The 144,179-nt window shown below is 41.2% G+C and overlaps 8 protein-coding genes and 1 long non-coding RNA gene across 11 annotated transcripts; 6 read left to right on the top strand and 3 right to left on the bottom strand.

The window, feature by feature from the left end:
- Window positions 1–7,039: 7,039 nt before the first annotated feature.
- Window positions 7,040–14,921, top strand: LOC124150019. Its single transcript, XM_046521889.2, has 6 exons — window positions 7,040–7,197; window positions 10,933–11,095; window positions 12,764–12,843; window positions 13,730–13,780; window positions 14,391–14,476; window positions 14,795–14,921. Exons 1-5 carry the CDS (start codon window positions 7,146–7,148, stop codon window positions 14,456–14,458), a joined length of 414 nt encoding a protein of 137 aa, XP_046377845.2. The 5' UTR covers window positions 7,040–7,145; the 3' UTR covers window positions 14,459–14,476; window positions 14,795–14,921.
- Window positions 14,922–24,118: 9,197 nt separating this feature from the next.
- LOC124150049 (heparan-sulfate 6-O-sulfotransferase 2-like) lies at window positions 24,119–37,308 on the top strand. Its single transcript, XM_046521937.2, has 2 exons — window positions 24,119–25,313; window positions 36,122–37,308. Exons 1-2 carry the CDS (start codon window positions 24,799–24,801, stop codon window positions 36,750–36,752), a joined length of 1,146 nt encoding a protein of 381 aa, XP_046377893.1. The 5' UTR covers window positions 24,119–24,798; the 3' UTR covers window positions 36,753–37,308.
- Window positions 37,309–53,974: 16,666 nt separating this feature from the next.
- Window positions 53,975–57,436, top strand: LOC124150063 (heparan-sulfate 6-O-sulfotransferase 2-like). The gene is made up of 2 exons (XM_046521966.2): window positions 53,975–54,984; window positions 56,855–57,436. Exons 1-2 carry the CDS (start codon window positions 54,527–54,529, stop codon window positions 57,411–57,413), a joined length of 1,017 nt encoding a protein of 338 aa, XP_046377922.2. The 5' UTR covers window positions 53,975–54,526; the 3' UTR covers window positions 57,414–57,436.
- A 2,342-nt stretch (window positions 57,437–59,778) lies between these two features.
- On the top strand, window positions 59,779–69,236 carry LOC124150048 (protein FAM151A-like). Its single transcript, XM_046521936.2, has 6 exons — window positions 59,779–60,654; window positions 62,651–62,776; window positions 63,816–63,922; window positions 65,885–66,015; window positions 67,024–67,493; window positions 68,335–69,236. The coding sequence occupies exons 1-6, from the start codon at window positions 60,543–60,545 to the stop codon at window positions 68,997–68,999; spliced, it is 1,611 nt and encodes a 536-aa protein (XP_046377892.2). The 5' UTR covers window positions 59,779–60,542; the 3' UTR covers window positions 69,000–69,236.
- A 5,674-nt stretch (window positions 69,237–74,910) lies between these two features.
- Window positions 74,911–83,733, top strand: LOC124150050. Of its 3 annotated transcripts, XM_048402301.1 has the most exons (4): window positions 74,911–75,192; window positions 79,432–79,460; window positions 81,438–82,742; window positions 82,815–83,733. In XM_048402301.1, the coding sequence occupies exons 2-4, from the start codon at window positions 79,451–79,453 to the stop codon at window positions 83,471–83,473; spliced, it is 1,974 nt and encodes a 657-aa protein (XP_048258258.1). In that variant the 5' UTR covers window positions 74,911–75,192; window positions 79,432–79,450; the 3' UTR covers window positions 83,474–83,733. The 3 variants fall into 3 exon arrangements, with proteins under 3 accessions (XP_048258258.1, XP_046377896.2, XP_046377898.2); XM_046521940.2 differs by having other exon boundaries at window positions 81,438–83,733; XM_046521942.2 differs by lacking the exon at window positions 79,432–79,460 and having other exon boundaries at window positions 81,438–83,733.
- Window positions 83,734–89,525: 5,792 nt separating this feature from the next.
- Window positions 89,526–102,955, bottom strand: LOC124150051 (transcription initiation factor TFIID subunit 9B-like). The gene is made up of 6 exons (XM_046521943.2): window positions 102,800–102,955; window positions 99,764–99,900; window positions 97,595–97,726; window positions 95,137–95,206; window positions 93,617–93,739; window positions 89,526–91,002 (listed from the first exon to the last, which is right to left on the bottom strand). Exons 1-6 carry the CDS (start codon window positions 102,918–102,920, stop codon window positions 90,833–90,835), a joined length of 753 nt encoding a protein of 250 aa, XP_046377899.1. The 5' UTR covers window positions 102,921–102,955; the 3' UTR covers window positions 89,526–90,832.
- Window positions 102,956–104,012: 1,057 nt separating this feature from the next.
- Window positions 104,013–105,647, top strand: LOC125383593. The gene is made up of 2 exons (XR_007222836.1): window positions 104,013–104,536; window positions 105,241–105,647. It is a non-coding gene; the product is annotated as an uncharacterized LOC125383593 (long non-coding RNA).
- A 15,414-nt stretch (window positions 105,648–121,061) lies between these two features.
- On the bottom strand, window positions 121,062–123,541 carry LOC125383612 (probable glycosyltransferase STELLO1). Its single transcript, XM_048402198.1, has 2 exons — window positions 123,089–123,541; window positions 121,062–121,070 (listed from the first exon to the last, which is right to left on the bottom strand). Exons 1-2 carry the CDS (start codon window positions 123,539–123,541, stop codon window positions 121,062–121,064), a joined length of 462 nt encoding a protein of 153 aa, XP_048258155.1.
- A 13,516-nt stretch (window positions 123,542–137,057) lies between these two features.
- LOC124150021 (probable glycosyltransferase STELLO1) lies at window positions 137,058–144,131 on the bottom strand. Its single transcript, XM_046521891.2, has 3 exons — window positions 143,879–144,131; window positions 142,659–142,808; window positions 137,058–139,779 (listed from the first exon to the last, which is right to left on the bottom strand). The coding sequence occupies exons 1-3, from the start codon at window positions 143,998–144,000 to the stop codon at window positions 137,817–137,819; spliced, it is 2,235 nt and encodes a 744-aa protein (XP_046377847.2). The 5' UTR covers window positions 144,001–144,131; the 3' UTR covers window positions 137,058–137,816.
- Window positions 144,132–144,179: the final 48 nt, after the last annotated feature.

Here is a 144,179-nt window from a genome sequence, read left to right as displayed (position 1 = left end):
GCAACAATTTATTAGACATTCCGGAATGTTCGTTTGTTCAGTTTTCAAAATTTTAATCGAGATCTGTGTCAACATATTTTTCAAGCGTAGTCTGAAATGGAAGTCGCAGGGTTGAAAGGAGTGGTCGGTCAGAGTTCGTGAAAGGTAGTTCTGACGTGACCCTGATGGGATGTCCTCAGCTCTTCTTTAGCGACAGAGAGAACGTAGATATGATTTTAATGAGATTGAAAGACGTTAAAAGAATGTACTCATTGTTGCCCTGCCTCAAACTTGGCATGAAGGGCATAAAACAGGTATAGGTGGGTTAGGAGTCAGTATGCTGTGTCTGATTAGGGTAACTGTTTTAACCGTCGGCATGGTATGTCTGTGAGCTAGCAGTACAGTGCATGCGTTTCGTGAAAAAAATTGCTTTGTGAGAAATGCATGAAATTTGGTACAGTTGTAGGTAATACAATTCCAAATATTTTCAGAAATGGGGGCACCCAAAAAGTCCAATATGGCCGCCATGGAGGAATGAAATTCTTGTATATCTCGTTTAAACATGACCCACAACCTAAATATAAAATGAAAAATGAACATTGAGAAATGTATTTACCCAACAATACATTTGCAAAGTAAATAACTATATTTGACTAGACTATTTGCTGTGATTTAGTTAATCTAAAATGTGAACAAATGAAACAATATATTTCTGTCTCTTTTTGGCATATCTTTAAAGCATACATAATTAAAGTCAGTTAACTATGCCAATATTGTATATTCATATGGTAAATAACAGAATATTTAAAGACCAAATTTGTATTCGTTGATATATGCTTGTAGATGGATAATGTTGGTGGCTATGGACAATTAAATGTGATCACATTTGCAAAGTGGTGCGCTTATCAAATGTTGCACAAGACAGTCACACCTTTCTCTGCACCCCCTCTCAGACTCACAGCTACATCACAGAAGCTCTTGGCATGACTTAGAAGCTTGTGGTACTGTAGTCCACAAAGGCTCATCGTCATGTGCTTCTGACACTACACATCCACACTCAGTATGGGGGGTCTCTGTTTGGCCTCCAGACTTGGTCCCCAAAAGTGGCACGCAGAAAAGCATGTCAAACCCATATTCCATGAATGTTGAAGACTCTGCTATTAGCTGATGAAGGAGTGAGTGAGTGAGTTGGGTTTAACGCCGCTTTTAACATTATTCCAGTTATATCACGGCGTGACAGCTTAATGTGGGAGGAAGGCCCGAAGTGATGCAGGTCTCAGACGTTTACCACTTCGGTGAAACCAACGAGCAGGGGTATGGTGCTGACAAACCTAGAAACAATCGGGGCGAACCGGGATTCGAACCCACAATCATAGGTTTCTGGCGTGTCCAAGGGACGCAACTCTGCACAGCGAATCGCGGCGTCCCCACTAGTGAAGGAAGGCAAACAACTGACCATTAGTGAAATTGACATATGTATGTTTATCGGTGTTGAGGTTTAAAGATTTGTTTATTTTTTACAGTTGAAAATATTTTTAGGGTGAAATGATCTAAGCAGCCTCAACCATGTAGGTAACTGATCCATGAACCCCCTTCTATTATGAAACTTGAATAAACTCCCATGGTCTGTGTTTGACTGCAGAATCTTCTTATTAATACAGAAATACATTTAGTAAAATATTAATGAAATATATATCATTTAACTTTTACAGCTCCTTTAGTGCATCAAAACTTTGTATTCTGGTGCTATATAGACATGTTGGATATGTTAAATCCAATTTCCATTTTTCTTCTGAGTAGCTACATGTATATACAAAATATAAAGCAAATGTTTTCTCATTTGTCAGCAGGTCCTACAACACCAAATCAGAATCAGTCGTTCAACAAGCAGATATCATTGAGAGTCTTTTTTAATCGTCTGGCAGCTGCGATTGGAAGTTTGTGTAAGATTTCAAGTTTGTTTGTAATGTATATCAATTCAGAAATTAAAACTGACAATGTTTTTCTATATTTAGTGGACCCGTGAAGATTCCGGGGTAGAATAGGTCTTCAGCAACCCATGCTTGCCGTAAAAGGTGACTATGCTTGTCGTAAAAGGCGACTGATGGGATCGGGTGGTCAGGCTCGCTGACTTGGTTGATGCATGTCATCGATCCCAATTGCGTGGATCAATGCTCATGATGTCAATCACTGGATTGTCTGGTCCAGACTCGATTATTTACAGACCGCCGTCATAAAGCTGGAATATTGTTGAGTGCGGCGTTAAACAACAAACAAACACACAAACAAACTATATTTAGTGCTGTCCTTTTCAACATGATGACTTATGCTGAATGTGACCACAGATATTTTCAAGCAAGTGACATTTAGTGCGGAACTGGGGGTAGTGTGTTTAGCTTTCTGTACTCGGAAAAGGAGCTGGCTAAGGTAGTCATTTTTTTTGTTTTTATTGCTGCTGTGAGGCCAAACTGTGCACACAAGTGTATTTATTAAATGCCCGCTGAATGCTTAGTTATTTAAAAATATATATAACGATACTGTAGACATTTGTATATGTGTAACCTATATCATATTAAATCGAGCCCTGACTGTGAACTGTTTAAACTTGCAAACCCCTTTCATTATCTAACACGACACCTATCTGTTATGATATATTGTATATTTCATTTTCACACTTTTGTGTTTTAACAATAAAGACATTTGCGAAGGCTACCTTTTGGAATATTGAGGGAGTCTAATATATGACGGAAAAGGAAAAGGAGTGGCTAGAGCAAAGGAAGGGTGCTAATGCTAATGTACTGGTAAAGACGTTTCATCCAAACCAGGTACATGTATTAACCAGGGTGCACTTTGTTATTTAGCACTTTTTCGAAATTAGATTTTTTCGCAGTTCCCATGGAAACAAGTTAGACTTAGCTGAAACATTGGTAGGTGTCGTTTAGGAGCATAACTACAAAACTTTTCAACATTTTTCATCTAAACATGGTTCATGTATTAATCAAGGGCTGAAGTTGTGCCTTTTGTTATTAAGGAATTTTAAAAACAAATCCTGTTTCCATGGCGACAAGTTTGACTTGGACTATTAGGTATTCGTTTCATGGAATTTTACACACACAAAGACCAGGTTGTCAAATGGTGCCTTTTACGTAGAGATATGTAGAATTGATTTTGTTTCTGTTTCCATGGTAACAAGTTTGATTTGACTCTGTTTATATTATAGTGTACCTGACATAGAAATACAAAGTTCCGAATCCAAATTCCATGGTATGGTTTTGATAGCTCAATAACTAATCATGTACATAGACAGACAAATTAGATAGAAGTTCACTCAGGAAGTTGGACTTAAAGTAACACTGAGATGATTTGTTCTTTCGAACTTTACGGGGTTGTGTGTGTGTGGGGGGGTGGGGGGTGGGGGGGGGGGGGGGGTGATCTTCTGATGACTCTTGTTTATTAATGTAGCAAGAGGGATGGGAGGGGTGGTTAAAGTGTTCGCTTGTCACGTCAAGGATCCGGTTCGATTCCCCACATGGGTACAATGTGTGAAATCCATTTCTGGTGTGCCCTGCCTGAAATTGCTGGAACATTGCTAAAATCGACGTAAAACAATACTCACTCACTCTCCTAATAATGATATTATTTGAATATGTTGCTTGTAAACAAACTACAACAGATGTTCCTGTAAAGCAGCTTGAGCATACATGTCCCCTCTCTCAACCATTGGAAGACACACACTTATTTAATAATACACAGCAACTATTGGGTGACATATGTATATAATACTGTATTCGACATAATAAGCGCCCATTAGGTCAAATACGGTACATTAAAAAAACCAACTTTGAGTGACTTTGAATCACGATAATGGACCACTGAAAACCATTGGTGACACAGGGTGTTTACGAAATGAGTAAGAAAGTATTTGATAACAGCATTAAAACTATTTATAAACGTGCAGTCAGCTCCAATTATGTACCAAGTCACGTTGCAGGTGCTCATACGTTTCTGACTTAAGTACGAACGTCAATAGATATGGTGACAGCTTGTCCTCTCGTTACTGCGTTTGGGTGGATATAAATTGGGGGCAAACGAAACTATACCCCTCAGTTGATTGATCATATCATTTTTAATTGAATATGTCTTGTTAGCGAGTCCAAACAATTGTTTTAGCACGCAAAAAGTACTTCTGCATGCTTTTTATTTAAAAAAAATATAATATGATTTAAAAAAAAATAAAAAATAAAAAAACACATATTCGCATAATACATAACAGCTGATTGGTATTTTAGATATCTTTAAAAATAGTTACATTTGCTTTTTTCGGGACACATTTACATTTCAAGTATGGTAGGTGTTTTGTTATTGAAAATCTATTTCTAACCACACTCTTCATTGAAACAGTTCATGTTGACACAAAGGTACCCAGCCAAAGATGACCTTTTTCGAATTGTTGCTGGAATGATTTATGGTGCATTTGTTTTCATTTTTTTATTACATAAAAAGCTTCTCTGCTAATGTTAAACTTGGCATGACAGACAAACTTGGGCCGTCATTTGATTTCATGAGATATCGAGGACAAATCGAGGACTGCTATCACGTTTTCTCTCGTCCAGTGGCAACCTGTGGAAAATCGACCACCAGTTATTAATGTTAAAGTAAACAGCATCCAGTCACCCAACATAGCTTGAAATCTAGGGACGTTATCTACGACACGTTCAACCACCACACCCTTCTCTGTCGGCACCGCCCCCCTCGGCTACGTCACCCACATAGAACGACAGACAGCGATGGAGGTGAGGTGAAATTGGGTTTAACGTCGCGTCCAAGATAATTGCACTTATATAGCGACGTGCATGCACGTGTATGTGTGTGTGTGGCTGCTTGTACTAGTCCGGACTGATGCCGATTTATAGTGCTAGCCCACTGAGATACCATGCCGCAGTTTAACATGAATACCCCACTCAGACACAGTATACTGACTCCGAGCCGACCAGTCCTTGTTTTAGCCCCTTAATGCCGAGCGCCAGGCAGGGTAACAACAAGTACCATCTTTTAACGTCTTTTGGTATGACGCGGCCGGGGATCGAACCCCGGACCTTCCGCTCTCCGGGTGGGACAACGATGGAGTGGGGATAGAGCATGACAGCACAACACAGCAAATACCGCCTGATCCCTCCGCATATAGTTCGTACAACATGGCGAATTTGAAGAACGTTGTCATTCGTCACCACTCGCCCCTTTTCGTCACCTGCAAGAAGACTCGTCCCCCTATCGATGAATGTTATGTGCGTAAATACGACAAACCAATCAGAATGCGCGTATGATTTCAAGTTCTTCGTCAAAGAATCCCTCAGAAATAATTTTTGATTTCAAACATGTCTTGCATTTAAAAATATACCCAAGACACAGTTAAATGTGTTTAATCATACTGTATAATTCCGCATGTCCAGATGAGCTTTAAATTGCATCTGAAATATATGGAGAAATATATGTGAACCACTACGCAACGAGTTGACAATTGTTTTAGGTATGCCCGTTTGCGTTAAGACGGAACCCGGTCGCAAAAATGGCCACGAGAGGGGCACGAGTCGCTCTTCGGCTTGTCCCGGGATAACACGAGTTGGCCACGAATGGAACGTTGTTTTAGGTCATAGAAATTAGCTCCACAATTTGAAATGCATAAGGGCACGACTAAATTGTTGCCAATATGGTAGTCATGTGAACGGACAAAACCAGTAAATCTAGTTTCAATATTGATTCATCCCGGGTGCGGCCGAGATTACCACTGGTGTGTAGGTGAGACTAGGTCAATGTTCACTGGGGGTGTTGAACTGTATATCGCCCTCTATAAGTTAGTCCTTGGTAAACACGAACAGAGATAAACTCACTTCAAGCCCTGGTACTGTTTCAGGACTTAAGTAAGAAATTATGACTTCAATGATTCTGAAGTTGGTGTCAGTGCTTTGATAAAGTAAACAAGTACATTTAAACTTCTTAAACGGAAAGCCCCACCCCAAGAACGATCTTATTGAGGAGTAGCTATATATTGGAGGAACATCACTCCCTATCCATGAGTCGTTAATCAGAACGAAGAGAGAGGGAGAGAGAGAGAGAGAGAGAAGGAGAGAGAGAGAGAGAGAGAGAGAGAGAGAGAATCTGTCTGTCTATATATGTATGTATGTATGTATGTATGTATGTATATATATATATATATATATATATATATATACATTGAAGGCGTTTGGGGGACCTTTAACGAATTCTGGAAAAAGGAGATATAAAGGCACACATAATTAGGGATTTTTCACCCAAAAAGTTCATCCTTTAGCTGTTCTCAAACTGCTCAAGCCAAGAAATCCCCCATCAACATCAGTAATTATCAAAAGATATAAATTATCCATATGAAGACAACTTCAAAATACATGACAGCATGATAGTTCCAATATTGTGTTATGGTGTTGAAATCTGGGGAAGTTCCTGTAACAAGTTTACTCCACAAAAGATTGAAAGATTTCAAAGACTCAATAAGAATACTCCTAATGATATGATTCTTGGAGGCCTCCTATACAACAAGACAAGAGCAATAAAATAAAATACTGTACTACATTATTTCGCCGATGGCCTCTCTCTCTCTCTCTCTCTCTCTCTCTCTCTCTCTCTCTCTCTCTCTCTCTCTCTCTTATATATATATATATATATATATATATATATATATATATATATATATGACAGCATGACATATATATAGACACACAGGTTGTTGTCATGACTCTGTATTGCGCTCTGTCGACACACCTAGCATTGCGACACACTGTTATCTTTGAAGCACTAGGCCGGTGTCTTGGCAAAGACGTATCCAGATAGAACTAAATCCTTCCGTAAATCAAACAAAGAAATTCATTTAGCCACCTATTAGATCTTACAAGACAATGGTTTTATTGTTTTATCTGTATAACTGTTTTTATGTATAACATGGATAGTGAACTGCTGTAATATAAAACAAAGGATTCTACTTATCCTCTGCAGTTTGGTTATAATGGTGGACATTTTTAATGGGGGTTCGTTTTTCCTGTTACACCGGTCAGTACATAACGTTTGGCGGGTGCCGTGGGTATTACTTCTTACTGGGCCAACGTTCGCATAGCAAGTCATCAAGTCTGGATAAAATGTCTGCCACCAAAGTTCTTGGGGTTTCGCTGGTCTGTTTGGTTCTATACAGTAAGTTCATTTTTTATCATGTATTCGTCTGGCTGAATATTTATCGATATGTGATTAGCCTAGTTTTTGAGAGGCCATACTGATAATACAAGAGAAAACGTCCCATTTTCAACTTCTAAAAGTGAAGTTCATCTGGATTCGACCATTTTATATCCGCATTGACTGATACTTGTCATGTGATGCGCGTGCATGGCTAAACCACACGCGTGTGTTTTGGATAGCTGTTCGTAAATACGTTGGTGACCCATCAATAATAAAGATGAGTAAACTTCAAAACGTTTGAAGCGGCAGAAAATGTTAAACTTAAACATGGGCCACACAAATTATAAAATATAATTTTCAATCATAAAATAAAATATTAAAATTATAAAGGTCAATTTTGACGAATTTCAGTCCTTAATCCTACACTAGAGATATATAGTGCATTTGGCCTGAAGACAATACCAGATAGTGTTTCGATCTTTGTGTATCATTGAGGAAGTGGTTTGGGTTACTTTAGGCAAACATATTGCACGTTATGAAATACTAAGTTATATAAATGTAGGTGTTTCATTGTTTCTCATCGGTCAAATTCATCTTTATATTTATTGAGAATTATCAGCTACGTGGTGGAATTGTTTTCATCATACTTACGTTATGAATATAACGCGTTTGTATATTTTCACAATTCAACTTTTTAAATGGAGCGAAACAGCCATATACGCCCGAAATATCGGATGGAAACGCCTCGCACTATAGGCGAGTGTTAACTTAACGCTCTGTATAATCAGACCTTTAGGGTTTAAATTGTGGGTCACATAGTTTGATAAAGACAATATAGAAAACTTTACCTGCCGATTGTCACTTCGGTAAAGTAAATTAATTTGTAACCATTTTTCTTTTAGTCGGCTTTTCCTAAATCAGTTTGTGTTTTTCTCTTTGGTCTACTATGCAAACGATGGGAAACATCAAATCTAAAAGATGCTACGTTACAGAGAAATGACACAAATGTCCCACGTACCAGGGTAGGATGGGATGTCTTCCCGCGACTCTCTGAATGACAATGTGAGGTTGCGTTACTAACCTGGAACAGACGCGCTTATCGGGTCATCAGTTTCCTCAGCAACGCACAGATTATCATAGTATTTCTACATGTTGATAGAGCTCAAGCATTATCCTGACCTTTGTTGCAAACAATGCAGGGCGTAGTGTTTATTTTTGCGCGGCAATACCTTAGTTTCCCGATTATGTACTTGTGTGCGGATTTTGCTAGTTAACTTAAATGACAATCGTAGTACACTGTATTAAATGTATTCAGACCCTAACACAAACGTTGGTTGGTTGGTTGGTTGGTTGGTTGGTTTGTTGTTTAACGCCGCACTCAGCAATAGTCCAGCTATATGACAGCGGTCTGTAAATAATCGAGTCTGGACAATCCAGTGATTAATATCATGAACATCGATCCACGCAATTGGGATCGATGAAGTGCATCAACCAAGTCAGCGAGCCTGACCACCCGATCCCGTCAGTCGCCTTTTTCGACAAGCATAGTCACCTTTTACGGCAAGCATGGGTAGCTGAAGACCTGTTCTATCCCGGAATCTTCACGGGTCTAAACACAAACGTAAACACGTCCTATTTCCCATAATTTTGTACTTAAACATGATAAAATTCTTAACATTTTTAGATTATAGGGTGTTTAGGTGGTGTTTGGGCTGAGATATTAGCTCATTCCACGTGTTTAGACTCTAAACGTGTTTAAATACAAAACCCCATGTGTAAAATTATTTCGCGCCTATTATTATGCAAAGACCATAGTTTACCTAATGCAGACCGCTTAGTTGACGTAATGTTTATGACGTCACATCGTCTCACCGCTGACGTCATGTTTGCTGCAGGAACCACTGTCGTGTGGGAAAACAGCAATAACCATAATCTCACTTATAAATACATGCGACCCGTGAAGATCCGGGGTAGAATAGGTCTTCAGCAACCCATACTTGCCGTAAGAGGCGACTTTGCTTGTCGTAAAAGGCGACTAACGGGATCGGGTGGTCAGGCTCGCTGACTTGGTTGATGCTACATGTCATCGATCCCAAATGCGTGAATCGATGCTCATGATGTCAATCACTTGATTGTCTGGTCCAGACTCGATTATTTACAGACCGCCGTCATATAGCTGGAATATTGCTGAGTGCGGCGTTAAACAACAAACAAACAACAAACAAAACTTATACATGCCTCATCTCTCGATTGCATCTGGAACAAGGTCATGATCAATAGCTGCTTAAATACATGAGAACGGTTGTTTGTCTTTCAGGTGCACGGTGTATGCTACTATATGTAGCCGCTCGTAGTCACCTGATTGCCGATCGTAACCCTAACCATGCCGATGTGACGTTAAATATTAACTCACTCACTCACTCACTCACCTAACCCTAACCCCTAACCTTAAAACTCAATGATGATGTTTATCGCTAGCAAAATGGATATTTCTTAAAAACGCACTTAGCAATTTTTGGCATGACTGTAAGTCCTATTCTTTATCGCCAGAATGGTTTGTTTTCACTTAATAGGTTTCAGCACTCATGCAGCTACATACGTATGATAAACCCGTCCTTTCGTATTCTGTTGGTTGTTGTTGGACGAAACAATGAATTCAGGGTATTACACACTCACAGGAAGAATCTTGTCAGACAATAGATCCCACCACCCTCGCTCTCCCCTTGATGAAAACAGGGCATTCCACAGTTTCCTTTAACGAGCCAATGATGGGGGGACATAATCTCAATGTCAATGTTGATTTAACTGATGGTTTTGTACTGATGGACGGTACAGAAATGAGTGTCATCTGAGCGAAGTGCCATATCAAATCGGCCCAGACTCAGTTTTTCAAGGAGAGGCTATCTGAACAACCACTGCATCGAGTTTATGTGCAGTGTGTTGAGAAGATCAGCAACCCCGCGGAGCCCTTCGTTTGGATGAGGTCGGCTGGCCTGAAAAGTGAAACAGAAGGCTTTCTGTTTGCTGCTCAGGATCAATCACTTCCCACTCGAAACCGTCAATGTGCAATTTTGCATCAAACTGTAAATATGAAATGTAGAGTATGCATTGAATTTAATGAGACAGACAAACACATTGTCCGTTGATGCCCAGCTTTGGCACACAGTATCTTAAGCGACATGGTGGAGTGGCTCGATTCTTATATAACCGTCTTCACCGTGATTGTGGTTTCGACAGAGAGGTCCATCCACGGTACGACCTAGAGGGGGGCACGAAAAATGATAAATACAAAATTGTTTGGCATAGGCCGGCATATGGCCTCAGACCTGTCCTGGTCAACAAACATGTCCTTGTCCTTTTTTCATAAACCCAATGAAATAATTTATATCATTGAAACATTTTCCCTTTTGACACTAATGTGATTGATAAGATTCAGGAAAAAACACAGTAAATATGCGGACCTCGCTTTCGAAATTTCACGCTTGCATCCCAAGAACCAAGTTGTCAGACTCCCCATTTTTCTCTTTGTCTTAGGTTTGGTACCTCCCAATCTGTTGCTTGATATTGGCAGAGTATCCGGGCGATACGGGCGTTGTCATTCAGTCATTCAAAGTGTGTTTTATCTTCATCTTGAAATTTGTTGTGCTTATTGAGTCGACATGCATTGTCACGTGACACATCATGTAAGTGCTTTCTTGCAAAAGTGTTTCACACGGTTGATGTTTCGAATAAGTGGTATCTTGTGTTTTTCAGTTGCAGCCGTAGATGCAGATTGTGGAACTTTATCGAAGATCAAGCTTGGAGCATGCGTGGCGACTTATTCAACGGCCAATGTTCTTAACCTTAGCGAGCGCAAGAGGCGTATCAACGCTGGCAACACAGCCTGCCCCACTGAAATCCTCAAGGACAGCTGCACGTAGGTCAATGTGAAACATGGGGCGGCGGGGTACCCTCTTGGATAAAATGCCCCCTCCTACAAATTAGGGCAGCCGGTCGTCAAAGGCGCCGCAATTCGCTGTGGAGAGTTGCGTCCCCTTGGACCCCGGTTCGTCCCTATTAAGTTTCCAGCTTTGTCAGCATCATCATCGTGGGTTTCACCGAAGTGGTAAACGTCCAAGACCTACATCACTTCGGGCTTTCCTCCCACATCAAGCTGACACGCCGTGATATAACTGGAATTCTGTTCATAAACGAAATTCATTCATTCACTCCTGAAGGCGAATGTGATCAAAGTAATTGACTTGTATCAACTCACAGTCGTTTCTTATCTCAAAATCTGCAAAATCTTAACACACGCAGGTCAGAGAGAATTTACGACGTCCATAAAGATAACTGGTGAGAAATAAGGTCAAGGTCAAGGTCACCTGCTCCATTAGTTACCGAGAGTGACATGCTAACGCAACACACGTACAAAATGTACTACGCAGAGAAATTCACAATAGCGCATATATTCTCTTGGTATTAGTATTGTTCTGGACAACTGGGCAACCCGTGCTTCCTATATACAAGGGGCGGTTGGGTAGCCTAGTGGTTAAAGCGTTCGCTCGTCACGCCGAAGACCCGGGTTCGATTCCCGACATTGGTACAATGTGTGAAGCCCATTTCTTACAGTCCCCCGCCGTGATATTGCTGGAATATTGCTAAAAGCGGCGTAAAACCAAACTCACTCACTCACTCACTCACTCCTATATACAAAGAGATACAATGTTTTTGATGCAACATAGAAGATGCACACATCAGGTATAAACAGTTTATTTGTAATGCCTTCGTGTAAATTAACTCATTCTGAGTGTGACAATATTTACGTTCTGAAGTTAATTTACGTTAATGACGTCTTTGAACGTAAACGAAACCAAGCCTTTTTTGTTTTTTTTAGAATTTTTTAAATTCATTTGCATTCTAATTTATTCATGTGATCATCAGAAACCATTAAGCAGGCCAAACAAACGCGTGGAACGTCTTCAGGAGCTTTAAAATGTTTAATGACACTTTATGGATTCATTTGAATAAGGCAGTCGGATGTATCATCGCAAATTATTTGTGATCATCAAAGAAGAAATAAACACAATCTCATTAAAATCATATCTTTGTTCTCGCTACCGCTAAACAAAGATCTGAGGACATCCCATTAGGGGTCACGTCAGACCGACCTTGCGCGAACTTTGACCGACCAATGGAATGACCAATCAGAAGGCAGCTTTCTCGTGCTTCACGGCACTAATTTCAAATTGGCGACTACGCTTCGAAACATATTTTGACAAATTCTCGATAAGAAATTTGAAACCTGAACAAAAAAACATTCTGGAATGGCTAATAGATGGTCTAGATTGTAAGGATTTAGTCGTTAAACCCGTAACTATCGTTCGGAATACCCCATGTTAAAGTATTCGAGGTTACATGATTAGAAATCACATTCCGACTGTCACTTTCATAATCTGGTAAGCGACGCTCTGATTGGTCGGATGAAAGGTCGTTCTGACGTGACCCCTAATGGGGTGTCTTCGGATCTTTGTTTAGCGGTAGCGAGAACTAAGGTCTGATTTTAATGAGATTGGAAATAAACATGTCCTGTTTTTTCCCCCAGATCCTACCATGCCATGAAGGGGTGTGTCGAGCTTGGTGGCTTCCCTACAGGGTGTGAAGCGGCCTACGACAAAAAAATCAGTAAGCATGTGTAACTTCCCTTTGCACGCCTCTCACTCTGTCCCGTGAAGATCCGGGGTAGAATAGGTCTTCAGCAACCCGTGCTTGTCGTATAAAAGGCAACTATGCTTGTCGTAAAAGGCGACAAACAGGATCGGATGGTCAGGTTCGTTGACCAGATTGATGCATGTCATCGTATCCCAATTGCGTAGATCGATGTTCATAGTGTCAATCACTGGATTGTCTGGTCCAGTCCGCCATCAAAAAGCTGGAATATCGCTGATTGCGGCGTTAAACAACAAACAAACAAACAAACAACAACTAACATTTCAATTCGCTTCATGTCCACGGTCATTTATCAAGATCAGCGATGGCAATAAAATACCAATTCCTATCTTGAGACCATTGTCACTTGAGAAATGTTTTGAATATTTCATGCACTGAATATATCATAACGCAACGATATCGAAAGTTTCCAAGTTATTCCATTGGTTGGATACATGTTACCTTGGACTGCCTCCGTGGTCTAGTGGTAGAGCGTCCACCCGGACAGCGGAAGGTCCGGGGTTCGATCCCCAACCGCGTCATACCAAAAGACGTTAAAAGATGGTACTTGTTGTTACCCTGCCTGGTGCTCGGCATTAAGGGGCTAAAACAAGGACTGGTCAGCTCGGAGTCAGTATACTGTGTCTGAGTGGGGTATTCATGTTAAACTGCGGCATGGTATCTCAGTCTGCTAGCACTATAAATCGACATCAGTCCGGACTAGTACAAGCAGCCACATACACGTCGCTATATAAGTGCAATAATCTTGGACGCGACGTTAAACCCCATTTCATTTCACCATGTTACTGTGTGTGGTATCGTATATGCAGGTTTCATGATTTCTTACCTTTTGTGATTGCAGGTGAACAAGACATTATGTGCACAAACAGTGAGCTCTACAACTTGTGTGGAGGTATGTGTACCAGGAAATAATTGGAAACGAATTTCTTAAGGATTCTGTATTGGTAACTTATATAGGTTCTCTTTTTGCGGACCGCCTCCGTGGTCTAGTGGTAGAGCGTCCACCCGGAGAGCGGAAGGTCCGGGGTTCAATCCCCGGCCGCGTCATACCAAAAGACGTTAAAAGATGGTACTTGTTGTTACCCTGTCTGGCGCTCGGCATTAAGGGGCTAAAACAAGGACTGGTCGGCTCGGAGTCAGTATACTGTGTCTGAGTGGGGTATTCATGTTAAACTGCGGCATGGTATCTCAATGGGCTAGCACTATAAATCGGCATCAGTCCGGACTAGTACAAGCAGCCACACACACACACACACACACACACGTGCATGCGCGTCGTTATATAAGTGCAATAATCTTGGACGCGACGTTAAACCCAATTTCACCTCAACTCACCTCTTTTTGTGCGTGAACCTTTGACGGTCTGGAAGAAAGATGTCTACTCACCTTTTTTCAGATTTTACTTGCGCTTCTAGTTAATTGTACATTCGCACACGCCGTGAAATTGATAGACGAGTTCTAATAACATATCACTTTATTTCTTCACTTCCTTGTGTTTGCAGGTGCCACTGCATTGATGACTAGCTTCACTCTGCTCATCACATGTCTTATCACCATTTTCAACTTGTAACTTGCTGAAGAAAATCAGGTACGGTTCTGAAATTTGGCGTATGAATACTATCATACGTGGAGAATAGTTCCCCACTGCATGCAGTACTCGGTACGGTTGGGGCGGTTGGGTGCTGATGTTTGTTAGAGACAAACTGTTGTGTTTTGGTCAAAATACATCTTTATACGTGGGTGGAGGAGCGCATTTGTTTCGTACAGTTCTTTATGTTTTCCTATATATATATTTTTTTATTTTTTTTATTATTATTTTTTATTATTATTATTATTTTTTTTTTTTTTTTTTTGGGGGGGGTATACTGAATACTGACTAATCCTTACATACCTCATTAATTTGCAGAATGTTCCAGAGTCCATCGCGAACAAGGCTTACTAAGGCTCCAGAAGAGGAGCACCGCACTTAACATTACATATATTTTGATGCACCAGCATTGAACGTACTTTTTATTATTAAAAATTTAAAGTAACTACTTGTTCCATCCTTTAGGAAACCGATGTAGATTTCTTGTTTGGTGAGAGAGAAATGAAGCTGATAAAGTCCATCCAAGATTGCCGTTAACGATGTAGAAGGTAACTAAGGCGCCACATCATTGGTCTAAGGCGCCGCATCATTGGTCTAAGGCGCCGCATCATATATAAAGCCCCGTCCCATTGATCTAGGGCATGGCAACATTGTTATGAAGGGGCCACATTAATGATTTAAAGCGCCCTGTCATTGGTATGAGGGACCGTATCATTGGTCTGAGGCGCCTCATCATCGGCCCAAGCGCTGGACCATTGGTCCGCGGCGGCGGTCGGGTAGCCTAGTGGTTAAAGCGTTTGCTCGTCACGCTGAAGACCCGGGGTCGATTCCCGACATGGGTACAATGTGTATAGCACATTTCTGGTGTCCCCCGCCGTGATATTGCTAAAATAATGCTAAAAGCGGCGAAAAAACATACTCACTCACTCACACACCCATCGATCCACACGTAGCATCGTCGGTCTAGAGCGCCGTCTGTTTGGTCTAAGAAGCGCATCCTTGATAGCTTCTATCAATCGTGTGTACGTATTCCGTTGTTTGTTTCTGGTTTAACGCCGTACTCAGCGATATTCCAACAATATGACGGCGGTCTGTAAATAATCGATTCTGGACCAGACAATCGAGTGATTGACATCATCAACATGGATCCACACAGTTATCGCGTAAGTCGCCCCTAACGACAAGCATGGGTTGCCAAAGGCCAATTCTAACCTGGATCTTCACTGGTGTCGAATTCTGAACAGATCCAGATTAAGTTTTCCGGACTGTTAACACCATAAATGGGCTCTTTGGTTACACAAAATGGTTATAGTTTAAACTGAGTCTCTTAGGTCTTCCACTTTATGTCGGGGGACACGGATGGAGAGTTGCGTCCCTTGGGCACGCCAGAAACCTATGATTGTGGGTTCGAATCCCGGTTCGCCCCGATTATGTTTCTAGGTTTGTCAGCACCATACCCGTGCTCGTGGGTTTCACCGAAGAGGTAAAGGTCTGAGACCTGCATCACTTCGGTCTTTCCTCCCACATTAAGCTGACACGCCGCGATGTAACAGGAATACTGTTAAAAGCGGCGTTAAACTCACTCACTCACTCACTTTATGTCGACATGCCTAGAGATAAAGAGGCCACAAGGGTAATAAGATTTACAGATTGTTTTCTGTATTTGTTTTTTGTTTAACGTTGGTTTGTTGCGCCGCACTCAGCAATATTCCAGCTACATGACGGCGGTCTGTAAATAATCGAGTCTGGACCAGACAATTCAGTGATTTACATCATGTACATCGATCCACGCAATTGGGATCGATGACATGCATCAACCAAGTCAGCGAGCCTGACCACCCGATCCCGTTAGTCGCCTTTTACGACAAGCATAGTCGCCTTTTACGGCAAGCATGAGTTGCTGAAGACCTATTCTATCCCAGATCTTCACGGGTCTACTGCTTTGGAGAAACATCCGATCAATCATGCTGCCGAAGGACCAATGGTTAGTATCAGTTCCAAGCTGGGATCCAAGACGAGAGGATCCAGACACGGCTAAAGGGACGCAAATCTGCATAGCGTATTGTTGTGCGTCCGCCGAGTTGGCCTCGGTTCGCTGTCTTTGGGAAGCTTGAGGTAATGCTACTTCAGAACACCTAGTGACCACACACCCTGAAACAATATAGCATTCAATAAATACAGCTTCATACAATATACTTTAGGCTTCAAAACAATCCGGGGCGGTCGGGTAGCCTAGTGGTTAAAGCGTTCGCTCGTCACGCCGAAGACCCGGGTTCGATTCCCGACATGGGAACAATGTGTGAAGCCCATTTCTGGTGTCCCACGCCGTGATATTGCTGGAATATTGCTAAAAGCGGCGTAAAACAATACTCACTCACACACTCACCCAAAACAATCCATGCATGAGGATGCATGTCATCGATCCCAAATTGCGGGGATCGATGCTCATGATATTAATCACTGGATTGTCTGGTCCAGACACGATTATTTACCGACCGCCGTCATATAGCTTGAATATTGCTGAATTTGGCGTTTAACAACAGAATTAGGTGAACTACAAATGAGAGATTACATGACAATTAACAACAAGGGGCGATAACTCATTGATTGACGCCATACATAAAAGTCAAATAGACGTAATACACATGTCATATGAAATGTATGTGATACCCAGTTTCCCATAAACATATACTAGAATACAAAAAAACATTCCTATCCGGTGTTTGGCACTAAAGTACTCACGGAAATGTAAAAAACCTCTTTTTCTCAATTTTAAAATCGACACAAAGTGTTACGTAGCTGTAAATATGAAATAACAAAACAACTCGAAAAGTACTAGTCTGGATTTGCTAGTTTGATCTCAGTAAACCATACAAAATGTACTTTACAGGAGGTAATATGTCGGCACTTTCAACATTCAAAAATAAAACTAAGTCAAAATTGACATAGCAGAAAGAGACTATAAGCATAATGCACCTCATAGGTCACCTTGATCTACTTACACCTGGTTATGCCCTGTTTCACAATAGTCTGTTTTATTCACATTTTTACACACTTTTACTTGTAAAAAGGCATAAAAACCTTTGATACGCTCTATTTGTGCCACGGCCCAATTAGTACTAATTTAGTTGTTTGAATATTTACATATTTTGTATATTAACTGCATTTATTTAAGATCTGAGGTAATAAAAACAGGGTTTTTTTCATTTCCGTGAGTACTTTACGGTGTAGACGTTAGCGCCGCCAAACCAGATGTGTCAAGCGTACCTCAAATCTGTGTAAACAAGATACAACATTAATTCTGCAGTAACTTCAAATCAATATAAATCTATTATCATTACAAACGCATCGAACACTAGGCTTAGGCTAAAACCACATTCATACTTACATTGACATAAACACTATTCTTTCTTCCATACCTGAAATCAGTCAATCAAACGTGTTCAAACATGCATCTATTTACGCCTTGGGAAAATAGGTCAGGAGGTTTAGAGCCTAAAGTCGGGGAACGCAAAACAGATTGCAACAGAAACAAATAATTTTGTTTCTAAGTCAAAAATACATGAGTGTTCACATACTAAAAGTCTTAAGATATTTTAGGAGGGGAAAATATCAAAATTAAGGTTAATTATGAACATACCAATATTTAAAAAAACAACATGAACTATCTTTTTTAAAATAAAATACTTGAATGAATTAGATGAGCCATTTGATAATTTATATATCTAATTCACTAAAACCTGACTGAAGTATTATCTACACTTAGGTTGGATTTACCATCATTAAGGTTTAATGTACTGGTTATATCTATACACAAACAGTACAAAATGAGCATGTAAAGGTGCACACACGTATAAACCAGACAATCCAGTGATTGACAACATGAGCATCGATCCGCGCATTTGGGATACGATGACATGCATCAACCAAGTCAGCGAGCCTGACCACCCGATCCCGTTAGTCGCCTCTTACGGCAAGCGTGGGTTGCTGAACAGCTATTCTAACCCGGGTATCTTGTACACACCACTGAACAATACGTACAGCGTAATATCTTGCCAAGAACCCCAAACAATCTGTACAACGTAGAATATGACAACAATACCCAACAATCTACCCCAATTCAGATATTTTGTCAACAACTTTATCAACCTCACCATACGATGGTGATCGGAGGCATCGTGGCAACACCAGTAAACAGTCTATACAAAGTAAGGTAGCTTTTCAACGCCATCAAACATTAAGTATCACAATTACTGCATTGTCGGCGCCGCCAAAAACTATGTTGAGCATTGGTGTCCTAGTGATTTTACGAAACGAGTTTCAGAATTCTTGTGAAGGTTGCGAGGGTAATACTTGAATTCTTGCACGAGTTTTATATAAAATCAGTATGAGACACATGCGAGTGTAATAATTTCTTTAAAAAACATTATTTCCACAATTGTCAAAGCACGTCAACAATTTTCAGCTTTGACGTCATTCTGATCATAAAAATAGCGTTACCGTTATTATACCTAAAACGAATGGAATTTGTTATCAAATAAAAAGAAACAACAATATCGGTTTTCAAACATTTACTGCAATCAACACGAATGTCACTGACCCACTTTTACAAATATGTATACGTCATAGAACAAACCAGATGACGTCATTATTGAACGTGACGTCACCTATCCCTATTCTATGACGTCACCTAACAACGGGCGTGATAATGGCCCGTCGTCAAGAAATATGAGGGCATTATCAAATTACAGTGGCCCGCTCATTTTTGGTAACACGCGGGCGGTTTAATGATAATTCTATCCATTTTAGCTATAAGTCACAAAAAGATTCGGATGACGTCAACAATGACATCCAGATAATGTCAGTCCTTGAAGTGATATATGTACTAGTTCACATACGATTTTTATTAACTCGGTTCTTACCCTTAGGGGGCGGTCGGGTAGCCTAGTGGTTAAAGCGTTCGCTCGTCACGCCGAAGACCCGCGTCGATTCCCGACATGTACAATGTGTGAAGCCCATTTCTGGTGTTCCCCGCCGTGATATTGCTGGAATATTGCTAAAAGCGGCGTAAAACCATACTCACTCACTCACTCACTTACCCTAAGGGTAATACTAGCTTATGATATCAGGGGGCAGGGGGTGGTCACGACATTATACGATTCGCTGTGCACTGTAAGGCCCCGTGGTTGCTGGTTCGAATCCTAAATTAGTTGTGATCATCATTATTGTTTTGTCCCCCAAATATCTGTGCCCAAGTGTTTCAAAAGCGTGATTTGCATCAATTTAAATTTAAATAAAAAACACGCTGTGATATAAATACTGAAATACTGTTCAAGGTTGGTTGGTTGTTTTTTTTGTTTAACGCCGCACTCAGCAATATTACAGCTATACGACGGCGGTCTGTAAATAATCGAGTCTGGACCAGACAATCCAGTGATTGATATCATGAGCATCGATCCCCGCAATTGGGATCGATGACATGCATCAACCAAGTCAGCGAGCCTGACCACCCGATCCCGTTAGTGGCCTTTTACGACAAGCATAGTCACCTTTTACGGCAAGCATGGGTTACTGAAGACCTATTCTACCCCGGAATCTTCACGGGTCTACTTTTCAAGGCAGTGATACTCCAGCTGATACTTTCATTGTGAGGTTGGCAAGTACAGTTGGTTGGTTTGTTGGTTGGTTGAATCTGACCACCCGATCCCGTTAGTCGCCTCTTACGACAAGCATAGTCGCCTTTTACGGCAAGTACAGACAGACCATACCGCCTGATGCATTAGTCAGCCATGAGCATAATATTTGACATCACTCAGTCTGCATGGCGTTTTTCATTATGACGGGGGCGGTCGGGTAGCCTACTGGTTCAAGCGTTCTCTCGTCACGCCGAGGACCCAGGTTCGATTCCCGCCATGACTTGCTAACTCCGTGAATGTCGCCGATCTCGCTGTAAAGGCCCTCTATAGCAAAGAATCTCAAGGTACACAACACATGGACCTGTGTAGATAGTGCACGTGAACGCTGAGTCGGTCGAGACAGTTGTTCATCAACTCGTTTAACCAGTTCAATGATGACATGTCTCGGGAAACGATATCGCGAACTCAAATCAATATCATCTAAAACATCTAATGCCCGGCTTCTGTCCCTGAAAACACGTCCTCTGCTGATACTATGTATAAAATAATATACGTCAGAGGGTTGTTATGATATTTAAAACCCGCATCCCGAGGGAAAGGGTTTTAAATATCATAACAATCCGAGGGGATGTGTTTTATCTTACTTTTATAAACCTATCATGGTGTTGTAACCATCTCCCAGACGACCTTTCTTTTGTAGTAAGACCACTCAGCAGGTTTTACAATTGCTCCTCAGGTTTTACAATTGCTCCCAAGGTTTTACAATTGCAATTGTAAAACCTGGGGAGCAATTGTAAAACCTGTCGTGAAATCCCGATTGCTGGATGGCATTTGTAGTTTCTCTAAAATGCACTTGAAAAAACTTTCTAATAAAATTGTCAAGAACATAACGAAAACTTTATTTCGGCATGTTTACATTTAATTGAAGTTGAATGTGAGGGCAATTGATTTCCCATCAGCGTTAGAAACTGACTGGACCACGTTAACGGGATCTGTGGGTACCGAACAAGGTTCCGCGTCATCGTCAGAGATCCTCTCTTGTGAACAGTCAACGACACAATGCCATGTGGTACGACGCACGCGGTTCTTTCTGCACGTAGAGCCCTCTTCTGCACGTGCAGTCCGCGCAGCGGCCCGCGATAACAACTGTTATAAAGCGTGTCTCGTTATACCGCGCTTATTTGCGACCCGTATACCGCGTAAATATAAGCTCCAAAAATGACATAGATTAATGGATAGCGGTTTATAAGTTGGACAAACCATTCCATTACATAAACCGAGAAAAGAAACTTTAAACAACATTTATAAACATTTTTATCTTTCGAACATACTTTCCATGAACCTTAGGAAACGGGCGTAAAATATATGTTGCTGGCGTACGGATCTTGAAAAGGACATTCTAAAAACCAGTGAGGCTTATCAACACCTCTGTAGCCTTGTGGTACAGATACGAAGCTTGCGTGTTCGATCCTCGGGAATATAAAGAAAATATTTGTTATTTGATCTTACATTTCATTACATGTTACAATCTGAACGGAAGTTATATTAATAAAATACTCAGGACAGTATATAGAATCCCTGGGATATTATAACACATTATAGCTAAAATGGATAGAATTATCATTAAACCGCCCGCATGTTATCAGAAATGAGCGGGCCACTGTAACTTGATAATGCCCTCATATTGCTTGACGACGGGCCATTATCACGCCCGTTGTTATGTGACGTCATAGAATTGGGATAGGTGACGTCACGTTGAATATTGACGTCATCTGGTTTGTTCTATGACGTTTCCATATTTGTAAAAGTAGGTCAGTGAGATTCGTGTTGATTGCAGTAAATGTTTCAAAACCGATATTGTTGTTTCTTTTTATTTGATAACAAATTCCATCCATTATAGCTATAATAACGGTAACGCTATTTTTCAGGGCATTATCATTTGCAGAAGCCCTCGGTCATTTCAACTGCCCTCCTTCGTCAAGCAATGGAAGACCTCGGGCTTCTGCAAATGATAATGCCCTGAAAAATAGCGTTACCCTTATATTATACAGCAAATATGACTTGAATATCCTGTAAAATCCCTGGGACATTACAACGTCCCTGTTTATGAGATTTAACCCGACTGGAGAACAATAGGATGACGTCACCGGAGGTTTATAATTCTTTTTATAATTTCTAAAAGGAATGCATACGTCACCATGATGGTTTGAATTTGCGAGGTCGTAGCTACATTAGGAGAGCCCTAGGTCTGTCGTAGATTTAGGGTGATTTTACGACGTAGTGTAAACTAAGAGGTCTTTGTGAAACGGCCTTTACCCTCTGGATGCCGAGGGGTTTTTTCTGACGGCACATTTTCCTAAGATCGCAAAAGTGAAGGTTGTGCGAGAATTGCGTTCACGGGGCACTTGATCTACCTCTGGCTTTAAAATTAGACAGAGGTGGAGAATATTAGCGGTAGCGAGAACTGAGGTCTGATTTTAATTAGATTGTTTGTTGTTATAATTTTCATTGAAACAAACGGAAATAGTCAGAATTTCCGATAAATACCGTTGTCGTTGTGCATGATTTTGCGTCAGTCATGGCGTCACACAGGACGGTAACTTTGACAATTTCTGTTGAAAATATCAAAGCATTGCAATGCATCTATTTTAAATTCCCTAATTCTTCCTACGATTCTCTTCCCATGCATATTCTGAAAGTGATTAGCCAATATCTTGAACGAATAGACGAATGGATAGCTCAAAATAGGAGAAAATGCTACACTGTGTAAAATCTGTTTTTCTCGGACAACACTAAGAAGTGTCTTTTTTTAAAACCGGATAAATTTACACGATCCAAAAGGAAATTTAATATTCTCAACTTCTGCGTAATTTTATAGCCAGATCGAGGTATATCCGGTGCCACGTGAGCGCAATTCTCGAAACAACATTCACTTTTCCGATTCCGATTTTAGGAAAATGTGCGTCAGAAAACAAACTCGTTATCCAGAGGGTTTTAAAACAAAAAGCACGATCTCCCACTGTTCTAATGTGCAGCAATTACCTCGCTTTGCAGAGTTGCGCCCCTCTGTGGCGTCAGGATCCGCTGGTTGCGGGTTCGCATGCCAGTTTCACTTTGATTACGACCTTTGACATTTGCTCTTTCTACCAACATCAAACTGACTCGCCGTTCTGTCACTAAAACTGTTCACAGCTTCGTAAAAACCAAACTCACTCACTCGCATGTGCGTGCGTGTGCGTGCGTGTGTGCGTGTGTGTGACATACGGAGTTTACAAAAATAACTAATTTGACACTCGGTTGGTAGAATCATAATAATATCTCTATATTATAAAAACATGGTTTAATAATAACACTTGATACTTAATGGTGTGCGTTTAACGCCGCACTCAGCAATCTTATAGTCCAGCTACATGAGGGCAGTCTGCAAATAATCGAGTCTGGACCAGACAATCCAGGGATTGAAATCATGAGCATCAGTCTACGCAGTTGGGATGCGATGACATGCATCAACCAAGTCAGTGAGCCTGATCACCCGATCCCGTTAGTCGCCTCCACGGTCAGATCTTTAGAGACGTATCGCATCGGAGCAAAAGATCATCTTCCAAAATTATCGCTCTTCAGAAATACAATAACTCGTTTGAGCAGTGCGAATAAAAAAACGTCACAATATATGAGATAAAAAATATATACATTTATTTATTCAGCTAGCTGGTATACGTGATAGGTTTATTGACAAACTAAATCTATTTTACATGTGCCTCCTTTAGTCCAAGTGTAGTCCTGCACCATGACCGTGGAATATATTTATTTTATGAAAAAATAATAATCTAGAAATGCATACAAAAGCAAGTCTAGCCAGCTCCAGCTGCTAGCTCTATCAGCATAGGGAATTTTTTAAATATTTATAGAGTCAAGAAGGATATTGTGTAATATAAGATTTCAGAGACTAAATGTTAGTCTAGTCCAAGTGGTGTGGGTTGTGAAAACGTTGAAAGAATCACACATAAAATATTTTTTTACGAAGGGTTGAAATAACATAAGACCAAACCAGAGATCATATTAAAATATTCATTGTATAGACATGAACTGAATATGAAAATTTAAATTTTACCGTATTAATGTAATATAATTTTTACCGTTTTAATGGTTTCAACGGTAATAAAAATAATTATTATCAAATCTCAAGTACATTTTGTACTGAAGATAATATGAAAATGTAACTTAAAGCATCATAAGTAATGATGATAATGACAATCATTATCATGACTGTCATTAATATTACTTGAATGTAAATCGTTATTTCTAAACTATCTTCCTTCTTGTATACATTCCCTGCACCCACTGACATGCATGTGCATAGTTGCGATCCGGAAAATGTCGATACAACTTTTACATTTACCCATGAAAACAAACACTTGATACTAAATCGTTGCAATTATTTCAACCACGTGATTGTTTTGCTCTGCGACGAACATACCAAAACACAAATTATCCTCATTAGCTATTTCCTGTCTGTGCATTTGATAGTTCATTTATGAAAGGTCATGAGGTCATACAAAAACATGGCGGACGGAACTGAGTTGCGGAAATGGAACATTCGACTCTCACTCTGAATGAAAGGATTCGTTGTTCTGTAGAGTGAGCTTTGTACAAATCACCCCACCGGAACCAAACCTACAGCCATGAATGTTTCTTAGCTATCATTTAACCATGAAAGCGTGGAAAGGAGCGCTATTCGCGCTTCTTGTGATGGTTGTCGCTTCCATACTTTTTTTCGGATACTTTTGTTTTGATTCCAATTCGTGCGCTCTCACACACCAGAGCGTCACACCGGCGTATAGATCAGATCTTGATGCATTTCTAGCTGGAGCTTATAACAGACACACTTTCCGTGAAAAGGACGTTGTCCGAGATTTAGACGTCAATACCGAAGAGGATGTGTTTGTTTTCCTTCATATTCAGAAGACTGGTGGAACGACATTTGGTAAACATTTGGTGGATGATCTTGATGTGGACCCTCCGTGCTTCTGTTATAAGCGAAAAAAGAAGCATTGTGACTGTTATACGAAGAACAGGAAGATTTGGTTGTTCAGTCGCTTCTCCACGGGGTGGTCGTGCGGCCTTCACCCTGACTGGACAGAGCTGACCGCTTGCGTTGATGCAATGATGAATAAGAAAGAAAAAATGAAAAGAAGAAGAAGGTTACTTATTTTACTATTTTGTGTGTTTTAATTGATATTCTTTGGGAGGGACTTCCGTCGTATCCCCCTACCAAAAGTTGTGTATGCATTGCGTTTCATTCCTTTTAGTTTTAAATATTTTTGAGGGGGGATATGGCGGAAGTCTTACCATTCTATGGCCATAGGCAGAGACCATGTACCGATATATGGTCTCTGCCATAGGTCGAAACAGAAATGAAATTGGGGGATTACAGATCATTTTTTAGACGTCACTCTGTAATATTTGTTAATTGTGTGTTTACCTAAACACTGCGAAATGATGTGTAAGTAATGTTGAATCGTCATTGTCTCATGGTACTCAGTGATAGAAACTAACATATTTAGTCCACTAGTCCTTATAATGATAACATATAGCAAAACACTTAAAAATGGCAAATTTCTACTAGCCCTTATGATACCTTAGCTATTGGGCAGTTTGGCAAGAACCACAGGACTAGTGCCAATTTCTAACGCTGGGTACTACAGATATGTATCGCAGTTATGTTTCTGTATACACAAATGTACCCTTGCCAAAATCAGAATACAGATATGTACCGGGTGCACAAAAAGGCAGACGGCTCCATATTCCTCAACCTGAAACCAAAACGGGGACCCGTGAAGATTCCGGGGTAGAATAGGTCTTCAGCAACCCATACTTGCCGTAAAAGGTGACTATGCTTGTCATAAAAGGCGACTAACGGGATCGGGTGGTCAGGCTCGCTGACTTGGTTGATGCATGTCATCAATCCCAATTGCGTGGGTCGATGCTCAAGATATTAATCACTGGATTGTCTGGTCCAGACTCGATTATTTACAGACCACCGTCATATAGCTGGAATATTGCTGAGTGCGGCGTTAAACAACAAACCAACCAACCAAAACGGGATCGTGTTGTACGTCTGGTTCGCCAGATGACGAGTACATGCTGGATATTGCTGTGCATCGTCGAATATTAGAGTAATGTAAGTACATCACTGTGTTTGCTCGTTTTTGTTTAGCAGACTGCATCTTATAAAACAAAATGACAGTTCTGATCCATTTATGGTAAGGAAATACCAAGAGAAAAATATGCAAGGCGTCCTGCCATTTTGTCACGATTTGGCATTTGGCGGGATGTGTTGTATGCGGAAGTGTTCAAGGAACCGAATTGATTAACACTGCACTCAGCAATTTTTGCAGCTATATGACGGTGGTCTGTAAAAACCAGACCAGACAATTCAGTGATTTACATCATGAGCATCGATTCACCCAATTGGGATCAATTACATACATAAAAAAAGTCAGCGAGCCTGACCACCCGATCCTGTTAGTGGCCTCTTACGACAAGCGTAGTCGCCTTTTATGGCAAACATGGGTTGCTGAAGACCTATTCTACCCCGGATCTTCACGGGTCCAAAAAAAGTTGATAATACCATAGTTGATAGGCAGTTATATTCCCCTGCTACACTGCAGTGGTTTCTGTAAAAATATGTGTCATAGATTAGAAAGGGTTAAATTTTGAGCTTAATACAGGGCACTTGTAGATACCTATTAACATGATTAGGACTTCACAGTATTGTAATAAGCTTTTCAAATGATACTTATTGGAATATTTGTACTGTGTATTCTGGATATAGACAAATGCAAGAATTTCGTTTATATTTGCATCGTTTAACCTAAAATTCAATTACAAATGATTTTTCCCTTTAATTTTATTGCCAAAATGGCGAAAAAACAGAAGGGATTTTTCTCTCACGTTGTTAGATCTATCTCCCCTGTATTCAGGACTACAGAATAGTGGCCACTGACAATGCAGAGCAATATTTCCTTTCATATGTAGGAAATAGGGTCTGCATATACAATCAGTGTCAATCACTGTCAAACATTTTAGCTCCCAATATATCGCAATACATGTTTTTGCCAATACACAGCCCTACTCCTTACAGATAAGTCGAGAAGTTGGTCAGGGGCTCTTAATACTGCAAATACAGCACTTGTTGAACATGTTGAAAGGGATGAGATATTGTTTCAAGATGTGAAAGTCTGTCAGAGCTGAATAGGGCAGTAAATTATTAAATCCTCCTCAAATCATCCTGAAGAGTTTCTCCTGGTTACATTCTCCGTGAAGAGTTTCCCCTGGTTACATTCTCCGTGAAGAGTTTCCCCTGGTTACATTCTCCGTGGAGAGTTTCTCCTGGTTACATTCTCCGTGAAGCGTTTCCCCTGGTTACATTCTCCGTGAAGAGTTTCCCCTGGTTACATTCTTCGTGAAAAGTATCCCCTGGTTACATTCTCCGTGAAGTGTTTCCCCTGGTTACATTCTCCGTGAAGACTTTCCCCTGGTTACATTCTCCGTGGAGAGTTTCCCCTGGTTACATTCTCCATGAAGAGTTTCCCCTGGTTACATTCTCCATGAAGAGTTTCCCCTGGTTACATTCTCCTTGAAGAGTCAGTTTGTATCCAACCCATAAACAAAAGAAAATCTGAAAGAACATGTAATAACAATATTGTTTCAAACATACTTTCCACAAACCTAAGAAAATGAATGTAAAATATATCTGGCGTACATGGACTTGAAATAGAGAGTCATCATAGCATTGTGGTTGATCAGTGTGTTTGTAGCCATGCTTCACTCACTAGGTCACAGATGCAGGAGGCGAGTTTGATCCACTGAAATATAAAGAAGACATTTGTCGGTTGATTTTACATCATTCCGCACATTTCCTTATGTAGATTGTGTCCAACATATTCCAGTGTTAAATACCTCCAGCAAGGGACATATTATAGATTATCCCTGGGACAGGAATGTTATTGAGAAATTCCCAGCTGGCAGGTTCTCCTACTAGATGAAGGCCCTGTAGAAACAACAGGACGACATTGCTTATACCGTATTCGACAGAATAAGCGCCCAGGGCGCTCTCAAAATTAGAAATAGGGGGCTCTTATTAGAATATTATTTTGGTGAAAAAAAAAACAGAGTTGAAAGATCGGAAATTTCGTCGTTTATGCTGACAATCTGAAATGTTTATAGACGACAGGTATGTTTTTCCAGAATTGAATTGCTCATAATTAAGGGTGCATCTAACACTCGAGTGCAGAACGCCATCCTCTAGCTGGAATATTGCTGAGAGGCGATAAACAACAAAGAAACATGCTTTAAGGTTCTTGGTAATTCGTTCAAAAGAGCTGAAAAAAGAAGCTATTTTCTGGTCGGGCTCTGTGACTCGGCTGATGGATTGACATTAAGTGAATAAAACAAGGACTGGTCGCCTTGGAGTCCGGACACTGTGTCTGAGTGGGGTATCCATGTTAAACTGTGATATGGAATCTCAGTGAGCTAGCAGTAGCACTATAAAATGAGCATTACCGTATTTGACGTAACAAGCGCCCAGGGCGCTCTCAAAATTAGAAATAGGGGGCTCTTATTAGAATATTATTTTGGTGAAAAAAAAACAGAGTTGAAAGATAAATTTCGTGGTTTATGCTTACAGTCTGAAATGTTTATATACGACAGATATATTTTTCCAGAATTTAATTGCCCATAATTAAGGGTGCATCTAACACTCGAGTGCTTTTTATACACAAATAAGTCTTGTGTGCATTGATCAATCGGAAGGGGTGCTAATTGGGATTGTTCACTAGCCAATATATTAGCAAATATCGCCGTGGGTGCTTATTAGAGCGGGACGCTTATTACGTCGAATATGGTAGTCTTGACTAGTAGAAGCAGCAACAGACACACAGATACACATACACATGCATGCACATAATTATATTAGTGCAATCATCTTGAATGTGACTTTGAACCCCATTTCACCACACCTCAAACATTCAGTTAGGCAGGAAAATGAGTCATTTCCCTTGGTGAATAAGATTCTATTCAGATCAAACACAGACTAATGGACACATGATAGAAGCTTTAAGTTAACACATCTCCTCAAAGTTTATATTTTTAGCAAGTAGCCATATGGCTACAAGTATTTTTTCCAGGTAGCCAGTGGTAAAATTAAGAAGTCAAGCCAATAGTGTAGGTAGCCAAAAGGTATTTGAAATTATCTTTGATCAAATAACTATTATTGTATATTAGTGGAAACTGTACTTGAGTTTTATTATTTGTGACTCGAACAATGATGCAATATATGTTAGACGGTTATATAGGTATATCCTTGCTTATCCAATAAACTATCAACTAAATTAAAATACTATTATATAAATATTTATGTATTTCGGTTCTTTGCTGACTTTAGGAGAATTTTTTGCGAGTAGAAGTAGTAGCAGACATGTTTATTTTTGAGTCTATGTGTAGCAATAGAATTTAGTCGCCACAAGATATTTATTACGGTAGTCATTTGGCTACCTCTGTACACAAATTGAAATTTAGGTCGCATTGGCGACTGTTTTAGGCACAACTTTGAGGCCTGACCATGGAATAAGCATATGATAGGCAGTAGACTGCATTATTTCCTCTCATTGAACAAATAACTAAATTTGAACATTTATAACAGAGCATCCCTAAAATTTCAAACCCAAGCGATTGCTGCGTATACATATATAATGTGCACTCCGCATCTTTAGCTGCTGCAAAGTTCATCAATCGCTTCCCCTTCATCATCTGCTCACAACAGCTGTTAAAAAGATGAAGTGTCCTCCCTCATCAGTTGAGCCAGGTGGTCTTTTGAAGGCGTTCCAAGTGTCATGATAACATTTCAGATTAAGGCATTTAAAGCTTTTGGGGATATCTTGTTTCAAAATTATTTGAGAAACATCACTAATTTTTATACTTAAGACTTGTTGTAGGACCATGTGTCCCATGAGTCAAATGGGTCTCTTGTAACCATAATAACATGCGTAACAGATTTAAGAAAACGTGTATATTTGTTTGCAATTTCGTGACAGTTTTAGTGAAGTGAAGTTGATTTTAATGTCATTTCAGTACTGAAATATATTTCTCAAATCATTGTCATCTAAGCAATCTCAGTTATGTCTCAAAATAGTTCAAGACCATAATGGCCCATGTGGTGATATCCTTAAAGCACTTCCTGACGTACATTTAAACAGTAAATAATCAGGGTCAGTCCTATCGTCCTTGCCGTACTGACTGATAGTTAAGGTATGATAAGGACGTGTAGAAATTTGCCATTTTAACATGTGTTTAAGAGTTTTGCTATATGTTATCATTATTAGGACTAGTGCATGGGTCAAAAGTGTTAGGTTCTATCACTGATAATGTTTATATTTTATTCTCAATGTGGTTAATTTGACTAACAATGACTGATATATAAAAATATGTGCACATGTCTGACTTCATTTACCTGTTGGGGCAGTCGGATAGCCAAGTGGTTAAAGCGTTTGCTCATCACGCCGATGACCCAAGGTTCGATTCCCGACATGGGTAAACTGTGAGAAGCCCATTTCTGGTGTCCCCCGCCATGATATTGCTGGAATATTGCTAAAAGCGGCGTAAAACCATACTCACTCACTCACTCATTTACCTGTAAGACCGCCTATGTGATCTGGTGTGGTGGTAAAGCATTCACCCGGAGAGCAGAAGGTCCAGGGTTCGAGTCAGTATACTGACTATTCATGTTGAACTGTGGATGGTATCTCAGTGGGCCAGTACTATAAATTCGGAATAAGTCCAGACTGTAGTACAAGCAGTCCGACCCCCCCTACCCCCCCCCCCCCCCCCCCCCCCCATCACCACACACACACACGTGCATGCATGTTGCTATATAAGTGCAATAATCTTAGACGATACGTTAAACCCCATTTCACCTCACCTTGTTTACCAGTACTGAAGAAACACCCATACACAAATGTACTCGCACAGTTTCAGAAGGCTGTCGGTCACCGGTCATACACCAATCAAATTTCAATTTGACCGATGGTTTGTTTAGGAGTCAGACTTTGGACTGATAGAGATGCTAATGGGGCCGTCACACCATGACGTTCTGGTCAGCGTTCTATGACGTTCGAGGAAACGTTGGTAGTCGCCCATGGTCGCTGGGATAGCGCCAGAAGAGCGTTGTGTGAACGCTAGTGAACGTCGGTGATTGCCGGGAATCGGCGGAGAACGCTGGTCCGGAAATAAAGTTTTGAACATGCACAAAAGTTCTCACTGAGACCAGCGTTCTTCAACGTTTAATTTTAAACGCTGAAGAACGTTTAAGAACGTTTGTGGAACGTTTTACTAACGTTCGCCGAGCGTTGCACGCGTTCGGCTATCGTTAGTCAGTCGTTACTCTAGCGTTACTTGGTTGTTACTAATCGTTTGCTTTGCATTGAACGACTCACTGGCGACCTGTCAACGACCGCTGAACGGTCCCCTAGCACACACGTTTTGTACCCGTTTGACCGTAAAAATAACATGCCAGCAAGACGCTATTCTGTTGTTATTCACACGTTAGTCACACGCTCAACACGCTCGTCTAACGTTGACAAATCGTTCGTCGCGCGCCAGTGGCACGTTAGCACACGCTAATGGTTTTCAGGGGTATCTTACTTGGTCGCTGTTACACGCTTCTCGTGCGTTAGACACACACACGTCATGCGTTAGGCACACCTTAATCACACGTTCAAAAATTGAACGATTGAAATGTTCAGAGAACGTTGACCAGAATGTCATGGTGTGACGGCCCCTAAAGCAAGGCCTCACAAGTTTCATAATTTCATAATTTCATGATATAAAAGTAAGTAGTAAGGGTTAGTCCTACTTCAATATTGATTCAATAAAACAAGGCACTGTGATCAAAATGTAATTGAAATTCTGAGCAGGGTGTGTTTTTGAATCATGCTTTCTGTATCAAAGGGAACTGCGGTCAGGTGCTATAGTGACTTAGCCAAGTGCTTTTCTTATGGCAACATTCATTGGCCAGATTGTATTCATTCATCCAATCACGAACGGTATTACATCGGTTTATTGTTATGGTTGATTCACCATTTCTGTTGATTTGACTTATTGACTCTTGCCATTGACTTTTTACATTTCTTGGTCCAAGTCATTGATCTGTATACAGCTTTTTGTGTCAGAATCACTGACTCTACTGCAGTGGATAATGAGTGAGTGAGTGAGTATGGTTTTACGCCACGTTTAGCAATATTCCAGCATTATCACGGTGGGGGCACAAGACATGGGCTTCACACCAGGGGTCCGGAAAATTTAAAATCCCAATTGGACATTTGCATTTAGGCCACGCCCCCTTCAAATAGTGTATTTTAGTACGACTTTTCACACACATTACAAGTTTACGTATTCATAATATGATGAATTATGAATTTTTTCAATTTATATTGTTTAATTCACCGGTAATTTATAACAAATAATATCATTTTAGATTTACATGGAAAACATACGTTTGTTTCTGTTATAATAACGATCTGTTAACGTAGTGAATGGTCTAATTAATATTCATGAGTTATATTCATAAGTCTGCTCAAGTGTACGCGTTGTAACATTTGGATTGAGACTATTAACCCATATTTGGTAATCACGTGACCTCACAGGAAAAGTTGTTTTTTAAACTAAAGATTTTTTTAAAAACAAGACAGATAAATTTAATCACAAATACTAAAATATCGTTGATAGCAATAGTTATTTGAATACTTTTTTCATCTGTACTTACCCCGGTAATTATTGACCATAAAAAAATTGGATATCGATCGTCCGAGAAAGCAAAATGCACACATTGCACCCATGTGGGGAATCGAACGCCTTAACCATGTCAACCCCGAGGCTGACCTGCCAGGCCGCTGTGAATAAAGAATACATCTTGCTTATTGTAACTTTGACAAGCATCACAGTATTGTACGGAAGCCTTTTAGGGCCATTTGCTTTTTTATTTTTTTCGATACTATCTTGAAATTTCGAGATATAGAAGTTGAAATTTCAAAATACTATCTTAAAATTTCAACTTAGTATCTTGAAATTTCAAGATAGTATCGAAAAAACTGAAAAAAACAAATGTCCCTAAAACATGTAAAACACTTCCGTAGGATCTTGATATTTCAAGATTATTCACTTATTAACATATGTTTACATCTTAGGATGTTAACTTAGTATCTTGAAATTTGAGGGGTAGGGTCGGGTAATAGGGGGTTGGGTACCCGGTTAGGGTCGGGTAATAGGGGGTTGGGTACCCGGGTAGGGTCGGGTAATAGGGGGTTGGGTACCCGGGTAGGGTCGGCTAATAGGGGGTTGGGTACCCGGGTAGGGTCGGGTAATAGGGGGTTGGGTACCCGGGTAGGGTCGGCTAATAGGGGGTTGGGTACCCGGTTAGGGTCGGGTAATAGGGGGTTGGGTAGGTTCGGGTAATAGGGGGTTGGGTACCCGGTTAGGGTCGGGTAATAGGGGGTTGGGTAGGGTCGGGTAATAGGGGGTTGGGTACCCGGGTAGGGTCGGGTAATAGGGGGTTGGGTACCCGGTTAGGGTCGGGTAATAGGGGGTTGGGTACCCGGGTAGGGTCGGGTAATAGGTGGGAGGGTACCCGGGTAGGGTCGGGTAATAGGGAGGGGGGAGGGGGGGGGGGGGGGGTACCCGGGTAGGGTTGGGTTATAGGGGGGTGAGTACCTGGTAGTAAATTTTAACTCGTCCCAGCAACATGGACACACTTGGGACAGCAAGCCGAGATATTGCTGGAATATTGCTAAAAGCGGCGTAAAACCATACTCACTCACTCACTCCACACTTGCCGAACTAGGCTGGTATTATGGCGTTACATTTGGCTGGACTAACGAGTCTATGCATAGTCCAATCAAAATCGCGAACCGAAATCGAAATCCGGTTCGTAAAGTGTCATGCAGATTTCGGTCGACTGCAGGGTTAGCAAAACATGTGCACAGCTAACTTGTTGTCAACAGATATTTTCTAAATCTATTCATGTTTTTACTCTGTATCCGCCCATGGATCTTGATTATCGAGCAGATCATCTTGATTGGGCGCTGCCATTTTGTTTGAAGCAAATGCAAGTGATAAGAGAGGTGGAATCTGATTGGTCCATAGGAGAGGCATAGAAGGGACATAACTTAGCCACTGGTGGCGCTACAATCGATCCCAGGAATTCCAGCCTAGTTCGGCAAGGTGGAAACTGGCCTTTTAAAATCAGTTAACTCTCTTGCCTCGGGAAATCTGTCCAAGATACTCGCAGCAATATTCTAGCTATATGACGTCCGTTTGTGAATAATCGAGTCGGAACCAGACAGTCCCGTGATTGACATCATGAGCATCAATCCACACAATTGGAATACGATGACATGCATCGACCAAATCAACTAGCCTGACCACCCGATCCCGTCCGTCGCCTCCTACAACAAGCATAGTCACCTTTTGCGTAATCATGGGTTGCTGAAGACCTATTCCACGAATCGATGTTCATGTTGTCAATCACTGGATCGTCTGGTCCAGACTCGATTATTTACAGACCGCCATCATATAGCTGGAATATTGCTGAGTGGGGCATTAAACAACAAGCAAACAAACAAACAAACAAAATGTGAGTTATCGACCATTTCACAGATCATGTTCTGACAAAATGGAACATGTCACACCCAGAGTCAGTGTAATGTTCCTCAGTGGGGTATTTATGTTAAACTGTGGCATGGTACAAGCAGAAACACACATACACGCCACGCCACGCCACGCCACGCCACGCCACACCACACACGTAATAGTACAAACAGCTATATCGGTGCAGGGCAGTCGTCTAGCCTAGTGGTAAAAGCGTTAGCTCATCACGCCGAAGACCCAGGTTCGATTCCCGACATGGGTACAATGTGTGAAGCCCATTTCTGGTGTCCCCCGCCATGATATTGCTGGAATATTGCTAAAAGCGGCGTAAAACCATACTCACTCACTATATGAGTGCAATAATCTTGAATGTGACATTTAACCCCATTTCACCCCTTCATCAAGTAGAGACAGAAGATTGATTTCTTTGTTATTGTCATTCTACAGTAAAATATCAACGTTGTGTAAGATTAAAAACATTTTCAGTTTGTCAAATGTATAACAGTTACAGAGATAAATATCTAGTCACCTAATATTCACTTACCGTATTTTCTTGAGTATAGTGCGCACTTTTTTTTGAAAAAAAACCAGCTGTGTAGAAGGGGGTGCGCATTATACACAAATTATGAGTTTGGATGTTTTTTTCCCCCCATGGAAAGACATTACCGTGAGCACGAAACACCGGGAATACCATGTCAAAAAATCCATACTGAAGTACGCAAAATAATTATGTAATTACACTGTCTGGCTATAAAAAGTGTTCTTTGTATATCTGGACTTATGTTTGTAACTTATTTCATTGATTTTATTCAAAATTCCTTATAATATTGTTTTTATTAATTTCGGCGAAATCGTGTGTGAAGCAATCGGAAGATCGCACAACTCACCGTTATTAACAGCAACCACGGTCAGAATACCGCTATTGACGCCTTGAAACAAACTTTAGTTGACAGAGAATGGATACATATATCATATCATAAATGACATACTTTGACTCGTTAAAAGTCATATTTGTTTTTGTTTGACGATTCTATGTCAACATGAAATTCTCGCGATCACGTGATCACGTGTATGTATCAATACTATACCTACCAACTTCCGGTCTTGCCTGGACAACACTCATCCTCATTGACAGCATTACAGTAACGGCTGGACGGAATGGATAATAATGTGGTTCAGGGACTGTTAGACTAGTTCGAGATGTTTGTCAGGGTCACAAGCAAGGTAATGTGTTTGGTAAACACAAGTGTTTTTGCCTGAATTGTGAAAATGGGAAATCTCATTCATTTCTGTATAATCTTTTTTTCAGATATCTGTACATCACAATCCTTCGAAACCCGGTGAAGAGATTCCTGAGCGAATGGATGCATGTCCGCCGGGGTGCGACGTGGAAGACGGCCACGCTAGCCTGCAACAAAAGATCTGCTACACTGGAAGAGGTGCCGTTCTGTTTTGACACAGTTGACTGGAAAAACGTGTCAATAGACGAGTTCATGAACTGCCCGCATAACCTGGCCATAAATCGCCAGTCTCGAATGCTGGCCAATTTAACCCTGGTCAACTGCTATAATACGACCGGAATGTCGACAGAGGAGCGGAATGCCAGAATTTTAGCAAGTGCAAAAGAAAATCTACGCAAATTGGCCTTTTTCGGCTTGACCGAGGTCCAGAATTTGACTCAGAAGTTGTTTGAACACACCTTTGGATTAGAGTTTGCTGACGACTTCGTCCAGTGGATGTCAACCAGGAGTAGCCAGAGTGGCCTGTCCAAGGCAGTTATTGATCGAATTATTGAATTAAACAGAAATGATATATACTTATATCAGTATGCAAAAGATTTGTTTCATCAGCGGGTTACAAAAATGATGAAGGAGATGGATTCCAACCATTCAAACCTTGATTTGAAGACTTTGAATAAGGATGATGACCTTGTGATTTAAACAAAAACTATGGAGGAAGGAAAAGAAGAGTTAACCGAAGAGCAGATGGAAAATGTCTGCATCTCTGTTGTCAAGACAACCGGCTTCATTGACAGTTGTATTTTCACTTTATTTTAATGTTAGTTGTAGCTATGTAATGTCTCAATCTGTGTGTCATGAAATATTGTGGTTTCTATCAGCCAAAACAAATTTTGGCTCTTTTCAATAGTGAATTAAGGAAAAACGATAACAGTGAATAGTTGGAACATTGTTTTCTTTGTGTTAATTTTCCAAAGCTGTGTTCGGAATTAAGTCCCAGTGGTAAAGTGATAACATTGATGTTAAAAGCAGAAGCTTTAGGGTGTCCCTTGATGCAAATTTTACAGCAGGAACACACACCACCCCATCCAACCCCACACTGAACAGGAAGAAATTTTATTTCCAGTAGTATGTCGGGGGCACGGGTGGCCCAGTCGTCTAAGGCACAGCGATTCGCTGTGCAGAGTTGCGGCCCTTGGGCACGCCAGAAACCTATGATTGTGGGTTCGAATCCCGGTTCACCCCCGATTATGTTTCTAGGTTTGTCAGCAACATACCCGTGCTCGTGGGTTTCACCGAAGTGGTAAACCTCTGAGGCCTGCATCACTTCGGGCTTTTCTCCCACATTAAGCTGACATGCCGTGATATAACTGGAATACTGTTAAAAGCGGCGTGAAACCCAACTCACTCACGCCAATAGTAGGTCACTTCAAGGGTGTGGAAATCCAAAACTTGTGAAAACTGCCAAAATACACTCCAGATTTGTGTTGGATTCCGATCTGTCTTCCATTTGGACCAAATCACAATACCTAGTCCAACTCATCCATTGTCTCCATGGTTACATCTTATCTTCATCAGTGACTCTATACTAGAGTGCAACGAATATACTATGAGCATTCTCATTAAAATCAAATCTTAGTTCTGGCTATCGCTAAACAAAGATCTGAGGACATCCCATTACGGGTCACGTCAGACCGACCTTGCGCGAATTTGAACTCGCAACCGAATGACCGTTGTGTTTACAAACAAGTGACAACTGTCGCGGCGCCGAATACACTTACCGCTGCTAAATTACTTTTCTTTGTTTGTCAATTTGAATTTCTATTTCATTAAAACTATCATGTAATTGATATAGTACGAATGTAAGGGAGACGTGGTTGATTTTCCGTTAGTCTGCAATCTCGAACAAGTCTGATTTTACAAACAACAAAGTAAATTCATATGGAAAATGTGATCAGTCGTAAACCTGTTCACAATAAAATATGATGGCATTCCCAAAGACATAAACGAAAGTATAAATGTTACTACATTTAGGGTTTGCGGCCAAATGTAACGAAGGTGTCACGTTTGGAAGGAGCTTGTTTAAATTGCTGGAAAGGGAAGCAACTCTAGTCACAAGTCTATGTTCAATAACTGCCTGCAACTGTAGTGGGGCTTATGCGATATTGTGTCCACTATATCATTACTATATTATTACTCATTAAAGAATCTAGGTATCTGATTGGCCTGTCGACATCCTGTATGGATGTTATTGATGTGTTGATTGATGTGACGTTACTGAGCGCAGCTCATGTTATATGTTATGGTCATGGCGGCTATAGTTGTGTGCTTGTTTTGCTGTTTGCAAATTTGGTCTGTGTAAACATGAATTTTTTTTATAAAACATCACTAGGTATGATGATTTACAAATTCAATGGTATTTGTGTACTGGATGGCAGACGAAGTTTCATACGCAGAGAATAAGATTACATGTGTATTTGTTTCGTAAAAAAAGCCGGAAATAACTATCAGCTGTTTACAGATTATGGGTGATTTAGTTTAAAAAACACTTCATGTCATGGCCATAACTGTAAACAAAATTCATAGGAAGACCGAGGACTTTGTATCTCTAACGACTAATGTTCAATTCAAGATGAGTTCACTGTGAGTTGATGTGATTTGCTGGTCAGATCATACCATTTCACTGAAATTAATGTAAACAAAATTGAATGAAATCGTGGGGAAAAGCAGTATAATGGATTACAACGGAAGTCCAGATACACAATGAAGATGTTTATAGCCAGATAGTGTAATAATAGGACTAACTTGCAAAGATGAAGATATCGTAATATGAGAAGATGAATTAATTGTGCAAAATATGCCATATTTTATGGTTATTATCTTGATATAATAGCCTAGCCACTTACTCACTCCATGTAAAATATCATTTTTTTTATATTCCTCTGTATTTCAAAAGCGTAAGATTAATTTTGTCACAGGAATCAGCATGTACAGAATGTGATGGTGTTATCTGTGTGCTAATACAAAATACTCTTGCAGGATTACCTCCCTTAGTCATACAGGGATTACCCCCCTTTGATATAAAAACTTCAGGCAGCTTTCAAGTCATTAACTTCAGATCTGCAACCAATGAGATATATGTACCAGTGTGATGTACCAGTAACCATGGTAACACTGTTTCGGTGAGTGTGTGGAGGGGAATTACAATATGTATGAGGATACATCAAAATTGAGTGTTTTGGTATTGATATGAGAGTCGGAGTTTTTAAAGAGGTAGTGGAGGGATGTCACATTTTGAATTTGTAATATAGCAGGGCGTAGAATCATCCGACAGACGACATCCTTACCTTGTCAGCTTACTGACAGGGTTAACCCCCCTTGGTCACGGGACTCGGAAATTTTATGGCCGCTACATTGGCGCCCAACGTGGGGCTGAGCACGTTCATATTAAATTTGAGCAAAATAAGCCTCAGTACCCTACTATGCGGCCTGAGACGTGCCTTCTGTTGACAGGGAAGTATGTAGCTGGGCGTGGAGTCATCCCACAGACGACGTCCTTACCTTGTCAGCTTGCTGACAGAGTTAACCTCTTTGGTCATGTGGACAGGGCATCCGACCTCGGATCAGAAGGTCCGTGGTTTGAATCCCATCACAGGACTCGAAAATTTTATGGCCCCTACAGTAACATCAGTGGTGTTCCAATTAAAAAATCAGTGATTCATGTCCCAAAAACAGGGGAAGAAATGATACCGGGGTAAAGGAGCTCGTGAGATGTCCATATGTGGCAGTACAATTGTCTGAGGTGAACTGTTGCTGGCAAATTCATGGTTTATACAATGAATATTTTTTACATACCAGTACCGTCTATCCCATCTATAACAACCCCATCTATAACAACCCCACCTATAATGTGATGCTGTGTTGAAACCTTCAAAATCAATGCTAATTCATATGCCCCATGTACACTGTTACAAAGCAAAAGAATGGGAGTTCTGTGATTTGTTATTTAGAATGGGGTTGATCTTTATACAATAGACCTCTATTTTTCTGTAATTAAATCACAATTAAGCCCCTTTCATGCCCTCACTGTAGATACCAAAAACTTGCACTATAGACAGCGACATACGGTATTATTGATTAAAATGTTATCTTCGTTGTACATTTTTGAACTGGTCACAAGTATGTTGTCAGATAGGTGTAGATATGATTGCAGGGTATTGATGTATATGTAGATAGCGAGATTTTGCTGTCAGATTGTACAGAAGATTTACTGCTAGAATTACCGGGTTAGTCGCACGCACACTGTATTGAAGTGAATGAATAAATTGAGCATATTTTGTGGTTAGCTAGGTTTTTGTTGATCATGTTTGTTTATACTGAGAACTGGCATTTTATAGGACTGAAAAATGTACTGTTGGTTTAGAAAAAGTCCTTGACCTGTTGAGTGGATATGACTGTTGGCATTTCTTTCTGTGTGGCTAAGAGGGTCATGGGTATTTCAGTCGTCTAACGTGCCTCAACTCACAAATTTTACAGCAGGAACACACACACCGCCATCCAACCCCACCCCCTTAATTAATATCAAACACGGAACAGGAAGAAATGTTATTTCCAATAGTATGTCAGAGGCACGGGTGGCCCAGTCGTCTAAGGCGCTGCGATTTGCTGTGCAGAGTTGCGGCCCTTGGGCACGACAGAAACCAATAATTGTCAGTTCAAATCCTGGTTTCCCAGCACCATGGATTTCACCAAAGTGGTAAACGTCTGAGACCTACATCACTTCAGGCTTTCCTCCCATATTAAGCTGACACGCTGTTCAAAGCAGCGTTCCTTGGGCACGCCAGAAACCTACGATTGTGGGTAGCGAATCCCGGTTCGCCCCGATTATGTTTCTAGGTTTGTCAGCACCATACCCGTGCTCGTGGGTTTCACCGAAGTGGTTAACGTCTGAGGCCTGCATCACTTTGGGCTTTCCTCCCACATTAAGCTGACACACCGCGATATGACTGGAATACTGTTAAAAGCGGCGTTAACCCAACTCACTCACTCACTCAAAGCAGCATTAAACACAACTCATTCACTTGATGGTTAAACGATTGGGCCTCAATAAATAAATGTTTAAAATATAAACTCATTGTCTATGTCTATCATGTGGGTGGGAATTAAAATCTGATAGTTTATGAGGACTAGAGCAGGTCTGCCAAAAGAGGTTTCAGTCTCTCAAATGAAATTATGAAAATATTTATCTTACTCCCTGATCCAATAGAAGCCCCAGGGATTTTTTACCCCACTTTTTTTAAAAACCCTATCTGTGATCAGGTATGTGTAGGAATACTGAATTGGGTTTTAAACGATCCTTCCTCCTGATGTGGTTTGTAAGCTCCATCTGGTCTGTCTCCTCAGTCGATTGGGGCGGTCGGGTAGCCTAGTGGTTAAAGCGTTCGCTCGTCACGCCGAAGACCCGGGTTCGATTCTCGACATGGGTTCAATGTGTGAAGCCCATTTCTGGTGTCCCCTGCCGTGATATTGCTGGAATATTGCTAAAAGCGGCGTAAAACCATACTCACTCACTCACTCACTCACTCCTCCGTCGATTGTAAAATATGTATGTAAAGTTCACCTGTAGGGTCATGAGCAGCTTGGTAAATGAGAAAACAGGAATATATTTTTCTAGTTATTTATTTTTGAAGTTAATAACAGTGCTACAATGACAAGAATCTAGGCGTAATCTGTGCTTCCTGGCCAAGTCCACAAGTCTGACAGGGCTATTGAGGCATTGTGTCAAACTTCATATGGCATTATTTTTTCTCTCGCAAAAATCAGAAATCGATTGGTTCAGTCATAGTTGAAGCTAACAAGAGGTGCAGGTGAGGTGTAAGTGACAATACTTAGTTAACATGGGACTGCCTCCGTGGTCTTGTGATAGAGCCTCCACCCGTAGAGCGGAAGGTCCGGGGTTCGGTCCCCGGCCGCGTCATACAAAAAGACGTTAAAAGATGGTACTTGTTGCTACCCTGTCTGGCGCTCAGCATTAAGGGGCTAAAACAAGGACTGGTCGGCTCGGAGTCAGTATACTGTGTCTGAGTGGGGTATTCATGTTAAACTGCGGCATGGTATCTCAGTGTGCTAGCACTATAAATCGGCAGCAGTCCGGACTAGTACAAGCAGCCACACACCCACCCGTGCATGCACGTCGCTATATAAGTGCAATAATCTTGGATGCGACGTTAAACCCAATTTACCTCACCATAGTTAACATGGACTTCAGCCCCTGCTACCATGACGATATCATCCTGTTTCTATGGACACAACTGAATGATAAAATAACCACTGATAACTATGTTCTTATTTTTCAAATTGTGATATGTTTTTTAAGTCCAAAACTTCAAATTCCTGTCTTTCTTTTTTTAAAGATTTAATATGAACTGGTGTAAAATTTGGTTCATGTTTTACCTTCTGAGATTTATTTGCTTAAATTGAAAGTTAAACAAATCTAAAATTTCAATTTCAACTTTTGTCATTCAATTTTCATGTTCTTTACAGTTATGTTGAATTGTCTGGTTATTTTCAGTTTTTTATTTAACTTTATGTTTTCAAGAGCTTTATATGATAGCTGTTGCTTTTGTCTTTGAATATATAATAGTTATACTTATAGTGTATAATCATAACTGTGTTTGATTATTCTTATTGAAAGAGGGCAGTCGGGTAGCCTAGTGGTTAAAGCATTCGCTTGTCACGCCGAAGACCCGGGTTCGATTCCCGACATGGGTACAAAGTGTGAAGCCCATTTCTGATGTCCCCGCCGTGACATTGCTGGACTATTGCGGCGTAAAACCAAAACTCACTCACTCGCTCTTATTGAAAGAGTCTCTGTAGGATTTGAAAATTTCCCCAAGAACATGTTGACTAAATTAATTGGGTGGACAATTTACTTGGTTGATTGTGTCGTAGTGACCTGGCTTCATGAGACGATGCTCATAATATCAATCCCTTTGCCTTGTCCTGACCATCTTCCTGAAGGCAACAGCAATAACTGACTTTAAAGTTCAACTATGTCAAACTATGCTGGAAATCTGGAGTTACATTTTGGCTGGACCAACGAGTCTATGCATAGACGAATCAAAATCTCCTAACGAACAAGGCATCCAGTGAATTTCAACATGCAGATTTTGGTCGACTGCAGGATTTGCCAAGCATGTGTACTGTCAACTGGGTGTTGACAGATATTTTGCAAATATTTACATGTTTTTAATCAAGGTGCTCAAGTGATCAGATGTACTTTGCGGGGTAAGACCTATTTTTTTACAATATAGATCTTGATTATCAATTGGATTGCCTTGACTGGGGGCCACAATTATTTTTTAAGCAAATGCAAGTGATTTGAGAGATGGAATCTAATTGATCAGTAGGAGGGATATAGAAAGGACAGAACTCGTAATAGCCACTGGTGGCGCTATGATCGACCCTGAAAATCCCAGCCTAATTTGGCAAGGGTGGAAACTGGACTTTTATAGACAGTTAACTCCCTTGCCTCAGGATGATGGGTCCAGAGTTGATTATTTTCAGTCTGCCATCTCATACCTTGAGTATTGCAGAGGGTGTAATTAAACAAAAAAGTAACAAACTGTGATTGGCAGTTTTTATGCCCTTCAGCATCTTGCAGAGTATCTCTCCAGTGCATCATGCTTGTCATATATCATGCATATTGCAGCTTGAATGTGTATTGGAGGGCCACAATGGTCGCACATGACCGAGTATCTCTCAAGTGCATCATGCTTGTCATATATTATGCATATTGCAGCTTGAATGTGTATTGGAGGGCCACAATGGTCGCACATGACCGAGTATCTCTCAAGTGCATCATGCTTGTCATATATTATGCATATTGCAGCTTTTATGTGTATTGGAGGGCCACAATGGTCGCGCATGACCGAATATCTCTCAAGTGCATCATATGTCATATATATTGTAGCTTTAATGTGTATTGGGGGGCCACAATGATCGCACATGACCGAGCATCGCTCAAGTGCATCATATGTCATGTATATTGCAGATTTAATGTGTATTGGAGGGCCACAATGGTCGCACATGACCGAGCATCGCTCAAGTGCATCATATGTCATGTATATTGTAGCTTTAATGTGTATTGGAGGGCCACAATGGTCGCATATGACCGAGCATCGCTCAAGTGCATCATATGTCATGTATATTGTAGCTTTAATGTGTATTGGAGGGCCACAATGGTCGCACATGACCGAATATCTCTCAAGTGCATCATATGTCATATATATTGTAGCTTTAATGTGTATTGGAGGGCCACAATGGTCGCACATGACCGAATATCTCTCAAGCACATCATATGTCATATATATTGTAGCTTTAATGTGTATTGGAGGGCCACAATGGTCGCACATGACCGAATATCTCTCAAGCACATCATATGTCATATATATTGTAGCTTTAATGTGTATTGGAGGGCCACAATGGTCGCACATGACCGAATATCTCTCAAGCACATCATATGTCATATATATTGCAGCTTGCATGTGTATTGGAGGGCCACAATGGTCGCATATGACCGAGCATCGCTCAAGTGCATCATATGTCATATATATTGTAGTTTTAATGTGGGTCCGATGGCCACAATGACCTATAAAAATGGATAGTACTTGATGGTTGGTCGTACATGGGAGAATATCTTTCCAGTGCATCATGCTTGTCATATAACCTGTATATTGGAGCTTGAATGTCTATTGGCGGGCCACAATGGCCTATATGAATGGACAGTACTTGAATGGATGGTCACCAGGTTATGATGACAAAATCACCCAGGTCCCACATTCTTACAAATGATGAATTGGCATACTTAAACCTTTGCTGAGCAAGCAAGGTATTTTCAAAGTGAGTGAGTGAGTTGGGTTTAACGTCGCTTTTAACAGTATTCCAGTTATATCACGGCGTGTCAGCTTAATGTGGGAGGAAAGCCCGAAGTGATGCAGGTCTCAGACGTTTACCACTTCGGTGAAACCCATGAGCACGGGTATGTTGCTGACAAACCTAGAAACATAATTGGGGCGAACCGGGATTCAAACCCACAATCATAGGTTTCTGGCGTGCCCAAGGGATGCAACTCTGCACAGCGAATCGCAGCGCCTTAGACGACTGGGCCACCCGTGCCCCCGTATTGTCAAAGACATTGGCAAAGAAATGAGGGATTTCTGATTTTTGTATTTTGAGGATGTTTGGGGAATGTATTGTATGTGTGTGTAGGATCTCATTCTGACTTGTTCACAGTATGACAGTATGATAATCATGATAATGAATGTTGAATTTGCTGCCAATGACAGTTCTTCTTCCAGTTGTGCAACTGTTCACAATGTAAATATTGCTTGCCATGATGTAATATGCTACTGGGATTTTTGTATTCTTATAGCTTTCTCATTTGTCTTAGATGTATAATTCATGCTTGGAGCACACTGTGTAACATATTGCACCAGTGGTATGGATGAGGAAATGATTTTATCACACAATATGGGCAGATGAATCAAAGCACAGTCACTGATAATCTGGAGTTACCTCCCTTTATATTCAAAACATGGCCTGATAGAATTAACATTGGTTAGAAAAGCAAAATATTATTATTGCACTTGATCAAATAAGTGTAAACAATGTTAAGATCCTGCTATGTCCAAACTTCAATCAATTTGTATTCAGTTTTTCCATGAATGCCAAAACTAGTTATTATTTTCTATACTGTTCAAGATAGGCAGGTTTATAAGGCATTATGTATTTTTTTGGTTGGTTTACATGACAGACCAACCAAAACCATGGAAATTAGAAGAAAAAATGACTTCTTTTTTTTGGAGGGTTGGGGGCAACTCTATTTTACAATCAGGTGAAATGAAAAAAACTGAGATTTTATCACCACTCATCAAAGAAATGGTGAATATTATGTAACAAATGGTATCAATCTCATTAAAATCAGATGTTAGTTCTCACTACCACAAAACAAAGATCTGAGGACATCCCATTAGGGGTCATGTCAGAACGACCTTTCATCCAACCAATCAGAGCGTCGCTTACCAGATCATGAAAGTGACAGTCGGAATGTGATCTCTAATCATGTAACCTCGAAAACATTAACACAGGGTATTCCGGACGATGGTTACGGGCTAAACGACTGAATCCATACAATATGGACAATCTATTAGCCATTCCAGAATGTTCTTTTGTTCAGGTTTCAATTTTTTAATCGAGTATTTGTCAAAATATGTTTCGAAGCGTAGTCGCCAATTTGAAATTAGTGCCATAAAGCACGAGAAAGCTGCTTTCTGATTGGCTAATGTTGACTTCTTGTCAGTCATTCCATTGGTCGGTCAAAGTTCGCAAAAGGTCGGTCTGGCGTGACCCGTAATGGGATGTCCTCAGATCTTTGTTTAGCGGTTGCGAGAACTAAGATCTGATTTTAATGAGATTGAAAATTGTATATTCTAACTGTAAACCCAATCGATTATCTTTAAGTATCTTGCTATGTTAAAACTTAGTAAAAGCACTAATCTGGAAGTTGAATTTCATTTCTGAAAATATTTCAACCATCTACGTTGGAAATTTGGCCTCAACTTGTGTAAACCAACTAATAAAAACAAAAGGCCAAAGAGTCTATGCTTCATTGCAGTTAATGCTTAGGTCTGGATATTAAGTCTAACTTAACATTTCAGTCAGAAATACAGGTTGATATTGGTGATATGACAACCTGGACCCCAGTTCCACAACTGATGTTGAGAGCTGAGACTTGGGTAACTCGGGTACTCGGGTTGGGGGGGGGGGGGGGGGGGGGGGGGGAGGGGCTGAGGAGGACCCGGGTACCCACATCACTACCCCGACCCATTAACTTTTTAATGCCGTTAACAATAAAACTCAATGGTTACACTACAAGTATAGCTAATGTTCTTTCTCACTATGCAGGCATTTGATCTGACTTTTATATGTTTGAGTCAGGATAAAGCGTCTATCAACTGCATTGTGTACATGATCATGAATCTAAATAGTTTTTGCCAGGGCTGTGGTGAAACAATTCCCATTCGGACATTTTGTACCCAACTCTTGAGATCTACAGCGGGTATCCGGGTAGGGCCGGGTAATAGGGTGTCGGGTACCCGGGTAGTAAATTTGGACTTGTCCCACCCCTACTATGTTGGGGGTCATGAGTGAGTGAGTGAGTTTGGTTTTACGCCGCTTTTAGCAATACTCCAGCAATATCACGACGGGGGACACCAGAAATGGGCTTCACACATTGTACCCATGTCAGGAATCGAACCCGGGTCTTCGGCGTGACGAGCGAACACTTCAACCACTAGGCTACCCGACCGGCCCTGGGAGTCATGATCATCTTGGCACAATGATAGCTTGATGGAATTGGAACCCTGTTCATTCGGCACTTGCACTCTCCATAGCCTTCCTATCAAAATCACTGTTTTTGATTGTGAGGGGGATTTTTTGCATTAAATCATGGTTAAAAACTTATTATTATTATTATTACTACCATATTCGACATATTAAGCGCCCAGGGCACTCTCAAAATAAGAAACAGGGGGCTCTTATTAGAATATTAATTTTGTGAGAAAAAAAACAGTTAAAAGATAAATTTCGGGGTTTATGCGGACAGTCTGAAATGTTTATGTACGACAGATATATTTTCCAAGAATTTAATTGCCCATAATTAAGGGTGCATATAACACACGAGTGCGTATTATACGCGAACAAATAAGTCTTGTGTAGATTGATCAATCGGAAGGGGTGCTAATTGGGATTGTTCACTAGCCAATATATCAGCAAATATCGCCGTCGGCGTTTATTTGAGCGGGGCGCTTATTATGTTGAATACGGTAATTGCGTTGTCATCATACTCTGACCTAGGACAGCTTGTTGGCATATGTTTATGTTTGACACCCAACTTACCCTGATGACCCTTCAGTAATGACTTGGAGTATAAAGATGGTTTGAATTTGCGCCCACATAGTATCAATGAATCATGTGCAGATGTAATTAGAAGCTTAAGATATCCAAGTATAAGTGTTTTTTGTACACAGTGTGATGTACATAGAGGATTCATCACGAGTGTTTTTTAATATGGGAAATATCAACCGAGTCTTAGTTAATCAGTATTTACCGAGTCTTTGGCGAGGCAAATACCGATTAACGGGACGAGGTTGATATTTCCCATATTAAAAAACACGAGTGATGAATTCTATTTATCATTTTCACATTTTTGCTTCCCTTTTAAGGAATAATTGCATTAACATTTTCATCAGCAACTTGTCGAAATCTTACGTATAGATCGTGCGTAGTGATACATGTTTTCCATAGCCGTGTAAACCAAAATATACAACCTCTTAACTCCTTTATGGCATATTCCTTCGCTAATTTGCATACTTATGTCATTGGGGTATGACATACATGTTTTTATGTCATAAGCTTATGTCATGGATAAAGGCTTTAGTTAAATGATAAAGAGCTTTATCTTGCATGCATGTTGACAAATTGTTGTAATCCTGAATCAGGACAAACTGTACTTGCATCAAGTATTTTTCTTCAAACGGACCAGAAACTTGTATTGTAAGCATCTTGAAACGAGTGGGATCATTTAATGTATAGTGCAAGGTGTTTTTCTTCATTGGTTCAGGTTCTGTAAACCCAGAATTTCAAATGTGGAATAAACTGTCATTTTTCTTTCATAGCAATCTCATTAAAATCAGACCTCAGTTCTCGCAAAATGGGATGTCCTCAGATCTTTGTTTAGCGGTAGCGAGAACTAAGATCTGATTTTACATGAGATTGCTTTCATAGTGAAACAAGTTTCAGTACTAACACTCCCTGTTGAAGTGTAAGGGTAGAAGCTTGTGATGTTCTAAAATTATAAGCAGCTCTTTTCTTTCAATTTTTATCCACATGGGGTAATTTGTTTTTTTAGATCATTGACCAAGTTATTAATTCAGATCTGAAACCTGCTCCGTGATGCTTGATGCTTTAAAAAGTTTCTCAGCAGCCCTGGAAAAGAGCTGGGATGTATTAGGACCGTGTGAAAATCTTTGAATGCAACCTCTTCCTAGAAGGTCTTTGAATATATGACAGGTCTTGTTGAAATCTTTCAACTTAACTTTGCCCTTGTACTGAAAGGGGGCACGGGTGGCCCAGTCGTCTAAGGCACCATGATTCGCTGTGCAGAGTTGTGTCCCTTGGGCACGCCAGAAACCTACCATTGTGTGTTCGAATCCCGGTTCGCCCCGATTATGTTTCTAGGTTTGTCAGCACCATACCCGTGCTCGTGGGTTTCACCGAAGTGGTAAACGTCTGAGACCTGCATCACTTCAGGCTTTCCTCCCATATTAAGCTGATACGCCTTGATGTAACTGGAATACTGTTAAACGCCACGTTAAACCCAACTCACTCACTCTTGTACTGACTTGAAAAATCCTTTTAATTCTGTTGATTATAATGATGTTACAACTGATTTTCTTCTTGAATAACGTTTAATTTGTGCTATATTTTCTGAAACTAGAAACATCTTATATTTGAAACTATTTGAGTATCAGTGACATGCATTGTTTAACACTGTTTTCAATTTGATGTCACAAATAAATCCTGGTTGTATGTTATACAAGTGCAGTGTTATCTTGCAGTGCTTGGTTTTACCTAGGGTCTCAGTATTCTCGCCGACTTTTGAAACTGCCAGTCCTTGGGACCGGCAACAACAAATTACAGTCAGCTTAATGTGGGAGGAAAGCCCAAAGTGATGCAGGTCTCAGACGTTTACCACTTCGGTGAAACCAAGAGCACGGGTATGGTGCTGACAAACCTAGAAACATAATTGGGGCAAACCAGGATTCGAACCCACAATCATAGGTTTCTGGCGTGCCCAAGAGACGCAACTCTGCACAGCGAATCGCGGCGCCTTAGACGACTGAGCCACCCGTGCCCCCGTATTCGAATCAAGTACTGTATCAGTGTTTAACCTATGATAGTCCTTTTTTTCTGCAAGATAGATTATACCATTAGGGCTACATGAAGTACCTGCGTTTTGATTGGTTGAGCATAAACGTTTCACTGCCTTCATCCAGTATCAAGGTTCTGATTGGCTACAAATCAGTTCTGGCATCCTTCATGTGCGATCTGGCTAGTCATTTGCTAAGAAATTAGGTTATATAATACAGAAAGCTGACTCAAGGTTACTAATTTGAGTTGGGATAAAATGCCCTTGCACAAAGAGGATGCACAGATCTGTCACAGCTAGCTGTTGGACAGTGTCTGATTAGTTTAGTGGTACTAGTCTGGCTAATGTTTGAAGTGCATAATGTATTTGTGAAAATGTCCCAGCTTTATATTTTTATTTACTTATTTATATATATATATATCTGTTTATATATATATTGCTGTATTAGTACCATATGTGAATGGAAATAGTATCATGCAACCAAAATAACGTCTTCAGTAATAAAAGATTTTTTGTTAAAAAGTGCTGTGTTGAAAAATCATTTGATGATGTTTGCAAGAAATCCATATGAACATGTAGAAATTACTCATTGTACTCAGTGCATCATTTTTGTGGTACAAGAGCTGAGCAAGTGAGGCTTTCAGGTAATTATTGGTGACCTGGTTGTCAGTGACAAGCTCCTTTGCCTGTTCTAGATATTTCCTGGCCACTGCGGTGGGGCTGAGTAATGGGAATAATAAAAATCTTCATCATAATAATAATAATAATGTTTGTTGTTTAACGCCGCACTCAGCAATATTCCAGCTCTATGACATCGGTCTGTAAATATCCAGTCTCGACCAGACAATCCAGTGATTGACATCATGAGCCTTGATCTACGCATTTGGGATACGGTGACATGCATCAACCAAGTCAGCGAGCCTGACCACCCGATCCTTCAGTAGCCATCTGCGACAAGCATAGTCACCTTTGACGACTAGAAAGGGTTCCTGAAGACCTATTCTAACCCAGATCTTCATGTGTCAATAAAGATAGACATTTTGTTTATTATATTTATAGTGAATGCACCATAAAACACTCGATACCTGTTGGGTCTAGTCCTTGTTCCAGTGTGATGGGTGTCTGCCCGGAGAGAGGAAGGTCGATGCTTGGCATTAAGGGGGAAGTTACAAGGACTGGTCACCACGGGGTCAGTTTACTGTGTTGAAGTGGGGTATTTGTATTAAAACTGTGGCGTGGTATCTCGGTGGGTTATCATTGTTAAACCTAAGTAGATCCTAGTAGTACACACACACACACACACACACACACATCAAAATCAGATCTTAGTTATCGCTACCTCTAAACAAAGATCTGAGGACATCCCATTAGGGGTCACGTCAGACCGACCTTGCGCGAACTTTGACCGCAGGAACTTTGACCGACCAATGGAATGACCAATCAGAAGGCAGCTTTCTCGTGCTCTACGGCACTAATTTCAAATTGGCGACTACGCTTCGAAACATATTTTGACAAATTCTCGATAACAAATTTGAAACCTTAACAAAAGAACATTCTGGAATGGCTAATAGATGGTCTAGATTGTATGGATTCAGTCGTTAAACCCGTAACTATCGTTCGGAGTTTTGAGTTTTCGATGTTGCATGATTAGAAATCACATTCCGACTGTCACTTTCATAATGTGGTAAGCGATGCTCTGATTGGTTGGATGAAAGGTTGTTCTGACGTGACCCCTAATGGGATGTCTTCAGATCTCTATTCAGCGGTAGCGAGAACTAAGGTCTGATTTTAATGAGATTGACACACACGCACACGCACGTAATCTGGGACACTACCAAGAGTGTCGGGTGTGGTGACAGATGTATAGAGATAGTATGCGGAATCGATCGGTGCAGTTGTATATCACTGATGAAATCAGACCAGCCCGATATCTACTGTTTTGAGCACAGCATAGGTGGCTGTCACGACCAATGTTCACTGATCTACAGTTTGACACTCATGAAATATTGCAAAATGTAATGCAGAAAAAGTTCTAGGCGTGTGAAATTTAAAACAAAAAGCATGCTGCCCTATATGTACTCGAAGAAGGCAGTGTTCCTAGAATCAGTACACTTGGGTCCTATCTTAGATTCTGTACTCTAAGAGGTGAGTTGAAATGACCTTTAATGTCGCGTTCAGGACTATTGCACTTATAAAGGATGTGTCTGATTGTGTGGCCGCTTGTACTTGACGGACTAATGCCTATTTTATAGTACTAGCCATACTATAGATACCACGCCGCAGTTTAACATGAGTGAGTGAGTGAGTTGGGTTTAACGCCGCTTTAAACAGTATTCCAGTTATATCGCGGCGTGTCAGCTTAATGTGGGAGGAAAGCCCGAAGTGATGCAGGTCTCAGACGTTTACCACTTCGGTGAAACCCACGAGCACGGGTATGGTGCTGACAAACCTAGAAACATAATCGGGGCGAACCGGGATTCGAACCCACAATCATAGGTTTCTGGCGTGTCCAAGGGACGCAACTCTGCACAGCGTATCGCGGCGCCTTAGACGACTGGGCCACCCGTGCCCGCCACAGTGTACCGACTCCCTTGGGACCAGTCCTTGTTTTGTCCCAATAATGCCGAGTGCCAGGCAGGGTAACAACATGCACAAGATTTGGATTCAGTACACTTGGGACCTAAACGTACTGTCAGAAATGCTAGAAAAATTATTTTGTGGCTTTATTTAATAAATGCGAATGATAGGGCTATGAAAGTAGCATATATCAAAATAACGCAAATCGACCTAATTTAGCCTATCCTAGCTGACACTGTGATTAGCCTTAAAATGTTCTTCTACAGGTAAAAAGATGATAAACTTAGAAAATATTCGTGTGTTGTCATGTAAGTATGAAACCAATCTCACTAAAATCAGATCTAAGTTCTCGCTGCCGCTAAACAAAGATCACGTCAGAACGACCTTTCGCGAACCTTGACCTCCCACTGAAACGACTATCAAGAAGTCGACATCAGCCAATTAGAAAGCAGCTTTCTCGAGCTTTACGGCACTCGTTTCAACCTGGCGACTTCCATTTGAGACTACGCTTGAAAAATATGTTGACACAGTTCTCGATTAAATTTTGAAAACTGAAAAAACGAACCTTCCGGAATGTCTTTTATATCGTTGCGATTGTATGGCAATGCTTCCCACGCATTGTGTACAACGCCCCCTCCGTTCAAATGTTTATCCCACGCAAACGAGAGATAGACGATAATTTTGACAGAATCAGTCTTACGGGCCGTAACTGTCGTTCGGAATACCCGAGATCCGAGGTAAAATAGGTCTTCAGCAACCCATGCTTGCCGTAAATAGGCGACTATGCTTGTCGTAAGAGGCGACTAACGGGATCGGGTGACTTGATTAATGCATGTCATCGATCCCAGTTGTGTGGATCGATGTTCATGATATTAATCACTGGATTGTCTGGTCCAGACTCGATTATTTACAGACCGCCGTCATATAGCTGGTTTTAGACTTCCGTCATTGGTCTGTTTTCGTTTGGATTTTTCTCCTGTAAAATTGTTGATAGGAGTCCTTGTGACTGAAATACTTCAAACCACAGGTAGGTCGATCGTCAGTTATTCGATATTTTAATAGCAATAGTCTGTAAGAAAATATCCTTTTACAACGGGCAAAATGAGGTTTTCTAGCATTTCCGACAGTACTTTAGCTTATACCCTGTATTCTAGGGCTGTATGTAGTGAAGGTTGTACGCCGACAGATTGTGCTATATGTTGTGTCCGCCCGGAGGGCTGTACTATGTGTCCACACTCACGCAGACTCTGCTCCTACAGCTCAGATCTGCATACACCTGTAAGTAATGCCACGGTGGATAGACAGGGCGCCAGCTTTCCAACTGGTTGAGCAGTTGACAATGAAATGCTCCACTGACTTTTGCATTGATGTACAGCCCCGAGCACTAGGCTTTGTTCTCAACTCTCAACTGTCTCGAACACTAGACGCTGTTCTCAAACAGCTCAGAACACTAGGCCTCCTACACAAGATCAGTAGACAGCGTTCCCAACAGTTGGACTAGTGGACGGTACAGTGTTCGTGGCAGTTGGACCAGTAGGCGGTACAGTGTTCCTAACATTTGGACCAGTTGACAGTGTTTGGCATACATATTGGACCAGTAGACGGTACAGTGTTCGTGGTAGTTGGACCAGTAGACGGCACAGTGTTTCCAACCATTGGACCAGTTGACAGTGTTTGGCATACATATTGGACCAGTAGACGGTACAGTGTTCGTGGTAGTTGGACCAGTAGACGGTACAGTGTTCGTGGTAGTTGGACCAGTAGACGGTACAGTGTTCGTGGTAGTTGGAACAGTAGACGGTACAGTTGGACTAATAGACCGTGCCTGACATACATATTGGAAAGCTGTACTCTTAGACAGTTACGTTTACTGAGGCTGACGTAAGCTTGGGTTTGGTAACAGTACATCATGCCGCCATCTTCTCAGTTTGTTTGTTCGACACGTGCAAGACGCTCATTATCAAAACCTCTGAAGACGATGGTGGTCGGTGCAATTGTACTCAGCTGCATCTATTATGTCATCATCGGAGGCGATGGAAGCAAACGAAAAGAGCCGATGTTTCGCGAAATAGATGTTGCTAGAGATCTGCCGTTCGATGTTAACAAAGACGTGTTTGCACCGTTGAATATTCCAAAAACTGGAACACAGGTTTTAGTTTATTATATCACTCACAATTCTGATATCAAGCCTCGTTGTAGATTCTTCAAGGCTAAGGGCTTCATGTGTGTCTCGGCTACTAATTCAACATGGCTACTTGGCGAGTCAAAGAAGGGGTCAAATTGCGGCTCTAACTCGGACTGGACGGAGCTCACGGAGTGTATCGAGGCGAGATTTGGCGAGAACGAGGGAAAGACAGCGCCATCATCGTAAGTAACAACACGACACATACGACACCATTCGTGGCCAACTCGTGTTATTCCGGGACAAGCCGAATAGCGACTCGTGCCCCTCTCGTGGCCATTTTTGCGACCGGGTTCCGTCTTAACGCAAACGGGCATACCTAAAACAATTGTCAGCTCGTTGCGTAGTGGTTCACATATATTTCTCCATATATTTCAGATGCAATTTAAAGCTCATCTGGACATGCGGAATTATACAGTATGATTTAACACATTTAACTGTGTCTTGGGTATATTTTTAAATGCAAGACATGTTTGAAATCAAAAATTATTTCTGAGGGATTCTTTGACGAAGAACTTGAAATCATACGCGCATTCTGATTGGTTTGTCGTATTTTCGCACATAACATTCATCGATAGAGGGACGAGTCTTCTTGCAGGTAACGGAAAGGGGCGAGTGGTGACGAATGATACGACACAAGCAATTAGCAGCGGCCTTGGTACTGATAAATGTTTAAATTATATTCCAACTCTTATAATCTAGCGTCGACTGTCAGAATACAAGCGTTGCGTATGGTTTGTAAGCACCATACCGCCATGGTCGGCGATTTCATATAATGAGGACCCGTGAAGATCCGGGGTAGAATAGGTCTTCAGCAACCCATGCTTGCGGTAAAAGGCGACTGTACTTGTCGTAAAAGGCGACTAACGGGATCGGGTGGTCAGGCTCGCTGACTTGGTTGATGCATGTCATCAATCCCAATTGCGTTGATCGATGCTCATGATATTAATCACTCGATTGTCTGGTCCAGACTCGATTATTTACAAACCGCCGTCATATACTGTAATATTGCTGGGTGCGGCGTTAAACAACAAACAAACAAACAAACAAAATATAATGAGACACGTCTGTGACCAGCGCTTTCTTTCAACATTATTTGTTTTTTTGTTTTTCTGTTTCTTCGTTTGTTGTCTAGCGCCGCACTCAGCAATATTCCAGCTATATGACCACGGTCTGTAAATAGTCGAGTCTGACCAGACAATGCAGTGACTGACAACATGAGCATCGATCTACGCAATTGGGATACGATGACATGCATCAACCAAGTCAGCGAGCCTGACCACCCGATCCCTTTAGTCGCTTCTTGCAGCAAGCTTAAGACCTATTTAATTTTAATATAATTTAAATAATGCTAAATAGGAACCCGGATCTTCACGGGGGCTTCCCCACATTAAGCTGACACATCGTGACTCATTGTCCATATTGGCGATAATCCCACTCCCTCACTCACTCACCGGATTGTGAGATGAACCAAAGTAATTCTCTGTATAGGTTTGCATTTTGGTTGAACATCCTTCATTATCTCATTACTTATATGATTACTAATATGATATAATCTCTTAATACATTTTTTATCCTGTTTGAACCTTATGACGTATTCATAAGTAATAACATCTGGGCAAGAACTGATACATCCTCATTTAGATGGAGGGGCGTTTTTTAGATCAAGTTCGACTCTTCGTCGTTTTATTTGTGTGTGAATACCCACAACTATATGAGTAAGATATAGTAGATTCTGCTACAGCTAAGGGACAGTGAATCGAGGCAACTTAGTACCAGTGGTATTACGATTAATTGAGGCTCGTACATATCATGGTTGATACATGTCATCGGTCCCAATTGCGTGGATCGATGCTCATGATGTCAATCACTGGATTGTCTGGTCCAGACTCGATTATTTTAAAGACCGCCGTCATATAGCTGGAATATTGCTGAGTGCGGCGTTAAACAACAAACAAAACAAAAAATCATAGGCAGTGTTTCGATTGTTTGTGATCCATATTTTACATTTAGGAGTACATGCCATTCATATTATTATTATTATTATTATTACAGGTACCGTTACATAACTCTTCTACGAGATCCTGTTCAAAGGTTCATAAGTGAATTTCTACGAACAAAGAAGATTGTCAAGATCGCCGATGTGAACAGTTGTCATGGAAGGCTTCCCTCGCAACTGGAGCTTCCGGACTGCTTCGATGGAGCAAGCAATCTGACACTGGATTGGTTTCTGGCATGTCGTTCAAACCTTGCCATAAACCGTCAAACAAGAATGTTGGCAGACTTGCGGCTTGTTAATTGCTACAACAAGACGGGAATGACCGAACAGGAACGAGACAGAAGATTGTTAGAAAGTGCAAAAGAAAATCTGTTAAAAATGTCATTTTTTGGTTTAACAGATTATCAACACTTAAGTCAGGTTGTGTTTGAGGAAACGTTCCATGTTAAATTTCTTTTAGATTTTGAGGAGTTTAATGTAACGCATGCGAGCAAAGCAGTTATCTCTCCTAGCGACCTTGAACGGATTGCCAAGGTTAATCATAACGATGTTGAATTATATAACTTTGCTAAGTCACTGTTGATAGAACGAGCAATATATATGAATCTTCAGTAAAGAAAAGTAACGTGTTTTCCCTAGGAATCCAGGATCGTTTATTAAACATTTTAAATGGTACCCTTGACTTTGACAGTGTGCAATTACTAATCTTCATAAATATGTTACCGAGTAAGTGGCATGCAGACAAACTAGAGTGCTCCAATCATGGAACCAACTCGTATACCTTAGCGGAAAGAATATTTTTTTGGTTTGTTGTTTAACGCCGCACTCAGCAATATTCCAGCTATATGACGGCGGTCTGTAAATAATCGAGTCTGGACCAGACAATCCAGTGATTGACATCATGAGCATCGATCCACGCAATTGGGAAACGATGACACGCATCAACCAAGTCAGCGAGCCTGACCACCCGATCCCGTTAGTCGCCTTTTACGACAAGCATAGTCGCCTTTTACGGCAAGCATGGGTTGCTGAAGACCTGTTCTACCCCGGAATCTTCAATTACCGAGTAAGACGTAAATAGAGTGAGCCTTGGCACACATTGTGACCAACCGATCCACTTTTAAGTCACAGTGAGGTGCTCCACTGACCAAACTTCCAACGAGTCTAGTTTTCGCCATATCTGCAGCCGACTGTCATTGTTGTTGTTTGTTAGTTTAGTTCGGTGAAATAAATTGTTCGTGGAACAACGAACACGTCGCGGTTAAAAAGGGCTCGTCACGCCGAAGGCCCGGGTTCGATTCCTCATATGGGCACAGTGCGTGCAGTACTACCCCTGTCAATGGATCAGTGTGCACTCACATTGCAGTCTCAGCTCCCTGGGGAGTATACAAGCTGAGAATTGAATCAATTTTCACACTGATCCATAGACCGGGTTGGTAATGCACACATATATAGTTGCGCCTTGAACATCCGCTTGATCAGTTTATTTTGGCGCATTATAAATGGTTTATTATTATTATTATTATTATTATTATTATTATTAACAACATATTATAATTTTAAAAATGCAGCAAAGAGGGTTTGAGTGATCCTGGCACAAGTCAGGCTGGTTAGGCTCATCATCAGCTCAGGGCCCTTGCCCCCTCTACACGCAGCCCAGACAGCGAATGGGACTTCTCCCAGGAAGCGCTGCCGAGTCGAACCCACCCAGAACCTTTTGGAGAAAGTCCAACACTGCAGCCTTCTGCATTATCCAGATTGTCATTTCGAAAGCGAGGTCCGCATATTTGCCATGTTTTTCCTGAATCTTGTCAATCACATAAGATGATTTCATTGGATTCATAAAAAAGAACAAGATCAGGTTTGTTGGCCTCGATACGTCTGAGGCTGTATACGGGCCTATTCCAAAGAAGTTTGTATTTATCCTTTTCCATGACGCCCTCTACATATTCTGGGCCGTACCATGGATGGACCTCAGTGTCAAAGCCACCAGTAATAATAAAATGATCGAGCCACTCCATCATGTTGCTTAATATACTGTGTTTGTGCCAAAAGCTTAGCATCCACTGACAATGTGTTGGACAGTCTCATTTAATTCATCGCATACATTTATTGCATAGTAGTAATAGTAGTACCGTAGTATTTGTGGAGCTCATTGCTGGTCTCGTGATATCCAGGAATATTGCCTCAAACCGCGTAAAACTATATATTGAGTGAGTGAGTATGGTTTTACGCTGCTTTTAGCAATAATCCAGCAATATCACGGCGGGGGACACCGGAAATGGGCTTCACACATTGTACCCATGTGGGGAATCGAACCCGGGTCTTCGGCGTGACGACCGAACGCTGTAACCACTAGGCTACCCGACCGCCCTATACACTTACAATGAATTTGCTAATGTTCAAGTAATGGAAAAAATATATTTGCGTACGCGGGCGTAAGACCACAACATGCATTTTTAATGTTAAAAAAAGGTCTTAATTTCATTTCTGTGAAAAACACAGTGTATAACAATTTCTAAACGTTCGCTCGTATCATTCAGATTTAGTCAGCCAACACGTTCATCTCCACCTCCGTTATCCGGTCTCCAAAGGTTTGACATTAGGCACCATATAAATAAATGAATTATTAATAATCATAAAGTACATAGTCACATACTATCAGGTGTATCTAATATTAAACATGTAAGTAGTTATTTCCCCCATTAAGTTTTAACCTTGATCATACGTGATAGTCTGTCACCACATACTCGTAGAGCTTTTAGCAGACATAACGTGAAATAATTCATTCATAAAATTCCCTATACTAATTTTAAATAGTATTACTTCATATATTCTCATTGAAAAGAGGTTTTGTAAAGTATTTTAAATATAATCAACGTCTGTGAATTGGGCTTTGCCGCCATTTTAATGAAGACAACTCTAGTGTGCATTTCACACAACAACCCCTCCCTAAATTTTATTCAATAACCGCTCCCTACGCGACTTGCACGAGAGGCCGGGCTCCGTCTATAGGTCATCAACAGAAGCCCATAGAGATCCCGGAAGCAGCTTGCCGCTCTGTCCGTGTTGATGTTATTACAGATGTTGCTGATGTTACCGATGCGCTTTTGTCCGCTAACACAAAGGAGCATATCATACCAGACGTGTGAGGTGCAGTTCATGTCATGCTCCTTTGTTAATCGCAAGAGCTGATTAGGAGACAAAACCACAGAACGATTACGGAAAAGCTCAGTTCACAGTCTCAATTTTCTACGGTAACCTGTGCGGACCATATTTATGTTCGACGAAAACGCTTTGGATAAATTTGGATAAACACGCAATAGCATTGTACATTTCATTGTACCCACCTCGCTATCTCTTTTTCTGTTCAGAGTTTGTTCACTGGCGTAGCTGTTTCAACGAATACTAGATTATGAATGGAAATAAATCGAAATAGGTTAGATAAATTTCACCTCTACAACACCTGCTTTCTGATATAAAAAGGCCGTGAATAGATTGCAAAATACTGCAAAACGATCCGGGTCTCGTTAAGCGCTTGTCTGTCAAACATGAAAAAGCAGCCTCTAGCCTAATAGTATTGATCTGACGAAGGTTCCCAAAGCATATTCTGCCTCGTGTTGAGGCTTGCGCCACTAATCTTGACAAATAATCAGACCCACAGCGGAGTGATCCAGGTGACAGGTGACATGCCATTAGAGCGTCACGTCAGGATACCGGTGTCCGTCGCAAAGTGAGAACAATATGAAGGTGAAGCTCTACTACCAGCTCGGAGGGGTCGTGCTGCTTTTCGGATTCACCGTCTATCTGCTTCATCGATATATCAGCGCTTCACATCTCGACGAAAGAAATATGGGTATGCTTTCACAGGCTTATACTAAACTAATAGTTTAAATTACCATGTGATCTGTTCGTGTTAATTTTTAAGATTACGTTGCCATCAATATGGTATGCGTGTCGGAATATCTAGCCTGTCTCTCAGACCCTAAACTATTTTATTTTCCCTTTCGCAAGGCCTCACTGTTATGCTAAGGCCCCAAATCAGCGGAAGAAACTAACATTTTTTTTGTCCACTAGTCCTGATAATGATAACATAGAGCAAAACCCTTAAAAATGGCAGTTTGACAAGGACTACAGGAGTAGTGCCAATTTCTAACGCTGAAAATGAAACAAGTCTAGATTTTCCACAGGTTCGGACCTCAATGTGGCTCCTTTTCAAAACTGTATTTTCAGAGACGAAGCGTACTGAAATTTGTGTCTTTAAGTGATTATTGCCTAAGCGCCAGCACGTTGTAGTAGTATTTATTTAGTATTTAAAGATCTTTTTCTTTGACTGTCAGCATAACTTTTTTTTAATGTATATCAATTTAGATTTACATTTGGTCTCTGTATGTGAGGGGCGGTCGGGTAGCCTAGTGGTTAAAACGTTCGCTCGTCACGCCGAAGACCCGGGTTCGATTCCCGACATGGGTACAATGGGTGAAGCCCATTTCTAGCGTCCCCTGCCGTGATATTGCTGGAATATTGCTAAAAGCGGCGTAAAGTCAGACTCACTCATTCTGTATTTGAAATGGGTACTAAAATCTTAGGGATCATACATCATCATAGGCAAACAAATGAGGTCATAACCACTTAACCGGACAGAAAATAAAAAAACATGCTTATTACACAATCAAGGGTTTTTCTCGTTTGTATGGAAACTTAGTGATGGACTTTCTGAACATTTCGTATAATAAATATCTAATCAATCTTAAAAGCTCCAATTTGTTTAGTTTTAATCTTCAGTACTAAGACGTACTCAGTGTTAGAAAGTGGCACTAGTCCTGTAGTCCTTGCCAAACTGCCCAACAGTTAAGGTATCATGAGGACGAGTAGCAATTTGCCATTTTTATGGGGTTTGTTAATGTTATCGTTATTAGGACTAGTGGATTAAAAATGTTTGTTTCTACCGCTGCGTGCTTTGGCACAATGTTCATCCTACTTGCCGACTACACAGAATGATTGAGTTGGGTTTTATCGCTGCTTGTAACGTCTTTCGGTTGTATCACCGCGTGTCGGCTTAATGTGGGAGGAAATCCCGAACTGATGCAGGTCTCAGACGTTTACCACTTTGGTGAAACCCAGAGCACGGGCATGGTGCTGACAAACCTAGAAACATAATCGTGGACGATCAGATATTCGAACACGGATAATACAAATTCTGGTACACATGAGGACGCATTTCTGCAAAGAGAACTGCGCGCCTCAGACGATTGGGCTACCCGTGCACCCATCTGCAGAACTAGAAACACCCGATACTACCCGAAATCTTACGTTGGACACGAAAGTGATATGGAACCGTTTGAGTAGACCTTCGGAAAAATGAGTTTATTTACGTCGATATCTGGATTGTTTAGACGTTGTCGTACAGCGTGGCTGTAACCATGTGGCTGTAATATTTCCGATGCGACGTTACTCATCGTTTTATAAATATTTTTGTGACTCATTGGCAACAGCTGGTAAGTGTATCACCAAACAATATTATTAATGTTGTAAATTCTGCTTAATAAAACCTGGGACGGTCGGGTCGGGTCGGGTCGGGTAGCCTAGTGGTGAAAGCGTTCGCTCGTCGCGCCGAAGACCCGGGTTCGATTCCCGACATGGGTACAATGTGTGAAGCCCATTTGTGGTGTCCCCCGCCGTGATATTGCTGTAATGTTGCTAAAAGCGGCGTTAAACCTAACTCACTGCTAAATAACCCAGAATTGTGTTTATTGGAACGTTTCTGAATTAGAAATGTAGATTGGTGACGTGTGTGTGAAAAGATACGGCTTACCTTGAACTACGTGAAAGTGTTTTCCAAATGTTTTCAGAGTTCCTGCAAGTCAAGCTTCAGGATAAGCCACGCTTCCACTCCCCGCTTCTCAAATTCTTCCAACTTCATGATCCTTTTGACATCAGATGGCAACATGCAACATCATCCGATCTGGATACAGCTGGTACTTATGTGGCAGTAATTACAATCAGCGCATCAAAATGCTATCATCGAACTCGGAAACTATTATGTTTCATTTCAAAGAGATCCTTTTCAACAATAATACCGCCTCCGTGGTCCTGGGGTAGACCGTCCGCCCGGAGAGCGGAAGGTCCGGGGTTCGATCCCCGGCCGCGTCATACCAAAAGACGTTAAAAGATGGTACTTGTTGTTACCCTGCCTAGCGCTCGGTGTTAAGAGGCTAAAACAAGGACTGGTCGGCTCGGAGTCAGTATACTGTGTCTGAGTGGGGTATTCATGTTAAACTGCGGCATGGTATCTCAGTGGGCTAGTAATATAAATCGGCATCAGTCCGGACTAGTACAAGCAGCCACACACACACACGTCGCTATATAAGTGCAATAATCTTGGACGCGACGTTAAACCCAATTTCACCTCACCTAACCCTTTAACAATAATCTTTAGTGTCAGTTGTTGACCGGGAAATAGTTTAAGAAGGATATAATGGTTTTTTCATCGGGTTTTGCTTCAAATATTGTGATTGTAACAAATGTTATATTTGGGATAACACTTTCTAAGTAAAGTACAGATTCTTGTACTTTTTTTGGGTTGAATCCCGTCCGAGATTCGAACCCACACTTGCCAGAGGGAGGCACCTAATCGCCAGCACACAAAGTCAGCGATCTAACCCACTCAGCCACAGAGGCTTCCACAAAAATGAAAGTCCGACAACTGGTAGTCTAGATCACATACTTTTAGTACCCCTCTGCAGGCAAGGGGGTGTGCCTCACTCTGGCAAGTGTGGGTTCGAATCCCGGACGGGACTCAACCCCCCAAAAGTACAAGAATCTGTACTTTACTAAGAAAGTGTTATCCCAAATATAACATTTGTTACATTTGACCACTTGACCACGTGATCACGAATTTATAAACTTACATATGGACATTTTCCCATGTTATGAACAATTTTGAAAATACGCATTTCCGGTAACATAATATGTAATATGTGGATGTTCTAGAAAACTTTGATAATTACGTTGTAGGGGGTGACCGAATGGTGAGCGTTGACATCGACAGCAAGATGACTCTCGATCTGTGGCTGGACCACGCCAGGAAATTACGGGACGTGGGACTGAAGCTTAACTTCAAGGTGAGGTAACACTGAGTTGAAGTTTAGGGGAACTGTGTAGTAGAACCTCCATGGTGATACCGAGTTAAATTACGTTTTCAGGACTTTCCCAAGAGACGAATTTAATGATCACCGAGTGGTCACTGTTTGGTCTGACTGATTGTGTGTTATCGTTATGAAACAGCATTGTTTCCTGCTCATGCCGTCAACCATTAGTTTGCCTGGCTCCACCTCCGTGGGGATTCAGAGGCAGCATATGTCTCAGCCAATCACTGTCGTAAGATGGGGGCTGGGATGTAGTGTCTGACTCTCTGAGACGAAAATACTGAACAAAAATTGTTATGGATCATTAATATTTTTGGGGAGATGTTTGTGTAGCAATGACTGAGCACACAATTTCATAAAAATATTCTCCAAAATATTCATGATCCCAAACCTTGTTTCTTCAGTATATATTTTTGGACAATGTTTCAAAACACGTGCCGTCGTCTAAGGCGCCGTGATTCGCTGTGCAGAGTTGCGTCCCTTGGACACGCCAAAAACCTAAGATTGTGGGATCGAATCCCGGTTCGCCCCGATAATGTTTCTAGGTTTGTCAGCACCATACCCGTGCTCGTGGGTTATCCGAAGTGGTAAACGTCTGAGACCTGCATCACTTCGGGCTTTCCTCCGACATTAATCTGACACGCCGTGATATAACTGGAATAATGTTAAAAGCGGCGTTAAACCAAACTTACTCACTCACTCTTTATCCGAGGAAAACAGTACTCCGATGACTGAGCTTGTGCTTCTGTTGCGTCGTCTGCTCGAAGAGAGCCACGAAAAAAACAGCGCCCTCTATGAGAAGCAGTCAAATTAGAGTAGCGTCCCTTGAATATTATTTCCGAAATGCTTCCTGACGCGCCAACAAAGTTGGGCCAACGTGAGAAATCCGACCGCAACATTGCCGACGTTGGACCAACGTCTGAATGCTATCTGGGTATTCACGGTAAGAAATAGTAAGCCGTCTGTTCGCCTGAAAACCAATTCCAACTGAAGTATTCCCTGAATCCAGGTTAAAACAGGTACCGAGAGGCGACCAAATGGATCAGGTCTGGTTCATAGCATGCCGTCAATGATTGATTGTTTATTATTCAGGGTTCTACGCGACGCAGAAATGTGCGTCAAGTAAGCACACGTATAGAATGGTCTCCACAGATCTTCTTCATTATGAATTTAAATATTATTACAACAATGACAAGGTTGTCTTCAGCAACCCATTCTTGCCCTAAAAAAACGATTATGCCAGTACGAGGCGACTAACGGGGTTGAGTGGTCAGACACGCTGACTTGGTTGATGCATGTCATCGTATCCCAATTACGTGGATCGATGCTAATGATGTCAATCACTGGATTGTCTGGTCAAGACGCGATTATTTACATGTAGACCGCCGTCATAAAGCTGGAATATTGCCGGAGTGCGGCGTTAAACAACAAACACATACCAACTACACCATTTCATTACACTCACATTTCCTTTAAGGACCCTTGAAATTAGTAACTGGGGGTCCTCTGGACCCTATGGTTTGTCATCTTCCCGTCCGTTGGACCGCCTCCGTGGTCTAGTGGTAGAGCGTCCGCCCAGAGAGCGGAAGGTCCGGGGTTCGATCCCCGGCCGTGTCATACCAAAAGACGTTAAAAGATGGTACTTGTTGTTACCCTGTCTGGCGCCCAGCATTAAGGGGCTAAAACAAGGACTGGTCGGCTCGGAGTCAGTATACTGTGTCTGAGTGGGATATTCATGTCTCTCAGTGCGCTCCGGACAAGTACAAGCAGCCACACACACACGTACATGCACGTCGCTATATAAGTGCAATAATCTTGGACGCGACGTTAAACCCAATTTCACCTCACTTTATTTAGTCAGTTAACTCTCTTGCCTCGGGAAGATGATGGTTTGTGGGTCAAGGTGAAAGCCTGAATGATATTTATTGTTTGTTTCAGAACATGAGCGTGCTCGAGACGTGTCTGCTCCATCTCGACGACAACGGTTACAACATTCACTACCCCGTCATCGTCCACGGCGATGTCGCACTCGGTAACGCTGAAGAACAAGGCGCGCTCCTGGCAGATGTGTGAGCCACTGCTACCTCATATTTTTAGGACAGATCAATTTGTTTTCTTGTTTTATCATAAACGTGTTAAACAAACCAACAGGCCAAATAATATTGTGTTTGGGTTGACATCATACGAATATCTATCAGTGGCCTAGTGGATAGGGTGTCTGCCCGGGGAGAGGAAGATCCCTGGTTCGATGCCCGGCCGCGTCATATCAAGAGACGTTAAAATATGGAACTTGTGTTGTCTCTGCCCCGAGGTCGATATTAAAAAAAAGGACTGGCCAGCTTTAGGTGTGTGTGTGTGTGTTTGTGTGTGTGTGTGTGTGTGTGTGGGGGGGGGGGGGGGGGGGGTGTCCATGTTTAACTGCCGCTATAATACTACCATTTGTAGAACAATCAACCACACACACCTGCGTGTTCGTCGTTTGAATGTCATAAACTTACCTTCTGTTGAAAAAAGATTTCTTAAACATACTTGTAAACACATAACATTACAAATTGCATATTTTTGTCAATCATTTAATTAGAACAGTTAACAATGTTGTCATGAACTATATTCGTACTGAAAAACATATTTTCCTCTGGATTTAAAACAACAACAAAAATGTTCTCTGGGGGTAAGGAAAACTAACGCGTTGTGATTTCCTTTCTTCTTCTCTCTTCAGAGAATACAGGTTTATGCCTTGACCTGTTCTGTTTGTTTGTTTGTTTGTTTGTTTGTTGTTTAACGCCGCACTCAGCAATATTCCAGCTATATGACGGCGGTCTGTAAATAATCGAGTCAGGACCAGGCAATCCAGTGATTGACACCATGAGCATCGATCCACGCAATTGGGATACGATGAGATGCATCAACCAAGTCAGCGAGCCTGACCACCCGATATGCCTTGAAGTGATAACAGAAGATGTATTCTCTCTCCAACAAATATCCCAAGGCTCCCCAACATATTCAATCCAACACCTTGCTCAGAGTAGTTTGAAATAGGATTTATTTAAAATTCACTTAAAGTTTTGTTGTTGCAGATTCTTCTTCAAAATACGAACGTCATATCCGTTAGTCACGTTTAGTGTCGGCCATCTTCCCACCTCCGTCACCAACACAGTGCACCAGATGTACATGGAGGCCATGTGGAAACAGCTCCGCAACTTCAAACAGCCCATCTTCATCACTGTCTGTGCATCGGTCATTAGAAGGTCGTGGCTTCCGGTCAAATGGCTGCTCAATCAGTCCCAGAATATTTCATTGATCATTACATATTCCTCTGGTAATGACGTTTGTTCCGAGGTGTCAGTCTTTGACCTTTTGTTCGTTTGGAATGACTATCCGAAGGAGAGGGTGTTTTTTGATATACCGGAAGTGAATATGGAACGCTTCCGCGCAGTCGCAACCACAGCAGGAAGTCCTCTGCATTATTTTGGGTTACAAGATGCTGCAAAGGTTACGTGGGCCCATCGCGTGACAAATCTGAAGTATATGAACGAGGCTATTAAAGGTAATGGTTTTTTTGTTAGGCTGACAAAAAATACGGAAGCCTTTTAGGGCAATTTGTTTATATTTTTTTCTTAAAATTTCAAGATACTAATTTGAAATTTCAACATAATAATTGAAATTTCAACATAGCATTTGAAATTTCAACAGTATCTTGAAATTTAAATATTCTATTTTGAAATTTTCAGATGCTATGTTGAAATTTCAAGATGCTATGATGAAATTTCAAGATTCATACTAAGTTGAAATTTCAAGATAATGATAGCAGCACGGTCACTGCTAAATATAACCGCTGGCAGTCACCTGACTGTGGATTCTTGCCCAGATTGTCATCTCGTGATCAAAACTCGATGACCGCCTTCGAGGTCTAGTGGTAGAGCGTCCGCCCGGAGAGCGGAAGGTCCGGGGTTCGATCCCCGACCGCGTCATACCAAAAGACGTTAAAAGATGGTACTTGTTGTTACCCTGTCTGGCGCTCGGCTTTAAGGGGCTAAAACAAGGACTGAGTCAGTTTACTGTGTCTGAGTGGGGTATTCATGTTAAACTGCGGCATGGTATCTCAGTGAGCTAGCACTATAAATTATGAAGCCTGATTGATGTACATAAAAAGGGACCAGTGGAGATCCGGGGTAGAATAGGTCTTCAGCAACTCATGCTTGTCGTAAGAGGCGACTAACGGGATCGGTGGTCAGGCTCGCTGATTTGGTTAATGACAGTCACCGTATTCCAATTGCGTGGATTTTTTTTAAGCAAACAAGTAACTGATTATCCTTATTGAAAGTTGAGTAATATATACCCCTTGGTTGTTGGTGCTCTATGTAACACTAGTATTTGCATTTTTACAGGTGACGTCATGTTCCTAGAAGGTGACGTGCTGCTTGAAGGCCACGACTCCAAACATGACACCCCTATTCCTATAATGGCTCATCCACCGGAAGTACATAGTGACCTGAGGGTCAAGGACTTCTTACATATGGCTTCAGCTTCCGGTAAAAGCATCAAGCTGGATTTCAAAAGCTTGGAATCTTTGGAACCATCACTGAGTCTTCTCGCAGAGATGCATAAAGAGGGTGGGATCAAAGCGCCTGTGTGGATAAACGCGGACATTTTGACAGGTCCAAATACTGACCAGAAAGGACTGAACGCGAGCGTCTTCCTCTCAAAAATAAACACCATTTTCCCGGAAGTGACAATTTCAATTGGTTGGACAACGGAATGGTTGCCAACTGGTGATAACGCGGGTTATTCGTTCCCAATGGTACAGACAATGAACAAACACGCCATAGTTTTGCGTCAGCCAGTCACGTTCCCCGTTCGAGCCTCACTTGTTCGAAAATCATGGGAGAACCTTGATTGGCTGTTACACCAGTCACGTGGTTATTCGTTAACTGTTTGGACCCCTTCGCCAAATACGGACGTTGTGGAATTAGAAGATATGCAGTTTGTCCGAAAGCATTCCGAAGCAACGAAAGTTTATTTTGATTTGCCACAGGATTTGATGCCGACATGAGATACAATATTTGTGAATTTACAAGACACGCTTTCTATTGATGTGGTATTCGAATGTATTAGACTGTAGGGCAAGCTTTTTAAGAGAACGGAGTGTTATGAGGGTGCAATACTGACAATACTCGACATTCGATGGGGATATTCTGAGTGGCTAGGTGGGGGGTAAATCTGACTGGTTGTTTGCATCCTCTATATTTCCTGGGCTCGCATCTCGGTAAATCGACACTACTAACACTGGCTCCATTCCTGTTAGACCGCCTCCGTGGTCTTGTGGTAGAGCGTCCGCCCGGAGAGCGGAAGGCCCAGGGTTCGATCCCGGGCCGCGTCATACAAAAAGACGTTAAAAGATTGTACTTGTTGTTACCCTGTCTGGCGCTCGGCATTAAGGGGCTAAAACAAGGACTGGTCGGCTCGGAGTCAGTATACTGTGTCTGAGTGGGGTATTCATGTTAAACTGCGGCATGGTATCTCAGTGAGCTAGCACTATAAATCGGCATCAGTCCGGACTAGTACAAGCAGCCACACACACACATACACGTGCATGCACGTCGCTATATAAGTGAAATAATCTTGGACGCGACGTTAAACCCAATTTCACCTCACCTCACCTCCATTCCTGTTGTTTTAGCGATCTCAAATTACCTGCCCTTGATTTTAATTAACATTTTACCGACCAATCAAACGTCGACATAAGGGTGAGGTGAGGTGAAATGGGTTTTAACGTCGCCTCCAAGATTATTGCACTTATATAGCAACGTGCACGCGCGCGTGTGTGTGTGTGTGTGTGTGTGTGTGTGTGTGTGTTTGTGTGTGTGTGTGTGCTTGCTTGGTTGTACTAGTTCCGACTGATTTATAGTGCTAGCCCACTGAGATACCCCGCCGCAGTTTAACATGAATACCCCACTCAGACACAGTATACTGGCTCCGAGCCGACAAGTCCTTGTTTTGGCCCCTTAATGCCGAGCGCCAGACAGGGTATCAACAAGTACCATCTTTTAACGTCTTTTGGTATGACGCTCGACATAAGGAAAAAGGAAAAAAGACATGGCGACATCCTTTTCATTAAAAAAAAGATTTTGAGGGATTTCTTTCGCGTGTCCGCCAGTTTTTCAATGTTTTGTTTCTCGCAAACTCTGTCGTACTCAATGGGGCATGTTGACATGACCAACCCAACTTTGAGGCGGGTTTGTAACTTGCGTTCTGATTGGTCCGTTGAATGAGTAGCGTAGCTAATCAAATTGGCCCAAATAAAGGAGTGTTTGTAGGTTTACCGAAATGTGACTCCTTGAGACATATGGATGGTGAGTTGTTGGTGTACGCATTGGTCGGATTTATTCCCAATCTGGACACCAGGATATCAAATGTATGGTATTTTATATGCTCAAATTACTTATGTATATGTATAGTACTAAAAAGGTCAAGGAATACGCGATTCTTTCATATTACCGTAGTTAATCTGTCATGGCACAACAGCTTACTTATAGTAATATGAATTATTCGGGTGGTACTTTAATATCTCTTTTTGAGTAGTATTGATGGTTGTTGGTCATCTCTTAGTCCTGCACCATGACCGTGGAATATATTTATTTTATGAAAAAAAAAAAAATCTAGAAATGCAAAAGCAAGTCTAGCCAGCTCAAGCTAGCTCTATTCCACAGAGCGGACGTACTTGAGGTCATACGCACATTCTGATTGCTTTGTTGTATTTTCACACATGACACTCTTCGACAGGGGCACGAGTCTTCTTGTAGGTTATGGGAAGGGCCGAGTGTCGACGAATGCATCATGTACATGTCCGATTGCTTTTCGTAACTTATTAATTCGGCATTTCTTGCGATTCAAATTTAAACTGGCTGTTTATGTTCTCTGTCAGTTCTATATTTATAAGGTGGACTAACCTTCTGTTGTGGGGGCGCGGGGGGCCCAGTCGTCTAAGGCGCCGCGATTCGCTGTGCAGAGTTGCGTCCCTTGGGCACGCCAGAAACCTATGATTGGGGGTTCGAATCCCGGTTCGCCCCGATTATATTTCTAGGTTTGTCAGCACCATACCCGTGCTCGTGGGTTTCACCGAAGTGGTAAACGTCTGAGACCTGCATCACTTCGGGCTTTCCTCCCACATTAATCTGACACCCGTGATATAACTGGAATACTGTTAAAAGCGGCGTAAAACCCAACTCACTCACTACCTTCCGTTGTTTGTATATAAGTATTCTCATATTAGGGCCCGCGGAATGAGAAATACAAATTACATGTATTGTTGTGCAATAGAAATAAGCTTAAATCGGACATTAGCCATAACCTTCCATGAAATTGAATTGTGACGGAGACAAATATGCTCGATATATTTTAGGGGCGGTGGGGTAGCCTAGTGGTTAAAGCGTTCGCTCATCACGCCGAAGACCCGGGTTCGATTCCCGACATGGGTACAGTGTGTGAAGCCCATTTCTGGTGTCCCCCGCCGTGATATCGCTGGAATATTGCTAAAAGCGGCGTAAAACATACTCACTCACTCACTCGATATATTTTATTTGTAATAACAGTCCATAATATCACGTGCAATATATTATATTTAAGAACTGAAATAAGTTTTACAAAGATGGAGAAACTAGTGACATAATATTTATACTTCGTTATCCCCTTTTTTTTATTCAAAAGTTTGTTGTTCCCAGAAACAATTTAGTCATCCCTCTAGCAATAATAGACTGTTCCAACAAGTTCGCAGCAGGAGCTCTGTAATAGTTTCTCTCGAACGTCACGTGCAACCGCAAACTGTGTCATCGTGAAAAGAGTGTATTTGGTTTTGTTTACACACAGGCTCGCGATGTTTGTTGAATTATTTATTTAGAAAGTACTGAAAAATATGTTGACTCCCTCATTTATTATGCATGGTTATACGCTTCAAGTTCTTGACAGATACTTCCGACGAAAGATGGCTCAATGTGTCTGATACTGTATCGTCAAGACTTTACTATTTTCCGACACGGCCGAATGTGACAGTTGCATAAACTGCACGTGCATCACGCAGTCCTTTAAAAATGTGTCGTTTGCAATACACGGGTCTGAACATGACAATCCACGTGATCACGTGGCGATACTTTGGGGAAGGCGTATGTAAATTTTCAATGTGGAGCAGGGCCCCGTTTCTCAAAGCGGTCTGGTATCCAGGGGATTACCGTATTTCCTCTATTAGACGCTGGGTCTTCTAGTTATTTTGGACAAGCCTTTGACCCGGCGTCAATTAGAGACCCGGCGTTTATTGGAGGCCCGGCTTCTATTAATACCCCCATTTCACTATGACCACGAATGTCCCGAATCGTCACGAAATGGAAATATTTTGTGTTCGTAGATATATCGACCCGGCGTCTATTTTTTACACTGAACAATTGACCCGGCTTCTATTAGAGGCTCGGCGTCCAATAGAGGAAATACGGTAGCCAGTGTGCCGATGGACAAAGCAATCTTAACGCTAAGGTGATCGTAACTCACATACCTTAACATTGACGTACGATCATCGTGGCGCTAACATCGCTTTGTGGACCGGGAATCTGGGAGCCGCTGTATTTATATAAATACAAGTGTCGTCTTTCTCCGAAAACCAGCCATGACGTCAAAAAAATGAATGGTGTCACTTTTTTAGTAATTCATTACATTTGATGATACGGCTAGTGGTCCATTAATAATATTGCAACATTAGTCAATTTACACTTGCACAATCAGTAGAATGTTGGAATCTAAGGACTCATTTATAGTTTAGATAGGGCCATCCATTTCGCTATTACTTTTTTTTTATGAAATGCATTTCATCATTTCTTATGTTTGTTTGTTTGTTTTATACCTAAACGTATACAGTTTCAATATCGATATCTGTGTTGGAATAGTTTGGTTCCCCGTGAACGAAACACCACGAAAATATATTGACCTTACCCAAAGCTAATTCTCACCAATACATAAACTAGTGCTAAGCATAGCGGAGTTATGTCCCCTTTTCTTTGTACGTGTGTAACCTCTCTGTCGCCTTTTGAAGTCATAGAGGTAAATCAGTTTTCTCCATTTACGGCAGGCTATTTATTGTATTGAATTTATGTCGTTGTACATGCGCATATATCTCCATTTGATATATATTTATGTCGTTCTAATATTAGGCAGTATTTTGTTCACTCACAGTTTCAGTAAATCTGCTCAATAAAAAAAGATCGTCCCACAGTACGTTTATCGCTGTACGATAAAAAGCGGAATACTTTTCTGTTTTTCAACGCAGAATCAATTCTCGGACAACACTTAGCAGTGTCTTTTTCAAACAGGTTTAATATTTACAGCTAAATTGACCCCGTCAGATATTAAATTTAATGTTCTACATATCTGCGTATTTTTGTAGCCAGAGGTAGATCCAGTGCCGCGTGAGCGCATTTCTGGCACAACGTTCACTTTTCAGATCTTAGGAAAATGTGCATCAGGAAAATATACTCGGCATCCAGCGGGTTAAAGCGCTATTTTCTTATTTCATAGGATGGGCGTAGAATATCCGCAAGCTTGTAAAAACGGTAAGGTTGCATGTTGGAGGACAAATTGTGTTTTATTATCTGGAATTTCTATGTTTTCCCTGATTAAATACTCTCTTTGATTTCCGTCTATGTTGTATTACCGCTCTAAATGAGAACGTCACTCACTTCTGTTCATTCCCGGGGGCACGGGTGGCCCAGTCGTCTAAGGCGCCGCGATTCGCTGTGCAGAGTTGCGTCCCTTAGGCACGCCAGAAACCTATGATTGTGGGTTCGAATCCCGCTTCGCCCCGATTATGTTTCTAGGTTTGTCAGCACCATACCCGTGCTCGTGGGTTTCACCGAAGTGGTAAACGTCTGAGACCTGCATCACTTCGGACTTTCCTCCCACATTAAGCTGACACGCCGTGATATAACTGGAATACTGTTAAAAGCGGCGTTAAACCCAACTCACTCACTCCACCCACTCACCCAATGCAATAGGTCTTCAGCAACCGATGCTTGTCGACAAGCGGAATCGTGTTATCATAATAGAATGTAGAGATATTTGTTGTTTGTTGTTTAACGCCGTACTCAGCAATATATTCCAGCTGTACGGTGGCGGTCTGCTAATAATCGAGTCTGGACCAGACAATCCAGTAATTGACATCATGAGTATCGATCCACGCAATTAAGATCGATGACATGCATCAAGTCAGAGAGCCTGACCACCCGATCCCGTTAGTCGCCTTTTACGACAAGCATAATCGCTTTCTACGGCTAGCATGGGTTGCTGAAGACCTATTCTATGCTGCCGAAAAACAACCAACCAACCAAACCCCCTGGATTATATAGACTGCGGGATCAACACATCCAATCACTCACTCAACGCCAAGGAACACCAGTGCTAAAATCACGCAGCGATATCCTTTGTTTACACCGCACGTGACGTTCAGACGCTGCATTATGTTAACCCTACTTCGAGCTGACATGACCGCTTCCGTGGTCTAGTGGTAGAGCGTCGGCCCGGAGAGCGGAAGGTCCGGGGTTCGATCCCCGACCGCGTCATACCGAAAGACGTTTAAAGATGGTACTTGTTGTTACCCTGTCTGACGCTCGGCATTAAGGGGCTAAAACAAGGACTGGTCGGCTCGGAGTCAGTATACTGTGTCTGAGTGGGATATTCATGTTAAACTGCGGCATGGTATCTCAGTGAGCTAGCACTATAAATCGGCATCAGTCCGGACTAGTACAAGCAGCCACACACACACACACACACGTCGCTTTATAAGTGCAATAATCTTGGACGCGACGTTAAACCCCGTTTCACCTCACACCTCACCTCCAGCTGACCTCCATTCCTCGAGAAACAGCGCGAAAAGCTGGTTTCGATTCGGATCCACTCGGCTTATTCCGTTACTAGTATTGACACGGTGAGAGATGACGTGAGCCGGATACATTCAATCCATGGGCAGTTATGTCCCTTTGTTAGACTTACTTTACCAGGAAGTGATACGTTATTGAATTTCTTACTTCATGCCAATTGTGATCAGTTGCCGGTTTTGATATTCCCCGAATTCGTGACCTGAACTGGTCCTAAAATAGTGCTGACAGTGTGGGTTTTCCCCTAACAACGCCCCAGTCTCAACGAAACAGGTTTACCGTTAGGTTTTCTCCGCTACTCTACCCCGTAAAACACACGGCACAGACAGGAGGGTAAGTGGTCATATATATCATAATATGATTAATATTTTCTTCCTTGCGATGTGATATAATCACACAGTTTACGCCGTGCACCGACATTCTATATTCTCTGTCTGTTTAATATGATCCCTCTGATAATTAATAAGCTCCGCCCGGACAGGTCCCTACATCCCCAGCTTCATCAAAAGATGACAGTTGACACCTGCTGCCGGACCCTACGCATTATGGCTGGGTCGGGTAACTCGGGTCGGGTGGGTGCTGAGTAGGACCTGGGTACCCACATGACTACCCGGACCCGTGGTTAGTCACGTGATATATTGGTTAATGACCAAAACTTACTATAGCTCAGTGGTTACACTACAAGTCGCTAATGTTCGCATTTCTTTCTGACGATGCATTCATTCCTTTTGACTTGTATATGTTTGAGTACAGTTAAAGCTTCAGTCAACTTCAGCGTACGCATGGTATGATTGTTTGATACATGTATCTAAATAGTTTTAGCCAGGACTGCGGTAAAACAATTCCCAACCAGACATTTTGTTCCCACATCTTGACACCTACAGTGGGTACCCGGGTAGGGTCGGGTAATGGGGGGTCGGGTAGCCGGGTAGTAAATTTGGATTCGTCCCAGCCCGTATTAGGCATGTACAGGTACGTATCTGAAGCTGTGGAAAAAAAAACATCAAACAAAAAAGCATTATAAAGAACATTATGATAATGCTACTCCCTTTTACGGTGCTATCAATGAAACGTTATGTATGTCATGCTTGAAAACACATGTTTGTAGGCCTGTTTGTAAGTGACCTAGATTTTTACAAAATGAGACGCTTAAACTTGTTTCGTAGGGTTGTTTATCTGATTCACCGGAGCATAGACAACTTTATATTTATTTAGATATTTTTTAGATAGCCATCGACTTATTCTTACAGGCTGAGAGATCTGAAGTTCACGTGAAGTAAATTCATTTTCTGCTCACGTCACCAGTTCATTATCTCGATTAATCTCACAAAATAAACAATTGATTGTGTAAACATTGTATAGAGCCCTGTGTTTTTGTACACACAGCTTGTACCAAAGCAACCGATCGGTGGGCACCTTCAGGTCAACTAGTACTGACCCGAGAGATCACATAATCTTTTGTTTCTTTGTTTCTTTGTTGATTAACGCCACACTCAGAAATATTCCAGCTATATGACGGCGGTCTGTAAATAATCGATGCATGTCATTGTATCCAAATTGCGTGGATCGATGCTCATGATGCCAATCACTGTAATGTCTGGTCCAGACTCGATTATTTACAGACCGCCATTATATACCTGGAATATTGCTGAGTGCGGCGTTAAACAACAAACAAACAAACAAAAGATTATGTGATCTCTCGGGACAGTTGTGGCGTTAATCAACAAGGAAACAAACAAACACAAGCGGCTCAACCTTAATTTGGTGATCTCATGAATGTTGTTCCCGAAAGATGCTTACAAAGTTCCGATCCGATTTTAAAGAGGGTAACATTTGCTGTTTACGTTTCCGCGAAATGGCATTTGTTTCTGATTTTGTTTACAGTTGTGTCGCCCATTTTTTATATTGTATTGTTGAATGATAATATACTCTTTTAAATGGTCTAAGCTAGTTTTAAAATCGAAACTGTGATACTCTAGTTATCATACTGTCCATCATTGACAGCTTTTTGTTCAATCTAAATATAATTATTATATCTGTTTCGTTTCGATATGGCTGAAATATTTCCGACGTGACGTTAAATTTCATTCACTCACTCACTCACTCACTCACTCACTCACTCACTCACAATTGTGTCCCTGTATGTGGCCGGCCCCTCTCTCGCGACATTGATCCCCATTTCACGCCACCTGCAATGCATCACTACGGGAAATATATTTAGCTGTGAACGTAGCGTTTTAAATACTACATCTGCACAGGTTTGTCCTTAAGAGTTGCGTCCCACAAACCTATGATTGTGGGTTCGAATCCCGGTTCATCCCGATTATGTTTCTAGGTTTTTCAGCACCATACCCGTGTTCGTGGGTTTCACCGAAGTGATAAACGTCTGAGACCTGCATCACTTCGGGCTTTGCTCCCACATTCAGCTGACACGCCGTGATATGACTGGAATACTGTTAAAAGCGGCGTCAAACCACTCAACTCTCTCACTCACCCTTTAGTTCGTGCTGGCAATGTACGTAACCCGCACTGTCGATTTTTTCCCCGGATTGTAACCACGTGATCTAAACCCATGACGATGCTGATTGCTAGCAAAATGGGTATTTATTGAAAAGTGCACTTTGCAACTTCTGTGAGTAATATTCATTACAGGCGGAATAGCTGGTTTGAGTGAGCGAGTGAGTGAGTATGGTTTTACGCCGCTTTTAGCAATATTCCAGCAATATCACGGCGGGGGACACCAGAAATGGGCTTCACACATTGTACCCATGTCGGGAATCGAACCCGGGTCTTCGGCAGGACGAGCGAACGCTTTTAACCACTCGGCTACCCGACCGCCCCGAAGCTAGTTTGAACTGTGCAAGTACATGTTTAAGCACACATAGCTAATCATCGCCATATTTCGTGATTCTATTTCAAGTGGCGAAACAAAGCCTCCAAATAATCAAATGTTTTTGTATTATTGTTAATAAAAATGTTTATTTGTTTGTTTGTTGTTTAACGCCGCACTTGGCAATATTCCAGCTATATGGCGGCGGTTTGTAAATAACTTTCCTAAGCTAATTGTTTTGAAGATTTACAGTATTTCACAATGTATTTTCAAACACAATCACCAGAATAGTGAATTAGTAATCTAGAATGTTTAAATATTTATATTGGACTGAGTAGCGTTTGTTTTACCACAGGAAGTGACGTCATGGCTGAAGTATGTCCATGTCAGTTGTCAAGTGCAGATAAGCGACAGAGGTTTGCAAAGAATGTCGTCATATCTATGAAACGAAACTAATATTTATGATCGTCATTCAATACAAAATACTTCACTGTTTCGCTCTTTTTTATTGGTAGAATATTCCTTTAAAAGCTATTGTTGGTGTTTCCTGAATTGAAATGGACCACCCATTCAAAACTAAGTATGCGCGTTCGGTTCCAATTTCAATATTGCACGATTAAATCAAGTAACATCGCTCTAAATTGAAACCTGATTATCGCTTTCCACGAAAATTGCCCGGAATCGAAACTTTCTATTGGTCGTTGATGGAAACACTGACACAAAATTCACAAATGCAGAAAAAATGTATTTTAGTATTCCATGAATATTAAGTAATTTCCGAAATTAAACAAGCCTTGAAAATAGGACAATAAGGGAAGTGTACTGACCGAACTTCAAATTTTAAAACATTTAAATTTTATTTAAACCAACGAATATTATCTGTAAGCCAATAAATTTTTTAAAAAGGCAGAGGAAGTGAATTAAATTTTATTTAAAAAATCTAGATCTGTTCGTAATTTTCATTTAAATTTGTCTCTACTTAGTTCGTTCACATATAGGATAGCCCCGTGGGGCCAGGATTGTGGGTAAGAGGTAGTCCCCATCGACCCGTGAAGACCCGGGGTAGAATAGGTCTTCAGCAACCCATGATTGCCGTAAAAGGCGACTATGCTTGTCGTAAAAGGCGACTAACGGGATTGGGTGGTCAGGCTCGCTGACTTGGTTGATGCATGGTATCGTATCCCAATTGCGTGGATCCACGCTCATGATGTCAATCACTGGATTGTCTGGTCCAGACTCGATTATTTACAGACCGCTGTCATATAGCTGGATTATTGCTGAGTGCGGCGTTAAACAACCAACCAAACAAACAAACAAGAAGTCCCCAGAAAATTGTGTCGGTCGTGAGAGGCCACGTAATGGTCAGACCTGGTGACCCCGATGTCGTGGGTCATTGCTCACAGTATATATCACTGGTTTGTCTGGTCCAGATGTTCACGTTACAGGCGGATGTAACTTAGCTGGAATACTGATTCGAGCGAAGTTTTAACAAACAAAGGCACCATGACCAAGTTGAGAAAAATCTGGTTCAACTCCGCGTTCCTGTACAGCAGGTGTTCCCCGTGCAACGGAAGAATCCATTTCTATTGAATAGGGGACTGCGGTAGAATGTGACGCGGTTCACGCTGAGTTCAAATTTTTAAATTATTTCGCGAACCAAATCTTTGTGTTGACTTAATCATTAAGTTAAATTTTTTTATGAGTGTGTATAAGTTTTAAGTATGCATATTTTCAATTTGCAGTTCTCAAGTCGAAGAAAAGATGGAGTGCGGTAATTTTTTTGGTTTCCATTCTTAGGATAAAGCATATATGAAAAAGTGAGCGAATGAGAGACAGTAGCCTAGCTTAACCGCATTGCTCCTTTCTACAAACGATCTGTTTGTTTGTTGTTTAATGCCGCACTCAGCAATGCTCCAGCTATAAGTCGGCGGCCTGTAAATAATCAATCCGGTGATTGACATCATGAGCATCGATCTACGCAATTTTTGGGAATATGATGACATGCATCAAACAAGTCAGCAAGCCTGACCACCTGATCCCGTTAGTCGGCTCTTACGAGAAGCATTGGTTGCTGAGGACCTATTTTAACCTGGATCTTCACGGGTGATTTTGATTTTGACGTATCGCTGCACAGAGCTACGAGTGAGTGAGTGAGTTGTGTTAACGCCGCTTTTAACAGTATTCCAGGTATATCACGGCGGGTCAGCTAAATGTGGGAGAAAGCCCGAAGTGATGCAGGTCTCAGACGTTTACCACTTCGGTGAAACCCACGAGCACGGGTATGGTGCTGACAAACCTAGAAACATAATCGGGGCGAACCGGGATTCGAACCCACAACCATAGGTTTCTGGCGTGCCCAAGGGACGCAACTCTGCACAGCGAATCTCGGCGCCTTAGACGACTGGGCCACCCGTGCCCCCGCACAGAGCTACGAGCTGCGTCACGGTGGAATGTATGAATATTGCAGCTTAGGCATGCACAGGGAGCTGTTTGGCATTATGAATCGATTATTTGATTTTGACATCTGCTCAGCTCGGTGCCAAACACCTCGCCTCGTATCAGTTCACTGCCACCGAGAACCTGCACGTGACGAGCATCGCTGCAGGTGATGCCTTGTTTCGGACTTGATGAGGAGGCGATGGGGTGGCCCAGTGGTTACATCGTTCGATCGTTTCGCCAAAGGCCCGGGTTCGATTCCCGAGTTAATTGACCCTTTCGTCACGCCAAAGGCCCGTGTTCCATTTCACAACGAAAATAAGTGTTTGTTGCCTTGGTTACCCGCATCCGCATCCGCAATTATGATTTCACTCATCCTTGTAATATCTACACGTGTTCTGTGACCTTGTTTGTCCGAGTTCTGTCCTAGGGTGGCCTTGTGGTTAGACCGCCTCCGTGGTCTAGTGGTAGAGCGTCCGCCCGGAGAGCGGAAGGTCCAGGGTTCGATCCCGGGCCGCGTCATACAAAAAGACGTTAAAAGATTGTACTTGTTGTTACCCTGTCTGGCGCTCGGCATTAAGGGGCTAAAACAAGGACTGGTCGGCTCGGAGTCAGTATACTGTGTCTGAGTGAGGTATTCATGTTAAACTGCGGCATGGTATCTCAGTGAGCTAGCACTATAAATCGGCATCAGTCCGGACTAGTACAAGCAGCCACACACACACATACACGTGCATGCACGTCGCTATATAAGTGCAATAATCTTGGACGCGACGTTAAACCCAATTTCACCTCACCTCACCTTGTGGTTAACGCATTCGTTTGTCACGCCGTTGTCATTGGTTTGATTCGCCTCATGAATACAATGTGTGATGACCATTTCTGGTGGCCCCCGCCGTGATATTGCTGAAATATTGCTAAAATTGGTAAACTCACTCACTCTAACGTCCTACCAAACATATACGCTTCATGTGAATCACATATATCGTCAGATGCCCTGAACTGTCGAATAATCCATTTGTTTGTTTGTTTGCTTGTTTAACGCCGTACTCAGCAATATTCCAGCTATATGACGGCGGTCTGTAAATAATCGAGTCTGGACCAGACAATCCAGTGATTGATATCATGAGCATCGATCCACGCAATTGGGATAAGATGACATGCATCAAACCAAGTCAGTGAGCCTGACCACCTGATCCCGTTAGTCGCCTCTTACGACAAGCATAGTCGCCTTTTATGGCAAGCATAGTCGCCTCGAAGGATCTAATCAGTATGTTATTGTGACCTTAAATGACTATTTCCTTCCTTCTAGACGACTGCGTGAGGTTCCTTCCTGACATAAAGACATGTTACAAATCTGAGAAGCACGTCCTGTCCATGCACGTCGAGTACTGGGTGCTGGGCCAGAGCGGCAAGAAAGGGGACGAACGCAAGAAAGAACACGTCAAACAGTTCACAGAGACGTTTTTCAAGAACGTCTGCAGCTTACGTAACAGTAAAGGTGGCGTCCTTGCCATTCACGTACAAAACAAGAACGACAACAGTGGCCCATGTTTGGACGATTTCGATCAGAAGGTGTCCAAAGACCTTTCCTACATGATAGAAGATGACAGTCCATATGTGTTCAACTACCAAAGGAGATGGTTTGTGGATGAAAGTGGTCGATATAGTGGAGATAAATACATTGTGGTCATTGTCAAAGGCTCGTCGTCAGTTTCTACTAAAAGCTTCAACACCTTGGTGCCATACGACGGAAGCAAGGAACGAGCCAGAGCTCGCGAATTGGCTATGTATATGTCAGAGGACCGGAGATACGGACTCTGCATCAAAGAAGGTTGCCTATATGTGAAGGGAGGTTATAAAGAAGGAGAACATGTTGATATTATCGAGTCAAGGGGTGTGCAGTTTAAGAGCATGAGCGAGGAGGATCTGAAGAAGGACATCCTTGACCATGGAGACATTGGAAGGGCTGAAGGGATAGTCTTCAGGCTGATAGAGAAGCTGCACTTGTTACAGTACATCACGACATTTTCGAAGCTTGTTACAGGGGGGTCATTCTTCCTAGGTATTGAGGAGGAGAAGGGGGTGATCATTAATAAGACTGTGAACACACCCGTGGAGCAGGAGCGTGGCAGAGAAAGGAGCCGAGCTCGTCAGAGACTGGAGTTTCACGATGAAGTACCATCCAACATCTGTGAAAGGAACAGCGAGAGGACCAAATCAAGGAGGTCTGAAAGGTACAAGGAACATGGCGGTCAGAGATCCACTCGGGACGAACGCGGTAATAAGAGACCCACACGTGCGTCTCGTGAAGAGGGCAGATATCCGAGAAGTGTACACAGTGACAGGTATTCAGAACGCGACAGGTCACGGAGCAGATCACGTGAAGATCAGAAGAGTCCTCGCACTGCAAACCTTGCATCTGGATCTAATCCTCGACACGCATCAACCTCATCATCAAAATATCCCATCCCAAAATCTACAGCTTCTAAAGTATCTGGAACTGAGCCCCGACTCGCATCCTCCTCTTCATCCTCTTCATCAAGATCTTCCATCCCTTCCTCTACACCTTCTGAAACACGTGGACGAGTTGCGCCAGACTCTACACACAGAGGACATAGAACGAGTAGAGTGGCCGATCCAGGTAGAGAGGGACATGAAGGGATGCCGTATGACCAGCACAGAGGACATAGAACGGGTAGAGGGGCCGATCCAGGTAGAGAGGGACATGAAGGGATGCCGTATGACCAGAACAGAGGACATAGAACGAGTAGAGGGGCCGATCCAGGTAGAGAGGGACATGAAGGGATGCCGTATGACCAGAACAGAGGACGTGAAAGGTCTGGCAGCGGGTCGGACTCCAGGAAGGAAGGGAATAGAAAACAGTCTCGTTCTTTTCCACCTCTAACTATTGAAAACAAATACAGCTCCCCTCTTTCACCACCAACACCTGTGTCAGCATCTCCACGTTCTCCAATGAAGTTAATGAAAACAGGACATAATATTGTGAGGGGGTTTCAGCTGGAAGCGTCCGATACTGGAGAACTGGTCAACTTGCTTAAGAAGGAAATATCACAGAATATGATGTGGCTGAGGTCGGATGGTGACTGTTTGACTGTGTGTGATATTGACAAAGCTATCGCTGTTGAACTTCACTCTGTTGGGCAGTCAAAGTACGTCCTGGAGGTGAACGTGAAGGAGTTGTTCCCTGGGCTGGTGTTCTTCACCAAGGAGGGACCAGAGGCGTATCGGCTGGAACAAGGGATGCCTGTGAGGATTGGGGAAACTGAATGGATGGAGCTGTTGAAGTCTGCAACAAAATGTGCCGCCTGCAGTAACTTTGGTTGAGATGATGATGATGATGGTGATGATGATGACGATGATGATGGTGATAATGATCGTGAGGTGTAGTCGTGTGAGTGAATGTATACTGCAGCACATGCAGGGAACGTTTTCTCCACTGGACATAGGAGGTTCAAATGAGTTACCGTATTCGACGTAATAATTATAAGCGCCTAGGGCGCTCTCAAAATTAGAAATAGGGAGCTCTCATTAGAATATAATTTTGGTGAGAAAAAAACCAGAGTTGGAAGATTGTAAATTTTGTGATTTTTGCCGACAGCCTGAAATGATATATGTGTATTTTACACGATAGATATATTTTCGAGAATATAATTGCCCATTATTAAGGGTGAATATAACACACGAGTGCGTATTATACAAGAATAAATAAGTCTTGTGTACATTGATTAATCGGAAAGGGTGCTAATTGGGATTATTCACTCGCCAATATATTAGCAGATATCGCGGTGGGCGCTTATTAGAGCCGGGCGCTTATTACGTCGAATACGGTAATGTTGTTTTACAAGGTCAGACGATGTAACCACCCAATCATAAGATCTGTTGGGGACTGTGTGCTAGGACAGTACCAAACACATTTCTTGTCTCAAATCTCCCAATTGTGTTGGAGAAGTGAGGTGAAATGGGAATTTAAGTCGCGTTCAAGATACGAGTACCACTTACAGTGACGTGCACGCATGTGTGTTAAGCTGCTTGTATTTGTCCGGACGAATGCCGGTTGTATAGTGTTGGCCCACTGAGATACCATGCCACAGTTTAACATAAATATCCCTCTCAGACACAGTATGCAGACTCCGAGCCGACCAGTCCTTGTTTTAGCTCACTGAGATACCATGCCGAAGTTTAACATGAATACCCCACTCAGACACAGTATACTGACTCCGAGCTGACCAGTCCTTGTTTTAGCCCCTTAATGCCGAGCGCCAGACAGGGTAACAACAAGTACCATCTTTTAACGTCTTTTCCCCCAACTAAGAGACTGGACATTTAAAATAGGGGAGTGCATTGGTCTCAGGACTAATATTTGGCTAAACTAGCCCCGCATTTTATGTTACATATTTTCTTGACCACCACCGCCCCACCCCTCCACAGTCCCCACCTAAAGTGACCCAGGGATAATTCTAGGGTGGGGCCTTGTGCTTTTAGTCCCTAAAAAACCCCAAAAAGGCCAACATTTTCAAATACAATGGGACATTTTATCATTGTGTTGTATGGGCAAGTTTGGGTGTACCTCTGGAGTGAGTGAGTGAGTGAGTGAGTGAGTGAGTATGGTTTTACGCCGCTTTTAGCAATATTCCAGCAATATCACGGCGGGGACACCAGAAATGGGCTTTACACATTGTACCCATGTCGGGAATCGAACCCGGGTCTTCGGCGTGACGAGCGAACGCTTTAACCACTAGGCTACCCGACCGCCCCTGTACCTCTGGAATATATGACAGTTTCACCTAAAGGGCCTATGACAGAAAACCCTGTGAACCTGGTGATAAGTCCGTCCATAACGTTCAAATTTATACATTTTTAAAAAATAAACAATCTGTTATTATTTTATGCCTCTGTAGTTGTTAAAATTTTGCCAACCCCCTGCTATCGTTCTCATTTCTTTCAAGAACAATTGAAAAAATACTGATCTTATCAAAATAATACTGTTTGTCCTTGTCAAGCAAAGTTTCCTGAGTTTGTTTGTTGTTTAACGCCACACTCAGCAATTTTCCGGCTATATGACGGCGGTCTGTAAATAATCGAGCCTGGACCAGGCAATCCAGTGATTGACATCATGAGCATCGATCCACGCAAATTGGATACGAAGACATGCTTCAACCAAGTCAGCGAGCCTGACCACCCGATTTCGTTAGTCACCTTTTACGACAAGCATAGTCGCCTTTTACGGCAAGCATGGGCTGCTGAAGACCTAGTCTCCTGTGAGTTGATATATAACCTGCTATAATTGAGATCTCCAGGAAACACGTCCTGAAACTTTTAAAATAATATAAAACAACCAGTATCGACTGTCTCCCAAGCAGCTCCCATTGGGTGTAAAAGGTAAAAAAGGAAAAGTATGTGAATGGATCATTACTAATCGTTCGTGTTGTTTGTTTGTTGTTTAACGCCACACTCAGCAATATTCCAGCTATATGACAGTGGTCTGTGAATGATATAGTCTGGACCAGACAATCCAGTGATTGACATCATAAGCATCGGTCCACGCAATTGGGATACGATGACATGCATCAACCAAGTCAGCGAGCTTGACCACCCGATCCCGTTAGTCTCCTATTACAGCAGAGAGATAACACCACCTCTACCTTTGTGGAAAGGGTAAGCATTCCCTACCCCTATTGGTAGCAACTGCCGTTCACACAAACACATTTTGCATTATAAAAGTGTGTGTTTTTCCCATCCGCAATTATGATTTTCACTCATCCTTGTAATATCTACCAGTCTTCTGTGACCTGAGTGACCTTCTATGTTCTGCTGGCCTGGGGTAGCCTAGTGGTTAAAGTATTCGCTGGTCATGTTGTTGTCATGGGTTTGATTCTACTCAGATACTCTAATACATGGTCTAGATTGTATAGATTCAGCCGTTAAGCCCGTAACTATCGTTCGGAATATCCCGCTTTAAGGTTTTCGAGGCCGCATGATTAGAAATCACATTCCGACTGTCACTTTCATAATCTGGTAAGCGACACTCTGATTGGTCGGATGAAAGGTCGTTCTGACGTGACCCCTTATGGGATGTCCTCAGATCTTTGTTTAGCGGTAGTGAGAACTAAGGATGAAGATCTGATTTTAATGAGATTGCGTAAGAACCCAACTCACAACCTCACTTCCAACCTGGTTGCTTTCAATCGGTGCCATTTTGTTGGACCTAAATATCATCACTCAGACTTCTCTGTGAGATTCTGGGTTAAAGGTCCCCAGCTACCTGTGACGGTAGTAAGGGGTGACTTAATGCCTGAGTGAGTGAGTATGGTTTAACGCCGCTTTTAGCAATATTCCAGCAATATCACGGCGGGGGACACCAGAAATGCGCTTCACACATTGTACCCATGTCGGGAATCGAACCCGGGTCTTCGGGGGGAGGAGTGAACGATTTAACAACTCGGCTACCCGACCGCCCCAGGCGACTGAATGGACTGGCATGTCATTGTACCCGGATGGTGTGGGTTGTTGCCCTAAGATCAATCACTGCACTGTCTGGTTCGGGTACATTATTTAAGGGTCGCCATCATAGGGCTGGCACTCTGCTGAGCCAGGCAGGAAAAACAGACTGAATGACTATAGGAGAAATTTTCAGGCTTGGATTCTAGTGAATCCTTTGAAGTTATCACTTCCAAGAAAATAACATATCCCTAGAAATAAGTCTAATATAAGGTCTGATATATACTGTAGTAATCTTAACTATGTATGATAGATCTTTTGACAGTATGTATTAGATTGATCAACATGATTTAAGTAAAATAATTTTCATGCCTTTGGTGTATTTGTTAGGATAACCTAACCTAACCTAACCTAACCTAACCTGTGTGTGTGTTTGTGTGTGTGTGCGTGTGCGTGTGCGTGTGCGTGTGCGCGCATGCTTGTTCTAGTCCGACTGATGCCAATTCGTAGTGCTAGGCCACTGAGATACCATGCCGCAGTTTAACGTGAATACCCCACTCAGACAGTTTATTGACTCCGATCAAACCAGTCCTTGTTAGCCCCTTAATGCTGAGCACCAGACAGGGTAACAACAAGTACCATCTTTTAACATCTTTTGGTATGACGTGGCCGGGGATCGAATCCCAAACCTTCACTCTCCTGGGGGACACTCTACCACCAGACCACGGAGGTGGTCTCAACTATAATGGACATCTGCTAATCCAAACATTCCCCAAGTGACAATTCTTATGATATTACTTGTGAAACAAATTTGCAAAGGGATGCTTTCATTCCTTCACAACAGATAAACACAAAACAAAAGCCTACTACAAGTACTAGGATTTATTCTAATCATGACCAGTTTCTATGGACACTGTCTCACAATTCATACATCATATATATACATCAACTATGTAAAATTACACACAAACAATGACACATATTTTCATCACTGATTTTCTACTGCTGAAAAATTACATGCTTCCTATTTTTACATGATTTATGATATCCTGAAACATTCTTGTTCATCAGTATTACTGATATAGTTTATAGAAACAAGTATCATCATTATCCACAGGACTCCATGAGAAGCTAGTCTATGTGTGTATGTGTGTGTGTGTGTGTGTGTGTGAGTCTGTGTGTGTCTGTGTGTATGAGTGTGTCTCTGTGTGTGTTTTTTCACACACACATGATAAGCAACACATTCAGTAATGTGTTTAACCATGACTTTTTTTGTTTGATGGTTTTACTTTTATGCTACATAAAGCAATATCCTGGACATACTACTGTGGACTGTAAAACAATGACAAACCAATAGGTACGATGACACACCTTACATGAACAGAGTCAGACCCCATGAACCAAATTTGTTGCAATAGAGTGTTGGTAATGGTAGGTGGATATAGGGCTTGAAACCTCTTCCTACCATTACTCATACGTCGATTGTGCCCTTTTCTGCCAGACTCCACCAAAAAAATAACAATACATAGCAGAGTTGAGTCCTGGATTTTGAAAGGGAAAAAAACAGGTTGGGACACACCAAGGTGAGTGAGTGAGTTGGGTTTAAGACCGCTTTTAACAGTATTCCAGTTATATCACAGCGTGTCAGCTTAATGTGGCAGGAAAGCCCGAAGTGATGCAGGTCTCGGACGTTTACCACTTCGGTGAAACCCACGAGCACGGGTGTGGTGGTGACAAACCTAGAAACATAATCGGGGCGAACCGGGATTCGAACCCACAATCATAGGTTTCTGGCATGCCCAAGGGACGCAACTCTGTACAGCGAATCACGGTGCCTTAGACAACTGGGCCACCCGTGACCTGGGACACGCCAAGGATTTACATTGGATTCCAAACTTAAATGCTGTTGAAGAGAATTTATGGATGTCAACTTATTACTTACTCCTTCATCATTGACCTGATGAAGGAGTTAGCATATTCTCTGAAACGTTGTGTTCCTCATACTAAAGAACTTGACATCCATAAATTCTCTTCCTTATGTGTATCACTTCTAAATGTTCTTCAAAGACTGGCAAACTGGTATAGATAATTATTTCCTTGAGAATCTGGAACTTTTCAAACTCCTTTTTTCCGTTTAGAGGCATTATACATGTATATAACATTGTATTTTAACAATGCATTCAATGCAATAATTTACATCTGAGCATTAAAGCTCCTCCAATTTAATTGATCCCGTTAGTCGCCTTTTACGACAAGCATAGTCGCCTTTGACGGCAAGCATGGGTCTGCCTACAGGGTCCGACTTCAATGAAGGTGTATGCTCTACTATACTCATCTTTTCATGGTCATGATTATGCCAAACATATTTCAGATCTGTTTCTCCAACTGTATATTTACTGAAGGATGAGTGAGTGAGTTGGGTTTAACGCCGCTTTTAACAGTATTACAGTTATATCACGGCGTGTCAGCTTAATGTAGGAGGAAAGCCCGAAGTGATGCAGGTCTCAGACGTTTACCACTTCGGTGAAACCCACAAGCACGGGTATGGTGCTGACAAAGCTAGAAACATAATCGGGGTGAACTGGGATTCGAACCTACAATCATAGGTTTCTGGCGTGCCCAAGGGACGCAACTCTGCACAGCGAATCGCAGCGCCTTAGATGACTGGGCCACCAGTGCCCCCATTTAGTGAAGGAAAGAAAACAAGGAACAGCTAATGGAAGTACCGTATTTGACGTAATAAGCGCCCAGGCACTCTCAAAATTAGAAATAAGGGGTTCTTATTAGAATATTATTTTAGTGAGAAAAAAAAAACAGTTGAAAGATCGTAACTTTCATGGTTTATGCTGACAGCCTGAAATGTTTATACACGACAGATATAATTTTCCTGAATTTAATTGCCCATAATTAAGGGTGCATATAATACACGAGTGCGTTTTATACACAAATAAATAAGTCTTATATACATTGATCAATTGGAAGGGGTGCTAATTGGGATTGTTCACTAGTCAATATATTAGCAAAATATCGCCGTGGGCGCTTATTACATCGAATACGTTTTTTTGTGAATTCTGATATGATAGTCTACATGACAAACAGGCCATTCAGAAAAAAATTCTGTGATGTCTAGTACAGTTTACCAATGTTCGAAATTACAGGGTTCTGAGGTCCTTGAGGTTTGCTCTCGATGTATTTGAATCTAGGTACCCGAAACATTTGTTGACATTATAGCAATGCTGGTGACTTAATTTCAGACACTCTGGATCACTCTCAGCCAAGCTTGCTTGACCAAAATCGTTTTTACATAGTACTGGACGTGATGGATTATTTATTTTTAGTTTGTTGTTTTAGAAGAGACTCGTTACTTCAGCCGGTCACAATGATTCCAGCCTAGTTCGGCAAGGGTAGAAACTGGACTTTAAAAGTCAGTTAACTCCCTTGCCTCAGGACGATGACATGTTGTTTGAGGCTCAACTCATTCTTTGGGTGGAATATGTCTCCCTCACATGGCAAATGTTAAGTATATGGATACATATGCATTTTACCGGCACATATCCACCATGTTTGTTTGATACTACTAACAAACCCACAAACGACACACCTGTTTGAAAAATAGGGCCATAAAGCTAAAATAAGCCGTAAAAATGACTCTGCTTGCATTTGTAAGCTTTATGATTAAACTTCCAACTAGAGTCTCAAAGCAATCCATAAACATTGAAAATGTACTAAAAAATAGAAGTTCATTAGAACATGCTACAACCTCATCAGTGATATCCAATGGGCTGAATTAAAAACAACCAACAATGTATTTTGTATTAACTTTGGAAATAAAAATTACCTTTACTTACGAAAGCATTTAATTCAAGCTCCCCAAACCCATTGTTATTTACTGAGGCAGAAAAATTGGCATCTGAAAAGTTTTGCTGAGGAAGGAGCTTGTGCGCATCCCTTACCAAAATGGCAGAAGATGTCCAGTAGACTGCCTTTTCGCCTTCTTATGTATCGTGTATCAAGATGTGTACCACCCTAATGTGTTTGGCAACAGTTGTATATTCAATATACTGTAGTCTTGATTAGTTGAGCTTAACCAAACAGTGTCTGCAGGATAACTTGACACTGCAACATTGAGAACACTGCCTCCAGGAGTCCAGCCCCTGATGAAGCCACATCTAATCCAGTCTCAGCAACCTCATCACTAGTCAGTCTCACTATCATCCCCTTCCAGATGTCCCCTCAACATCCACGTCACTTGTCATAATCATCATCTTCCAGCTTCCTCTTGAGAGGGTTGATACCAGGGATCATGGGCTGACCTCCAAATGCCCCCTGCTGACCAATAGTGGACAGAGTGCTGGTTGGTATTGGTCGGGTAGTGATGATCTGACCGCTGGTGTTGGGAAGGACTTTGGTCATCCCTGAAGATGTGGAGAATAAGGCATGTTACAGCGGTAGAACCTAACCGTTTCAGTCCACTAGTCCTCACAATGATAACATGTAGCAAATACCTTACAAATGGCAAATTTCTATTGGTCCTTATGATACCTTAACTATTGGGCAGTCTGGCAAGGACTACAGGACTAGTGCCAATTTCTAACGCTGTGTTATTGTATCATTTGTCAAGAAGATTGGTTGGTTGGTTGGTTTGTTGTTTAACGCTGCACTCAGCAATATTCCAGCTTTATGATGGCGGTCTGTAAATAATCGAGTCTGGACCAGACAATCCAGTGATTAATATCATGAGAATCGATCCACTCACTTGGGATCGATGACATGTATCAACCAAGTCAGCGAGCCTGACCACCCGATCCCGTTAGTCGACTTTTACGACAAGCATAGTCGCCTTTTACGGCAAGCATGGGTTACTGAAGACCTATTCTATTCCGGAGTCTTCACGAGTCTTGTCAAGAAGAAGTTAGTCAACACCAGTTGGCCAACTTACAAATCAAACTATTATTAACAAATATGAAAAATATGTATGTACATGCCTATGCCCTTCACACAATATCTTCGTTGAACACCCTCAATAATTCACATAAGCTTTGTTTGTTTCTTTTTTAACGCTAAACTCAGCAATGTCCCAGCTATATGCAAGGTTCTGTAAAAAATGGAGTCTGCACCAGACAATCCACTGATTGACATCATGAGCATCGTTTTAAGCAATTGGAATTTGATGACATGCATCAACCAAGTCTGCGAGCGTGACCAACTGATCCCGTTACAGTATTTCCATTGGCATTTTTATATGCTGGTCACATGGGCCGGTAGCAGATGAAAATACCGGTCCTGGCTAAATTTAAAGGTCCCATGACTTTTATTGCATCCATATTGAATTAATGATAGTGATTTGACACGTCCAACTTTTGTCAATATTAAAGTCATGGGAAATACTGTACTGCTATCAGAAGTTCAGAACAGCCTGTAGTCATTCAACATTTTGGTGCCTGTGTCATGATGAAAAGGAGTGAGTGAGTGAGTGAGTTGGGTTTAACGCCGCTTTTAACAGTATTCCAGTTATATCGCGGCGTGTCAGCTTAATGTGGGAGGAAAGCCCGAAGTGATGCAGGTCTCAGACATTTACCACTTCGGTGAAACCCATGAGCACGGGTATGGTGCTGACAAACCTAGAAACATAATCGAGGCGAACCGGGATTCGAACCCACAATCATAGGTTTCTGGCGTGCCCAAGGGACGCAACTCTGCACAGCGAAGCGCGGCGCCTAAGACGACTGGGCCACCCGTGCCCCCTGATGAAAAGGAAAATAGTGTTTAAATTTGCATTTACTTTTTGAGTTTTAATGCTGACCTGCAAGAATAATCTCAAAAACTGTGCACCAAAACACGGTTGTTCATTCATGAAAAGACAGCGAAAGTACAAACCAATCAGGTGATATCAAACAGGTGTTGTCACTCGAGTGCAATGGAAGCTGACAGATGAGGCAATGGAATTCATGCTATTTATTGAGTTTTTTTTGTTCTATCGGAATACAGTTTGGATTTGTTGACTGGTATTTCGGTTTTACGTGATTTCGGTGATCAGCTGATAATGTTTCTAGACATGGGGAGAACATCATGTCATTGGAAAACTTGAGTTTATTAAAAATATAAGTAAATTTTGGGAGCCATGCTTTACCGGCGCGTGCTATAACTGAGTAGTGAGTGAGTATGGTTTTACGCCGCTTTTAGCAATATTCCAGCAATATCACGACGGGGGACACCAGTCACACATTGTACCCATGTCGGGAATCGAACCCGGGTGTTCGGCGTGAGGAGCGAACGTTTTAACCACTAGGCTACCCGACCGCCCCTATAACTGAGTAAGCTCTATATTGAAGAGTACAATAGCGAGGGAACACTGTGTAGCTGAATTCTACTGTTGAACACACCACCTTGTATGAACATGAATTTATGTTTTAATCCCTCGGAATAGCAGCAATTTCATCTTAACTGTTAAAAAATAGGATCATCTTCCCAAGGCAAGGGAGTTAATTGACTGTAAAATTCCAGTTTCCACCCTTGACCAAACTAGTCTTGAATTTCTGATCGAAGCGCCATCAATGGCTATTACGAGTTATGTCCCTTCTACATCCCTCCATCTTCCCGAGGCAAGGGCGTTAACTGACCATGAAAGTTAACACACCAGTTAACCACTTGACCTATCCTGCCCCGCCAACCTTAATTAGGAACATATGCATGATACTAACCTGTGTTGACTCTAATGGTAGGTTTAGGAATCGTGGATGTGACAGGAACAACTGCATGATACTAACCTGTGTTGACTCTAATAGTAGGTTTAGGAATCGTGGCTGGTAGGAACATATGCATGATACTAACCTGTGTTGACTCTAATAGTAGGTTTAGGAATCGTGGCTGCGGCAGGAACATATGCATGACACTAACCTGTGTTGACTCTAATAGTAGGTTTAGGAATCGTGGCTGTGGCAGGAACATATGCATGATACTAACCTGTGTTGACTCTAATAGTAGGTTTAGGAATCGTGGCTGCGGCAGGAACATATGCATGACACTAACCTGTGTTGACTCTAATAGTAGGTTTAGGAATTGTGGCTGTGGCAGGTTTACTGATGATTGTCACTGTGGGTTGAGCTTTTGATACCACTGTGAGTCCATGACTAGATGAACTGGAGCCCTTTGCTGAAAGGGAGAATTAAAGATATGTCATGAATCACCTGCCCCGAATGGGATTCCTACACTATCTAGCAATCCAAAATCCTAAACATGCACATAAACATTCTATTGACATTTTCTTAAAGAAGAGGTCAAATGAGGTTTAATATCGCTGCACTTATATAGCGATGTGTGTGCGTGTGCGCGAGTGCATAAGTTTTTTGCTTGTACGAGTCCAGACTAATGCCGATACGATGTCGCAGCTAAACATGAACACCCCACTCAGACACAGTGAGTGAGTATGGTTTTACGCCGCTTTCAGCAATATTCCAGCAACATCACGGCGGGGAACACCAGAAATGGGCTTCACACATTGTACCCATGTCGGGAATCCAACCTGGGTCTTCAGTACAGTATACTGACTCCGAGCCGACCAGTCCTTGTTTTAGCCACTTTATTGAACCCTGGACCTTCCGTTTTCAGGGCAGAAGCTCTACCACTAGACCACAGAAGCCGTCTCTTTGAGAAAAAAACATATGAATAAAGATCTGTTCAGGCCATAATAAATTAATTGACTTAAAATCCCACCCGCCCCACGACCAAATGTGATATTGCTGGGTCGTATGTCGGATTCCAATCAAAATGCACATGGCAGGCAAATTGAAAGAAAACATTATGTCGTTCAAAATTTGGACTGTTTATAGTTTTGATTTTCTTAAATTTAGAGGGATTTTAACATTGCACTCAATGAAGCAATGCAAAATATTACAGGCTCTTCCCATTACTGGTCCAGTAGTGTTATCAGAGAGTGAGTGAGTGAGAGGGGTTTAACACCGCAACAGTATTTCAGTTATATCACGGCGTGTCAGCTTAATGTGGGAGGAAAGCCCAAAGTGATGCAGGTCTCAGACGTTTACCACTTCAGTGAAACCCACGAGCACGGGTATGGTGCTGACAAACCTAGAAACATAATCGGGGTGAACGGGGATTCGAACCCACAATCACAGGTTTCTGGCGTGCCAAAGGGACGCAACTCTGCACAGCGAATCGCGGCACCTTAGACGACTGGGCCACCCGTGCCCGCTGTTAGCAGTGAAATACAATACAACATTAGTCATACCTCTTAACAACATGACTTTAGCTGCTTATATTAGTCTGTACTAATGCCTGTTGTATAGTGCTAGCCCACTGAGATATGATGATGCAGGTAAACATGGATACCCCTCTCAGACACAGTATACTGACTCTGAGCCCACCGGTCCTTGTTTTAGCCCCTTAATGCTGAGCCCAAGACAGGGTAACAACAAGTACCATCTTGTGACGACTTCTTGTATGAGGTGGACGAGGATGAAGCCACTCCACACACAGACACTCTATTCACTACACCATGGAGGGGGGTACTTTCAGACAGGGTGAACACTTACACTGCATGGGAGCTATGCTGATTCTCGGAGAACCGGAAGAAAACTGTGGTAGCCCAATCTGGATTCTTGACTGAAACAGTGAAAGTAGAGGTCGAGATAAGCTATGTGTTTGTGTAAAATATGCATTAAATAAACTGAAATATGCAGAAAATAAAATCCTAATGCATCAAATATGCAGCGAAAAATATTGAAATAAAATCAATGCATATATCATAACTTTTAGATAAAACGATTGCTTATATTACAACTGTTAGATAAAATGAGTGTATCACCTGATCGCGAAAACCACTTACCGACAGTTACAATCAGAAATGCTTGCGCGACAAACATACAGATAGATGCCAATTGAAAAGCACATTGTGCCAAGTCAATGTACATATTGTACCGTAAACACTCGCTGATTGGTGATTTGAACAAAGCCCCTTTCTTACAATACTAGGTTTTGCAAACAAAAAAGGCTTCCCGTGGTGATTACACTACTATTCAAATAGTTTTAAATGAATTAATGGGATTGTTACGAAACAGGTTTTAAGTTAAATACCTAAATGCAAGAAACAGCTATTATGATGGCGGTCTGTAAATAATTGAGTCTGGACCAGACACTCCAGTGATTGACATCATGAGCATCGATCCACGGAATTGGGATACGATGACATGTATCAACCAAGTCAGCGAGCCTGACCACCCGATCCCGTTAGTCGCCCCTCACGACAAGCGTAGTCGCCTTTTATGGCAAGCATGAGTTGCTGAAGACCTGTTCTACCCTAATAGTCCCCACTAATTTTTGCCAGTCCCAACTTTCAACAAATAAAAGAAAATACGAAAATTATTTTGTTTCAATTCTTTCAACATAATGTTCAGTGCAAAGATGTCATTTCTGAAGTTTTTTTATTTTGAGCTATACGTCATTCATACAAACTTCAGTCACAATTTTCTCTTCTTTTTTTAATATTTCGAATATGGATATTTAACCTAGAAATAGACAAGGGGAAACCCTGTTGGTAACAGACAAGCTGACTTTGTTCGAATGTACTTATAAATGTACTTATATGAATATCACCAATGTTTTGTTCAACAACAAAGATTTCTAAGGTACTTTATTTGCCGGTCCACAGGGACTGGCAGTCACATGAATAACCGGTCCAAGCCTAATTTTACCGGTAGAATACTGGTAAACGGGAACGCTGGATACATGTATACCTTAATGACATCATGCAATGTACACATCAAAAGATTTCACGCAATTCCTCCCATGTGAGGCTTAGAACTTATCAATCAACCCACTTATTTTGCTCCAGGCCTAATCTAAACTGGAATCGAGAGCTGAGTATTGACTGAAAGCTCACGCTATGATACATATCACAATATGGTAAATGAGTGAGTACCGTTATACGCCACTTTTAGCAATATTCCAGTAATATCAACGCGGGGACACCGGAAATGGGCTTCACACATTGTACCCATGTGGGGAATCAAACCCGGGTTCTTCTGCATGATGAGCGACCACTTTAAAACAAGGCTACCCCACATGATAAGGACTGAAGATACAACCGCACTATACACAACAAATTGCAAGAAATGATGAAATCACTTAAGAACAACTCTGAAAAAAACACAAAATATCAAACACTTCTAAAAAACAAAGAAATGGTTATTATGATTATAAAAATGTAACAAATAATAACAGCTATTAAATGGACACAATATGTTATCTGTTTGAAACCCGGAAACCCAAATGCAGGCTTAAATACAGCAGGTGAGTCCTCTATTACACCATCTCCTAGAGTTCCGCCATACATACAGGTGGCGCTAAGCCACTTCCGCCATTAAGGGAAGAAACTTCTGTTAACAGCATATCGGGATCTCACAAACTAACAATCCACGTATTGTCATCTTCCCGAGGCAAGAGAGTTAACTGACAATAAAAGTCCAGTTTCCACCCTTGCCGAACTAGGCTGGTATTATGGAGTTACATTTTGGCTGGACTTACGAGTCTATGCATAGTCCAATCAAAATCGCGCACCAAAATCGAAATCCTGTTCATACAGTGTCATGCAGATTTCGGTCGACTGCAGGATTTGCAAAACCGCTAACTCGTTGTCAACAGATATTTTCTAATTTTTTTCATGCTTTTAATCAAGGTGCTCACGTGATTTGATGCACTTCGCGATGTAAAACTCGTTTAATCACAATATAGATCTTGATTATCAATCAGATCGTCTTGACTGGGCGCCACCGTTTTGTTTGAAGCAAATGCAAGTGATACGAGAGGTTGAATCTGATTGGTCAATAGGAGCGGCATAGAAGGGACATAACTCGTAATAGCCACTGGTGGAGCTACGATCGAGCCCAGGAATTCCAGCCTAATTCGGCAAGGGTGGATACTGGACTTTTAAAGTCAGTAAACTATCTTGCCTCGGGAAGATGTACCGCAACACGCATGGGCAGAAAAGCTTACCTTCTTGAGAGTCCTCAGCCTGTAGTTGGGAGCACTGAGACAGTACCTGTCTGGTGGCAGGCGTGGCAAGGAGTAGGGCTTGATGAGGGGCAGCTGCTGACCGTTCTTGTGTCGTGCTATCTCCATCAGCATCTGTAGAAAACAACCAGGATGAAGCAATGTTACACAGGAGCTTGGAGTGAGTGAGTGAGTGAGTGGATATGGTTTTATGCAATTTTAGCAACATCAGCAATATCACGGTGGGGGACACCAGAAATGGGCTTCACACAATGTACCCATGTGGGGAATCGAACCTGGGTCTTCGGTGAGGTGAAATGGGGATTAACGGTCCGGCCAAGATTATTGCACTTATATAGCGATGTGCATGTACGTGTGTGTGTTTGTGTGGCTGCTTGTACTAGTCCGGACTCATGCCAATTTATAGTGCTAGCTCACTGAGATACCATGCCGCAGTTTAACATGAATACCCCACTCAGACACAGTATACTGACTCTGAGCCGACCAGTCCTTGTTTTTGCCCCTTAATGCTGAGCGCCAGACAGGGTAACAACAAGTACCATCTTTAAACGTATTTTGGTATGCCGCGGCCGGGGATCAAACCCCGGACCTTCTGCTCTCCGGGCGGATGCTACCTACGCTTTTCCACTTGCTACCCCACTTCCCCTACACAAAATGTTGGACTGACTCTTGCGGAAATGTTCTTCCAGTATGCATAAATGTATTGAATGGACACAAAATAAAAGATACATTACGTCCCAAGGGATGCGCAATAATATTAATAATACCAAATTCTTGACAAGAATGAAGTTCTTGTAATTACAGTAATCACTAAATCTTACAGTACACTGCACCATTGCATTAATTAACCATTGTTAGCAGGACCTCATATTTCCTGTAGGGACCTTTGAAATATAGTTGACATGTTTCGGGGTCATCTGGACCCCTAGTTTTGTAGATCAAGGGACCTGTGAAGATCGGGGGTAGAAAAGGTCTTCAACAACCCATGCTTGACATATAAGGCGACTATGCTTATTGTAATAGGTGACTAACGGGATCGGGTGGTCATTTGCGAAGATCGATGCTCATGATATTAATCACTGGATTGTCTGGTCCAGACTTGATTATTTACATATCATATAGCTGAATGTGGCATTACCACAAACAAACAAATTGTAGGTCAAGGTAAAACCTTGACGCAGCTTTCAATATACCGTATACGACGTAATAAGCGCCCCGCTCCAGTAAGCGCCCACGACGATACTTGCTAATATATTTGCAAGTGAACAATCCCAATTAGAACCCCTTCCAACTGATCAATGTACGCAAGACTTATTTTTTCGCGTTTAATACACTACCGTGTGTTATATTCACCCTTAATTATGGGCAATTTAATTCTGGAAAAATATATCTGTCGTACATAAACATTTCAGGCTGTCAGCATAAACCATGAAATTTATCTTTCGACTCTGTTTTTTTCCACCAAAATAATATTCTAATAACAGCCCCCCATTCCTAATTTTGAGAGCGCCCTGGGTGCTTATTATGTTGAATTCGGTAATTCAATTTCAGCATGATTTGGGTGGACAAGTGAAGCAGGTGTTGGTCGCTTACCATGCTTACCACTCCGGTATATCCAACTAGCATGGGTATTGTGCTGATAAACCTTGGAACATAATAGGGAGAATTATGCAGGTTTATAGTGCTAGCCCACTGAGATGCCAAGCTGCAAGACCCGTGAAGATCCAGGGTCTTCAGCAACCCATACTTGCCATAAAGGGTGACTCTGCTTGTCATAAGAGGTGACTAATGAGATTGGATGGTCAGGCTCACTGACTTGGTTGAAGCATGTCATCGATCCCAATTGCGTGGATCGATGCCCATGATATTTACTCAATTATTAACAGACCGCCCTCATGTAGCTGGAATATTGCTGAGTGCGGTGTTAAACAACAAACCAACCAACCATGCTGCAGTTTAACATGGACACCCCACTCCGACTCTTACTCATTTCACTGACTCAGATCCAGCCAATCATTGTTTTATGTCAATGCTGAGAGCCAGGCAGAATGACAACAAGTATCATCTTTTAATGTCCTTTGGTATGATGCGACCACTCTCCGGTCAGAGACTCTATCCACTAGGCCATGGAGGTGGTCTACAGATACTTACATCTCTTGGTGGAGGTGTAGTGAAAGAGTGATCCATCTTGCACTGAATGGCTAGCTTGACATCATCTGTGTCCAGGTTCTTCTTGTTGGCATGAGTTGAGTAGACTTTAGCATCATCCAGGATGTCAGTGATGTATCCTGAAAGCAACAAAACAAAACATAAACAGAGCTCCAGATAAGCTGCATATCTGCGTAAAATACGCATCAAAAATGCAGAAATACGCAGTAAAATAAAATCCAAGTGTATCAAACACGCAACGACATTACAGATACGCTACAAAAATAAAACTTGTGCGTATCATCAAAATATTGTGAAGTAACCCTTCGTAAATTAGCAACTTATTTTGAAATTATAAACGGGCATTCCGTCAACCTTGCCAAACTCCACGATGACAGTTACATCATGATCATTTGCCATCACACTTTCTTGTGGAAGTATCGTGGTATTTTTGAGTCCTACAAAGCTCTCGAACGCACACGACACCAGTTTGCAGGGACTAGAGGAATAGGTGTTTTTAAATATTTAACTTAAATACCCACATGTGTAAAAACTAGTGGGTAACAGAAATTTGAATACCCAGATAGAATTACTGATACCCAATGATTTAAAAATGCATGTGTAAAATACCCACAGCAACAAAAGCTTATCTGGAGCTCTGATAAACAATCGATACAAACATACAACCCTGTCCCGTCCATGACATTTTGTTGGTCTTTTGTTTAACGCCACACTCAGCAATATTACAACTATATGACACACATCACTGTTTGTTTGTTTAACGCTGCACTCAGCAACATTCCAGCTATATGACGGCGGTCTGTAGATAATTGAGTCTGGACCAGACAATCCAGTGATTGATATCATGAACAACAATCCTCGCAATTGGGATACAATGACATGTGTCTACCAAGTCAGCGAGCCTGACCACCCGATCCCATTAGTCACCTCCTACAACAAGCATAGTTGCCTCTTCGGTTGCTGTAGACCAGTTCTAATCCGTATCTTCACGGGAAAATGTCCATGAAAACACACACATCCAACATGCCCAAACATTACTACTTGCATTCTTATCTAGGACGGATCTATGATCCTGGCCCTGTTTCTTCATATTTCAAGCTGAAAGTCAGATTAGTGAGTGAGTTGGGTTTAACGCCGATTTTAACAGTATTCCAGTTATATCACGGCGTGTCAGCTTAATGTGGGAGGAAAGCCCGAAGTGATGCAGGTCTTAGACGTCTACCACTTCAGTGAAACCCACGAGCAAGGGTATGGTGCTGACAAACCTAGAAACATAATCGGGATTCGAACCCACAATCATAGGTTTCTGGCGTGCCCAAGGGACCCAACTCTGCACAGCGAATCGCGGCACCTTAAACAACTGGGCCACCCGTGCCCCCCGAAAGTCAGATGAGAGTTAACAGGCACGAATGCACTTCAAAGGTTACCTTCCACTATATTTGTAAGGCCATCTTTCAACAAATACATAGTATTTTTCAGTAACTTTGGTAGCTAAAAATTACATTTACTTACAAAATCAGTCAATCATTTTCCTTAGTAACCAGGTAACAATTTCTAGGTTTTTAATATAATAATAATAATAATAATTAAAAAAAAATAAAAATAATAATGTGCTCATGGCGATACCGGATGCTTCCGCTCTACGAAAAGGGTTTAATTGAATGATTTTGTAAGTAAATGAGATTTTTAACTACCAAAGTTACTGAAAAATACTATGTACTTGTTAAAAGATGTCCCAGAGGAACATCACTGATGGGTTACGCATGCCACAATGGAATTTTATATCGAATTGTCCCAATTTCCGATGTTGATTATGTTTATGAATTGCTTATAGTCAGTTTTGAGATCTAGTCATATTAAACTATGCAAATGCAACGAGAATCATTTTTGTCTACTTATTTTGAGCTTTATCACCCATTTTGTAATATTGTAATGCTGTTACATGCCACTATATTAATAACATCCAACAATCATGGTGGATATAGGTATCTAGTAAAATGCATGTGTATCACATTGTATTCAACGACAGCAAGTGACTGCATGTTGCACTGCACAGTTCAGGGTCTCATACCACAATGCAATTTCCGGCAGTTCCTTTAGCCAATAGTCCGCAACCGTGTGTAGTAAACAGGGGTGGAAACTAACATTGTTCGTCCACTGGTCCTTATAATGATAACAAGTAGCAAAAGCCTTATAAAGGGCAAATTTCTACTAGTCCTTATGAAACCTTAACCATTGGGGAGTTTGACGAGGACTATAGGACTAGTGCCAATTTCTAACGCTGAGTAAAGATAAAATTTCATCACTCTACTACAAGACGTTTTACCTTAATTTTAATTCATGCAGATTCATTGGTGAAAGCACCCTTTGATGCCAAATTTCACTAAAAAGCCCTGTGGGTCCAGTAAGCATTACTAACAAATGTCCATACATTAACACACTAAGAACCGAACAGGTTCGGTCTGGTCGACTCTAAAGGTTTTGGCACCGACTGCTTTAGCGCTAAGAATGGACCCATGGTTGGCACTGGACCAGTGGATCATACTGGATGATCATGATTTTGTTTGTTGTTTAACTCCGCACACAGCAATATTCCAGGTATATGACGGTAAATAATTGAGTCTCGACCAAACAATCCAGTGATTGACATCATGAGCATCGATCCACGCAATTGGGATACGATGACATGCATCAACAAAGACAGCGAGCCTGACCACCCGATCCCGTTAGTGGCCTCTTACGACAACCATAGTCGCCTTTCGTAAAAGGAACAACCAGGCCTATCGATCTAATCAATGACGTCTGCATACGATGACATGATCTACATTCATTTGCGACATGGAAGGTGACTCGGGCATCTATTGTCACTTGTAGTTCCCGCGTGTTGGAAGGATATTGATATTAATCACTGACCATTACCCGATTTCGTGATGAACAAGGACTGTGAATCAAAACAGTGAAAACAATGCTTCATAACGTGGCAGGACGAAGCCTATTTTGTTTCAGTTTGGTACTTACGGTAGGTAAATTCAAGCATTTGATTAATCAACCTTGGTTCGTAGTCTAAAACGCCCATATCTTTCAAAATTGCTGCCATTACTTGAGCGTCCCTCGGCGAGCTTTTCGCCGGAGCCGCCATCTTTACAATAGTATAGGTGGCGCTTTGGGGAGACAACTCCCAACTCGACAACAGCCAGAAAGTAAATCGTAATGCTTTTGCAACATCAGCTGAGTTTTTAAAAATCAATATGTATTCTGTAATATAAAAATATTGACCTGTTATCTTGCTTCATGTGTAATTTCACCGCTTTTATGAAAATCAGAGTGATAATGTGTATTTTGTGTATCAGGGACGACGAGTTTCTGTTGAGATTCTTAGATCCGGGATCGAATCATAGGTTTTCGGCAGCCCAGGCTTGCTGTAAAAGGCGACTATTTGCTTGTCATGAGAGGCGACTAACGGGATCGCGGTTGGTCAGGCTCGCTGAGTTGGTTGATACATGTCATCGCATCCAAATTGCGTGAATCGATGCTCATCCATGATATCAATCACTGGGTTGTCTGGTCCAGACTCGATTATTTACAGACCGCCGTTATCTAGCTGGAGAGGCGGTCTGATAGCCTAGTGGTTAAAGCGTTCGCCCGTCACGCGGAAGACCCGAGATCGATTCCCGACATGGGTACAATGCGTGAAGCCCATTTCTGATGTCCCCGTGATATTGCTGGAATATTGCTAAAAGCGGCGTAAAACCATACTCACTCACCCATATAGCTGGAATATTGCTGAGTGAAATTAATGTTTTTTAAGTTCCGAGCTTTAGCGATGAACTTAAAACATTAATTTCACGAGTGACATATTTTCCGTAATCACTCGTACCGAGTTGGTTATTCTATTTATTACCCATATTCAAATTAAAGACATGTTTAAAGAAAACAAACAACGATCAACCGTTGTCGATCAAAAATCAGCTGTTTTGTATCAATCCGCGTGTGAAAAAACACTGTCAACTCATTTCAACCGCATTACTAAATTAACGTGTTGTTACGCGTGAAACATATAGTTCTGTTAAAAAAAATATAAAGATCACATTATTGCAGTTATATTTCTGTCCGATTTACACAGCGTACACTATCTAGCATTGATAAAGAAGACAGGTTTCCAAAAAGGTTCATCAGGTTTTTTACTCAAGATCTCGTCACTGACAGACAGCCCCCGTCGTGCATCGGCAGATACATATGCATTTCACATTGAGAAGAGGAAACACGGAAAACCTGTCAATTTTTTTATGTCATTTGACAAAAATGCCAAACCTATAACACCAACTTAGACGGAATGTACAGAAGTCTTGTTTGGTAGAGAAAAGTTACGAAAAGGAGGTAAACTTTGAAAAGTACGATTGCTGTCACAGTGTCGGAATGAATGACCCGACCTGACCCAGATATGAGACAGCCGAAACCAGGAATGACAAGAGAACCGGTTACAGTTTAATCCGGATAACAAGTTTAATGAACATCGTGTGTGATTTGAGTCAAGTGTCACTGATGGGAAACATGTGCATGTGGGATTTCAGGAGGATTTGTCAAACGCGGAGTGGACACAGTCAGATGACGGGAGTTTGTTGATATTTTGATGTGATTCATAATGGTCGAATACCTGTTGACAGACAAACACGGTATCTGGAGACTTGGTGCTAAGCTGTCCGCATTCACGGAGTTCATTTAGTTCAATATCGGACACAGGATCAGCTCGCTGGGGTAAGTTTTCTTTTCCTTGTATTTTTAATTATTTTTGTTTTGATTTCAAAACCTCTCCGAGTTCAGCAAAGTGCATCGATTTCGCAACCAGGGCCCACTTGCACAAAGCGACCTTAGCGCTAATTTTTATTGTAAGCCTATGTTAAAGTATTGGAGTTACGATTATCTTAGCGCTAAGATCGTTTTGTGCAAGTGGGCCCAGATGCTGGTAATCTTGTCGCTAAGGAAACACTCGAAGCTACCCTTGATCTCCTTCAAAGTAGACAGTTCGAATTCTGAACTGTCTGATGTGCATGCCGAAATGATAAATTTGCAAATAATAATGTTTAGTTGTACCTTACCTGTGTCATTAACCCTCATAGTCACGTGGTGCCCGGACGTCAGTCAGCCTGCATACCGCTCAGCGCGTACTTTGCAGACGTCGCGGTTACGCAAAACGTATACATTGTATAAAAAACTGTCACGTTCTTATTTCTTCACACAACGTTACAAAATTGTACGAAATAATGTACCTTTATGATGTCTTTCGGAAAGTCTAAATGTTGTTGCAAAATGAATTTGTTTATATTCTCATGCCATCGTTGAAAGTGTGAGTAGATCTAGTCATATTTTTCGTGTTTTTCTTACCTTTATAAATTTGAACTAAGTTCATGTCAACTTGTCAAGTTTAGTCTTTTTCATTGTGTTTTCATTTGCATTGGCAGTTATTGATGTCACCATCGTTCACAAAGGCAAACCTGTCTATACAAAGTCCGGTTTTGGAATTCGGGTGGTCGAAGAATTCATCAAACAGCAAGCCCTCTAACACAGACGCAAAGGACTTGGTGGTGATGATCTTGGCGCCCTAGAAACAGTTTCTGGCAACATCACAATCTGAATCTTGGAACTTCAATCTGGCCATATGCAGTTTTGACAACAAAGACATTAAATGTGTTCAGAGGTTGCATTATACGAATAACTTTTCATGTCAAACAGATCTCCGTCCGCTTTAACGAGGTCATTTACTTTGACAGGTCTCAAATGGCCAGCCATGTTTGTTTACAAACGGGGACGTAGTTTTGGTTTTTACTGTAAAATGAAAATCATGTGAAATAAATGAAAAAAATGATAATGTGAAATCATGTTGTTAATATGAAACTATGTGTCTTGTCTTAAAAATCTCGAAACAGTGAGATTGTAGCACGTAAAATATCTGAAGGGAAAGGCGTGGATTTGTGAATAAGTGGGATGAGAAAAAAATAGTTCCGTTGTCCAATGAAAATTTATCTTTGTTCCACTGACTAATCAGCTTCGAGAATCACTAATTGCACACTGTGCAAATGTCAAAAGGTTATTACACTGCATATTTGAGCCCATATGGGTAATAACAAGCGATATCTACAGTGTAGATATCGCTGCAATGAAATTGCATCACAATGCTTTGCAGACCATTGTGACGTCATTGTTACGATGTCATTGGTTAATGGTGACGTGCATTGTAGAGCGAAAGCCTTGCAAAGCTTGCTTAGTTTTCTTTAGGTGTGCCCACCTCATGTTAGTTTCCGAGTTGTCGTGATTATATGCTTTCAACGCCTGTCATATGTTCGAGTGATGTATTACGATGTAAACAAACTGCTTGAGCACATACAACGCCATATTTTGTTTTAAGGATGTTGTCGGTGATTCCGTAATTCACATGGACAACCCACTCAGAACACTGAACTCAACCCATGCCGCTTCACCCAAAGCGCCAAAGTTTCTGCGTTTTATTTAGTCATGGTAGATTGGAGATAAACATACGTGTTTCTAATGTAGAGCTAGGTTACCTGTAGATTTAATCTCGCAAAACTGAATTTGGAACCAAACGTGCAGCGTGAGGTTTCAAATGTTTAATGTAGCGGAGATATAGAGAATCTCACCGGAGTGTCTTTTGATATCAAATATATCAAGACGAGTTGATAAAAGTGGAAAAATTCCGAGGCTTGCCGAGGATTTTTTCCACTTTTATCAACGAGTGTTTATTTTTATTCATCATCCAAAATCATTCTTCCACCTTTTTAATTTCTAGACAGTAATTAGCAGTGTCTTCAGTGTAAAAAGTACTGCTAACAGCTTCAGTAGCAGAGCCATTAGTGATGTCATTTGATTGTGACGTCATGGTAACCAGTAATGTCACAATGGTCTGCCAAGCATTGTGATGTAATTTCATTGCAGCGATATCTACAGTATAGAGAATCTCACCGGAGTGTCTTTTGATATCAAATATATCAACACGAGTTGATACAAGTGGGAAAACTCCGAGGCTTGATATATTTGATATAAGAACAAAAAAAAACGTTTTCAGTTTGTAGAGAGAAATAATTAAGCAGTGTCTTAAGTGTAAAAAGTACTGCTAACAGCTTCAGTAGCAGAGCCATTAGTGATGTCATTGGATTGTTACGTCATCGTAACAATGACGTCACAATGGTCTGCAAAGCATTGTGATGCAATTTCATTGCAGCGATATGTACATTTATTACCCACGTGGTGAAGATACAGGTGGTAAGATACTAAATCCGTACGTCACACGTGTGTCGTACAAGGTTGACCTTGTTTTATTCGTTTTGATTGGATAACCGTGACCTCTGTCACACCGGGACTACTTTTTTCATTCATAAAAAATCGCGAGACGTCATTCATTTTGCGATTACAAGGCAGAACTGAAGAAATTCATGAGAACGAGAGATATTTACAAACACTTTATTTAACCAAACAAGATAGTCACACGCATCAAATTCGGTTTGCATTCTATATAAGTTATGCATAGAGGTCCTACAGACATATAATCGAGCTAGATCTATAAATCATTTTACACCCGACCATTTTCGCAACTTTCAATTTGATTTAACGTAAAAGGATAGGCGTGGTGAAATGAAGTCTGTTTAAAGTATCTGGACAGATATCTAGACTCCTTGGGATGATCCGGCTGTGCCATCGGTGTCCCCCTTGAAGTGTATTTTGTGGCGCTGTTTCGGGAGGTGTTGTTCATGAATGAACGAACACGACAGCACGACCAGATCACTTAAAGTTCACAGTTCCGATACAAATCATTCGAAAACTCCGTGGAAGTGTGCTTGACTTCTGATTTTGTGGCCCCAAACATCCCAAATGTTAACAGTAACATTCCCTATCTCTAGCGTAAAACGCTGTGAGTGGATCGCGGTTGTCTTTTCTTATTCTGGTGGCGACCTTGCCCTTCGATCGTTCGAAGCTGTCACTGACATGCAAGCAGATTTGAGTTTGTTGATTTTCACGTCTTCAGTATATAGGGTTGTACAGTTAACTTGAATGTCTTTGGCGAACAGTCTGATTTCCCTCTTCAAAATGGTACGGACATGATATAAATTCAGCTGATAGATCAAGGAAACCGAACCATTTTGATTGCACAGACGGGACCCCGACAGTGTGATGCGTGTGACTGTTGGTCCGATATTCAAAGCGCGGCGCTAATGTGACAACAACATGGCGCTTGAATTACCATAAGATGAAGACTTTCTTCAAAAGGATCTTGAGCGTCAGTGCTGGTTTGTTTGCAAACAGAACAGCAGGCGCATGTTGTTTATGCGTATGCATAAACATGTCAACAATGCCCATATTTGGTCATATATCAATATTCATGCTCAACCAGATTTTGCAACCGGTTTCAGTTTGGTCTGTCAACGAACGAAAGTTGTTATGTATTTACACTTAAATATATATTTAACGCGGGTAATAAATAAAATACCACACTCATTCTCGTTAGATAGCATTTTTACGAAACTCGTGAACTTTCTATGGTATCTGACCTCGCTTTCGCTCGGTCAGATACCATAGCAAGTCCACTCGTTTCGTAAAAATGGTATCTAACGAGAATGAGTGTAGTATTCTCTATATACTTTAGCATAGGCTCACAACAGTCTTAGCGCTAAGATCGCTTTGTGCAAGTGGGCCTAGATATCGCTTGATCTCACCCAAGCAATGTTTCCTGTGGGAACCAGCTTATCTAGGCTAACAGTCAAGACATAATTGACGCTTTACCGTAACGTACTAGGAGTGACTCACCATTATGGTCGTTGAGATAGGGTTAAGTGTTGCGTGTGATGGAAAAGGAAGATAATAGACAAATATTTTGATGACAACTCGATCTCTTCATCAGCTCATGACGAGGTTTACGTTTTCTGCATGTACATAGCTTTTGTTGAGTGAGTGAGTGAGTTAGGTTTTACGCCGCTTTAACAGTATTCCAGTTATATCGCGGCGTGTCAGCTTAATGTGGGAGGAAAGCCCGAAGTGATGCAGGTCTCAGACGTTTACCACTTCGGTGAAACCCACGAGCACGGGTATGGTGCTGACAAACCTAGAAACATAATCGGGGCGAACCGGGATTCGAACCCACAATCATAGGTTTCTGGCGTGTCCAAGGGACGCAACTCTGCACAGCGAATCGCGGCGCCTTAGACGACTGGGCCACCCGTGCCCCCAGCTTTTGTTGAACACAATATAGGAGATAACACTAGTTGGAAATATATCCCGGGACAGATATAACTGCCAGAATATTTATATAAATAAATTTAGTATATTTCTATTTACTGACACATGACATTAATGTATCGATTTAATCATTCTGACTCTGATAAAATATACTGTTGTCTTAAATTATTGTGGACTGGACACATACATAAAAAGTAATATTTTTCTTCAACAACATTATGCTAAAGGTATTTACAAATTCTTTGTTCTCTTAAAACGCCTGCATACGAGGGGCAACTTCAATATAAGATCAAGTCGCAGAATATGTTTTGCACTTTTTTTTCAATATAATCTGGGCTGTAAGTCTGGGCTGTAGGGTGGGTGATTTAACTATACAGCCAAGATTTAGCCCCCAGTGACCAATTCCTGTTCCTGCAATGAAATCTGCCCTACGTGGAAGACGCTTCCAGGATGACGAGGACATAAAGGCTGCCACAGAGGCGTGATTAGAGGGCCAATCTGCGGATTTCTATAAAAGTGTATTAAAAGCTTGAAGGACAAATGGAATAAGTGTATTGAGGTGAATCGAGATTATATTGAAAAAAGAAAATGCAAAAAATCTATATGTTTCAATAATTAGAACGAGCCTATAAGACATCGATAAAGAGCTTTCCTAATTTGCGGATAGTTACTTCTGAAAGAGATCGCTCAACGGTAAAGTAATAATTTTGTCGGTTTAGAAAAGGGGACAGTGGACACGGTGAAGGACGCTATTTCCGAGAAAAAATGAATTTATGTGTCTCAATTAAACCCAAAGATTTGAATTGTATTCCTTCATCACACTACAGAGCATCATCTTCATAACTTGGTGGCGAACCCATCATCAACTGCATCCTAACACATGTTTTCAGGAGACCATCACCCTCCTCATCCTCATCATCTGTTGTTGTTTCGTTGTTTTTGTTTGTTTTTTGTTTTTTTGTGTGTGTGTGTGTGTGTGGGGGGGGGGGGGGGGGGGGGTGTCTGGAGGGATACGCTGGTCAGTACAGTAATTGTGTAGTTGGGCTACAACATGCACAATCCTGTGTATGGCTTGGACGAATAACTCGGGTACTCGGGTCGGGTGGATGCTGAGTAGGACCTAGGTACTCACATCGGTTAGTCACGTGATATATTGGCTAATGACCAAAACTTACTATAGCTCAGTGGTTACACTACAAGTCGCTAATGTTCGCATTTCCTTCTGACGTTGCACACATTTCTTTTGACTTGTATATGTTTGATATCAAAAGACACGAGGGTGAGATTTTATTCATCATCCAACATCATTCTTCCAACATGTTCAGTTTGTAGACAGTTATAAGCAGTGTTAAGTGTAAAAAGTACTGCTAACAGCTTCAGTAGCAGAGCCATTAGTGATGTCATTTGATTGTGAATTCATGTAACAATGACGTCACAATGGTCTGCAAAGCATTGTGATGCTATTTCATGGCAGCGATATATACAGTGTAGATATCGCTTGATTTCACCCAAGCTATATCTCCTGTGGGAGCCAGTTTTGGATGATAAATAGAGATTACTACACGAGTGTCTGTCAGATACCATTGATCTTACAACGAGTTGTTTCAAAACGTATCTAACGAGCGAAAGCGAGTTAGATACGCTTTGTAACAACGAGTTGTAAGATCAATGGTATCTGACAGGCACGAGTGCAGTAATCTGTTTCTTACACACCCTAAAATCGCCACTTTTTAGCATCGAACCGATGACTTTTGTCTATTCTCATGATTGCAGTAGCGCATTAATACATAACACCACTGTCACAAGTGACGTCATCCTATGTGCTGCTTACTTCTCATAAATAATGTGACCCTACACAAAAATGTATATTTAGATAAATATATAACCCAGAACAAATAAAGGAGAGAAAAAAATAAATAAAAAATAATTTTTTTTATTAAACAAATAAACATTCAAACCTTGAGGAATATGAAAAGCCACTGTGTAATACTAAAGCAAGAAGACACGATAAACTGTACCAACATTACAATGTTCCCCGATAAAAAACTAACATTAACAACTCAACCAACCCCGCCCAAAAAGCAAATAATCTCGCCAACCACTTTTCGGCCGTTAGCAGTAGCACCAACTTCAGCCAAAAATTCCAAGATAAACTTAAAACAAAAAACAAAACCACAAAAGAACCAAACAATAACAATCTAGAAATAAACCAACCCTACAAAATGGAGGAGCTCCTCTACGTAATCCAAAACAGGAAAAAGGGCACAGCCCCAGGATTAGACCTAACTTCTGAACAAATAATTTTAAAAAAACCCCTAAAACTATATCCTACTCCCTGGAAACAGGCCCTAGTCATACCAATCCCTAAACCTAATAAACCAGCTAATCAAGCTAACTCATATCGACCAAAATCTCAACTTCAAACTTATGCAAAGTAATGGAATCAATGGCTAAAAATAGATTACAACGTTACCTAACCCAAAATAACATCAACTATTGAACTGCATGGCAAGTATTTATAAAACGACCGGGGGAGGAAATATTCTGGGGGGAGACTTTATCTCGTAGGGTGGGGGAGAGTTTATTTCGAGAGGGGCGGAACTGTACCGGTATAAATTCGCCGGGGGGAGACTTTATTCTGGGGGCGAATATATTTCGTGACACCGGCATTTTGTAAACACAATCTAATCTAATATGGCGGAACGTATATTCCAAAACATTCTAAACGATTCTAGGCTTATCAGCGATGTTTCAGAATTATCATTAGTGATTTGATACACGTGATAGCTAATATGCTATTTTTCTTCTTTAATTATTCGAGTAATTATCCGATATTTAGATTTCTAAACACACAATAAATATTTATATAACGCCGTGAATTGTGATTTGGCGAGGTTTACAATGTATCTTATTTTCAGAAGTCACTTTCAGTAATTTTGAATTGCCTAAAATGACAGTAAATGTTAAACAGAAGGGGGAATTCGAAACTGTGCACATGAAGTGTATTAGTCTGCGTGATGTATTTTGAATTTTATTCCATTTCGAAGTGAGGGTTGAAGAGAAGGGATATATGTGTCGCTGTGGCATCCAGGGGGTTTACACTCTGAAAAAAAACGATAATGTTGACATAACAACAGATAATGTAACTGATAATAATACCAAACAAACTCGCAGACGAGGACGAGTTTGTTTATTTTTATTATTAATTACACGGTCCTGTTGTTCACGACAGGCGTAGGTGAACATTCGACTGAAGCACGAGCAACATATGAATGACTTACACTCAGGAAAGTAGTCCGTCAACATCTGACCCCAGGTCATCACCATGGAGTAGCCAATCACGGGCCTGGAATTCAATCTCACACATATGTTTGATACCAGTTATCTCAAATGGGTTTCTCACCCACAGGTGTGTAAGAAATAGAGGATGTCTCACGTTCAAGTGACAAATGTTCACATTTCTTTCCAACTATGCACACATTCCTTCTGACTTCTGACATTCCAAAAGACGTTAAAAGATGGTACTTGTTGTTACCCTGTCTGGCGCTCGGCTAAAACAAGGACTGGTCGGCTCGGAGTCAGTATACTGTGTCTGAGTGGGGTATTCATGTTAAACTGCGGCATGGTATCTCAGTGGGCTAGCACTATAAATCGGCATCAGTCCGGACTAGTACAAGCAGCCACACACACACACACGTACATGCACGTCGCTATATAAGTGCATTAAACTTGGACGCGACGTTAAACCCAATTTCACCTCACCTCACCGAACTATGAATCAAAGGTCAACACGAGTTGACAGCCCATGTTGAGATTTGCCTACGAGATATGCGAGCAACATATTCTATTGAAAATACTTCGGGCGTTCACCTGACATGAATAAAACGCTTTAATGGTTCTACCGTGGTGGTTAAAGGGCAAGTTCACACGGAAATTAACCTATTTTTCTTGTACTTTTTCCTCATTAAAAGTGTTAACCTAGAAGTGTCATAGACAAAAATATAAAAATATCACAATTAATTAACATATTTTTCGCATTAAAACGATTTATATTTTTCACATTTACCAAGTGTTCTATTTCCACAACAAAAACACCATGGCTTATTCCCCTTGCAATATGACGTCATTGTGCCAATTGATAAACATTTGACGTCATCATGCTTTGTTAGAGCCGCTTCACGTGGTGTAGGTCTAGATGTGTGATTCTAGCGTCTCAGATGCAAGCCAGCATAGTGTCATGCTGAGTCACCACTGCGCCGGAGTGTGTCGTAGGCCATGTTGTTTTACCGCAAACTGGTACTTGATATCTTTTGCGTTGAGAATAGACAGGGACCCAGTTGAATTGGCACCAATTACGTCATAATCTAAGGGGGATAACTCAGGCCTGTTTAGCTCGAAAAACGAAGGCCTCATAACGGCATATCATTTTCACACTATTGTGAGCTTCCTACTTTCACTGTGAAAAAAATGATCGTATATTTTCAAACACAGATACTAATTAATTCTAAAATTGCGTTTTGTTTAGAAAAAGAAAGAAAGTGATTTTTGCGTGTACACTTCCCCTTTAAATATATCACCGTACTCTCATAAACAGTCTGTTTTTTTATAGAAAAAACAAGTTTATAGAACAAGTCATCAATACATTAAACAAACAACCAAACCGCTTAGACAGCAAGATTTTTTGGACGGATTTATATTTAACTTTTCAGTCGGAATCAAGTTGGTATTTATCACACATAACCATGGGAATGTGGTCTTTGAACACTGTCCGCTTGTGTCCGCTTGCGGGGGTGATCAACCGAGCCTGCACGACTGCGTCCGACAGTTCGTAACAGTAGTTTTGTGTTAAACTTTAGAGGTTGCATGATTAGAAAACATAACTCGCTATCAATGTATCGCATGTAACAATATGTTTATTTCCTTTGTCCTTACGTCACAGCCACCGGTAGCCAAAGTGATGGCATAAATCCTGCCGGGGAGTCATGCAGGATGCAAAAGAAAAGTAAGCCCCCATGATCTCCAGTAAGGGGGTCTACCTTCTGTTATTAGGGGTCTACAGCCTTGTTTTAATTGATAGGACTTAATCTGTTATAGCTATATGGTTTAAAAAAAAAAAGAAGATCTGATTTGTCGTGACTGTCCTTTGTCGACAAATGTTTTAAATCTAATACCTAGTTCCCATCGCTATATGGCTGAAAGATTGCCGATGCGATGTAAAATTTAACTCCCTCACCCATTAGTTGTTTTTAATTCAACATGTTTGAAGCGTGTAGTCGTCCAATCTTCGATCACGAACGTTGATGCTACCTAATTTCGTTTATCCGACATGCTCGTTAATCTGACATAATCATATGTAATATGCGGATTAACGGGACTTGACTGTATGTATAAAATAATTAAAAAAAGCAATGCCCGTCATATGTTACTTATATATATATATATATATATATATATATATATATATATATATAATAAAATAATAAAGTCCACGTTAGTCCATCATCTTCTTTGTATCAGTTTCATACATAGTACTTTCGCTGTCTCATGACAGCTCTTCAGTGTAACTGACAATGACATATAATGACGTCATACTTATGATGACGTCATAAATTACAACTGTGACGTCATAATGTGTTTACACACTCCAGCGACGACACCAAGTAATTTACAATTGTAAATTGGACTTTATTATTTTATTATATATTACATGTACACCGAGTGAACATTTACCTCATTTTTGTATATATATATATATTTTTTTTTTCTTTCTCATATATATAATTAAATAAGTGGAGTAAGATTGAACACAGTTTTAATATATATTGCGCACTATGTTTCCACATTCACAGGCTTCAAAAGTGATATAGAGGGAGGGCGGTAAGAAGTGGTGTACTTGTCCCCAATCCCTTTGTCTTTTTGGACTATAAAATGTGTTGAATAGGTATAGGCTACACTGGTCTCCATGGTGGTGTCTTCATTCGTTTTTTAAGGTAAGATAGTAACACGCATTTGGGATCGATGACATGTATCAACCAAGTCAGCGAGCCTGACCATCCCGTTAGTCGCCTTTTACGGCAAGCATAGTCGCCTTTTACGGCAAGCATAGTCGCCTTTTACGGCAAGCATGGGTTGCTGAAGACCTATTCTACCCCGGAATCTTCACAGGTCTACTTTAGTATTAATTCATGAGAAAACATGTACATGTCGAACTCTTATATGCTTGTTGTAAAAGGCGACTAACGGGATCGAGTGGTCAGGCTCGCAGACTTGTTTGCGTGGATCGATGCTCATGATATTAGTCACTGTATTGTCTGGTCCAGGCTCGATTATTCACATACAGCCGTCATATAGCTGGAATATTGCTGAGTGCGGCGTTAAACAACAAACCAAGCAACCAACCAAACATGTCGAACTGTGCCGTCATTTCGCACGAACTACTTTAAATAAGTTCCATCCATCGACGCGAACTATTGTGCAACGTTCCTATTACGTTTAGAGATATGTTCCCCTATGTATGGTATTGTGTTGGGAAATACGCTCTGTCGATGATGTTTCTCATGCCGACATGCCATAGGTCTTGAACGTTATCATAATGGTCGTTGGGAAATATTAACGTGCCACAACGATCGCACATGTCTCAAACACGCATGTCAGTTGTTCACCGGAAAAAAGACGGAAACGTGTCCCCTCAGGTCTACCATAAAACCTTTTGAAAACTTTATGAGGCCTTTTATGTATCAACCCTGATGAAACACCTTTCGAGTCGTTCATGCTCGACTGTATCTAAAAAGTAGTGAGATGGAGACACCAAAGACCTGAGCTGCTGGAATATTACTCCATAAAGGGAAAATTTAAGCCTCCCCTCTTATCATACGTAGTGGTAGATAGTTTTTTTGTCACTCAAAATCGTTATGCAAACAGACGAGGCTGCGTCACTGGACTCTTGTATTTCTAGTTAGTGGGTAAGTCAGTGGAGTGAGTGAGTTGCGCTTTTAATATTATTTCAGTTATATCACGGCGTGTCAGCTTAACGTGTGAGGAAAGCCCGAAGTGATGCAGGTCTCAGACGTTTACCACTTCGGTGAAACCCACGAGCACGGGTATGGTGCTGGCAAACCTAGAAACATAATAGGGGCGAACCGGGATTCGAGCCCACATTCATAGGTTTCTGGCGTACCCAAGGGACGCAACTCTGCACAGCGAATCGCGGTGCCTTAGACGACTGGGCCACCCGTGCCCCCTTGCTACACCTGGTAAAGTATTCGGCTATAAAACACGTAATTTAAATACCCCACGAAGGCAAACATTAAAAAAACCAACCAAAAAACCTTTCCGTGATAAATATTATGAAGCTAACCTAATCTTCAAATGAAGTAAAACATTAGGTCATTGAGGATCTGGGTTAGAAATGGTCTTCAGCGAACCATGCTTGTCGTAAGATGCGCCACCTCGTGAGAGTGACAACACGTACATGAACGAGCTCCGTTGAATTTACGGATTTGAGCTGTTGAGTCACCGTGGTAATTACGAAGAATATGGGCTGAGATTTGGAGACATATAGAGGACGTGTTGGATGTTTTCTGGCGCCTTATCAGGCATTTATGAGTGACAGAGCAAGACGACGGTCAGTCATGCATGTCGCCATGTTGCACATGCCGCGAGACTCAAGCCTGGCACTGAGAGTGAGTGAGTGAGTATGGTTTTACGCCGCTTTTACCAATATTCCAGCAATATCACGGGGAAATCAGAAATGGGCTTCACACATTGTACCCATGTTGGGATTCGAACCCGGGTCTTCGGCGTGACGAGCTAACGCTTTAACCACTAGGCTACCCGACCGCTCCTGGCACTGAGAACAGGAGTCATAATTTTTCGTCTCATGGTTATTGTATTGAGCAATTTTTTTTTTGTTTAACGCCACACTCAGCAATATTCCAGCTATATGACCGCGATCTGTAAATAATCGAGCCTGGACCAGACAATCCAGTGACTGACATCATGAACATCGATCCACGCGATTGGGATCCATGACATGCATCACCCAAGTCAGCGAACCTGACCACCCGATCCCGTTAGTCGCCTCTTACGACAAGCATAGTCGCCTTTTACGGCAAGCATGGGTTGCTGAAGATCTATTCTACCCCGGATCTTCAGGGGTCTATATTGAGCAATGATGTTGAGAGCAACCCAGGCCCTGGCTTAGGACGAACTACAAGACAAGCGACATTTGACAGCTCACTGGAACAGAGCTTGAAAGAAGTAATGGCTGAAATACAAGGTATGAGGAGAGACATGTCAACTAATTTGGAGAAAATGAACACTATGATAGCTCAAGTAGAGAAAGAGGTACAGATTCTAACCGATGAAAATTGTGACTTACGGGACCAACTTACTAACTTAACGCGTAAAGTGGACATACTGGATAGCCAGCAGAGGAAGAACAGTGTCATTGTTTATAACGTCGAGGAGACATTTAGAGAGTTAACAGAAGAGAGAGCAAATAAACTGCTTAGTATGATTGTTGATAAAATGGAAATACATGAAGCAATAATATTATTTTTATTTTTTTTCAAACGTCTTTATTGTTCCCAGAGTTGTAGATTAATACAGTATTCCGTCAAAGACATATTTCGGATTGCAAAGAATGGCACAATACATTCTTTAGAAAATTAAAGGGTTAGAAACAAACATTGTCCTATTTCAAACTAAAACGGTTGCAACACACAGCAATAATATTTCATAGAGTGAGTCGGCTACCAACGAAATCAAGTGGACCAAGGCCAATTCTAGCTTCGTTCAGAACTCCAAACAGAAAGCCACTATTGTGAGCCAAGTACAAAAACTGAAAAGTCATAACATAAGGACCGCCAACGATTATACAGATGCAGTGCGACGTACTCGACAAGCCCTCAAGCCCTTCTTGGAGGAAGCGAGGGCAGAAGGCAAGTCTTCTATTTTGAAACATGACAAACTCCAGATAGACAATAAACTCTGTTTTCGACACTTGTATATAACACACCAGTCAATTCAAGTGTACATTCAGCAGAACCTGTGTTGGATATGTTGGACAGTGACATCACACAAACCAAAAAAGATCATTCTGGTGGTCATGCCATTGTAAAGGGAGATGATTATATCGATAATGATGACAATGATTTACCCACAGATGATGACCTTCACTATATCGAAGATTGTGGGTTCATTTCAGGTGTCTCACAAGATTGCACAGCAAATAAGCGATGTCTTATATTATTGGATTTGTGAAAAACAACTGATTTGAGATTCTGCAATGGTAGCCTTGGTGACGACGCAGGATGTGGAAAGAAAACATGTCAATCTCATTAAAATCAGATCTTAGTTATATCAGATTCCTATTTTCAGGATGTGTTGACACCTCGCACCTGTAACTTACCGCCAACATACATTCTGTCGACAGCAATGTGACATCTTTTCATATACAGATACATATACATATGTCGTTGTATAACATACGAATATGTACATTATACCACTCCTCCATTGAAGATGAATATCACTATTTATTTCACTGTCCATCTTTAAATACTGAAAACAAAGGACAATGGGTTACTTCTAACATCTTTAAAGTGGAAGAACTATTAATTGTCAAACGATACAAATATACTGAGCCGCAAAAGAAACGTCAACATGGATAGGTATATGAGAAACCTTATTTGTCCAAACACTGTAAACATACTTTAAGACATATTAAAAAGATGGAACTTGGCAAAACTGATCATCAAGGTTGAAATTAAAGTGTCGAATGTTCTTAAAGTGAAACACAACACTGGTCTCTGAGAAAATGGCATCACAAGTCAGTATCTCGTGTGTCCGCCATGTGCATTGATGACTGCCGTGCAACGTCGATACATGGAATGGATAAGGCGGTTGATGAAGGCCATAGGCACTTAAGCCCACACTCTGAGGAACGCCTGACGTAGTTCAGCTGCAGTTGTCGGCCTTCGTCGGACGTCATTCGGCAGTCTTTGAATCTCGTCCCACAGGTGCTCAATGTGATTTAAATCGGGACTGAGGGCAGGCCACTGCATGGTTCTGATGCAATTCTGCTGAGGGAAGTCTGTTGTGGCTCTCGCAGCGTGGGCAAGGGCGTTATCATGCTGAAACTCGTGGTTGCGGCGACGTGCCAAATGAGGTATGGCGCGTTGTCACAAGACTTGATCAATGTACTGAGCTGCTGTGACACCATTGCCTCCCTCTGGACCGATGGTCTGGAAGACCACAGGGCCGAGCCTCTGTGCAAGACCAATTCCTTCCCACACCATGATGCTCGGACCAGTCCACGAGTCTCTCTCAACAAATACAAGCATCCGAATGACGTTCCTCACGGCGTCGCCAGACTCTCTCTGCCATCTGCTGTTGGGATACAGTAATGGCTCTCGACTGACAAGAGGACTCTTCTCCACTGCTGGTGGCGCCAGTGCTGGTGCTGTGTTGCCCACTAAAGACGGTCCCGGCGATGCCGTGGTGACAGAATGGGTCCTCGGTGTGGCCTGTGACAGTGGTGGTGTCTGCTCGTCAATCGTCGACGCACGGTGTCCGCACTAACGTGTCGCTGGTGTGTCCCGATGGTCAATCGGATTTTGAATATTGTTTGATTTATGCTCATGCGTATATATTAATAGTCGGCAGGTTTTGACAGCTGCTGTCAACATTCACCATTACTGACATGTACGGAATATGTGGTAGAAAAATGCAGGCCCTTCGTGTGTATGAATCAGATGAACTGAAGACAATAATTGGGGTGAAACTAGAATTCAAGCACAATCAGTGTATTCAGGTACCACTACGATCTGCGTAACTTGATCACTTCTGTGTCATAAATGAACAATTTCGCGGCTGTGTACAAAACCCTTGTTTGTAAATTCCTTATTGTTTATAATAGGTGGTGTATCAATGCAAAAGAAAATGTTTCTTCACAACATGGTCATGTAAGGCTTGATAATGACAATAGATGTAACTGGCTACACCTTTCTACTTTTAACATGAAAGGTTTTGAAGATGCTTAATAGATCTCCACTGAGTTTATATCTGTCTCTTCGCATCCGCTGTAGGGATAAGCAAGACACGATAGTATATCTATATTAGTCTAAATATGGTGCCATTATGGCGCCACCTTTGCGCTTATATCGTGCCAGTAACGTCATTTACGCGCCACTTCCGCGGCAGTTTGTAACCACTTTAACAGAATTATCTCGCCATTTTCGAGCCAGTTTAACGATACTTTCAGGGCACTATCGCGAACGTATCGCGAAATTATTTCGCAACAGGGGAAGGCACGTTTGAAATGTACAAGTGTAGAAATGTGACTCAACATTTTTGGTATGTGTTTTTTTTTGCGGTATGTTCAATTTTTACCCTTATTTGTCCTTTGTTCTGACCATTCTCTCAAAACTGATGTTCTGGCACTGTAAACATACTGCCCTTAAAAATTACAAGACCAAAGAAGCTGAATCTTCACATACTTGTTCCAACAAACGAGACATTTGAATTTGTTCACGAGGTTCGAATCTGATTTTTCATATGGCCGCATTGGTATTTAACTTGCAAAACATATGTTCATCCTCTTCTGCTCAAACTGTCTGTAGAGCTCTTAAACTCTCTCAAAGTGCATGTTTGGCTCTGTAAACTTCTTCTCTGAAATTGTTGGAAGCTCGACTTTGGGTCGAATTCCTGCTTATGACATCTTATTTCGTTCAAGGGGCGGTCGGGTAGCCTAGTGGTTAAAGCGTTTGCTCGTCACGCCGAAGACCCGGGTTCGATTCCCGACATGGGTACAATGTGTGAAGCCCATTTGTGGTGTCCCCCGCCGTGATATTGCTGGAATATTGCTAAAAGCGGCGTAAAACCATACTCACTCACTCACTATTTCGTTCAAATTTTCTGGTCGCGTACAGCAGATGCATGGTGGAGTGAGTGAGTGAGTTAGTGAGTGAGTATGGTTTGACGCCGCTTTTAGCAATATTCCAGCAACATTGTAATGTAATTGTATGTACTTCTCTCAAAATCCCTGGGGGAAACAAAGAGCATTCATTCATTCATTCATTCATTCATTCATTCATCGACAAAACCCTTTTCATATCCAATAGAAATCTCTGCACAAAGCAAAGTCGATTGTACGATTCCGACTATATCAGGAGCATGTGCTTATGGATCACTATACAAAAGTAATGATACCAGGTGTTCGCGAAAAGGTGAGCGTACTCTGCCACACCGGTTGCACCCGTCACAAACACATGCCCAGGCAAGTCAATTGTTTACCTAAAAAGAAAATCGGGTACAAGGCAAAATAGGGAATTGCAACGGACATCATTTGTGTCACTGATTTGTCCTCCATATGTCTGCCAAAAAAGTTTTGATTCTATCTCAAAAGATGTAAAATGTAAACACCAAAGACTGGTACTGCTAGAATATTGCTCGACATAAAACACTTGTAATCAATACATTAAATGTACAAATGATAACAGTCGGACACAAGTCAAATATCTTTCATAACCCTTTGTGGCAATACATCAAGGGTACAAATTACAAAAATCGGTCACAAGTCAAATATTTTACTTCAAACACTTGTGATCAATACATCAAATGTACACATTATAGCAATCCGACACAAGTTAAGTAGAACCTTGTGTCAATACATCAAATTTACAATTTATAGCATTTTTGACACAAGTTTAATATCTTACCTAAAACACTTGTGATCAATACATTAAATGTACAAATTATAGCAATCGGACATAAGTCAAATATCTTACGGAAAAACCCTTTGACTTGTATCAACAAGATGTAAACTACAATCATTTGATAACTTGAATCAAGGGTGGCTTTTGGGTCACACAGAGCCAGGTAGCATATTGAATGTTGAATTAATTATTCAAAATAACTTGTGGATCCCTTTCTTCATCAGTCATACAGTGTTAGAGGGAAGAATGTTTCACAGAAGAATTTCCTTCCTTCAGGCCTATAGATTATTTTCGATAGTTTAACAGTATGAAGAAAAAGGTGCCTTGGTTCAAAATACTTTTTTGTTTTGTTAATATCTCCGTGCTGAAAATATGTTCCAGGAATATCATAAACATTCTTCAACTTTTCTATTCCACGAAAGACAGTCGGAAATATAATCTCAAGATATAGGTTGAATTTTGAAAAATGTTCCATGTAATACAAAAAGTCATCTTTGTAATGTTCAGGTACGTAGGCGATGTCTGATGCACCGACAAAGAAACCATTTTCAAATCCGGAATTGTTCGAAAGCATTTCTGTGAATAAACTATATCTGTGTGCATCTACAAATTTTAAAGCTTCAAGGGCGGCCTTGTAAGTTTTCAAACCAACCTTTGGATTTTGAAGACGATGCCATGTTATTGGTTTAGACTGTTGTGCAACACTCGAGCTGTAAACCCAGAGTTTGTTAAGAGGAGAGAGATGAATGTTCCACACATTTAGTAACACGTCATCGCTAATGAAAAGATACCCATCAACTCTAAACTGCATTTTCATTGCTTGTATCAAACAGTTATGACCAAACCACCCATCACCAATATCAAGCTCTATGAAGGACAAAGGTTTGTGTAGGAGTTTAGCATGTGCGTCAAATTGATCTTTATTGGTTCCACAGTAGACAGTATGCGGGAAATGCAAGCTGTACATCATCTCAAGAAATGCGAGGTTCTCATAGTGGGGCCAGTTAAAGACAACGATTAATAGAAGACTAGGGTATGTAATGGGTATCTTAAAGTCTTTCAGTTTGTATGTGCTTAATGAATGATTACTGCAATATGAAACTATTTGACTAATGTGTGACACAAACGCAGGTGATTCCTTATCTGTGGAAAATATCCTGGGTGGTGTCTGTTCAGGTGCCCAGAATGTGACATTGACCTGTTGGTCAGTCAAATAAGTTTGATTAGGCAATTTCAAATCATTCGTGACCTGTGCACTGTCCTTAAGCAAACCAAATGGAATTCTTTCTGGTTCCTTGTAACCTAGAGTATTTAAATCCTTGATCCAGAGAGAAGTCAGACGTACATCCCGTTCCTGCCAAAATTGCTCATGCTCCATGTCAGTTGATAGTTTAGCCATACATGCAAAGAATGTCTTATCTGCTCCACATCTCCATTTGGACAGGAAATCAACGAGGCGATCTGTCTGGAAATATAGGTCCTTCTCATCCACAGCATCTTTCATATAGGAGTGGGAGTTCCTCTTCTGGAAAGCATTTGGTGGGAAGAATCCTAAGTTTCCCCCCATCTCCCACAGGAGTCTCTGAGCCCAGTAACCTCTCCAGATGTCACACACTCGGAACGTTGTTGTAGTTGGAATCAGTAGTGCCCATAATGCATCATACAGGAAAAGGGTATTCTGAGAATTAAAGGGTGAGAACACCCCAGCTGGAACAATTGCTGGTGGAGCTCGGTCATCAAAGGTCACATTTAGCTGAGAATGAGTTTGTTTTCGGGTCAGTCTGAAAATGGCATCCATATCCGGATCACTATTGACCACACCCTGCTGAATAGACGGGGTTTTCCAGTGATTCAGCTGATATTTCATTGTAATATTTTCACCCACAGAACCAAGTGGGTACCCTCTTGGCCACAGTGTTGGCTGTCCAAAATGGCGGTAAGGGTTAAAGAGCTTCTCCCCTTTATATAAGAGTCCCCACATTGTTGGATCCAGAACAAAGTGTTTCAGAGAATGGAGTGGATGGTTGTCGTCATCAGTTTCATAAATGATTTTTGCACCATGGGCTATTGCAAACAGATATCCCACTGTCTTTCTGGCATAACTCTTCTCCGGAAGAAGAGACACTGTGTCAAAATCCAGTTGACGCTGATCTTCTATACTTAAATATACACAGTTTGGGTACCTGAAATATTGAAATGCTTTATTGAGTACGACATTGTTTCAATGAGTCATAATACGTATATTTATTAACGCCATGCTAATTACAGCAATTTAATTGCGTTGGTGTCTTCAAATAATGAAGGCTATTTGCATACTTTGAAACTTATTTAGTTGCTAAGCGTCTCAGGCATTTTTCCTCTGCACAGGACGTATGGCCAAGTCGTGTAAGGTGCCGCAAGTGGCGTTGCGTCCACAGGTGTGCCAGAAGTCTATGATAGTGAGTTTGAATCCCTGTTCTCTCCGGCTATGTATCTAGGTTGTTCAACGCCATATTCGATTTCAAGGGTTTCATCAAAGTGGCAAATGTCTATAGTGCGCATCACTTTCCTCTGACATGATGCTGTTCACAGCGACATTAAGTCAACCTCACTCACTCTACACAGAACACAGAAAGCAGAGTCGGGAAACTTAAGCAGAAATTCTACCACTGATTTAAAAGAGATTGGTTTTCTATTTGGTTACTCTGAATGAAACATTTAGTTTGCCCACCGCATCAAGCTGAACGCTGGGATTAAATGAAAGGTACTTCTTCCTCAACCAATGTGGACAGACATTTTGAAAGAATGTTAAAAAATGATAATATGTTATAAGATGCAGAGTTGCGGTAATTACAATATTCACAATATAGGGCAAATCTATAAATTCAACCAAGAGAGTGTATTTAAACCTCTTTTTTTATCGACAACAGAGAGCTTCAAATGTTTGTATTTCTATGTCTGACTGAGACGTCATTTACCTTGCGCCACAGCTAAACTTTGGAAGGCTTGATTATTTTTCTTCAGGGCCTTTTACTTCATATTCTCTTACAAAATAGCTGAACTACACATTTTGCTTTGAAGTTATGTTATATAGAGAAACTCACCCTCGTGTCTTGATTTCAAATATATAAACACAAGTTGATAAAAGTGGAAAAAACTCCGGGGCTTACCGAGGAGTCTTTCCACTTTTATCAACGAGATTTGATATATGTGATATCATAAGACACGAGGGTGAGATTATATTTACCATCCAACACCATTCTTCCATCTTTTTTAGTTTGTTGACAGAAATAAGCAGTGTAAAACGTAGACTAACAGCTTCAGTAGCAGATACATTAGTGATGTCATTGATTGTGACGTCATGGTAACAATGACGTCACAAAGCATTGTAATGTAATTTCATTGCAGCAATATCTAGAATGTAGATATCGCTTCATTCCACCCAAGCGATAGCTCCTTCGGAAGCCAGTTTTGGATTATAAATAATATTAATAATAATAGATGCCCTGCTTTGGCACAAACACAGTATCTTAAGTGACATGATGGAATGGCTAAATCCTTTTATTACCGTCCTTGCAATGCTTGTGGATTTGACACAGAGGTCCATCCATGGTACGACCCGGAATATGTAGAGGGTATCATGGAAACTGATAAACACAAAAATCTTTGGAATAGGCCCTTTTCAGCCTCAGACCTGACCTTGTCCTTTTTGATAAATCCAATGAAACCATTCGACCAAGTTGTCCGACTCCCCATTGTTCGATCGGTGCCTTTGGTTTGGTACCTCCCAATCTGTTGACTGACATTGGGAGAGTACCCGGGTTTGCTACCAGGAATACTTCTGACAATCTTGGTAATGCAGAAGGCTACAATGTTGGGATGTCCTCACATTATCCGAAAAAAATCTGGGTGGGTTTGACAAGGCAGCGCTTCCTGGGAGAAATCCCATTCGCTGTATGGGCTGCATGTAGAGGGGGCAAGGGCCCTGAGCTGATGATGAGCCTGACTGTGCCAGGATCACCCAAACCCTCTTTGCTGCATTTTTTATTTTAAAAATAATAATAATAATAATAATAATAATAATAATAATAATAATAATAATAAAATAAATAAATAAATAATAATAATCATGTCAAGACTCATGATGAAAACAAGGCACAGTTTTCTTAAACGAACTAAGGATGGGGGACATAATCTCAATGTCAGTGTTGATTTTGTTGATGGTTCTGTACTGCTGGACGGTACAGAAATGAGTGCCAAACTAGCGAAGTGCCATATGAAATCGGCCGAGACTCAGTTGTTCAAGGAGAGGCTATCTGAACGACCTCTGCATCGGGTTTATGTGCAGTAAGTTGAGACGATCAGCACCTCTGCAGAGTCCTTCACTTGGATGAAGCCGACTAGCCTGAAATGTGAAAATCACTTCCCACTCGAAACCGTCAATGTGCACGGCTCCCATGGGCGAAAGCTATGAACACACAATGCCATTTAGAAAGTGGTCGAAATTCTAAATGGTATTGTGTGTTCACAGCTTTCGCCCATGGGAGCCGTGCCAATATACACTTGCCTGAGGGGTTTACAAAGTATGTGATCTAGACTACCAGTTGTTGGACTTTCATTTTTGTGGAAGCCTCGGTGGCTGAGTGGGTGAGATCGCTGAATTTGTGTGCTGGAGATTAGGTGCCTCACTCTGGCAGTGTGGGTTCGAATCCAGGACGGAACTCAATCAAAAAAGTACGAGAATCTATACTTTATTGAGAAAGTGTTATCCCAAATATAACATTTGTTACAAAAGTCTTTTTACAAAAAAAACACCATTTCAATAGTTTGTTCCCACTGACAATTACTACAAACATAACAATCAGCAGGTGGTAATTTCATATTATTTCAAGATGCTAAACTGGCCATGAAGATGACACAATGTTCTTGATGTTATTTTAGAAAAAATATAAGCAATGATTTTAATAATTAAACAAAAACAATCAACAGCATCTTTTAATATCTCCATGTGTAAAAGAAGGACACCTTTCTGTATAAAACAATATACAAGCAGCTACAAAATATTGCCCCTTAGGTATGTCAGGATCCGCTGATACTTGGCTTGTCAGTTTTACACTTGTGCACAAGTCTACGACCTGCGTCACAGTCGGGCTAAAACCAACCTACCCACACCCTTTCACTCCATTCTACTTTTACACTCCTACGTAAGGTTTACCTCCAGTCCCTTGGAGTCTTGGTGTCCCCGACAAGAACGACCCTCCATCCAGGAATCTCTGCCAGGAACTTGATGTCCGGTGTTGGGTAGGAGATGGATGTCACAACTATCCATTTATCAGACCGTACTGAGCTGTAGTTGTGTCTCACCCTAGGAAACACAACATTAAAGATCATTTCATGTTGAAGACAATAATGGGATGTGGTTGGTTGGTTGGTTTGTTGTTTAACGCCGCACTCAGTAATATTCCAGCTATAGGACGGCGGTCTGTAAATAATCGGGTCTGGACCAGACAATCCAGTGATTGATATCATGAGCATCGATCCTCGCAATGTGGGATCGATGACATGCATCAACCAAGTCAGAAAGCCTGACCACCTGATCCCGTTAGTCGCCTTTTACGACAAGCATAGTCGCGTTTTACGGCGAGCATGGGTTGCTAAAGACTTATTCTACCCCGGATCTTCACGGGTCGAATAGGCATGTACCGATTTTGAATATCTGATATCACGATCAGCTGACCAGCCTTGACAGTGCATATCTTTACATCGTTGTTTAAACATTGTTAAGAACATAATTTTATTTCCAACATCCCGGGATATCCACGCGTACGTAAATCCATGCGAAAAAAGAATGCGGGGTTTATATCCCCTGAGTCATCAAGGAACTTATGCATGTAATATCACCGTCTAGAGTATCGTGTATATGGTTGTCTGAGCAAACGTATCCAGGACGAGATAACTCTACATTGATAGTTTACATATATCGGGTGCCTTCGCGTTCTGCTAAAATTCCCTTATTTGGTGCCCGGTAGCATATAGTGTCATTTACCACAAGCATAGTCGCCTTTTACGGCAAACGTGGTTTTCTGGTCCCTGTTTAGTGCATGTATGTGGTCAGTAAGTGAGGGAGGGAGAAGATGGTGTTTAATGCAATATTTCATCCGTATCACGTTGCCATAGAAATAATCGAGTCTGGCCAAACTAGTGGCTGATATTATAGGAAACGTCCCATATTGTGTCATATACGACTTGCAAGAGAGAACAGGGAAACTATTCAAATACGGGTCAAAAACCGCACAGACAGCATTTAATGAAAAAACGAGAATGATTATTAAAATAAAGTATTCCAACTCGTCTCATAAAAAGGTAACGAGAAACCAGATGAATTGTGTATGTCGTTTTTTGGCGCCCAAGAACGCCGTTGCCGATATTATTGTGATACATCATCACATCAACGCTGCTGATGAAAACCCATAAATCTCACCTGTTGTGAAATGATGAGGCCATTAAACGCAAACAAATCACTCCTACTACCACGGTAGCAAGGCAAAACATAATTTTCTTCATCATCGCTAGTCGCTGCATTCGGCCTCCAATAGTTAACATGCTGTTCCCATGCAAGTTGCCTGCCTGATGGATCTATCAGCTCTGACACTGACACAGTGCTACACAGCTGTAACGTCAGTTCGGTCTCTTCTCCCCGAAGTGATACACAGACTGTGCAAGGGACAGGGTTATAAACCTACTGGTATCCACTGAAACGGTACGTAGAGTGTTACTTGCAGCAAAGACAGGCAAAACTCCTGGGGTGGATGCTACTCCAGTTGAGTTGGTTACAACAGTAAATGAAAGTAAATCTTAAGAAATATTATGTGTTTCTGCAATAAAATACAATAAAAAAATTGTCTAAACTTGAAATGCCCTGAGGGCGGATATAGCACAGTTTGCTTTTTATATGATTGATTGTATCTTATTGAATATGCCCTGAACACCAAAAATCATTTATAAAAAATTAAGGACCGTGACGTGTCGTCTAGTGCACCCAAAGCATTTCAAAGAAAGGCCACATATTTTCTGACGGTAAAGCAACTTGTCTCGGTTGAGTTGCAAATATTTGACAATTAAAGCCTGTACCTGGTTAGTCAAGAGAAATAATACTTGTCTTTTACGCTTTAATAATCACAGTCGCGATGGAGTATAGGCTACCATGTGTGTTTGGATGGTACATACACATACAAAGCCTCATACACATTTCACACACATAGTGCAGGACTAGGTCCTAGCCTCACAAGCCTCTTGCTTCACACTGTGTAAGCTTATTCAGAGTATACACACGTTTGTTTGTTTGTTTGTTTGTTTGTTTGTTGTTTAACGCCATAATCAGCAATATTCCAACTATATGACAGCGGTCTTTAAATAATCGAGGCAGCGTGCGTCTTCAGTTATATTCTGCTCACCAAGGGATTAGGGTGGTCGAGCCTCAGAGAGAAAACACTATACTCTTTTTTAGCATAGTTTCAACCGACACCATCTAATTTTCGTTTTATCTTTCATGATCCCCGTGAGTGTGAGTGATGAGTGAGTTAGAATACAAGCCAATATTAAAAAATATTCAGCAATGCGTTGGCTTAAAAATACTGGTTGATGATAGTTACATCGATTATGTTAGGATAACGTGTCACACAGACGGACAATAATTTGACGATACTCCAACCTACTGGACAGAGCCTTCAATACTGTCAGTTGATAATAACATCATGTAACAGGTATTAATTTAGTGATATTATATCGTGTACATAAATGTATAATTAATCATGTTAATCTTATTTATAAGTTGCAATTAGTTGTCAGTCCGTTTGTTTCTAGCTTTTATGTTTACTGCACAATTATGTGTCACGGGGCTGATTACATTTAAGGTATATGGGTATCTGGGTGGATCTATTTTCATGTCATTGTCTTTGGTGTCGTAACAATAGCCCAGGCCAAGCATCTCACTTGATTGGTCCTGTTTCAAATATACATGTCATCCGCCATGTTACTTACTGGTTACGCTATCACTGCCTGAGGATTGCACACCGGATTTAATATTGTACAACTCAAAGGTTAGTTATTATACATTTTAGTTGTTATATAAATTGTAAATTAGGTCTAATATAAATCATTGCAGGATATAGGTATAAATACACAATCTGCCATTTAACCCCTATGTCTGTGTGTATGGTTTACTTTCTATGACTGTATGATGTAAGATTGATATACATGTATATAATTAATCTTGTATTGTATGTTATATTGCAGAATTTCATAGTGGTGGTTACAATTATGTAAATATGTTTCAGTAAGTATAATGGTAGCCCTTTATATCTTACCACCGTCATATAGCTGGAATATTGCTGAGTGAGGCGTTAAACAACAAACCAAACAAAAAACCTTTATGTCTTATCTTGTTGTCAAGAAAAACATTTGATCAGTGACACCTTACACCACTATCTTCTGGCTGCAACAATGGATTCCCCAGTGAAGACGATCGCCTCCGTGGTCTAATGGTAGAGCGTCCGCCCGGAGAGCGGAAGGTTCGGGGTTCGATCCCCAGCCGCGTCATACCAAAAGACGTTAAAAGATGGTTCTTGTTGTTACCCTGTCTGGCGCTCGGCATTAAGGGGGTAAAACAAGGACTGGTCGGCTCGGAGTCAGTATACTGTGTCTGAGTGGGGTATTCATGTTAAACTGCGGCATGGTATCTCAGTGTACTAGCACTATAAATCGGCATCAGTCCGTACTAGTACAAGCAGCCACACACACACACACACACACACACACACACACACACACACACACACACACACACACATACACGTGCATGCACGTAGCTATATAAGTGCAATAATCTTGGACGCGACGTTAAACCCAATTTCACCTCACCTCACCCAGTGAAGACAGTGTAGTAAGGATGGCATATACATAAACCACGGGCTACGGGTGGTGGGGAACTATCAGTTTATTCCATGGTAGTGGAGGAAGTCACTCTGTAATAATAATAAATAACCAATATACATAAAATGTAAACACACGTGGTGAAAGATATCATGATGAACTAAGTACGTAAATGCGCATATCAATAATCCTATACAGGTATAACACAATAATGCAGTACAAGTGACTATATATGACCACATGTTTACATGTGATGCACAAAATATCTGTTGACATGAAGACCATAATAATAACAAGGCATAATAATGAAACAGACTTGAACTCTGCACAGAGAAACCTACCCTGTGGGTGACACGGGAGTGTATCCACTCACCCATTCACCGGACAGAAAACGCGTACAGGAATCCTATGAAAGGGATAATACATTGATCAAATGTATTTCTTGTCAACTAGATAAGAGTGAGTGAGTGAGTTAAGATTTAACGTCACATCGGTAGTATTTCAGCCATATCGTGACGAGAACTACATTAATAATACATATATTTAGACTAAATAAAAAGTCGTCAACGATGGACAGTACAAAAAACTGGAATATCACAGATTCGATTAACAAGATAAGATAAAGTGCTACCATTATACTTACTGAAACATATGTACATAATTGTAACCACCACTATGAAATTCTACAATATAACCATCAATACAGGATTGATGATATATATCAATCTTACATCATACAGTAAACAGTTACAAAACAACAATTACTAGCCAGCATATTGACGGGATTAAACATAGAAAACAAGCCATAGGCACATTCATACGGGTTAAATGGAAGACTGTTTATACTTACATTAGGTTTATCATGAACATATTTATACCTATTTTATGCAATGATTTATACCCACTTTGGTGTCTCACTTCTTCTGCATTAGATCTCTGATAAAACATCTAATAAGAGGTTTATAATCACTATAGGGTATAAGAAGTGGAGTCACAGATTTGTTGAGTGCTGCCTTAGCAGCAGCATCAGCCATTGTGTTACCAAGGATCCCAACATGGCTGGATAACCAACAAAAGACGATGTCATATTGGCCAGTAGCAAGATCATTAAATAACTGAAGAATTTCAACTAAAACTGGATGTTTACAAGACATATTTTTGATAGCCTGAAGGCACGAAAGTGAATCTGAAAAAAATAATGAATTCTTTATGTTTGGATTTGTTCTTGATGTATTAAAGTGCTGATAAAATTGCGTGGGCTTCTGCTGTGGCTTCAAGGCAATATGTTGACGTTAACGTTGTGAAGATATTGTTGAACAAGTCTGACGGTATGTTGTCGGGCATTATTCTGCTGTAAAAGGGTACCAATTGGCTGTCCACGTAAACATGACATTACCATCTCTGCATCTTTGGCCAGTCAGATCCCCACGGATGATGACAAACCTTGTTGTCCTCTGACCACAAATACCACCCCATACTATGACGCCGCCTCCACCATAAGGGTGCACATCTTGGATGCAGTTAGGTGCCAGTCGCTCTCCCCTACGTCGATAAACACGGACTCGGCCATCATTTCAGAACAAGTTAAAGCGACTTTCATCTGTGAACATCACCCTTTCCCAATCACGCCGCTCCCACCGACGTACAGTTCTTGCCCATTGTAATCTGCGTTGATGTTGTAGAGGGGTCAAGGCCGTTCCACAGAGAGGTGGTAAGCTCTGATACCAGCAATGCGGAGTCGTCGTAAGATTGTTCGCCTGCCAATGGGGTGTCCAAGTGCCGTTGACGTCGCCGTCACGCACCGGTTCCGCAGGTGGTTTGTCTGGATGTAGCGGTCTTCAACGTGGTCTTCCCGATCTTGGACATTCCTGTGATTGGCCTGTTTGATGACAACGGCTCAACACGTTGCTGATATTGGTTTGACGGAGTTAAAGGTTCTTGCAATGTGCCCTTGAGAGGCCCCCTTATCGGCCATACCACTAGCTCTGTCACGTTCCTCTGGTGGGAGTTACGGCATTTCTCTGATGTTCCTTTCTATGCTGCATCCTTGCTCTGCCCCACGTCGGTATTAATGCAACAATCATGCACGAACATTTTATCAGTTCCCCAAAACCTTGTTTTGACCATTTTCCATGACAGCACGAAATTCACCGAAACCTGCAAAGATGTTCTAACTTATCGCACAGTTTTTCATTCAACTTAATTTACAAGTGATAAGTTTCTTTTGCCCGGTAGTTTACTTATGATACCTTATTTAGGAATGGCTACGGTTTTCACGTTACTGATTACCGTGAAACCCTAACGACAAGCAATGGCATTTAGCATACAACACACGATAGGAGTGCTTTATGCAAACTTTTAACAATAATATACATATACTCTCTGATTATTAATAAGACGCAAATAATATTGCTGACGTTGAACGCGCAAATACAAGTATCACCACTTTTTAACAGCATCAATACACATAATAAACATAAAATAAACATAGCGATTCAAAAGTTATTTAGGTGACAACAAAGGAAAATGGCTTACCTGAATATAGTAGAAGTAAGAATAATGTACATAGAGATGACGTGGAGCAGCTTGTGCGTTCCAACGTTTATAACAGGGCCAGAGTGATTTGGATAGAGAGAGAGAGAGAGTTTGGGATTTTACGTGCGCTTTCTGACTAAATGCGTATTTCGCACACGGGTCCGTCCGCCAGGCCATTTAGTGGTTTTGCCGAGGAGCGTATGTCCAAAAAAGGAAGCTTAGTTGGTTGGCTGGTTTGTTGTTTAACGCCACACTCAGCAATATTCCAGCTATGTGACGGCGGTTTGTAAAAAATCGTGTCAGGACCAGACCATCCAGTGATTGATATTATGAGCATCGATCCGAGCAAAAGGAAGGGCAACCTGGGGCTTTATGGTTGCATATTTAATTTGGGGGAAATTTGTTATTTTGAGCGTGAGTTTGTTTGGTTTAACGCTGCTTTTAGCAATACTTCAGCAATATCACGGCGGGGGACACCAGAAATTGGCTTCACACATTGTACCTATGTCGGGAATCGAACCCGGGTCCTCGGCATGACGAGCGAACGCTTTAACCACTAGGCTACCCGACCGCTCCATGTAATTTTGAAGAATGTCGTGCTATAGGTGGGGGAGCAGACAATGTGTTAAATAACTTTGGAACAAGTTTGTTAAATTTATGCAGTGTCCTAAATATACATATCATGAATGGAAGATGTGGGTCAGACTCAGAAGTTGGAGACTACACGTTTATATCGACAATCAAGGTGCCAGCGTGATAGATTACATACTCTGTTCATCTAGGTTGTTTGACGTATGCTGTAATTTCAACATGGTATCACGTACGGAATCCTCTCACTTTCCTGTCATGGCTAGCTACATACTTCCGTGCAGTCTGAACCCGTGCTAGCTCATGGTAATAAGAAGGCTTCCAAATTCGTTTGGGTCAGTGATAAAGCTGACCAATTTATGTACAACTTGTTGAGCAGTGGATGATTCTCTTTATTAGACAAGGCTGTTGAGGAAGTGTTACACAGTATAGACGAAAGTGTTAGATACATGTCAGAGGCCTTGTGCACGGCAACAAGTGATATGAAATAATGAACTTTTAACAGTGTACCTGGTCAACAATGGTTTTACCGTGAATGTGAGCTACCTTAAAAAGAAAGATGTAAATATTGAAACAATTTTAGGAGAAAAAAGGATAATAACTCATTATATGAATATAATCATATAAGAAATAAATACAACAGTGTATGCAGAGAAAAAAAAGCAGGAAAAAGATTGTACACGCGATTCTAAACAATTTTGGACCACTCTTAAAGGGCTAAATACTAATTGTTATACACAAAACAATACTCCAATTGATGACCGGTTTAACTCTTTCAAGGATCTATTTTCAACTTCTACAGAGAACGAGGAAAGATGTTTTGATATCGACGAATCGACTGCATTTGATAACTTTTTTTGTCAGTTAACTTCAGATATTCTTGATTCGCCTATAACAAGAAAAGAAATTAGAAAGCATTGCAAACTTAAAAAGTATTAAAGCAGCTGGTGAAGATAACTTGATTCCTGAATGTTTTAAATATTCGTTTGATATTCTCCTCCCCTACCTTGAAATCCTTTTTAAGGTTATGCTAGAAAAGACTTATTTTCCAGAACAGTGGACTTTGGGGATTGTAATTCCTTTGCACAAACAGGGATCAACTCATGTCACCAACAACTATAGGGGTATAACTCTTTTGAGTGTTTTCATTAAGGTTTCTACCAGTTTTATATGCAAACGTGTAGTATTTTGGACCGATTCCTTTAATAAGATAGATGAAGGACAAGCCGGTTTCAGGCATGGATACTCTACACTTGATAATGTATTTATATTGCAGACACTTGTACAGACATATTTAGCACGAAAAGGAGACAAAATGTATATATTTGTTGATTTTGCTGGCTTAATTAACAGAAACATGTTGTGGTCCCTTTGCAAGTCTTAAGGTATCAGTACTAAAATTGGTAAATTACTATGTTGCATATATCACAATGTGAAGGTTTGTGTTCGAAACAATAACACCTTATCTGATTCTTCTATTGTAGTATTGGGGTTAGACAAGGATGTATTCTAAGTCCATTTCTGTTTCCTTTTTTCATAAATGAACTTTCGATACAAATATCTGAAAATTGTAACGAGGGCATCCAACTCCATCCGGAAACTATTAAACTTTTTCTACTCCATTTTGCTCATGATATACTTATGTTGTCGAGCACAGTACCTGGACTTCAAAGTTAAAACATGCATTTAAGTACTATTGTAACAAATGAAAATTGAAGGTCAATATCGATAAGACAAAGGTAAAAGTTTTAAAAAATGAAGGGAAATTATCAAAACGAGAAAAATGATTATATAAAGGTAAAAAACTTGAGATTGTAAGACATAACATTTCACAAATCGATTTACTTGGTCACTTCATTGCAAACAAAGCCGCACTGCAAGCCAAAATGATTTTAATTGGCATTTTACAAAACCTAAAACCCCTTGGAAATATCAGCTATGATACTTTTTTCAAGGTTTTCGACACAGATCAGTCCTATTCTACTCTGTGGTGCTGAAGTATGGGGTCTAGAAAACTATGATAAATAGAGAAGTATATATTTAGTTACATAAAAGTAATAAAATATTGGATAAAATTGCTTAAAATGGCAGAGAACCAGATTCCCAAAGAAATGCTGTAACATGATGATTCTTTACGATAGCAGAGGTAAAAATAACTGAGCCTCGGGCGTCAAAAACATACTCCAATCTTGCGGGTATGAGGGCATTTGGAGAGAGCAACATGTAACAGTACCAGATCATTTCGTATATAATTTAAGACAAGGGCTGAAAGATATGTATTTTCAAAAGTGGTACTCTTCACTATGTTTACACAAGAAGTTAAATCATTACACCTGTTTTAAATCATTTATTCTTACTGAAAAATATCTTTTGGATATAAATGTTATGAAATTCCGAACAGCACTATCCCGTTTCAGTTGTAGTTCTCATGACCTTCTAATAGAAAAAGTTAGACATTAAGCGATATCAAGGGAAAACAGATTGTGTAAGTATTGAACTTGCCACGAGATAGAAGATGAATACCATTTTTTGCTAGTCTGTCCATTGTATGCAAATATTAGAAAAGATTTGGTTGGTTGGTTTGTTGTTTAACGCCGCACTCAGCAATATTCCAGCTATATGACGGCGGTCTGTAAAATAATCGAGGCTGGACCAAATAATCCAGTGATTGACATCATGAGCATCGATCCATAGAATTGGGATCGATGACATGTATCAACCAAGTCAGCGATCCTGACCACCCGATCCCGTTAGTCGCCTCTTACGACAAGTATAGTCGCCTTTTACGGCACGCATGGGTTGCTGAAGACCAAGACAAAGCAAAGTCGATTGTACGATTCCGACTTTATCATGAGCATGTGTTTATGGATCACTATCAAAAAGTAATGATACCAGGAGTTTGCGAAAAGGTGAGCGTACACTGCCACACCGGTGGCACCCGTCACAAACACATGCACAGGCAAGTCAATTGTTTACCTGAAAAAACACGGGTACAAGTCAAAATAGGGAATTGCATCGGACATCATTTTTGTCACTGATGCGCCTAATCTGTCCTCCATATGTCTGCCATAAAACGTTTTGAAAGCTTTACTGAGGCCTTGAATGTTTCGAGCAGGAGTCGTATGACGCTCTTTGAAATCTTGGTGGAAAGGGCATGCTCGATTGTATCTCAAAAGTTGTAAAATGTAAACACCAAAGACTGGTACTGCTAGAATATTGCTCGACATAAAACAATTGTAATCAATACATTAAATGTACAAATGATAACAGTCGGACACAAGTCAAATATCTTTTATAAACCCTTTGTGGCAATACATCAAAGGTACAAATTACAAAAATCGGTCACAAGTTAAATATTTTACCTCAAACACTTGTGATCAATACATCAAATGTACACATTATAGCAATCCGACACAAGTTAAGTAAGACCCTTGTGTCAATACATCAAATGTACAATTTATAGCATTTTGGACACAAGTTTAATATCTTACCTAAAACACTTGTGATCAATACATTAAATGTGCAATTTATAGCAATTGGACACAAGTCAAATATCTTACGGAAAAAAACCTTTGTCTTGTAAACAACTACCATTTGATTACTTGAATCAAGGATGGCTTTTGGGTCACACAGAGCCAGGTAGCAATTGTATTGAGAGTGTGATGTGTTTCAATAGTTGTAGTCTGTTGTTGGAGCAAATGCATACCGCACTGGAAATCTCGACTTCGAAACAATTAGTGAATCCTGCAATATGCAATAGGAAATGTCAGCAATGTGCCATCGGCGATGTGCATACAATGAACCACTCTGCAGTTAAATGAGTTGGGTTTAACGCAGCTTTGGGCAGTATTCCAGTTGCATCACAGAGCACTCCCTAGGCGTTTTATGACTGACAGATAACTGAGCCTATCCTATATAATTTGTTCATAAGACGCACACAGGATACTCTAATGTTATAAGAGTATATACATGATGCCCCAATGGTCTTTTATTGAATGTTGAATTAATTATCTAAAATAACTTGTGGTTCCCTTTCTTCATCAGTCATACAGTGTTAGAGGGAAGAATGTTTCACAGAAGAATTTCCTTCCTTCAGGCCTATAGATTAATTTGGATAGTTTAACAGTATGAAGAAAAAGGTGCCTTGTTTCAAAATACTTTTGTGTTCCGTTAATATCTCCGTGCTGAAAATATGTTCCAGGAATCTCATAAACATTCTTCAACTTTTCTATTCCACGAAAGACAGTCGGAAATATAATCTCAAAATATAGATTGAATTTTGAAAAATGTTCCATGTAATACAAAAAGTCATCCTTGTATTGTTCAGGAACGTAGGCGATGTCTGATGCACCAATAAAGAAACCATCTTCCAATCCGGAATTGTTCGAAAGCATTTCTGTGAAAAAAGTATATCTGTGTGCATCTACAAATTTTAAAGCTTCAAGGGCGGCCTTGTAAGTTTTCAAACCAACCTTGGGATTTTGAAGACGATCCCATGTTATTGGTTTAGACTGTTGTACAACCCTCGAGGGGTAAACCCAGAGTTTGTTAAGAGGAGAAAGATGAATGTTCCACATATTTAGCAACACGTCATCGCTAATGAAAAGATACCCATCAACTCTAAACTGCATTTTCATTGCTTGTATCAAACAGTTATGACCAAACCACCCATCACCAATATCAAGCTCTATGAAGGACAAAGGTTTGTGTAGGAGTTTAGCATGTGCGTCAAATTGATCTTTATTGGTTCCACAGTAGACAGTATGCGGGAAATGCAAGCTATACATCATCTCAAGAAATGCGAGGTTCTCATAGTGGGGCCAGTTAAAGACAACGATTAAAAGAAGATTAGGATATGAAATGGGTATCTTAAAGTCTTTCAGTTTGTATGTGCTTAATGAATGATTACTGCAATATGAAACTATTTGACTAATGTGTGACACAAACGCAGGTGATTCCTTATCTTTGGAAAATATCCTGGGTGGTGTCTGTTCAGGTGCCCAGAATGTGACATTGACCTGTTGGTCAGTCAAATAAGTTTGATTAGGCAATTTCAAATCATTCGTGACCTGTGCACTGTCCTTAAGCAAACCAAATGGAATTCTTTCTGGTTCCTTGTAACCTAGAGTATTTAAATCCTTGATCCAGAGAGAAGTCAGACGTACATCCCGTTCCTGCCAAAATTGCTCATGCTCCATGTCGGTTGATAGTTTAGCCATACATGCAAAAAATGTCTTATCTGCTCCACATCTCCATTTGGACAGGAAATCAACGAGGCGATCTGTCTGGAAATATAGGTCCTTCTCATCCACAGCATCTTTCATATAGGAGTGGGAGTTCCTCTTCTGGAAAGCGTTTGGTGGGAAGAATCCTAAGTTTCCTCCCATCTCCCACAGGAGTCTCTGAGCCCAGTAGCCTCTCCAGATGTCACACACTCGGAACGTTGTTGTAGTTGGAATCAGTAGTGCCCATAATGCATCATACAGGAAAAGGGTATTCTGGGAATTAAAGGGTGAGAACACCCCAGCTGGAACAATTGCTGGTGGAGCTCGGTCATCAAAGGTCACATTTAGCTGAGAATGAGTTTGTTTTCGGGTCAGTCTGAAAATGGCATCCATATCCGGATCGCCATTGACCACACCCTGCTGAATAGACGGGGTTTTCCAGTGATTCAGCTGATATTTCATTGTAATATTTTCTCCCACAGAAACAAGTGGGTACCCTCTTGGCCACAGTGTTGGCTGTCCAAAATGGCGGTAAGGGTTGAAGAGCTTCTCCCCTTTATATAAGAGTCCCCACATTGTTGGATCCAGAACAAAGTGTTTCAGAGAATGGAGTGGATGGTTGTCGTCATCAGTTTCATAAATGATTTTTGCACCATGGGCTATTGCAAACAGATATCCCACTGTCTTTCTGGCGTAACTCTTCTCCGGAAGAAGAGACACTGTGTCAAAATCCAGTTGACGCTGATCTTCTATACTTAAATATACACAGTTTGGGTACCTGAAATATTGAAATGCTTTATTGAGTACGACATTGTTTCAATGAGTCATAATACGTATATTCATTAACGACATGCTAATTACAGCAAATTAATTGGCTAATGGAGTAACATATGTGTGCGTTGTTGTCTTCAAATAATGTAGGCTATTTGCGTACTTTGAAACTTATTTAGTTGCTAAGCGTCTCAGGCATTTTCTCTTCTGCACAGGACGTATGGCCAAGTCGTGTAAGGTGCCGCAAGTGGCGTTGCGTCCACAGGTGTGCTAGAAGTCTATGATAGTGAGTTTGAATCCCTGTTCTCTCCGGCTATGTATCTAGGTTGTTCAACGCCATATTCGATTTCAAGGGTTTCATCAAAGTGGCAAATGTCTATAGTGCGCATCACTTTCCTCTGACATGATGCTGTTCACAGCGACATTAAGTCAACCTCACTCACTCTACACAGAACACAGAAAGCAGAGTCGGGAAACTTAAGCAGAAATTCTACCATGGATTTAAAAGAGATTGGTTTTCTATTTGGTTACTCTGAATGAAACATTTAGTTTGCCCACCGCATCACGCTGAACGCTGGGATTAAATGAAAGGTACTTCTTCCTCAACCAATGTGGACAGGCATTTTGAAAGAATGTTAAAAAATGATAATATGTTATAAGATGCAGAGTTGAGGTAATTACAATATTCACAATATAGGGCAAATCTATAAATTCAACCAAGAGAGTGTATTTAAACCTCTTTTTTTATCGACAACAGAGAGCTTCAAATTTGGTGTTTTTCTATGTCTGACTGAGACGTCATTTACCTTGCGCCACAGCTAAACTTTGGAAGGCTTGATTATTTTTCTTCAGGGTTTTTTACTTCATATTCTCTTACAAAATAGCTGAACTACACATTTTGCTTTGAAGTTATGTTATATAGAGAAACTCACCCTCGTGTCTTGATTTCAAATATATAAACACAAGTTGATAAAAGTGGAAAAAACTCCGGGGCTTACCGAGGAGTCTTTCCACTTTTATCAACGAGATTTGATATATGTGATATCATAAGACACGAGGGTGAGATTATATTTACCATCCAAAACCATTCTTCCATCTTTTTCAGTTTGTTGACAGAAATAAGCAGTGTAAAACGTAGACTAACAGCTTCAGTAGCAGATACATTAGTGATGTCATTGATTGTGACGTCATGGTAACAATGACGTCACAAAGCATTGTAATGCAATTTCATTGCAGCAATATCTAGAATGTAGATATCGCTTCATTCCACCCAAGCGATAGCTCCTTCGGAAGCCAGTTTTGGATTATAAATAATATTAATAATAATAGATGCCCTGCTTTGGCACAAACACAGTATCTTAAGCGACATGATGGAATGGCTAAATCCTTTTATTACCGTCCTTGCAATGCTTGTGGATTTGACAAAGAGGTCCATCCGTGGTACGACCCGGAATATGTAGAGGGTATCATGGAAACTGATAAACACAAAAATCTTTGGAATAGGCCCTTTTCAGCCTCAGACCTGACCTTGTCCTTTTTGATAAATCCAATGAAACCATTCGACCAAGTTGTCCGACTCCTCATTGTTCTCGGTGCCTTTGGTTTGGTACCTCCCAATCTGTTGACTGACATTGGGAGAGTACCCGGGTTTGCTGCCAGGAAAACTTCTGACAATCTTGGTAATGCAGAAGGCTACAGTGTTGGGATGTCCTCACATTATCCGAAAAAAATCTGGGTGGGTTTGACAAGGCAGCGCTTCCTGGGAGAAATCCCATTCGCTGTATGGGCTGCATGTAGAGGGGGCAAGGGCCCTGAGCTGATGATGAGCCTGACTGTGCCAGGATCACCCAAACCCTCTTTGCTTCATTTTTTATTTTAAAAATAATAATAATAATAATAATAATAATAATAATAATAATAATAATAAATAAATAAATAATAATAATCATGTCAAATCGGCCGAGACTCAGTTGTTCAAGGAGAGGCTATCTGAACGACCTCTGCATCGGGTTTATGTGCAGTATGTTGAGACGATCAGCACCCCTGCAGAGTCCTTCGCTTGGATGAAGCCGACTGGCCTGAGAAGTGAAAATCACTTCCCACTCGAAACCGTCAATGTGCACGGCTCCCATGGGCGAAAGCTATGAACACACAATGCCATTTAGAAAGTGGTCAAAATTCTAAATGGTATTGTGTGTTCACAGCTTTCGCCCATGGGAGCCGTGCCAATATACACTTGCCTGAGGGGTTTACAAAGTATGTGATCTAGACTACCAGTTGTTGGACTTTCATTTTTGTGGAAGCCTCGGTGACTGAGTGGGTGAGATCGCTGAATTTGTGTGCTGGAGATAAGGTGCCTCACTCTGGCAGTGTGGGTTCAAATCCAGGACGGAACTCAACCAAAAAAGTACGAGAATCTATACTTTATTGAGAAAGTGTTATCCCAAATATAACATTTGTTACAAAAGTCTTTTTACAAAACAGCACCATTTCAATAGTTTGTTCCCACTGACAATTACTACAAAGATAACAATCAGCAGGTGGTAATTTCATATTATTTCAAGATGCTTAACTGGCCATGAAGATGACACAATGTTCTTGATATTATTTTAGAAAAAATATAAGCAATGATTTTAATAATTAAACAAAAACAATCAACAGCATCTTTTAATATCTCCATGTCTAAAAGAAGGACACCTTTCTGTATAAAACAATATACAAGCAGCTACAAAATATTGCCCCTTAGGTATGTCAGGATCCGCTGATACTTGGCTTGTCAGTTTTACACTTGTGCACAAGTCTACGACCTGCGTCACAGTCGGGCTAAAACCAACCTACCCACACTCTTTCACTCCATTCTACTATACACTCCTACGTAAGGTTTACCTCCAGTCCCTTGGAGTCTTGGTGTCCCCGACAATAACGACCTTCCATCCAGGAATCTCTGCCAGGAACTTGATGTCCGGTGTTGGGTAGGAGATGGATGTCACAACTATCCATTTATCAGACCGTACTGAGCTGTAGTTGTGTCTCACCCTAGGAAACAAAACATTAAAGATCATTTCATGTTGAAGACAATAATGGGATGTGGTTGGTTGGTTGGTTGGTTTGTTGTTTAACGCCGCACTCAGTAATATTCCAGCTATAGGACGGCGGTCTGTAAATAATCGGGTCTGGACCAGACAATCTAGTGATTGATATCATGAGCATCGATCCTCGCAATGTGGGATCGATGACATGCATCAACCAAGTCAGAAAGCCTGACCACCCGATCCCGTTAGTCGCCTTTTACGACAAGCATAGTCGCGTTTGACGGCAAGGATGGGTTACTAAAGACCTATTTTACCCCGGATCTTCACGGGTCGAATAGGCATGTAGCGATTTTGAACATCTGATATCACGATCAGCTGACCAGCCTTGACAGTGCATATCTTAACATCGTTGTTAAAACATTGTTAAGAACATAATTTTATTTCTAACATCCCGGGATATCCACGCGTACGCAAATCCATGCGAAAAAGGAATGCGGGGTTTATATCCCCTGAGTCATCAAGGAACTTATGCATGTAATATCACCGTCTAGAGTATCGTGTATATGGTTGTCTGAGCAAACGTATCCAGTACGAGATAACTCTACATTGATAGTTTACATATATCGGGTGCCTTCCGCATTCTGCTAAAATTCCCTTAGTTGGTGGCCGGTAGCCGATAGTGTCATTTACCACAAGCATAGTCGCCTTTTACGGCAAATGTGGATTTCTGGTCCGGTTTTCTGCATGTATGTGGTCAGTAAGTGAGGGAGGGAGAAGATGTGTTTAATGCAATATTTCATCTGTATCACGTTGCCATAGAAATAATCGAGTCTGGTCAAACTAGTGGCTGATATTATAGGCAACGTCCCATATTGTGTCATATACGACTTGCAAGAGAGAACAGGGAAACTAAGAAGATTATTAAAATAAAGTATTCCAACTCGTCTCAAAAAAAGGTAACGAGAAACCAGATGAATTGTGTATGTCGTTTTTTGGCGCCCAAGAACGCCGTTGCCGATATTATTGTGATACATCATCACATCAACGCTGCTGATGAAAACCCATAAATCTCACCTGTTGTGAAATGATGAGGCCATTAAACGCAAACAAATCACTCCTACTACCACGGTAGCAAGGCAAAACATAATTGTCTTCATCATCGCTAGTCGCTGCATTCGGCCTCCAAGAGTTAACATGCTGTTCCGATGCAAGTTGCCTGCCTGATGGATCTATCAGCTCTGACACCGACACAGTGCTACACGCATGACACAGCTGTAACGTCATTTCGGTCTCTACTCCCCGAAGTGATACACAGACTGTGTCAGGGACAGCGATATGAACCTACTCGTATCCACTGAAGCAGTACGTAGAGTGT

Source organism: Haliotis rufescens, unplaced genomic scaffold (assembly GCF_023055435.1).
Source record: "Haliotis rufescens isolate VD_foot unplaced genomic scaffold, xgHalRufe1.0.p SCAF_25, whole genome shotgun sequence".
NCBI lineage: Eukaryota > Metazoa > Mollusca > Gastropoda > Lepetellida > Haliotidae > Haliotis > Haliotis rufescens.
This window is presented reverse-complemented; position numbering and strand designations above follow the sequence as displayed.

Bases quoted from the DNA above. Each gene is read 5' to 3' on its own strand.
- LOC124150051 (XM_046521943.2), bottom strand. From the start codon at position 102,920: ATGGCGGCTCCGGCGAAAAGCTCGCCGAGGGACGCTCAAGTAATGGCA. The intron at 95,207-97,594 runs GTAAGCTTTTCT...TCACTGTTTCAG, and splicing joins GGCTGAGGACTCTCAAGAAG to TCAAGAATCCAGATTGGGCT. The intron at 93,740-95,136 runs GTAAGTGTTCAC...TCTCCCTTTCAG, and splicing joins CAGCATAGCTCCCATGCAGT to CAAAGGGCTCCAGTTCATCT.
- LOC124150019 (XM_046521889.2), top strand. From the start codon at position 7,146: ATGTCTGCCACCAAAGTTCTTGGGGTTTCGCTGGTCTGTTTGGTTCTA. The intron at 11,096-12,763 runs GTAGGTCAATGT...TTTTTCCCCCAG, and splicing joins ATCCTCAAGGACAGCTGCAC to ATCCTACCATGCCATGAAGG. The intron at 12,844-13,729 runs GTAAGCATGTGT...TTGTGATTGCAG, and splicing joins GGCCTACGACAAAAAAATCA to GTGAACAAGACATTATGTGC.
- LOC124150021 (XM_046521891.2), bottom strand. From the start codon at position 144,000: ATGTTAACTCTTGGAGGCCGAATGCAGCGACTAGCGATGATGAAGACA. The intron at 142,809-143,878 runs GTGAGATTTATG...TTTGTTTCCTAG, and splicing joins GCCTCATCATTTCACAACAG to GGTGAGACACAACTACAGCT. The intron at 139,780-142,658 runs GTAAACCTTACG...TCAATATTTCAG, and splicing joins AAGACTCCAAGGGACTGGAG to GTACCCAAACTGTGTATATT.
- LOC124150063 (XM_046521966.2), top strand. From the start codon at position 54,527: ATGCCGCCATCTTCTCAGTTTGTTTGTTCGACACGTGCAAGACGCTCA. The intron at 54,985-56,854 runs GTAAGTAACAAC...TTATTATTACAG, and splicing joins GGAAAGACAGCGCCATCATC to GTACCGTTACATAACTCTTC.
- LOC124150048 (XM_046521936.2), top strand. From the start codon at position 60,543: ATGAAGGTGAAGCTCTACTACCAGCTCGGAGGGGTCGTGCTGCTTTTC. The intron at 66,016-67,023 runs GTGAGCCACTGC...TTGTTGTTGCAG, and splicing joins GGCGCGCTCCTGGCAGATGT to ATTCTTCTTCAAAATACGAA. The intron at 67,494-68,334 runs GTAATGGTTTTT...GCATTTTTACAG, and splicing joins TATGAACGAGGCTATTAAAG to GTGACGTCATGTTCCTAGAA.
- LOC124150049 (XM_046521937.2), top strand. From the start codon at position 24,799: ATGTTTCTTAGCTATCATTTAACCATGAAAGCGTGGAAAGGAGCGCTA. The intron at 25,314-36,121 runs GTTACTTATTTT...TCTTTTTTTCAG, and splicing joins AAAATGAAAAGAAGAAGAAG to ATATCTGTACATCACAATCC.
- LOC125383612 (XM_048402198.1), bottom strand. From the start codon at position 123,541: ATGGATGCCATTTTCAGACTGACCCGAAAACAAACTCATTCTCAGCTA.